The sequence below is a fragment of the Lissotriton vulgaris genome, chromosome 3_2 (assembly GCF_964263255.1).
Source record: "Lissotriton vulgaris chromosome 3_2, aLisVul1.2, whole genome shotgun sequence".
Taxonomy (NCBI): Eukaryota; Metazoa; Chordata; class Amphibia; order Caudata; family Salamandridae; genus Lissotriton; species Lissotriton vulgaris.
In genome coordinates, this window is record NC_141690.1 from 292273136 (window position 1) to 292417314 (window position 144179).

General features: G+C 50.7%; 1 protein-coding gene across 1 annotated transcript; it reads right to left on the reverse strand.

The window, feature by feature from the left end:
• Positions 1-7090: 7090 nt before the first annotated feature.
• On the reverse strand, positions 7091-107936 carry LOC147725733 (uncharacterized). The gene is made up of 3 exons (XM_086964418.1): positions 107886-107936; positions 50667-51675; positions 7091-9509 (listed from the first exon to the last, which is right to left on the reverse strand). Exons 2-3 carry the CDS (start codon positions 51580-51582, stop codon positions 8374-8376), a joined length of 2052 nt encoding a protein of 683 aa, XP_086820544.1. The 5' UTR covers positions 51583-51675; positions 107886-107936; the 3' UTR covers positions 7091-8373.
• Between the last annotated feature and the right edge of the window lie 36243 nt (positions 107937-144179).

A 144179-nucleotide genomic window follows, 5' to 3' on the forward strand; every position in this document is an offset into this window, starting at 1 on the left:
AGAGGCACAAGCTGCAGGAGCCAAGGGAGCTGAGCGCCACGAGGGGCATATTACCTAAAGCCCCGGACTCGAGACCCCTCCGAGGCGCCGGACCACATACTCCCAGTCACCTGCTTCCCCTGTGGATCGTCTGCCTTGCAGTTCAGCACCGCGGCAGGAAAAACGGCCAGGCGGGTGCTGCCTACATCAACCAGGAGGCATCACAGGGACGCACAGAGAGGAGGCCACCAGAGGGCGCCAGAGGGCCAGTCTCTGACAGCCATCATCAAGCAGGACAGGGGAAGGCTACCCATCCAACGACCAGGACCAGGATCCCGTGTGGAAAACTGCAACGGGGGAAAACTCACTGTGCCTATGAGTGATTATTGTATTGGAAGCCTATATTGCAGCAGTGAATGTGGGCACTGCGTGTCAGCATAACGAACACTCATTTACCACATCTAAAGAAGCATTGTTCAGGGCAGGAAAATAAGGTCACCCCACCATACTTCTAATGCCCTAATTTGAGTCAACACAACTGACAGTGGTGGTGGCCCGTGATCCTTGCGAGAGCGCGCCGGCAGGCGGCGCCAAGTCAAGTCAAGGCAGGGCAAGGCAACCTGGCTCCTCAATAAACAGGCATTAAAGAAAGGGCAGCGAAAGGCCCAACAAGCTTAACAAGCTGTCCAACAAGCTGTCCAAAGGGGGCGAAAGGAAAACTCCAGGGAGACAAGGAAACAGAAAAATAAACAAATAAATAAATAAATAAATACACAAAAAAATCCAGATCAGCACATCCACCAACTGGGAGCGCAACCAAGTAGACAAACAGGAAGCAACCACCTGAGGGGCACTAACCCCAACTGCAAACCAGCAAACTTCTGACAGCGGGATGAGGTCCGGAAAAGTCAGGAAAGTAACCAACAACGCCCAGACTAGAAGGCGCGGGAAAAGTAAACCCAAGCCACCGGACGAAATCATACACCTGCAGGAACAGGAGCTAGCAACACCAGAAAATCAGTTGCGCGAGGACGACAAGGCAGATACACTCAGCAAACTTGCTCATAAGGGTAACCAACCAAAAATGTACTCAATTCTTTCTTTCCTGAAAGATCCAGGGTCGTTCTTAAGCTCTTCAATCAGCGATCTCAAGGGCCTTCCCTCCCCACTGGAACCTGCGGGATCTACCCAAATAACCGCCATCGACCCGGGAGGTGAAACAAGCGAGAACATAAGACAAGAAAAACCGGGGACAGAGAGAGACACTGGGGATGGCTGGGAGGAAGACCATGAAAGGAAGAGGGAGAGTAACGCCAAGGGCAAAAGGGGAACACACTCAATCAAGGAAAGCTCAACCCAAGCGGATTTGATTGGCACAGGCAAGGACGGCCAAAGCGAAATCCATAGCGCCTTCACCAGCTACAAGGAGGAAAGGGGCTATCCCCTTGAGCCAAGGATAGCTATCCTGCCAACGTTACAACCACAAATAACAGCAATAGAGAAGGGGCAAAATTATTAAGAGCCCATAAACAACAGAAAACAACTCACGCCCAGAAAATCGGAGTCACCATTTCCAACAAAGCCAACAAAAATGGACTACAAAATACAGGATCAGTTAAAAGCAAATACAGGACCCATCATTAGTAAACAAGCAACTAATATTACCACTAATCAGGCCCACGAGCAACCGCAACATCGAGAACACTCACAAGAGGACGTCGGAAGAGAACCAGGAATATCATCAAAAAATGTAGAAAAAGAAGAACCGGAAGAGACAGAAAAAAACGAGCTCGATCAAACAGATACCTCCAAATTAGAGAACACCGGCCAGCTCACAACAGAGGAGTGGGAGAGGCTAGTAGCATCTTACTCCCCAGTTATCCCACAGGTGGAGGATAGTCAACAAGTTCCTGTTAAAATCCCAATCACAGAAGAGTCTTCTAGTGGAACAGAAATACTATGGTCATCCTTGCTAAACACCCTACAGCTATCAATAAAGGCCATGCAGTATCACTCGGACAAAATGGATATGCAACTTTCCCTTCTAAACTTTCTAGCGATACATGTAGCAAACATCGACAACAAGCTTGCAGACATGAACGACATGATCAAAAGAGTACAAGCTGAAACAAAAATAGAGCTGCCAAGCTGCGCCTGCTACATAATAATGGACAAACTCTCATCGATTGGACTCTCACCGGGAACCAAGAAAGGGCAGAAGGCACAAAACTTGAGCAGGGACGGTCCAACATGCCAGAATACCTCGGGGAAAAACAAAGTTGAAACTTATGCCGAGGTGGCATGGAAAGCAACACAAACCCCTGCAGAATCACAACAAAAGGTTAGCTCGGAACAAAAGAACCCACAGCTTAGTGATTCGCAGGGACAACAGGGGCAGGATCCAGAAACCACAAACTATAACAGCACTCAAAACAAGAGTTCGGGGACAGAAAGCCCTGAAAAACGCAGGGATTTAAACAAACAAGGTCGAAAACAGAAAAGAAAAGGAAGAAAAAAGACAAGCAACATAAAAGCTTTTTTCAAAGTGGCAAACCCAACATCGGAAAGGGATCAGGAAGCAGATACAGACAGGCAAACAGCGACCATAACAACCTCACCGGCTAAAGAAATTAAACAAATCTCATTAAGTCAAAACCACAATCACAAAGGCAGTAATATGACCAACAAGCGTCAAACAGAATTCAGTCGAGAAAAAAGCAAGCTCACAAATGAAACAGAGAGGACAAACATCACAGCAAGGTCGGGAGCTTCACTAACAGTCACCAAGGGAACCCCTGAGTTACAGGGCCCAATGCAGGAAGAAGATAAGGAGCCCATAGAAGCCCGAGACGAACAGCAACCACTTTCAAAAAGAGCCGACCAGACTCTGATAAAACCAGACATTGAAGAACATACGCAACGGGGCCACAAGCAGAAGGAAGTTGAAAAAGGCATAATTCTATTTATCCCGGAGTACAGGTCAAGAGGCAGAGGGGATATACTCAACCGAGGTAACATACTACACTTACTGTCCACCATTAGCAACTTGAAAGACATAAAAACAAACAACCTTGAATCTGTGGAGTTTGAACACCACAGTCACCTGTCCGAACAAGATGTAACCAAAACCACATGGGCTACGCAGGAAATAACTGAAAGAATCATGGAGTCTGAACAACGTTTTAAAACATGGGGGATTCGCCTAAAAATACAGGAAAAAACAGGATACCCAGAACGACTAAGCCAAGCACAAAAAGAGAGACTCGACTGCCTCGAAAACAAACAAAATTCAGAGAAAAGCACAAGCGTCCTGAAAGGAGCCAGAAGCATTTCAGTCTCCAAGACAGACATATACCCACCGAGCGCAAGGAAAGCCCAAGGACCAATCCGAGACGAGGACTGGTACTGGGTAGCAAGGACCATCAATACAAGGCCTGAGAAGAAATGACAAAGCTCACCACAAAACAATCCAAAAAACCATCAATTAAGAATTTGTTCCTGGAACATAAATGGCCTAGGAAATAAAGCAGACGACGCGCAGCTTCTACTATACCTCCAGAATTTTGATATAATTGCCCTTCAACAGACCTGGTCGGATGAGCCGTACCAAATACAGGGCTTTAAAGCATACCACACACCAGCTTCAAGAAATGCTAAATATGGCCATTCAAAAGGTGGCCAAACAACTAACACCTCTATAAAGAGCATAAATGAAATAAAAAGTAAAGACGCCACACAGTCAGGGAACAACAGCATAAAAACAATAGAGCTGGAACTAGGGGGAAAAGACCAAAATCAAAAGCTAATACTGCTAAACGTATATGTTCACCCCCGGGAAAAAAAGCCGGGATTAAACTACTAATTGCAGAAGTAACAAAGATACTGTCAGAGGAGTCAACAACCAACATCTTAGTAACAGGGGACTTTAAAATGTACCTAGGCGGGCCCCAGCTAAGGGACTCATTCCTAGAAGAACATTTTAACATATGGGGAATCCCCCAACAGGTGGCCAGCAAATGGGGAAAACAAAGCAGATTGTCAAGAGAAAGCCTGAAAGATTTGGAACATCTTAACCTTGTAGCTCTAAACGGCCGCTTCATAAACGACATCCCATCGGCAGCCACTTTTCACAACACAATGGCAAGCTCCACAATAGACCTCACATTCTCATCTCTACAACTGTTTGGCAAAATTCGGGATTTTCGAATAGGAACAACCGCAGCCAGCGACCACCTACCGCAAGAGATCACTCTTGATACCTATGGGGCCGCGGCCACCTTACCAGTAGCCAATGTGGGATTATCATACTTGGTTATACAAAAAAGGATAAAATGCAAAACGCACAACTTAAAAGGCTTCGAAAAAGAAGCGAAAAAACTGTGGGAAAAAAGCAAAGAGTCCCGGACAGATAATCTAAGCCGATGGGAATCATTCACCGGCAGCCTTGGAACTGCCCAAACAAGCTCAAAAACAGCCTTTAAAAACTTGGAAAATCAAAACCAACCAAGTTTCAAGGAAGAGGAAGACAAGAAAATAAAACGGAACACCAATTTAAAGATTCATAAGAAAAACATCAACAAACTATTGAGGCAACTACACCGAGAAGGCCCGAACAAAGAAGTTCAAAAGGAACTGCAAAAACAAAAATCCATCAAGAAGAAATTAATCTGGAACCTGAAAAGGGAGGCAGAGGATGACCTATGGGCAAAGCTGCTCCATGATGCAAAAGGAATAAACACCAGTGGAAGATTCTGGAAGACAGTGAAAGACCTCCAGGATACCAGAAAACCCAGCATAAACTCACACATCACCGAAGAAGCCTGGTCTGAATTTCTATGGCTCCATTTCAATACAACAACAAATAACTCCGCCAAGAAGACATTAGAACTCAATAGAAAAAACTCAGACTGCATACAACAAACAGAGTCAACTTTAAAGTGCTTCTCAGAAAAACAAATCATAAGCAGGATAGCAAAAGGGAAGACAGAGGGGGCGCCAGGCCCCAACGGAATTCCTCCCATTTTGTACAAACGAAAACCGGAATATTAGGCAGCAGCCCTACTGCCACTATTCAAACAGATTTCTGAAACGGGAACGATTCCCGACTCATGGAAAGGCTCAATAATAGCTCCCATTCATAAGAAAGGCAGCAAAAATGAACCAAAAAATTACAGACTCGTTGCTCTAATTGACAATGAGGCCAAATACTATGCTGGCCTATTACTAGAGGAGCTCACAGAATGGGTAAATGAAAATGCAGTAATCCCCATCACCCAAACAGGCTTTCGGAAAAAACTAGGAACAATGACAAACATTATGGCCCTAACTCTGCTAATTGAATCCGCCAAACTCGCCAGTTCACCCCTCTATATATGCTTCATCGACTTCACCTCCGCTTTCGATAACATCAGGAGAAATTTACTATGGGAGAAGCTTGCCAACAGGAAAATGCCGACAACTTTACTATCACAACTGGTGCGATTACACACGGACACATGGGTACAAATCAAGCTAGGCTCAGGAGACTGCCTGTCAAGAAAAGTACAGACGACCAAGGGCCTCAAACAAGGGTGCGTTCTAGCCCCGACCCTCTTCAATATTTTTATGTCGGATCTTTCTCCAATGCTAGACGAATGCAATCCTCACGCCCCAAAACTAGGAGGACTTACAGTCTCAAACTTGATGTACGCCGATGATATCGTGCTCATTAGCCGGACGCCGATAGGGCTACAACACCTAATCAACACAACATACACCCACGCAGCCACGAACGGCCTCAGCATAAACCTCTCCAAAACAAAAGCCATGAGAGTAAATGGGAAGCCGGCCACATCTAAATTTCTCTGGCAAATGGGAGGCCTAACAGTGGAAACCGTGGACGAGTACAAATACCTGGGTGTAATTGTTGACAGTAAAGGGACATTCCTCCCTCAGAAGGAAGCAATATCAAGGAGAGGTACCACAATATCAGCTGCACTGAGAAACCTTAAAAAGAAAGTAGCTGGCCGCAGTTTCACTCCACTCCTACAAATAATCCAAGCAAAACTAACACCGGCTATTACCTATGGAAGTGAATGTCTCCGAGGAAGGGACGCACAGATACTGAACAAAACAACAGCCAGGGCAATGCGAATGTTATTCAATCTGCCCAAATACACTTCACAAGCACCGATAAGACTCGAATTTGGCCTGAGAAACCAAGTAACAGAAAGAATGGGGGTCTATGCCAAAAGTTGGCACAAAATACGAGGAGCCGATGCCTCATCCATGGATTATCATCTCTGGAACGAGCAATCAGGGAGAAACACGAGCGCTGCCGCAAATTACCTAAAGCACTCCATAGAAACTTTGGAGCTACAAGAAGCCTGGAAGAGCAACATCTCTCATAATTTGTTCAAACAACTAGCAAATAAATCTGTAAGGACCAAGTCTCTAATAGAGGACAAAGCTGCACTAACGAAAAGGGCACACGGCTGGATCGTCATCCAAAACTACACCAGCAGCTCATGCCAAAGCTACTTAGGAGCCGGTTTCACACGGTCTACAAAGGAGAAATTCATACAACTAAGGCTGGGCATCCTCCCATCTCAAATCCATCTTCCCCCGTGGAAACGGCCACAAATGCCACCAAGTTGCCGATTATGTGGGGACACAAAAGAGGATATGCTTCACTTAATATGCATCTGTAAAGGTCTGGACAAAGAGCGCCGACAACATCTAAAGCCAACCCTAAAGAAACTGGGAATAAGGACATGCCGGCAGGCAGTCAAAGCATGCTTTGATGGAAAAAACATCCAATTAGCAAGTCATCTGGTAAAATTCCTGGAAAAAGCTGGTAAGAAGCAGAATGACAGAAGGGAGAGCCCGGAAGACACTAATCCACACAACATCTAACTCCGACTACCGTCCCATCAAGCCGCTACCACAAACTCAAGCCACAATTACCACGGATGGATTACGAACCCCAAAGAATCTGTAAAGGCTGCAGGGAGTCTGCGAGCTTGCCTTTTATTCCTTATTCTTTATTCTCTTCCAGTTCACAAAATGACTTAGTATTTAGATAACCGAAAGCCTAATCGTTTTCCAACATATATTTTTTTTTTTTGCTCAAGTAAGCTCTTAGAACATTTTTAAAATTAATCTAACTGAAATGTTTGATAGTCATATTTTACTAGACACAAGTTTTATTTTAAGTTCATTCACATGTAAATATGCTGATTGCAATGGTTTTAATTAACTGAGCAATAAAATTATTCTATTCTACTAACATGTTCTGTTTTGAGAGCCAACATAGCCGGCACTGTCAAATAAATGGTTTCTACGCAGACGATATGGAGGTGATAGTGGGTAAGCAATAGTGAACAAAACTTTGCTTGGAACAGATGCAATGGAGTTTACTTTCACACATTATTCTTATGTGCAGACCTCTCACCTTCCATCATCTGTGAAAAAACCTGGGGCACAAAAGCTATGTTGACCAGAACAAGGATGTTTCTGAAGATGCTCTGTTAAAATGGACCATCAACCTTCATTCATGTGTCTAACTGACTATAGACACACACACACACACACACACACACAGAACCGAGACACCTGCACCAATACACTGATACCAACACCATTCCGCTCTAGAGTTTAGAGAAGTTATTTCAGAGGTATTAGACCAATTCCTCGAATCCAAAAACTTTTACTACACTTTCCATTGACTTTCTTAAGAATGTTCATGTGTGAGTGTTCACAAGAAAATGATTGCAGTAACTGGTGAAAAGGATGGGGATCAGTTGTACTTTATGATTGTCTAGCCCTGTAAGAGACTAGATATTTAATATGTAGTCCAACAGGCATTGTCCACATTTTGGGACAGAGGCTTCAGTTTCCTTCTAAGGCGAAGCACACAGCAGATATAACCGATTCCCCCACTAAACTCCCAGTCCTGCATAGTGCCTCACTTCCTGCCCAACAGCTGACATCATCACAGGCCACACTACTGTCAACAAGTGGATGCAGGATTTTTCCACACACCGACCTGTGTGCCCAGGAAAGGTGAACATTGTTGGATGCAATAATGCAATGTGGTTTTGCAGCTTCGATACAAGGTCCTTCACACTTAATAAATAAATGTTGCAAGGTACAACTCTTCACCCTGCCTACATTTTGTGATACTTCACACCCACTGTCATCAGTGAGGGTTCTGGAATCTGGTGTCCGAGCTCTCTCTAGCTGCCCATGACCTTCAGACGATCCAGGTCTACCATGAGACAGTGAGGGGTGTTAAGAGTGTTCCCTTTGTCCTCAACGGTATCCAAGGTCACTTGATGATCCACAGACACATGAAATAAAGCGTCCACCAGCAGCAGCTTTGAACACACAATGACTCTTTGGCTTGCTTTACACTCACTTCGGATCAGCAGTTTTCCCATCCTCCTCTTCACTGCTTGACAGATTATTATCATACGGCTCACTCCTTACATCCAGAAGGTGCATTCGCTCATGTTTTACCAAGTTTGATGGCCGGCTGAACTTTCTCTCACATACACTACATGCATATGAATTCTGAGTTCTGTGTATCTGTTGATGTCTGACCAGATTTGATGACCGGCTGAAGCTTCTCCCACACTCATCACAAACAAACCGTTTTTGCCCTGTGTGTAACTGCTGGTGTTCAGCCAGATATGATGATCGGCTAAAACTCTCCCCACATACAGTACAAAGGTATGGCTTCTCCCCAGTGTGTAACCGACTGTGTGTGTTCAGAGAGGATGTCTGGCTGAAGCGCTTGCCACATACTCCACACACATATGGCTTCTCTCCTGTGTGGATTCGCTTGTGTTTCACCAGAGTAGAGGACTGGCTGAAATGCTTGCCACAGATCCCACATGTGTAACGTTTTTCACCAGTGTGTATTCTGTAATGGGCATTCAAGGTTGATGAACGATTGAAGCTTTTACCACATTCACTACATGTGTAATGCTTCTCTCCAGTGTGTATTCTTTGATGTGCGGAGAGAGTGGACGACTGGCTGAAACATTTCCCACACTCAAGACACGTGAACGGCTTCTCTCCTGTATGCATCCGCCGATGTTTGTTTAGGACTGACAAATGGCTGAAGTACTTGCCACACTCATCGCACTGAAAAGGTTTCTCTACTGCTAGAACCGGCGGGGGTCTGGCTGCGAGAGGTGGCTTACGAGAACTCCTCACACAGTTCTTACACTTGAATGGATTGCCCTCTGTGTAGCTCCTTGAACGGTAGATCCGGGACGGATTTTGAATGGATAATTTCCCACATTCCGTGCAGGTGTACAGCTGTGACTGTCCAGAAGATTGTGCCACCTTGTGTGCTTTGTCACATGCAGCGGACAGATCTAGTTTGTGTCTTGTGGGGTACTGCTGCTTTCTTTGAGCTTTGTTATGCCCCAGACTGGCTTTTCCTTCTTCTGGCCACCAGATAATCTTCTCTATTTCCAGTGAATCAAGCTGTTCAGTGCAGTGTTCATGGTTCTTTTTCTTTGTGCAACTGGGCTCAGCTTCTGTTGATTGAAATATACTACAAGTTAATTACAACTTTAAGGAACATGAATCAATTAATAATATACATGTTTATAATTTTTTAAAGGTGAAAAAAATGAGATTCTCTTAAGTTAAATGTAAAAAATTCCAAGCACACCCAACGTCTGCATATCAATACTTCGCACTACAAAGGAAATCACAAGGTTTTTGTGTGTTTGCATCTAATTAAATAATCAGCAACTTAAAAATATCTTTTTGAGCTCTAGAAGTGTATAAATCTGGGTTTTCATATTTTTCTACGTTTTGGAAGACAAATAGGTGCTGTCCATGTTAACAGTTACCAGAGAAAGGAGCATTGGGCCAGAAAGATGCTGCACTTGTTGGCAGAAGTAGCTCAGCAGCCAGTGGTTTAAGAGAGCGCACAGCCTGCAACTGTGACAGCGCCACCTTTGCTTCGCTCTGGATGTAAAATTTCACCAATTGGTTCAAAGGAGTCTTGGCTTCAGTACCAGAGCTGAAACTAAAAAACATCCTAGGGGAAAATATATAAATAAGGTAAAATCCTACCAGCGTGCACTGAACGAGCACGGTGAGCCCCACCCTTCCTACAAAGAATGTGAGTTTCTACATTTCCAATCACCAAAAACCTTTGTTTAGAAACAATTTTACACTGCAGTGTTTCCAAAATGTTGAGTAAACAACTACATACACTACAGCCATGTCTGAACGTTTAAAAAAATATGCAAATAGTTTGGCGTCTGACACAGAGCATAGGAGCAAAATTTCTCTAAAGCAGGGTAGGAAGCTGGCTCTTTATATGATGTACCAAAAAAAGGTATATCATGCAAAGAGTTCAAGGGAGACAAGGCTTGCTCTAGCAATCCCAAGGTGCTCCTCTAGGGGGTAGTGTGGTCGAGCAGCCTTAGGTTTTTCAGAGAGGAGTGTTCAACACCTGTAAATACACACAATAGTCAATAAATGATGCACACGACTCAAGAAGGAGATCCACACCAATTCATAAAAACAACAAGTATCTTTTTATATATTTAGGCACCAGAATCAATACAATCAGGTAAGTACGTTTTGCAAGGGAAATACTTTTACATTTAAAAAGTCAATTTTCAAAAGCTGCAATTGTATCCCATGAGAAGAAAAACGAGTACGGCATTCAGGTAGAGTACAGAGACTTACAAGACCAACCTGCAGACTTAAGGTGAGTATGGGGCAAGGTCCAAGGCAGTACCAGCAGGTCACCTCCAACAGCACTAGGGCCGCCGGGTGCAGTGGTGCAAAACAGTGTTATGCCCAATGTTAGTCAATGGGGCTCAGTCTATACAAAAAGAGTTTGCAGATTTGGACTGGGAGGCCGGTCACGCTGAACCAACAAGAGGGTTCAAGTCTTGCGATGCTAGGGGCCACCGTTGGCCTCTCCTCCTCCGGACGGGGAGGCCGGGTGCACAGGGTCAAAGAGATGTCTGGTCTCTTTGTACGGGGCCCACCCGTGGTTGAGGGAGCCTGCCCACAAACTGAGGGTGGCTTTGGATACTTCACAAGGGATGAAACCAAGGTGGACTGTGTCTCTGGAGGGCCTGGGGACCACGCTAACACAGTTGAGCCACTTCAGCTTGGGCTGGGGGGCTCGGTGCAGTGGTGCTTGGCAGCGTCGGGTTTTGGTGGTTCCGGAGTCCTCAGCATTCTTGTTGGGGTGCCTGAAGGATGTAGGAGAACTGCTCTGCTGCTCCACGGGAGTCCCTGTGTCCTTGTTAAAGGCAGGCAGTCCTCCCAGGTTTTAGAGGCACGACAGCTTGCAGGACAAGACCTATTTGGTTCAATTCGACAGGGAACAGCTGGCAGGCCAGCAGAGCTGGTGCCAAATCAGTTGCTAATCTTCAGTCTTTGCTTTCACAGCTCTTCACTGTCCTTCTTCATAGGTCAGCAGGATCTGTTTTTGGGGGGCTCCCCTAAATACAAGATTTAGGGGCGTTAGGTGAGTATAGGGTAGTAGCCAATGGACTACTGATCCCTGGATTCACTACGCCCCCTATATAACCACTTCCCGTGGGAATTGGGCAGAACCATGTCTCAGAGTTCCCTAGTCTGCCATCACCAAGATGACCAACTCTGAAAAGTCAAGTCCACTTCAGGTTAGGCCACCTTCGGGGTGGTACTAGCCTGAGGGTGGGCACTCCTATCTATCTAATTTTCCCACCTGTCCAGGTGCCAAAGAGCTCTGGACAATGGGGGGCGGCATTCCTCTCCTGTGAGGGAAGCCAGATTTGCATTTCAAAGTTGGCGGCTCTTTGAAGCTTCGCTGTCTTGGAATGCTAATCTGCAGATCATCCTGTGGGAGGGGGTGAGAACATGCACAGCCGAGGAGGCTTAGTTTCTGACCTCCTTAGGGCCGAAGACATCACCCTTGGGGTCAAAAATTAGTCTCAGGGGGCAGGCTGGAGAAACCAGTCAGTCAACACACCAATTACTGGTAGGTTTTCAGGGGGCACCTCTAAGGTGCCTTCTGGGTGCCTTAGAGGTGCCATTAATAAAGCCAATACTTGAATCAGTGTTGGTTTATTAAAACGAGATGTTTGATACCAAACGTTCTTATTTTCAGTGAAGCGATCATGTAGCTAGGGAACTCGTTTTCACCAGTATCCAGCACATGTTTTAAAATGCCTTCTCTGTTCACTTGCACTTGCAGTAAAGGTACTGCCCAGCACAGGGGCATTCCTGTTCGTGCAGATATGTCCTCACATGTAATATAAGGCACCCTGCCTTAGGGCCGTAAGACCTAATGTAGGGGTCACTTACAAATACTACATGTAGTGTTAGGGGGGCATGGCACACAGGGATGGGTGTCTTGTCATGTTTTCACTTTTGTCTGCACAAAACATGCAGCCTGTAATGGCAGTTTTATATGAGCTTGGTGAGGGGTCTCTCAGGGTGGAACAATTATTGCTGCAGCCCTTCGGGACTTTCATTAGCCCCTCAGGCCCAAGGTACCAGGGGTGCCATTTACTAGGGCCAAACAGAGGGTGCTAAAGGTTTTGCCAATTGGGGGAACAATTGTACAGTTTTGGGAGAAAGCTCAAGCACTGGGGACCTGGCTAGCAGGAACCCAGTGCACTTCCAGTTGAAATCACATCAAATACCAGGCAAAAAGAGGGGATGACCCTGTCAAAAAGGGGCACTTTCCTGCAAGCAGCAAATAAAAGAAGAACGTCAATAATCCAGATGACTGCGGAGGAATACCTGTTTAGTAGCAGTAATACAAGTACACAGCACACTTTCTAATTTCACTGGGTTGTAACAGAATTCAGAGCAATAATTGTTTACTTTTTGAGAAAACATTTTAGCATACTTTAACTGTGTGACAAGTCTCTGTATGTTTCTGCATAATATTCCACTGCTGAACCACGTTGAAGGTCATTATTTGAAGGAGAATAAGCGTCAGTGGGGAAAGTCAGAGCTAGGGAGCTAGAAATCCAACTAGCAGGAGTTGCAAACAGGGAGAGAGGCAGAGTTGTACACTTCCACATACCAGAACAGAGAGGATAAGGCCAAGAGCTCCATCCTTTGCAGTGTTCCCAAAGAAGCCTTCATCTGATTGGGACTCTCTCATTTCAAAGTCAAGCAAAATCACAACAAAACTGTCAAACCAATTTGAAAAAGAGAAAAATGTGATCAGTAAAGACACACCAAAACGATTAAAACCAGACATGGGGAACCAAAGATGTAATTATTTAAAGTTTTAAGCACCTGGAAAAAGTGCCAGACGCAAGGATATGATGTCTTAAGGATTGAGGTCGCTTTCTGGAGAAGGTTTCACTTTATTTAATATTCAAGCTCCTATTGAAAGCAGGATTGAATTGGCAGCAAGACCTACACAAACCTTTCTTTAGAAACTCTCTTCCAAGAAGACCTACAACTAATACAATACTCTACACAAAACTGAGAAGAAACCGATCTGCGTCCATCGCCCCTCTAACAGGGCTCTGACTCACAGCGCCTGGATCTGTGGCCAGTGCTCTGGCTCACAGCGCCTGGATCTGCGGCCAGTGCTCTGGCTCACAGCGCCTGGATCTGCGGCCAGTGCTCTGGCTCACAGCGCCTGGATCTCCGTCCATTCCCATCTGACAGTGCTGTGGCTCACAGCGCCTGGATCTGCATCCAGTGCTCTGGCTCACAGCGCCTGGATCTCCGTCCATTCCCATCTGACAGTGCTCTGGCTCACAGCGCCTGGATCTGCATCCAGTGCTCTGGCTCACAGCGCCTGGATCTGCATCCAGTGCTCTGGCTCACAGCGCCTGGATCTGCATCCAGTGCTCTGGCTCACAGCGCCTGGATCTGCATCCTGTGCTCTGGCTCACAGCGCCTGGATCTGCATCCAGTGCTCTGGCTCACAGCGCCTGGATCTGCATCCAGTGCTCTGGCTTACAGCGCCTGGATCTGCATCCAGTGCTCTGGCTCACAGCGCCTGGATCTGCATCCAGTGCTCTGGCTCACAGCGCCTGGATCAGCATCCAGTGCTCTGGCTCAGAGCGCCTGGATCTGCATCCAGTGCTCTGGCTCACAGCGCCTGGATCTGCATCCAGTGCTCTGGCTCTCAGCGCCTGGATCTGTGGCCAGTGCTCTCACTCACAGCGCCTGGATCTGCATCCAGTGCTCTGGCTCACAGCGCCTGGATCTGCATCCAGTGCTCTGGCTCACAGCGCCCGGATCTGCATCCAGTGCTCTGGCTCACAGCGCCTGGATCTGCGTCCATCCCCCTCTGACAGTGCTGTGGCTCACAGCGCCTGGATCTGCGTTCAACGCCCTCTAAGAGGACTCTGGCTCACAGCGCCTGGATCTGCATCCAGTGCTCTGGCTCACAGCGCCTGGATCTGCATCCAGTGCTCTGGCTCTCAGCGCCTGGATCTGTGGCCAGTGCTCTCACTCACAGCGCCTGGATCTGCATCCAGTGCTCTGGCTCACAGCGCCTGGATCTGCATCCAGTGCTCTGGCTCACAGCGCCCGGATCTGCATCCAGTGCTCTGGCTCACAGCGCCTGGATCTGCGTCCATCCCCCTCTGACAGTGCTGTGGCTCACAGCGCCTGGATCTGCGTTCAACGCCCTCTAAGAGGACTCTGGCTCACAGCGCCCGGATCTGCATCCAGTGCTCTGGCTCACAGCGCCTGGATCTGCGTCCATCCCCCTCTGACAGTGCTGTGGCTCACAGCGCCTGGATCTGCGTTCAACGCCCTCTAAGAGGACTCTGGCTCACAGTGCCTGGATCTGCGTTCAACGCCCTCTAACAGGGCTCTGACTCACAGCGCCTGGATCTGCGGCCAGTGCTCTGGCTCACAGCGCCTGGATCTGCATCCAGTGCTCTGGCTCACAGCGCCTGGATCTGTGTCCATTCCCCTCTGACAGTGCTGTGGCTCACAGCGCCTGGATCTGCATCCAGTGCTCTGACTCACAGCGCCTGGATCTGCATCCAGTGCTCTGGCTCACAGCGCCTGGATCTGCATCCAGTGCTCTGGCTCACAGCGCCTGGATCTGCATCCAGTGCTCTGGCTCACAGCGCCTGGATCTGCATCCAGTGCTCTGACTCACAGCGCCTGGATCTGCGGCCAGTGCTCTGGCTCACAGCGCCTGGATCTGCGGCCAGTGCTCTGGCTCACAGCGCCTGGATCTGCATCCAGTGCTCTGGCTCACAGCGCCTGGATCTGTGGCCAGTGCACTGGCTCACAACGCCTGGATCTGCATCCAGTGCTCTGGCTCACAGCGCCTGGATCTGCGGCCAGTGCTCTGGCTCACAGCGCCTGGATCTCCGTCCATTCCCCTCTGCCAGTGCTCTGGCTCACAGCGCCTGGATCTGCATCCAGTGCTCTGGCTCACAGCGCCTGGATCTGCATCCAGTGCTCTGGCTCACAGCGCCTGGATCTGCATCCAGTGCTCTGGCTCACAGCGCCTGGATCTGCATCAGTGCTCTGGCTCACAGCGCCTGGATCTGCATCCAGTGCTCTGGCTCACAGCGCCTGGATCTGCATCCAGTGCTCTGACTCACAGCGCCTGGATCTGCATCCAGTGCTCTGGCTCACAGCGCCTGGATCTGCGTCCATTCCCCTCTGACAGTGCTGTGGCTCACAGCGCCTGGATCTGCATCCAGTGCTCTGGCTCACAGCGCCTGGATCTGCATCCAGTGCTCTGGCTCACAGTGCCTGGATCTGCGTCCATTCCCCTCTGACAGTGCTGTGGCTCACAGCGCCTGGATCTGCATCCAGTGCTCTGGCTCACAGCGCCTGGATCTGCATCCAGTGCTCTGGCTCACAGCGCCTGGATCTGCATCCAGTGCTCTGACTCACAGCGCCTGGATCTGCATCCAGTGCTCTGGCTCACAGCGCCTGGATCAGCGTCCATTCCCCTCTGACAGTGCTCTGGCTCACAGCGCCTGGATCTGCATTCAGTGCTCTGACTCACAGCGCCTGGATCTGCGGCCAGTGCTCTGGCTCACAGCGCCTGGATCTGCGGCCAGTGCTCTGGCTCACAGCGCCTGGATCTGCGGCCAGTGCTCTGGCTCACAGCGCCTGGATCTGCATCCAGTGCTCTGGCTCACAGCGCCTGGATCTGTGGCCAGTGCTCTGGCTCACAGCGCCTGGATCTGCATCCAGTGCTCTGGCTCACAGCGCCTGGATCTGCGGCCAGTGCTCTGGCTCACAGCGCCTGGATCTGCATCCAGTGCTCTGACTCACAGCGCCTGGATCTGCATCCAGTGCTCTGGCTCACAGCGCCTGGATCTGCGGCCAGTGCTCTGGCTCACAGCGCCTGGATCTGCGGCCAGTGCTCTGGCTCACAGCGCCTGGATCTGCGGCCAGTGCTCTGGCTCACAGCGCCTGGATCTGCGGCCAGTGCTCTGGCTCACAGCGCCTGGATCTCCGTCCATTCCCCTCTGACAGTGCTGTGGCTCATGGCGCCTGGATCTGCATCCAGTGCTCTGGCTCACAGCGCCTGGATCTGCATCCAGTGCTCTGGCTCACAGCGCCTGGATCTGCATCCAGTGCTCTGGCTCACAGCGCCTGGATCTGCATCCAGTGCTCTGGCTCACAGCGCCTGGATCTGCATCCAGTGCTCTGGTTCACAGCGCCTGGATCTGCGTCCATTCCCCTCTGACAGTGCTGTGGCTCACAGCGCCTGGATCTGCGTTCAACGCCCTCTAAGAGGGCTCTGGCTCACAGCGCCTGGATCTGCGGCCAGTGCTCTGGCTCACAGCGCCTGGATCTGCGGCCAGTGCTCTGGCTGACAGCGCCTGGATCTGCATCCAGTGCTCTGGCTCACAGCGCCTGGATCTGCGGCCAGTGCTCTGGCTCACAGTGCCTGGATCTGCGGCCAGTGCTCTGGCTCACAGCGCCTGGATCTGCGGCCAGTGCTCTGGCTCACAGCGCCTGGATCTGCATCCAGTGCTCTGGCTCACAGCGCCTGGATCTGCATCCAGTGCTCGGGCTCACAGCGCCTGGATCTGCATCCAGTGCTCTGACTCACAGCGCCTGGATCTGCGGCCAGTGCTCTGGCTCACAGCGCCTGGATCTGCATCCAGTGCTCTGGCTCACAGCGCCTGGATCTCCGTCCATTCCCCTCTGACAGTGCTGTGGCTCACAGCGCCTGGATCTGCATCCAGTGCTCTGGCTCACAGCACCTGGATCTGCGGCCAGTGCTCTGGCTCACAGCGCCTGGATCTGCATCCAGTGCTCTGGCTCACAGCGCCTGGATCTGCATCCAGTGCTCTGGCTCACAGCGCCTGGATCTGCATCCAGTGCTCTGGCTCACAGCGCCTGGATCTGCATCCAGTGCTCTGGCTCACAGCGCCTGGATCTGCATCCAGTGCTCTGGCTCACAGCGCCTGGATCTGCATCCAGTGCTCTGGCTCACAGCGCCTGGATCTGCATCTAGTGCTCTGGCTCACAGCGCCTGGATCTGCGGCCAGTGCTCTGGCTCACAGCGCCTGGATCTGCATCCAGTGCTCTGACTCACAGCGCCTGGATCTGCATCCAGTGCTCTGGCTCACAGCGCCTGGATCTGCATCCAGTGCTCTGGCTCACAGCGCCTGGATCTGCGGCCAGTGCTCTGGCTCACAGCACCTGGATCTGCATCCAGTGCTCTGGCTCACAGCGCCTGGATCTGCATCCAGTGCTCTGGCTCACAGCGCCTGGATCTGCATCCAGTGCTCTGACTCACAGCGCCTGGATCTGCATCCAGTGCTCTGGCTCACAGCGCCTGGATCTGCATCCAGTGCTCTGGCTCACAGCGCCTGGATCTGAGGCCAGTGCTCTGGCTCACAGCGCCTGGATCTGAGGCCAGTGCTCTGGCTCACAGCGCCTGGATCTCCGTCCATTCCCCTCTGACAGTGCTGTGGCTCACAGCGCCTGGATCTGCATCCAGTGCTCTGACTCACAGCGCCTGGATCTGCGGCCAGTGCTCTGGCTCACAGCACCTGGATCTGCATCCAGTGCTCTGGCTCACAGCGCCTGGATCTGCATCCAGTGCTCTGGCTCACAGCGCCTGGATCTGCATCCAGTGCTCTGACTCACAGCGCCTGGATCTGCATCCAGTGCTCTGGCTCACAGCGCCTGGATCTGCATCCATTCCCCTCTGACAGTGCTGTGGCTCACAGCGCCTGGATCTCCGTCCATTCCCCTCTGACAGTGCTGTGGCTCACAGCGCCTGGATCTGCATCCAGTGCTCTGGCTCACAGCGCCTGGATCTGCGGCCAGTGCTCTGGCTCACAGCGCCTGGATCTGCGGCCAGTGCTCTGGCTCACAGCGCCTGGATCTGCGGCCAGTGCTCTGGCTCACAGCGCCTGGATCTGCATCCAGTGCTCTGACTCACAGCGCCTGGATCTGCATCCAGTGCTCTGGCTCACAGCGCCTGGATCTGCATCCAGTGCTCTGACTCACAGCGCCTGGATCTGCGGCCAGTGCTCTGGCTCACAGCGCCTGGATCTGCATCCAGTGCTCTGGCTCACAGCGCCTGGATCTGCGGCCAGTGCTCTGGCTCAGAGCGCCTGGATCTGCGGCCAGTGCTCTGGCTCACAGCGCCTGGATCTGCGGCCAGTGCTCTGGCTCACAGCGCCTGGATCTGCGGCCAGTGCTCTGGCTCACAGCGCCTGGATCTGCGGCCAGTGCTCTGGCTCACAGCGCCTGGATCTGCGGCCAGTGCTCTGGCTCACAGCGCCTGGATCTGCATCCAGTGCTCTGGCTCACAGCGCCTGGATCTGCATCCAGTGCTCTGGCTCACAGCGCCTGGATCTGCGGCCAGTGCTCTGGCTCACAGCGCCTGGATCTGCGGCCAGTGCTCTGGCTCACAGCGCCTGGATCTGCGTCCATTCCCCTCTGACAGTGCTGTGGCTCACAGCGCCTGGATCTGCATCCAGTGCTCTGGCTCACAGCGCCTGGATCTGCATCCAGTACTCTGGCTCACAGCGCCTGGATCTGCATCCAGTGCTCTGGCTCACAGCGCCTGGATCTGCATCCAGTGCTCTGGCTCACAGCGCCTGGATCTGCATCCAGTGCTCTGGCTCACAGCGCCTGGATCTGCATCCAGTGCTCTGGCTCACAGCGCCTGGATCTGCATCCAGTGCTCTGACTCACAGCACCTGGATCTGCATCCAGTGCTCTGGCTCACAGCGCCTGGATCTGCATCCAGTGCTCTGGCTCACAGCGCCTGGATCTGCATCCAGTGCTCTGACTCACAGGGCCTGGATTTGCATCCAGTGCTCTGGCTCACAGCGCCTGGATCTGCATCCAGTGCTCTGGCTCACAGCGCCTGGATCTGCATCCAGTGCTCTGGCTCACAGCGCCTGGATCTGCGGCCAGTGCTCTGGCTCACAGCGCCTGGATCTGCGGCCAGTGCTCTGACTCACAGCGCCTGGATCTGCGGCCAGTGCTCTGGCTCACAGCGCCTGGATCTGCGGCCAGTGCTCTGGCTCACAGCGCCTGGATCTGCGGCAAGTGCTCTGGCTCACAGCGCCTGTATCTGCATCCAGTGCTGTGGCTCACAGCGCCTGGATCTGCGTTCAACGCCCTCTAAGAGGGCTCTGGCTCACAGCGCCTGGATCTGCGGCCAGTGCTCTGGCTCACAGCGCCTGGATCTGCGGCCAGTGCTCTGGCTCACAGCGCCTGGATCTGCGGCCAGTGCTCTGGCTCACAGCGCCTGGATCTGCATCCAGTGCTCTGGCTCACAGCGCCTGGATCTGCATCCAGTGCTCTGACTCACAGCGCCTGGATCTGCATCCAGTGCTCTGGCTCACAGCACCTGGATCTGCGTCCATTCCCCTCTGACAGTGCTGTGGCTCACAGCGCCTGGATCTGCATCCATTCCCCTCTGACAGTGCTGTGGCTCACAGCGCCTGGATCTGCATCCAGTGCTCTGGCTCACAGCGCCTGGATCTGCGTCCATTCCCCTGTGACAGTGCTGTGGCTCACAGTGCCTGGATCTGCATCCAGTGCTCTGGCTCACAGCGCCTGGATCTGCGGCCAGTGCTCTGGCTCACAGCGCCTGGATCTGCGGCCAGTGCTCTGGCTCACAGCGCCTGGATCTCCGTCCATTCCCCTCTGACAGTGCTGTGGCTCACAGCGCCTGGATCTGCATCCAGTGCTCTGGCTCACAGCGCCTGGATCTGCATCCAGTGCTCTGGCTCACAGCGCCTGGATCTGCATCCAGTGCTCTGGCTCACAGCGCCTGGATCTGCATCCAGTGCTCTGGCTCACAGCGCCTGGATCTGCATCCAGTGCTCTAACTCACAGCGCCTGGATCTGCATCCAGTGCTCTGGCTCACAGCGCCTGGATCTGCGTCCATTCCCCTGTGACAGTGCTGTGGCTCACAGCGCCTGGATCTGCATCCATTCCCCTCTGACAGTGCTGTGGCTCACAGCGCCTGGATCTGCATCCAGTGCTCTGGCTCACAGCGCCTGGATCTGCGACCAGTGCTCTGGCTCACAGTGCCTGGATCTGCATCCAGTGCTCTGGCTCACAGCGCCTGGATCTGCGGCCAGTGCTCCGGCTCACAGCGCCTGGATCTGCATCCATTCCCCTCTGACAGTGCTGTGGCTCACAGCGCCTGGATCTGCATCCAGTGCTCTGGCTCACAGCGCCTGGATCTGCGGCCAGTGCTCTGGCTCACAGTGCCTGGATCTGCATCCAGTGCTCTGGCTCACAGCGCATGGATCTGCGGCCAGTGCTCTGGCTCACAGCGCCTGGATCTGCATCCAGTGCTCTGGCTCACAGCGCCTGGATCTGCATCCAGTGCTCTGGCTCACAGCGCCTGGATCTCCGTCCATTCCCCTCTGACAGTGCTGTGGCTCACAGCGCCTGGATCTGCATCCAGTGCTCTGACTCACAGCGCCTGGATCTGCATCCAGTGCTCTGGCTCACAGCGCCTGGATCTGCATCCAGTGCTCTGACTCACAGCGCCTGGATCTGCGGCCAGTGCTCTGGCTCACAGCGCCTGGATCTGCGGCCAGTGCTCTGGCTCACAGCGCCTGGATCTGCATCCAGTGCTCTGACTCACAGCGCCTGGATCTGCATCCAGTGCTCTGACTCACAGCGCCTGGATCTGCATCCAGTGCTCTGGCTCACAGCGCCTGGATCTGCGGCCAGTGCTCTGGCTCACAGCGCCTGGATCTGCGGCCAGTGCTCTGGCTCACAGCGCCTGGATCTGCGGCCAGTGCTCTGGCTCACAGCGCCTGGATCTGCATCCAGTGCTCTGGCTCACAGCGCCTGGATCTGCGGCCAGTGCTCTGGCTCACAGCGCCTGGATCTGCATCCAGTGCTCTGACTCACAGCGCCTGGATCTGCATCCAGTGCTCTGGCTCACAGCGCCTGGATCTGCATCCAGTGCTCTGACTCACAGCGCCTGGATCTGCGGCCAGTGCTCTGGCTCACAGCGCCTGGATCTGCATCCAGTGCTCTGGCTCACAGCGCCTGGATCTGCGGCCAGTGCTCTGGCTCACAGCGCCTGGATCTGCGGCCAGTGCTCTGGCTCACAGCGCCTGGATCTCCGTCCATTCCCCTCTGACAGTGCTGTGGCTCACAGCGCCTGGATCTGCATCCAGTGCTCTGGCTCACAGCGCCTGGATCTGCGGCCAGTGCTCTGGCTCACAGCGCCTGGATCTGCGGCCAGTGCTCTGGCTCACAGCGCCTGGATCTGCGGCCAGTGCTCTGGCTCACAGCGCCTGGATCTGCATCCAGTGCTCTGGCTCACAGCGCCTGGATCTGCATCCAGTGCTCTGGCTCACAGCGCCTGGATCTGCATCCAGTGCTCTGGCTCACAGCGCCTGGATCTGCATCCAGTGCTCTGGCTCACAGCGCCTGGATCTGCATCCAGTGCTCTGACTCACAGCGCCTGGATCTGCATCCAGTGCTCTGGCTCACAGCGCCTGGATCTGCATCCAGTGCTCTGACTCACAGCGCCTGGATCTGCGGCCAGTGCTCTGGCTCACAGCGCCTGGATCTGCATCCAGTGCTCTGGCTCACAGCGCCTGGATCAGCATCCAGTGCTCTGGCTCACAGCGCCTGGATCTGCATCCAGTGCTCTGGCTCACAGCGCCTGGATCTGCATCCAGTGCTCTGACTCACAGCGCCTGGATCTGCATCCAGTGCTCTGGCTCACAGCGCCTGGATCTGCATCCAGTGCTCTGGCTCACAGCGCCTGGATCTGCATCCAGTGCTCTGGCTCACAGCGCCTGGATCTGCGGCCAGTGCTCTGGCTCACAGCGCCTGGATCTGCGGCCAGTGCTCTGGCTCACAGCGCCTGGATCTGCATCCAGTGCTCTGGCTCACAGCGCCTGGATCTGCGTTCAACGCCCTCTAAGAGGACTCTGGCTCACAGCGCCTGGATCTGTGTCCATCACCCTTTCAGCGCCTGGATCTGCGTCCATTCCCCTCTGACAGTGCTGTGGCTCACAGCGCCTGGATCTGCGTTCAACGCCCTCTAAGAGGACTCTGGCTCACAGCGCCTGGATCTGCGGCCAGTGCTCTGACTCACAGCGCCTGGATCTGCGGCCAGTGCTCTGGCTCACAGCGCCTGGATCTGCATCCAGTGCTCTGACTCACAGCGCCTGGATCTGCATCCAGTGCTCTGGCTCACAGCGCCTGGATCTGCATCCAGTGCTCTGACTCACAGCGCCTGGATCTGCGGCCAGTGCTCTGACTCACAGTGCCTGGATCTGCATCCAGTGCTCTGGCTCACAGCGCCTGGATCTGCATCCAGTGCTCTGGCTCACAGCGCCTGGATCTGCATCCAGTGCTCTGGCTCACAGCGCCTGGATCTGCATCCAGTGCTCTGACTCACAGCGCCTGGATCTGCGGCCAGTGCTCTGGCTCACAGCGCCTGGATCTGCATCCAGTGCTCTGACTCACAGCGCCTGGATCTGCGGCCAGTGCTCTGGCTCACAGCGCCTGGATCTGCATCCAGTGCTCTGGCTCACAGCGCCTGGATCAGCATCCAGTGCTCTGGCTCACAGCGCCTGGATCTGCATCCAGTGCTCTGGCTCACAGTGCCTGGATCTGCATCCAGTGCTCTGACTCACAGCGCCTGGATCTGCATCCAGTGCTCTGGCTCACAGCGCCTGGATCTGCATCCAGTGCTCTGACTCACAGCGCCTGGATCTGCGGCCAGTGCTCTGGCTCACAGCGCCTGGATCTGCATCCAGTGCTCTGGCTCACAGCGCCTGGATCTGCGGCCAGTGCTCTGGCTCACAGCGCCTGGATCTGCATCCAGTGCTCTGACTCACAGTGCCTGGATCTGCATCCAGTGCTCTGACTCACAGCGCCTGGATCTGCATCCAGTGCTCTGGCTCACAGCGCCTGGATCTGCGGCCAGTGCTCTGGCTCAGAGCGCCTGGATCTGCGGCCAGTGCTCTGGCTCACAGCGCCTGGATCTGCGGCCAGTGCTCTGGCTCACAGCGCCTGGATCTGCGGCCAGTGCTCTGGCTCACAGCGCCTGGATCTGCGGCCAGTGCTCTGGCTCACAGCGCCTGGATCTGCGGCCAGTGCTCTGGCTCACAGCGCCTGGATCTGCATCCAGTGCTCTGGCTCACAGCGCCTGGATCTGCATCCAGTGCTCTGGCTCACAGCGCCTGGATCTGCGGCCAGTGCTCTGGCTCACAGCGCCTGGATCTGCGGCCAGTGCTCTGGCTCACAGCGCCTGGATCTGCGTCCATTCCCCTCTGACAGTGCTGTGGCTCACAGCGCCTGGATCTGCATCCAGTGCTCTGGCTCACAGCGCCTGGATCTGCATCCAGTACTCTGGCTCACAGCGCCTGGATCTGCATCCAGTGCTCTGGCTCACAGCGCCTGGATCTGCATCCAGTGCTCTGGCTCACAGCGCCTGGATCTGCATCCAGTGCTCTGGCTCACAGCGCCTGGATCTGCATCCAGTGCTCTGGCTCACAGCGCCTGGATCTGCATCCAGTGCTCTGACTCACAGCACCTGGATCTGCATCCAGTGCTCTGGCTCACAGCGCCTGGATCTGCATCCAGTGCTCTGGCTCACAGCGCCTGGATCTGCATCCAGTGCTCTGACTCACAGGGCCTGGATTTGCATCCAGTGCTCTGGCTCACAGCGCCTGGATCTGCATCCAGTGCTCTGGCTCACAGCGCCTGGATCTGCATCCAGTGCTCTGGCTCACAGCGCCTGGATCTGCGGCCAGTGCTCTGGCTCACAGCGCCTGGATCTGCGGCCAGTGCTCTGACTCACAGCGCCTGGATCTGCGGCCAGTGCTCTGGCTCACAGCGCCTGGATCTGCGGCCAGTGCTCTGGCTCACAGCGCCTGGATCTGCGGCAAGTGCTCTGGCTCACAGCGCCTGTATCTGCATCCAGTGCTGTGGCTCACAGCGCCTGGATCTGCGTTCAACGCCCTCTAAGAGGGCTCTGGCTCACAGCGCCTGGATCTGCGGCCAGTGCTCTGGCTCACAGCGCCTGGATCTGCGGCCAGTGCTCTGGCTCACAGCGCCTGGATCTGCGGCCAGTGCTCTGGCTCACAGCGCCTGGATCTGCATCCAGTGCTCTGGCTCACAGCGCCTGGATCTGCATCCAGTGCTCTGACTCACAGCGCCTGGATCTGCATCCAGTGCTCTGGCTCACAGCACCTGGATCTGCGTCCATTCCCCTCTGACAGTGCTGTGGCTCACAGCGCCTGGATCTGCATCCATTCCCCTCTGACAGTGCTGTGGCTCACAGCGCCTGGATCTGCATCCAGTGCTCTGGCTCACAGCGCCTGGATCTGCGGCCAGTGCTCTGGCTCACAGTGCCTGGATCTGCATCCAGTGCTCTGGCTCACAGCGCCTGGATCTGCGCCCAGTGCTCTGGCTCACAGCGCCTGGATCTGCGGCCAGTGCTCTGGCTCACAGCGCCTGGATCTCCGTCCATTCCCCTCTGACAGTGCTGTGGCTCACAGCGCCTGGATCTGCATCCAGTGCTCTGGCTCACAGCGCCTGGATCTGCATCCAGTGCTCTGGCTCACAGCGCCTGGATCTGCATCCAGTGCTCTGGCTCACAGCGCCTGGATCTGCATCCAGTGCTCTGGCTCACAGCGCCTGGATCTGCATCCAGTGCTCTAACTCACAGCGCCTGGATCTGCATCCAGTGCTCTGGCTCACAGCGCCTGGATCTGCGTCCATTCCCCTGTGACAGTGCTCTGGCTCACAGCGCCTGGATCTGCATCCAGTGCTCTGACTCACAGCGCCTGGATCTGCGGCCAGTGCTCTGGCTCACAGCGCCTGGATCTGCATCCAGTGCTCTGGCTCACAGCGCCTGGATCTGCGGCCAGTGCTCTGGCTCACAGCGCCTGGATCTGCATCCAGTGCTCTGACTCACAGTGCCTGGATCTGCATCCAGTGCTCTGACTCACAGCGCCTGGATCTGCATCCAGTGCTCTGGCTCACAGCGCCTGGATCTGCGGCCAGTGCTCTGGCTCAGAGCGCCTGGATCTGCGGCCAGTGCTCTGGCTCACAGCGCCTGGATCTGCGGCCAGTGCTCTGGCTCACAGCGCCTGGATCTGCGGCCAGTGCTCTGGCTCACAGCGCCTGGATCTGCGGCCAGTGCTCTGGCTCACAGCGCCTGGATCTGCGGCCAGTGCTCTGGCTCACAGCGCCTGGATCTGCATCCAGTGCTCTGGCTCACAGCGCCTGGATCTGCATCCAGTGCTCTGGCTCACAGCGCCTGGATCTGCGGCCAGTGCTCTGGCTCACAGCGCCTGGATCTGCGGCCAGTGCTCTGGCTCACAGCGCCTGGATCTGCGTCCATTCCCCTCTGACAGTGCTGTGGCTCACAGCGCCTGGATCTGCATCCAGTGCTCTGGCTCACAGCGCCTGGATCTGCATCCAGTACTCTGGCTCACAGCGCCTGGATCTGCATCCAGTGCTCTGGCTCACAGCGCCTGGATCTGCATCCAGTGCTCTGGCTCACAGCGCCTGGATCTGCATCCAGTGCTCTGGCTCACAGCGCCTGGATCTGCATCCAGTGCTCTGGCTCACAGCGCCTGGATCTGCATCCAGTGCTCTGACTCACAGCACCTGGATCTGCATCCAGTGCTCTGGCTCACAGCGCCTGGATCTGCATCCAGTGCTCTGGCTCACAGCGCCTGGATCTGCATCCAGTGCTCTGACTCACAGGGCCTGGATTTGCATCCAGTGCTCTGGCTCACAGCGCCTGGATCTGCATCCAGTGCTCTGGCTCACAGCGCCTGGATCTGCATCCAGTGCTCTGGCTCACAGCGCCTGGATCTGCGGCCAGTGCTCTGGCTCACAGCGCCTGGATCTGCGGCCAGTGCTCTGACTCACAGCGCCTGGATCTGCGGCCAGTGCTCTGGCTCACAGCGCCTGGATCTGCGGCCAGTGCTCTGGCTCACAGCGCCTGGATCTGCGGCAAGTGCTCTGGCTCACAGCGCCTGTATCTGCATCCAGTGCTGTGGCTCACAGCGCCTGGATCTGCGTTCAACGCCCTCTAAGAGGGCTCTGGCTCACAGCGCCTGGATCTGCGGCCAGTGCTCTGGCTCACAGCGCCTGGATCTGCGGCCAGTGCTCTGGCTCACAGCGCCTGGATCTGCGGCCAGTGCTCTGGCTCACAGCGCCTGGATCTGCATCCAGTGCTCTGGCTCACAGCGCCTGGATCTGCATCCAGTGCTCTGACTCACAGCGCCTGGATCTGCATCCAGTGCTCTGGCTCACAGCACCTGGATCTGCGTCCATTCCCCTCTGACAGTGCTGTGGCTCACAGCGCCTGGATCTGCATCCATTCCCCTCTGACAGTGCTGTGGCTCACAGCGCCTGGATCTGCATCCAGTGCTCTGGCTCACAGCGCCTGGATCTGCGGCCAGTGCTCTGGCTCACAGTGCCTGGATCTGCATCCAGTGCTCTGGCTCACAGCGCCTGGATCTGCGCCCAGTGCTCTGGCTCACAGCGCCTGGATCTGCGGCCAGTGCTCTGGCTCACAGCGCCTGGATCTCCGTCCATTCCCCTCTGACAGTGCTGTGGCTCACAGCGCCTGGATCTGCATCCAGTGCTCTGGCTCACAGCGCCTGGATCTGCATCCAGTGCTCTGGCTCACAGCGCCTGGATCTGCATCCAGTGCTCTGGCTCACAGCGCCTGGATCTGCATCCAGTGCTCTGGCTCACAGCGCCTGGATCTGCATCCAGTGCTCTAACTCACAGCGCCTGGATCTGCATCCAGTGCTCTGGCTCACAGCGCCTGGATCTGCGTCCATTCCCCTGTGACAGTGCTGTGGCTCACAGCGCCTGGATCTGCATCCATTCCCCTCTGACAGTGCTGTGGCTCACAGCGCCTGGATCTGCATCCAGTGCTCTGGCTCACAGCGCCTGGATCTGCGACCAGTGCTCTGGCTCACAGTGCCTGGATCTGCATCCAGTGCTCTGGCTCACAGCGCCTGGATCTGCGGCCAGTGCTCCGGCTCACAGCGCCTGGATCTGCATCCATTCCCCTCTGACAGTGCTGTGGCTCACAGCGCCTGGATCTGCATCCAGTGCTCTGGCTCACAGCGCCTGGATCTGCGGCCAGTGCTCTGGCTCACAGTGCCTGGATCTGCATCCAGTGCTCTGGCTCACAGCGCATGGATCTGCGGCCAGTGCTCTGGCTCACAGCGCCTGGATCTGCATCCAGTGCTCTGGCTCACAGCGCCTGGATCTGCATCCAGTGCTCTGGCTCACAGCGCCTGGATCTCCGTCCATTCCCCTCTGACAGTGCTGTGGCTCACAGCGCCTGGATCTGCATCCAGTGCTCTGACTCACAGCGCCTGGATCTGCATCCAGTGCTCTGGCTCACAGCGCCTGGATCTGCATCCAGTGCTCTGACTCACAGCGCCTGGATCTGCGGCCAGTGCTCTGGCTCACAGCGCCTGGATCTGCGGCCAGTGCTCTGGCTCACAGCGCCTGGATCTGCATCCAGTGCTCTGACTCACAGCGCCTGGATCTGCATCCAGTGCTCTGACTCACAGCGCCTGGATCTGCATCCAGTGCTCTGGCTCACAGCGCCTGGATCTGCGGCCAGTGCTCTGGCTCACAGCGCCTGGATCTGCGGCCAGTGCTCTGGCTCACAGCGCCTGGATCTGCGGCCAGTGCTCTGGCTCACAGCGCCTGGATCTGCATCCAGTGCTCTGGCTCACAGCGCCTGGATCTGCGGCCAGTGCTCTGGCTCACAGCGCCTGGATCTGCATCCAGTGCTCTGACTCACAGCGCCTGGATCTGCATCCAGTGCTCTGGCTCACAGCGCCTGGATCTGCATCCAGTGCTCTGACTCACAGCGCCTGGATCTGCGGCCAGTGCTCTGGCTCACAGCGCCTGGATCTGCATCCAGTGCTCTGGCTCACAGCGCCTGGATCTGCGGCCAGTGCTCTGGCTCACAGCGCCTGGATCTGCGGCCAGTGCTCTGGCTCACAGCGCCTGGATCTCCGTCCATTCCCCTCTGACAGTGCTGTGGCTCACAGCGCCTGGATCTGCATCCAGTGCTCTGGCTCACAGCGCCTGGATCTGCGGCCAGTGCTCTGGCTCACAGCGCCTGGATCTGCGGCCAGTGCTCTGGCTCACAGCGCCTGGATCTGCGGCCAGTGCTCTGGCTCACAGCGCCTGGATCTGCATCCAGTGCTCTGGCTCACAGCGCCTGGATCTGCATCCAGTGCTCTGGCTCACAGCGCCTGGATCTGCATCCAGTGCTCTGGCTCACAGCGCCTGGATCTGCATCCAGTGCTCTGGCTCACAGCGCCTGGATCTGCATCCAGTGCTCTGACTCACAGCGCCTGGATCTGCATCCAGTGCTCTGGCTCACAGCGCCTGGATCTGCATCCAGTGCTCTGACTCACAGCGCCTGGATCTGCGGCCAGTGCTCTGGCTCACAGCGCCTGGATCTGCATCCAGTGCTCTGGCTCACAGCGCCTGGATCAGCATCCAGTGCTCTGGCTCACAGCACCTGGATCTGCATCCAGTGCTCTGGCTCACAGCGCCTGGATCTGCATCCAGTGCTCTGACTCACAGCGCCTGGATCTGCATCCAGTGCTCTGGCTCACAGCGCCTGGATCTGCATCCAGTGCTCTGGCTCACAGCGCCTGGATCTGCATCCAGTGCTCTGGCTCACAGCGCCTGGATCTGCGGCCAGTGCTCTGGCTCACAGCGCCTGGATCTGCGGCCAGTGCTCTGGCTCACAGCGCCTGGATCTGCATCCAGTGCTCTGGCTCACAGCGCCTGGATCTGCGTTCAACGCCCTCTAAGAGGACTCTGGCTCACAGCGCCTGGATCTGTGTCCATCACCCTTTCAGCGCCTGGATCTGCGTCCATTCCCCTCTGACAGTGCTGTGGCTCACAGCGCCTGGATCTGCGTTCAACGCCCTCTAAGAGGACTCTGGCTCACAGCGCCTGGATCTGCGGCCAGTGCTCTGACTCACAGCGCCTGGATCTGCGGCCAGTGCTCTGGCTCACAGCGCCTGGATCTGCATCCAGTGCTCTGACTCACAGCGCCTGGATCTGCATCCAGTGCTCTGGCTCACAGCGCCTGGATCTGCATCCAGTGCTCTGACTCACAGCGCCTGGATCTGCGGCCAGTGCTCTGACTCACAGTGCCTGGATCTGCATCCAGTGCTCTGGCTCACAGCGCCTGGATCTGCATCCAGTGCTCTGGCTCACAGCGCCTGGATCTGCATCCAGTGCTCTGGCTCACAGCGCCTGGATCTGCATCCAGTGCTCTGACTCACAGCGCCTGGATCTGCGGCCAGTGCTCTGGCTCACAGCGCCTGGATCTGCATCCAGTGCTCTGACTCACAGCGCCTGGATCTGCGGCCAGTGCTCTGGCTCACAGCGCCTGGATCTGCATCCAGTGCTCTGGCTCACAGCGCCTGGATCAGCATCCAGTGCTCTGGCTCACAGCGCCTGGATCTGCATCCAGTGCTCTGGCTCACAGTGCCTGGATCTGCATCCAGTGCTCTGACTCACAGCGCCTGGATCTGCATCCAGTGCTCTGGCTCACAGCGCCTGGATCTGCATCCAGTGCTCTGACTCACAGCGCCTGGATCTGCGGCCAGTGCTCTGGCTCACAGCGCCTGGATCTGCATCCAGTGCTCTGGCTCACAGCGCCTGGATCTGCGGCCAGTGCTCTGGCTCACAGCGCCTGGATCTGCATCCAGCGCTCTGACTCACAGTGCCTGGATCTGCATCCAGTGCTCTGACTCACAGCGCCTGGATCTGCATCCAGTGCTCTGGCTCACAGCGCCTGGATCTGCATCCAGTGCTCTGGCTCACAGCGCCTGGATCTGCGTTCAACGCCCTCTAAGAGGACTCTGGCTCACAGCGCCTGGATCTGTGTCCATCACCCTTTCAGCGCCTGGATCTGCGTCCATTCCCCTCTGACAGTGCTGTGGCTCACAGCGCCTGGATCTGCGTTCAACGCCCTCTAAGAGGACTCTGGCTCACAGCGCCTGGATCTGTGTCCATCACCCTTTCAGCGCTTGGATCTGCGTCCAACGCCTATGGGTTTCCATACCTCAGCTATACGACTGCTAAGGCCATTAGCAGCACTCTGCATTACGTACCCTGCTGCTTTGAAGGTCATCTGTGTGGGATCCTAAAGCACTTCTTCAGTACTCGGTTTCAATGTAATGCTTAATGCTAGCTTATAAAGATTCACAAAGGCAAACATTGACAAAGCCAACAGGTCTGCCCTTAGCATGCATGCCATGTTTTTTTGCAAACCTATCCAACAGGCATTAAAAGTAATAAACACTGGCAAAGCCAACACGTCTTGCTCATTTAAGAGTATATGTAGGCAAATACCAACATTCTGCCAGTGCACACATTGCACCAAAGGCTGCAACACCTTAGGCCAGTACTCGTACTAGAGTCCTCCACAAGTGATTGCTGTAGTTAGGTAGGTACCAGAGGTGACTTGAGCTAGATACACGTTTTGAAGCTCTTGTGAACTTTTTAAAACATATCGCCCATACACAGGAAGACGTATGACGCATGCAAGCTGTGGACAAATAGGGAGAAAGAATAGGAGAGCAACGATTGAGCCAGCAAATGGGAAGCCTTAGGGAGGGCCGAAGCCCATAAGTATGTACAATACGTTTCGTCAAGAGCAGAAACCTTAAAAAGGGAGGAGTGTCCGGCAAAGAGCACGTGACTCGAAAGTAGGAGCCTTAACTAATGATAAAACAAATAAAGGGCGTGATGCTGCTACATGGCGACCCACAATTTTATAGACATCATTAATCAAGGAAAGCAACCTGCTCCAGGGTTATATTATCAAGGGCTCCAGTCATTCACAATGTTGAATGACCTTGTGAGAGAAGCAACACAGAGCATGTGTTGAAGATCGGCTCTGAAAAACGAAGCAGCTTCAGTGGAAGAGGTGAAGCGACCAAGGAAAAACACGCACTCAAATGGGGTGCTGAAAGCAAAAGTAAAAAAAACGTCCTAGATGTGAGACGTGGAAGGGTAGTCATGAATACAGATGATATATATGTATATATATTATTTTATAATCCGCTGGAGTATCTTGGCGCTATACAGAAACAGACAGCGTGCTCAGATGGAGGCTGCTATCCCAACTATGGGTAAATTAAATAGGAGAAAAGCAAAGAGAATCCGGGGCTCAAAAGAACCGGGCTTTCATTGACTTTCTGAAGGAGGGTTCTGAGTGAATGAAACATGACAGGGGAGAGGATTCCAAGCTTTTACCCCAAGAACGGCTACGGATCTCCCTCCCTTAGTTTTACATCTGAATGGTGTGGATTTTAGAAGATTTGCTGATGAAGACCTAAAGGGACGTGCGGTGACATAGGGAGTAAATCTGGCTGTTAAGTATTCAGGTCCTGAAGCCCTAAAAGTAATGACGAGTGTCTTAAATAGTATCTTATGGATTGGCAGCCAGCGTAGTCATTTTAAGGCGCTGAGGCTGAAGAGCGAACCAGCAGTTTGAGCACCAACCGGGCTGCTGCGTGTTGAACAGGCTGGCGCTTTTTGAAAATTGCCTTGTTGGCACCGGCTTACAGTCCAGCCTGGAGGGAACTAGAGCTGTTTTTCCTGCTGTGGCAGAGAGAAAATGAAAGAACTTTTTTACAGATTTTAGCAACTGAAAACATTTCCAGCCACTGGTGTCGCTTGTGGACGAAAGGTTAAGTTAGTGTCAAATTTCACCCCAAGATTGTCGACTACTTCAACCAGCGACTGGGGGCGAAGGCATTAGATTTGCCTCGGAGCATGATCTCTGTTTTTTGAGTGTATGACCTCCGAGAGACAATGCTGGAAGTTCTCTTCTGGTCTGGCAGAGTGTTTGTCCAACGCGGAGATCAGCTGAGTATCAGCAGCACAAGGGGCCGTTTCAATATTGAATGATGATATCAGTTCTAGGAGGGGGGCCATATACACAACAAACAACACTGGACTTGGGGAGCAGCCCTGCGGAACACCCGTGCGCGCAGGAGTTTTGCGGCTGACTTATAGTGACCAAGTGTGACTATTTGATGGCGGCGGCCAAAAATGGTTTCAGCCAGTCTAAGGCCAGACAGGAGATGCCACAGGCTTGGAGGCAGTATAATAGGATGTAATGGAAAATAGATGTCATCCACCTTCAATACTAACAGAATCAGTATAGCATTTTCCTCCACCCAAAGCAAATTTAAGGATTTCCAAAGTATGTACGAATGCAGATTCTGTAGAGGGTAAATGCCTAACACCTGAATGAGTCGGGAGCAGCATATGTGTTTTCTAAGAAGGTCGTTAGTTGAGTGTTGACTAATTTTTCAGCAGTTTTACTGAGGCAGGGTAATGGGAAGATGGGCCGGAGGTCTGAAAGAGCAGTAGGATCAGATTATTGCTTCTTCTGAAGGGGCTTAATCGCCGCAATTTCCCTTCAGGAGGTACTTCTGCTAGAGAAAGTGATGAATTAATTATGCTGTTAATGAGTGGGTTGACAGTGTCAATGATAGCGTGACGAACCTTTGAGGGGCAGGGATCGAAAGGAGATCCTGGCTTACAAGAGAGGATAGTATCGCGAGATAATTCCATATCAATCATCTGAAATGAATGTAGGTACTGAGCCTTGTCCTGGGTTTCTGATCCTGATTCTATGTCAGGCAGAAGCATCCCCTTGGAGTCTATATGTATGTTTTGAATTTTCTGTTAAAAGAAGTCGGCTATTTGATTACATAGAGTCTCTGAAGAAAGGGAAGAATCTTGTTCGAGTGATTTAGGGTGCATGAAGGATTTCACAATTTTTAAGATCGTTTTTAGGTCTCGGTCATGGAATGCAGATGTGCATGCGCATGGAGTCTCCCACCGCACGCTTAATTTATTACGACTCGGCCGCTCGCTCCCTACCTGCGAGCACGCTATTTGCCTGCTCGCGGTTAACTTGTTTTTAACCCTGCTGCAGAAATGTATTTTAGGTTTGGTCTATATCTTGAAAGGGAAAACAAGCAGCTTGACATAACTCATGCAGCATTGCTTGCCAGCTCGCGTTTTGATCTTTCTTGGCTTCCGTTGTGCCCAGGGCAAGGGAGTGGGCATGCTTAAATGCCTGCGGTCCCTTTCATGCAACAAGAGACCACAGAACCGTGGAGAAATGTGGCACAGACCAGGGGCGTGATGGATATGATCTTTGGGGCACCATCGTGGAGTTTAGATCAGAGATAATGTTTTTAAAGTTGTAGGAGCTCATTTCACAGAAATCACAATGTGAATGTACAATGCACAGTGAATGGCGACGAGAGGCATAACGTTGCACCGGGTTTCGCTTAAACAAACTAGTATTAGTAACCGTAACACAGGTTTTATTATTAGGGTGCTCTTGAGGCCTAGGTTACCATTTGTGTTCCTTTCTACAGTTGTGTGTGTTGTGTGACTGTCAAGAAAAGTTCAGGTTGTTATTTTAGGATACCCCAGCAACAATATCAAAACCTTAATAACGGGAAATAATAATGTTCTTAGCTCAGCACTACACTAACATTTATGTTACTACAGCACACTGATTCCAGGATTCAAGACAGTACTTCAGTGATCCCTGCATCAAGCACCATGCTAAGATGGCTGCTGTCTAGAGTTCACATACAGGGAAGTCAATGTGACCAGCCGCAGCCTTCACACCTGAAAGTGGGTAACCTCAAAGTTTTTTAGGTCGAGCCTGGGGAGCGCATGTGCTGCTCTGCGAGCCATGCTGTATTGGAGTATGTACCCAAATTTTCATTGGCTTGTTTCATTGTCCTTCGTAAATGCTGGCTTCTGATTCGTAATTAGGCTTGTTAGTCCCTCCATAGTTGTGGTGTTACGCGATTGACCGCGTAACACCACAACCTGTGTCTCACCTGTTACAGAGTTGCTCTTTTCACGTACACGAACGGTAACCATTTAACAGCACGTTTTAGTCTTTTATTGTGCACCCGCTCATTGATATTATGTAAAAGTTATCGTATTTTCAGGATATGTATTATTTTTGTATGTATGATGGTACATTTGTTTAACATTTAGGAGAATATACATAGGTCGTTTTCTTTAGATGCTCCCAGATGAAGGGCAGTAGCCCGAAATGCATTGGAGCTGGAGGAAATAATTACTGATATTCATGATTCACATTAAGTATGTGGGGAAACATACTTTAATGACTTTATTGGATTAAAACATTACCTACAAATTTGAACAAAGTCGTGAAGATTGTTTTTTCAAGAGTGTGGAGGTATATAATCCTCTGATACCAGTGTGCCCTAAGGGATGCAATCAATTTTCAATTGACAACACCTTGTTTCTTGCTTAACTAAGTAGGCCATTAGGTTCCGTGACAACTGTGGGACATTGCCCACTTTACCTCGAGGTGGGAGGTAGGTTTCCCCTCTCACTGTGTGTAGATAGCTTTTTCTTAAATCTGGTCCTGTAGAATTGCCACTGATCCTCCTGACAACAAAGGCAAGAAACATGTCGACCTACTGAGTGTAGGACGTAGATATCTAGGCACATTACTCCTAGTATTACGCCACTCCACATATTTTAATCAGGTAGTCTACCTACCAGAATAAAGATAGTTCTAGGATTGACTGACCTGCTTTAACTCACTCACATCACATCTACACTACTAGGCCCCTCACCCCCACTGCACCAACCGGCAGGAACAAAAGATCTCTGATAAAGAGCCCCATTTATGGGAGCCCGTCGGGCATTGCAGCGCCGGCCCGATGAGGAGCAAGGTCAAATGGTGAAGCATGACACCTAGCTTGCTGGGTGTGTGGGGGCTCTAGTTCCGAAGAGGGTCTTCCCCCTCTCACCTTTAATCACAGGACATTCATTTGTGCGCCTGCACTTTGAACTTAGAACCCCCCTAACCTTGTATATCCACATGCCCTTAGGAACTGCATACCCATTTTTAACACATTGCCTTGGGCACGTATGCTGGACCTTGTAAAAAAGCCCTAATGTCCCCCCCCTTTTGTTGATTCAGTTGCTGAGCATGGCATCCAGGAGTTGAAATGTTGTGAATCCCTACCAGGATCTCCCGAAATGTTGGGCCTAAGGTCCAGTGCTTTATTATTGAGGTCAGGATTGGCTATCATTTTGCTCCATTTCTGGACCGTTTTGGGGGTGTCATGGGTAAGACCCGATGTGGTGCTAGTATGCTTGCGTTTGATCTCAAATGGTCTGTCCATGGCATGTGCACTGGGGCATTACCTTTTAGAGAGCAATGATTTGAGGCGATGCCGTCCAGGGTGTGTCCAGCATTATGAGTGGAAGAACATACCAACTGCTCTAGTCCCAGGGTTTCCAGGGTATCTAAGACATTTCTAACTCCTGGTTCACTCTTACATTTTAAGTATATGTTAAGGTCCCAAGAAGGGTGAAACTGGAGTATCAGAGTTAAAGGGCCTATGGAGTCACCAAGCGTGTCTGGAAATTGAGAGTTTCGGCCTGGTGGGCGACAGACCAGGGATCGAGGGAAGGAGGTGGATCTGTCAATGAGGAGCAGAAACCCAAATTTCCCGGCCCTTCAGGTCTGAGATCTCATAAGTAGAGCATTGGAGCATGTTGAGGTAAAGTATTCTAAGCCATCCTCCCCATGATTCCGGCCTATCTGGTCTATATAAGGTATATCCCCGAGGGGGGTCCTAAACGATATCTGGCCTGCACCACTCCTTAAGCCAAGTTTCTGTATCAAAAAGGATATCAAGGTCCAAGTCCAGGATCAGGTCATGAATGTTTGGGGATGCTGAAACAAGGATTGTGTATTCATCAGTCTCCCTAGCACTGAGTTAGAGGGCCTCCTGAATTTTTTAGTCAGTTCAGGTTGGGGACAGAGCTCAAATTTGCATTTTCTACACATTATAGAGCCTTTCCAGTTATCAGGATGCATATAATTATCACAATTCTGTGAAGCATTATTAAGGCCAAGCAAGGCATCTCTTGTTAACAGCATACCTGGTGAAGATTGGGTACCATGGCTGGAGCTGACCGCGGTCCGGGTGGGTGCAGACGGGCTTGCCTTTGGCACGCCCTCTGCACGCGTCCGCGGTGGCGGGCGCATTATATAGTGTGTGCACCAACAACCACTAGACCGCAGCGGAACGAAGATGGCAGCACTTCCTGTGTGATTTCGGAATACCGCTCCTCCTAGAGGAGTGTGAGAGCCGGAAAAACGTAGGAGGAGGCTCTTAACGGGAGAGTGGACGTATAGAGGATGCACAGTCCGTGATGTGAGGCTAAGGAGGCTGGTGCCAGTTCAAATTCAATACAGTGCACAGATTCAAAACCAGTACTAATAAATATTGTTGGACTTGGCCCTTCTGGCAGGTTCACCCGTGAACTTTTTGCCTTTTAATGTTACATCATTATAGTGATTTCTGGTCTTTGCGCACTTTAGCACTGTGGTGCAGTGTAAAGTGCGTGCGCTCTCTGAGTGCACGTGTGAGATCGGCCTGCCCTCCTATAGGAATGCATGGGGGATATGTGCGTCCATGGTAGTTCCTGATGTGTGGGGAGTGCAGGCTCAAGTTTGGTATGTACAGACTTGTGTGATTAAATGCTGCGCGATGATGTGTGCGGCTTTATTGTGTCTAGTGTGGAAGTGCCACTTCTAGAAGTTGGCATGTCTGTGTAATAAAGGTGAAATGACTGTCTGGCTTGTGATTGGCTGGAGCTGGCTGGTGTGCTTGGCTCCAGGAGTCAGGATGGGTCTGCCCCGGTGGTGAGTGGGAGATTAGCATATTGATGGCAGGGAGGAGTGCACCTGGGACCTGAATAGGGCTGGGCTTTCCCTACACAATGCTGGCTCCGCCCCCTGTGGTGCGCCTGATGACCCTAGCCTGTCCTGTGAATGGGGAGAGGGGCTGAGCACAACAGAGTGCTCCAGAACCAGCTGCGCCTGGTTTTCCCCCACCCTGCACCCTAGAGACAAAGGGATTTTGTGTATAAAAAGAGGCTGTGACCTCATGTAAAATGTTCTGGTTTTCTGACTTGAATCTACCAGGGGCGTGCTGCTGCTGGGGCCCAGGGGAAGGCTTGTCTCCCTGGGCCCTGCCCAGCACCTGGATGCCCTGGATGCTGGAGGATTGCTTTGGGACCCTTCTGCCTTGCCCTTTATGCCTGGAAAGACTTCTGGGACCCTTGGGCTGTATCTCCCTTACCCCCAGGACTTTTGCAAACCTGTTTGCAGCATGGGAGCGCTGTGCTGTCTTTCCTTTAATTCCCCCACTGGTGCCTGCAGCAAGCAAAGGGTTAATTGACTGTCTGTCTGCCTCCCAGCTCGTGGCCGTGAAGAGAATGGGGAGGCTCGTGCCCTAATCCCCGCCACCAGCCCGTGTGCCGCGACGGCGCTTTCGTGCCGCTTATTTTGGGCTATTACCTGGCAGGTGCCACCCTGCATTATGCCCGATTCTCGTTATTTTTACTGCGGGTGCCCACCCCGCTTATTAGTGTCCTTAACGGGTGCCCCCCAGTTTCTACTTTTATTTTGGACTTCAAGGGTGCCCACCCCTCGTTATTGCCCCCAAGAAATCACTGCCGCAGCCGCGGGCGAAACCGGAAGTCAGGCAGCATGGCGCCTGACCGTAGGTGGGACTTCTGGGTTGTCAGAGGAAGTCCCGCACGCAGCCGCGCTGGGATTGGCCGGCGCCCGGCCGGTAGAGGAGACTGCTGCCCGGAGCCACGAAGGCTCCACACACTAAGTCCCGGTCCTGAGATGGGGGAGCGGGTGAAGACCGGGCGTAGCTGACGCATGGTGAAGGCGGGGCTCCCATGAGGAGAGAGAGCCCCACAATGCGCTACCACCGCCCGAGAGAGAGGACCTCCCCCGACGGAGTCGGTGAGTAGGGCTCCGGGGGGAGGTGAAGGAAGTGGTGCCAGTGAGGGCACCAAGTCAAAAGCGGCCCCAGGTGCTCAGTGGGCCGCTCCCACAGTGGGGCATACTTCATTTACGAGCCCGGTGTGGCTCCCAACAGGCCCTATTTGTTTCTTCAGGAGCCTAGGGAGCTCCCCCCCCCATAATTGTTTAGAGCCTGGAGGGCTCCAAGGCGCACCGTTATCTTCAGAGGCTAGATGGCTCCCAGGGTACATCATGGATTTAAAGGGCCAGAGGAGCCTGTGCTGAGCCCTGTGGCTCCAACGATGGGGGCATTTATTTCTTTAAGGAGCCAGAGTGCTCCAATGCACATGTTTGTTTCAGAGCCAGAGGGCTCCAACCTTGTGCGCAGTCTTTCTTTCAGAGGGCTAGTGAAAGCCCCAGTCGCAGTTTTGAGTTCCCAGCTGCCCAGCAACTAGTGGGCAGCTGCTACGTTTAGGTTTTTCTTTCTAGGGACATGTACTTTGCATCTAGGAGTGAGTCGCACTCCTTCATCCCTACCTTGGCCATCCCCAGCTGCGCAGCACTTAGTGCCAGCTGCAGCGTTTAGGCCCTGTTCTTATCCTCAGCTTCCCAGCAAGTAGTGGGCAGCTGCACCGTTTAGGTATATTCTTTCTAGGGACATGTGTTCTCTGGACTCAGGAGTGAGTCGCACTCCTTCATCCCTACCTTGGCCTCCCACAGCTGAGCAGCACTGAGTGCCAACTGCAGCGTTTAGGCCCTGTTCTTATCCTCAGCTTCCCAGCAAGTAGTGGGCAGCTGCACCGTTTAGGTATATTCTTTCTAGGGACATGTGTTCTCTGGACTCAGGAGTGAGTCGCACTCCTTCATCCCTACCTTGGCCTCCCACAGCTGAGCAGCACTTAGTGCCAACTGCAGCGTTTAGGCCCTGTTCTTGTCCTCAGCTTTCCAGCAAGTAGTGGGCAGCTGCTATGTTTAGGTTTTGGCGCAGTGGCACCACCTGGACCCTAATGTGATTTATGTGCTGTTATGATGCATGTGCTATTGCTTTTTGGGTGTTAGGAAATGTACTGTGTGCAGTATGTTTTGGGCACCCTCTGTTTGATGCCTCTCGACATGGCTTATGCATAGGAGGTTGTTTTACCTGTTTAGGTATGTTAGGGAGATTGTACTTCCCTGTGTGATTTACCCCCCTAGTGCAAGGTTTTACTTAGGTGGTGAGGGTCTACTGTAGTTATACTGATGGGATACTGTGTATGATGGATTTCATGGCGCAGATAGTTGCAAGTGCAGTGATTATCAGGGTTTACTGTACGTTCTATGACCTATTGTTACTTGTATGTTTTAGTTCACCTTTACCAAGTTCACTTTGGGATGATCCGGACAGTGGTTCACGTGGCCCTGTCAGGTGTACATAATCCCTTGTAAATATTGCCCAGTGCCAGTTGGCACAGTGTACATAATGTGATTACTATTCTAATGTGTTTGGTATAATATAAGCTTGTGTGGAGTTCCTTCTGTGGGGGGCCTGGGATGTTGTTGCTGGTGGGTGCGTGCACAAATGCTTTACACATTGCCTCCGGAATAAGCCTGACTTTTCGTGCCAAGCTACCAAGGGGGTGAGCAGGGGTTATCTTTGGCGGGTGACTTCCTTGCCCTGACTAGAGTGGTGGTTTCTGCCTGGCTTTGGCGCAAGCCTCAGCCAACCAGAAATCACCATTTCTAACAAATATATTCCTACAGCTGAAAATATTGCTATTGTTCAATATTCTTGCCTAGAAGCATAAGCGGTTACAATCAAATTTCACAAGGAGTCGTCCCCCACTCCCCCCCAGGTTTTAAAAATCAAAGTAAGAGGTGTAAAAGATGCAAAGTAAAAAACGATAAAGCAGCAGCTTGGAGCTTAACTGTGTCTGCTGATAAAGATAAATAACCTATGCTCTGGGGAAGGGACACACAAAAGAAATAAACTGCACGGAGTAAGGAACGAGACAAATGAGATTGATAAGAAAGCCAACCAGTGAGAAGCAATATATATTTCAGCGGCGGCAAAAGGAAAGGCATTTTTGATTGAATGGATGTTTGAGTTCAAGAATGAATACTAGAGCGCATAATACATGACAACTTACTGAATGCCTAAACACATCAGTGACTGAAAACACACTTTCAATTACAAGCCGGACCTCCTGCCATTGTTAATGTCTCAATTACTTACCGCTAACTGCATTAGTCGGAGTCTTACTCCCTCGCTTCCATTCCTTACGTAGTCGAGGCAACCCTGCCTCACCAGACACCCATACCACGTGAGTTCTTACGCAGGGACTATAAGTAGCCCCTACGCCCCTCAAACCTCCTGTATTACCACAGAGACCGAAACCATACCAAAAGGTTGGCCCGGACTACCAGGGAGGGAGGGAGGGAGGGAGGGATGTAAGTAATGGAAGCGAGGGAGTAGGACTCAGAGTCATGCAATTACCGGTAAGTAATTGAAGCATTACCTCATCGTCCCCCCCTCGCTTCCATTCCTTATGCATTGAGAAGTACAAAGCCAAACAGGACACCAAAGAAGGTATGCAACACACATGTTTATTAAAAACACGGACAACAGGGAAAAAACACTATTCAGGAACCATAGTGGAAAGAACCCAGTACCCAAAAACATCTGAACGGCCAACCTCCTGCCAATCGGTAATGAGAGGCAAAGGTCAACGGCGAAGCCCAGGTGGCAGCCCGACAAATCTCCGAAATGGAAGCCCCTTGGACTGCCGCACAGGACGCTGCCATGGACCGACTGGAACGACCCTGAACCCCCAAAGGAGAAAGGTGCCCCACTGCCTTGTACACCAAAGAAATCAGAGACCGAACCCTATGATCAAGGAAGGAGTAGAAGGACGCAAACCCCGATTCTCAGGCCCAAAATTAACAAAAAGTGAATCAGACAAACGGAAATGATCAACCCGTTCCAAATAGACCAGGAGAGCCCGCAGAACATCCAAAGAGTGCAGCCGCACCTCAGACTCTGACACTGGAGAATCATAAAAGGAAGGAAGAACCAACTCCTGATCCCTGTGGAACTGAGAATCCACCTTTGGACGAAAGGAAGGGAAAGGAGAGGTCTCAAAACAATCCTGTCCTCGAAAAACAGACAAAGAGGATGTTTGGAAGAGAGAGCGCCCAGCTCACCCAGGCGGCGAGCAGAGGAAATGGCCACCAAAAAGAAGGTCTTAAAGGACAAATGGCGCAAATCCACAAAAAGCAAGGGCTTAAAGGGAGGGGACATCAAAGCGTCCAAGACCAGAGACCAGAGATCCCAGGTGGGAAGATGCCATAGAGGGGCAGGAAGAACATCACCCAAACCCTTAAAAAGGCGACCAACCAACCCATCAGGTTCAGAGAGATTGCCCCAAGAGCTGCGAAACGCCTTAATCGCAGCCCACTGTAAACGAAGGGAAGAAACCTTCAAGCCCAAAGCAGCACCCTCCTAGAAAAACAGCATCACCTCAAACAAAGAAGAGGAAGCAGGGTCCAACTCCCTGCCACGACACCACCGACTGAAAGAACGCCAGTGTCTCAGGTAAGACTTGTTGGTTGACGGGCACCTAGCCGCCTGCAGAGTAGAGGTCAAGCCAGCCGGAACACCTTTACGCAGCAGACCTAAGCGTTCAAACTCCAAGCCGCCAAGCGCATCCTGACTAGAACATCCCGCTGCAACACCGGGAACACCAAAGGGGACGGAGACAGGGGCAGCAAACATTCCACCTCCGCCCTCATCTACACCAGGAGAGGAAACCAGGAGGCACGAGGCCAAGCCGGAGCCACCAGAATCACCAGAGCCCCCAAGGAACGGACCCGAAGAAGGAAGCGGAGAAGAAGAGGGAAGGGAGGAAAGCCATATAGAAGCCCGCGAGGCCAGGGGCAAGAGAGAGCATCCACCGCCCAGGCCGAACTCTCCCGACTGCGGGATACAAACCGGGCCACCTTGGCATCGCCCAGACAAGCAAAGAGGTCCACCACCGGAATACCCCAACGCACCGTCAGATCCACAAACAACTCCCGACGGAGGCAGAAATCCACAGATGACGGGATGGTTCTGCTGAGAGCATCTGCCAGGGAATTGGACACCCCCCGGATGTGAATAGCCGAGAGAGTTACAAGATGAGACTCCGCCTAACCGAACAACTGCAATGCCGCCAGAGACGAGGTCCTGGTCCCCCCTGTCTGCTCACGTAAGCCATGGAAGTGACGCTGTCTGTCCGAACTAGAACAACTGACCCCCGCAGAAACCGGGAGAAAGCCAACAGAGCCAGATTCGAAGACCTCCTGCCCCGAGAGGGGGACCAGAAGCCCCTGGTCCGATGAATTCCCAGCCAGGCCTCCCACCCAGAGAGGCTAGCATCCGTGGTGACCACTACCGGAGCCGGAGGAGAGAGAGAGAGAGAGACCCCCTTCAGCAGATGATCTAGAACCAACCACCAATCCAGAGCCGACCTGATCAGAGGGGACATCGGAATCGGAGAAGAGAGGGGAAGGCAATGTGGAGACCAATGCGCCAGAACATGAGCCATCAGAGTGTGCAAATGAAACCGGGCCCATGGAACCAGAAAGACTGTGGCCGCCATGTCCCCCTGCACCTGGAGCCAACGACCCACCACCTGAACCGGACCGGACAGAAGAGACATGATGTGTGATTGAATCTTGCCCACCCGAGCCTAGGGCAGAGTGACCACCCCCAAATCCGTCCGAAACCGAGCCCCAACGAAGAGACGATGCTTGGACGGAACAAGGAAGGATTTCTGTTATGTTATGTTAATAAAATATTTCTAGAGCGCACTATCACCGATTGGTTGCTTGGCGCTATGATCAGCAATAACATGAACATCGAAGGAAGAGGATTATGGGAATGCTTGTCTGAATAACCAGGTCTTCAAGGCTTTCCGGAAGGAGAGGAGATCTTGACAATTCCGGATCTTTGACGGAAGAGAGTTCCACAAGCGGGGGGCAAGGGTGGCAAACCTGCGGCCTCCTGCGCGCTTTAAGTTGAAAGAAGGCGACTGCAGGAGGTTCTGGTGGAGTGAGCGAAGGTTGCGGGACGGGGTGTATTTGGAAATCAGGTTGTTGATGAATAATGGGCTTTTGTAGTATAAGGACTTAAAGATTATGCAGCCAGTTTTGAAGGAACATCGCTGGGCCACAGGGAGCCAGTGAAGTTTCCTAAGGAGGGGGGTGGCTGCCTGGCGCCTCGGTTGGTTCAGAATTAACCTTGCGGCATGATTCTGTGCCATCTGGAGTCGCTTCACTAGGTAGTTGGGAAGACCTAGGTAGATGGCGTTGGCGTAGTCCAGATGGGACAATACAGTAGCGATCACCACCTGGGTGAGTGCCTCGGGTGTGAGCAGTCGGCGTACCTTCCGGATTTTCTTCAGTTGGAAGAAACACTTGGAGACCACTTGACCAACTTGGGTTTTGAGAGATAAGTCACGGTCCACAGTGACTCCTAGTGTTTTGGCTGACACGGAAGGTGTTGGGGCTTGGCCTAGTTCGGGAGGCCAGTAATGCGGGCCCCAGAACTTGCTGCTTTCACCGGTCAGGACTAGTTCAGTTTTCCCCGGATTTAATTTAAGTTGGTTCTGGTCCATCCAGGTTTTGATGAAACTCATTGTGGACTGGAAGTGCCGTATGGAGTCTTCGGTATTGTCGATGGTGAACAGCAGCTGTAAATCGTCTGCATAGTTGAAGACTCTCACCTGATTGTCTCTCAAGGTCTGGATCAGAGGGAGTATGTACAGGTTAAATAGGTGAGGAGACAGGGAGGAGCCCTGTGGCACTCCGCAGGTGATGGCCTGTTTGGTGCCCATTAAGTCACCAAGGCGCAGAGTTTGGTTGCGGCCAGTCAAGAAGGCTCTCAGCCAGCCGGCTGCAAGATCCCTGACTCCGGCTTGTTCGACACGGTCGACCAAGATGTTGTGGTCGACCGTGTCAAAGGCGGCCGAGAGGTCTAGGAGCACCAGGGCTTGTGGGGAGCGTCTGTCCGCACAGTCGCGCAGGGTGTCCAGGACTGTCGTGACTACTGCTTCGGTAGAGTGAGCAGGCCGAAAGCCTGCCTGATGGGGGTCGATACAGAAATGGGGGTGGTGATGAACAGAGTGTCTGAATTAAGCAGACAGTGTTGGATCTAGCCCTGATCTCTTGACTGGGTGAGAGCTTTCTGCTTAATTCAGAGACTCTGTCCCTCACCACCCCTTGTTGTAAATATTTTTGTCCACCCTAAGCGTGGAAGGGTATTCTCAGATGTGAGACCCTTGCTCATTGCACCATCAGGATTCAAGCAAACCGGGCCGAAGACGGCTGTAATGCCAGAAACCGGTCCCCGGGAGCTTGTTTCCTTCCCAGTGTAAGAATTGGCTTTTGTAGTTTGGTTTGTCCTGTTCCCATCATGCACTGGGACAGGAACAGACTAATTTGCATACAGCCAGGTTCTGAAACTGGGATGGTGCAGTGAGCTAAAAAACGGTGTTGGATCTAGCCCTGATCTCTTGACTGGGTGAGAGCTTTCTGCTTAATTCAGAGACTCTGTCCCTCACCACCCCTTGTTGTAAATATATGATGGGGGTCGAAGCAGGAGGATTCCTCGAGGAAATTAGATAAACATTTGGCCACATGTGCCTCAAGGACTTTTGCCAGGTAGGGCAACAGTGAGATCGGGCGAAAGTTGGCCTTGCAGGCAGGGTCAGCCCCCGGTTTTTTTAGAAGTGGGATGACTATGGCTTCTTTGAAAGCTGTAGGGACTAGGCCAAGAGTCAAGGATTTGTTCAAAATTGTAAGGGCAGGAGCTGGGTGGGTCAGGAAACACTCTTTTAAGATGTGGGGCGGGCAGCTATCTGAAGGGGCGCCGGATTTTACTCTAGATAGGAGTTCTCGAAATTGGTCCTGGGTGATGGGTGGGAAACTGCTCAGGATACAATGGTTAGGCTTAATTGACATGCCAGAAGTGAGGGGGCACACTGGTCGGGGAATGCTGGCTTTGATGTCCTGTATTTTGTCGATGAAGTAGACGTTAAGTGAATCACATAGCGTCTGGGTCGGGATGATCTTAGGACGGACTGTATCAAGGTTTGTAAGATCATTGAGGATGGAAAAGATATCTTTAGACTTATTTGTGGATTCCAGAATTTTCGAGGAAAAGTAGGACGCTTTCGCCGTCTGGATGGCTGTCATGTAATCTTTCCTAGCTTTCGTAAAGGTCTCTTTTAAGTCAGGGTCGTACTTCCTGCGCCATTGGCGTTCAAGTTGTCGTAGGGCCAATTTCCTTGCTTTTAGGTCAGTGGAGAACCATCGGTTGGCGTCAGCAAGTCTCGCCCGTTTGATTTTTTTAAGAGGAACATGAGAGTCCCTGGCTGTGTTGAGCCAGCTGATGAGCGAGGAGACCGAGGGGTTGATCTCGTCTTGAGTAGGTGGGATGGTGTTGGCTAAAGACTCTAAAAAAGCAGATTTATTGGTTGAGTTCCAATTCCTGGCTGACCCGCCTCCGGCAGGGGTGGCAGTGGTCATAGGGGGGATGCAAAGGTTAAATTGCAAGAGGGCGTGATCAGACCAGATGCATGGTAGTATAGTAGGGGCAGTGGTGCAGGTGGTGTTGGACCACAGCTGGTCGAGGATGTGGCCCTTACAGTGAGTAGCAGAGGAGACTAGTTGGGTGAGAGTTAGATTGGAGAGAAGGTCCGACAGTTCGGCTGAGTGGGGGCCCTCTAGGGGGTCTTTGTACCAGTAGTTTAGGTCTCCAATCAGAAAGATTTTGGGGTGCTCGAGTGCTAGGTTAGCAAGTTGGTCAGCCAAGTTCATAGGAAAAGTAGGCATTGGGATCGGGGGCCTGTACAATAAGACACATGCAATTGTCGAGTCCGGAGTGGTGATTTTCAACACAAGATTGTCTGACTCCTCCAGCGAGAGGCCAGCGAGGAGGGTGACGGTGAGGTTGGAGCGAATGATAGCCGCTACTCCACCCCCTTTCCCGCTGGTACGGTCAGCGTGGATGATGTAATAGTTGGGTGGTAGTGCCGCGATGTCAGGGGCAGAGTTAGGGTTTAGCCATGTCTCCGTGAGCAGGAGAATGTCCGGTTTCTCTATATCTAGTAGGAGAAATATGTCCAACTGGTGTCTAACCAGGGAGCGAGTGTTTAGATAGAGGATGGTGAGCGGTGGCGGGAGTAAGTCTCTCTGCGTGTGTTGTAGCGCCGGGGTGGTTAAATGACAGCCCTGGGACAGGATGCCATTTGAGCAGAGGCGACTAAGGGTGTCTCTTGATAGCAAGCCCTGTCCTTTATTTCTGTAGCTCAAGAGAACTGACCTTGAGTAGGCGCTGGGACGGGCAGCATGGTCTGCCCCTGGTCCCGGCCGGTCGCGGACGGGCGCAGACGGGCTTGTCTTAGGCGCGTCTTCGGCGCGCCGTCGACGCGCCCGCTGCGCTCGTCCGCTGCGCTTCCTGGGGGGGTGGTTCATTAGTAGCCGTAAAGGTGGGAGGGGCCGAGCACTGTGCCGCTCGCCTGCTCCTCACCTGAAGGTGATTTCCGCTAGGGTCCCCGGCAGCGCCTGACAGCTGCGGTGGGGTGGGAACAAGGGAGTGAGGTGTAGCCCAACAAAGGCGTCAATATCACAGTAAACACAAATAACACTTTTAAAAATTATTCTTTTAAAAGCGATAAGGTTCGCAAGTTTTAAAACAGTTTTCCGCTAGAGCAAAGCATCAAACTTCCATACCAGGTCCCGGCTTCCGCCTCAAGACCTCCACGTTGCATGCACACTGACAATCGGTGCTCGCGCTGTAACTGGGGTTTTTTAAGGTTAAAGGTGGGAGGGGCCCAGCACTGTGCCGCTCGCCTGCTCCTCACCTGAAGGTGATTTCCGCTAGGGTCCCCGGCAGCGCCTGACAGCTGCGGTGGGGCGGGAACAAGGGAGTGAGGTGTAGCCCAACAAAGGCGTCAATATCACAGTAATCACAAATAACACTTTTAAAAATTATTCTTTTAAAAGCGATAAGGTTCGCAAGTTTTAAAACAGTTTTCCGCTAGAGCAAAGCATCAAACTTCCATACCAGGTCCCGGCTTCCGCCTCAAGACTTCCACGTTGCATGCACACTGTCAATCGGTGCTCGCGCTGTAACTGGGGTTTTTAAAGGTTAAAGGTGGGAGGGGCCGAGCACTGTGCCGCTCGCCTGCTCCTCACCTGAAGGTGATTTCCGCTAGGGTCCCCGGCAGCGCCTGACAGCTGCGGTGGGGCGGGAACAAGGGAGTGAGGTGTAGCCCAACAAAGGCGTCAATATCACAGTAATCACAAATAATACTTTTAAAAATTATTCTTTTAAAAGCGATAAGGTTCGCAAGTTTTAAAACAGTTTTCCGCTAGAGCAAAGCATCAAACTTCCATACCAGGTCCCGGCTTCCGCCTCAAGACCTCCACGTTGCATGCACACTGTCACTGTCACTGTCCACATTGATAAGAAAGCCGCGCCCCCTCAAAACGTCCAGGACCACCTCCGTGTGACTGAGAGCCAACCGGAATGATGGAGCATGGACCAACCAATAGTCCAGGTAAGGATGGAGAAATATCCCTTGGGCATGGACCAAAGCGACCAAAGGAGCCAGAAGCTTGGTGAAGAACCGCGGAGCGGACTTCAGCCCGAATGGGAAAATCGCAAACTGGAAGTGAGAGTCGCCGATCGCAAAAACTTCGGATGCCCCCGAGCTACCGGAACATGAAGACTGGCATCCTTCAGATCGATAGAAGTCATGAAGTCTCGGACCCCCACCAAAGGAATGATGGACTGCAAGGTCACCATCTTGAAGTGGACGGTCCAAACCCAACCATTCACCCTCTTGAGGTCCAGAACCGGCCGGAACCCCCCTGACACCTTCTGGACCAGAAACAAAATGGAATAACAACCCTGACCCCGTTGAGCCAGGGGGACCGGGACGATCGCCTTCTTCTCCAGAAGATCCCAAACCCCATCCAGAAGAGCCATTCGTTGCGCCGGGGACTTGGAGACAGGAGTAAGGATAGTGCCCCACCTGGGAGGAATAGCGACAAAGTCGATAGGATAACTTTTGCTGATAACACTCAACGCCCAGCGATCCTCACATCCAGACTCCAAGCCTCCATGAAAAACTACAGCTTTCCGCCCACAGGTCTCAAGGTTGCCACGCCGTCGTTGTCAGGACTTCTGCTTGAAGGCATCCGACGGACCCCTGGGACCAGCCACGGAAGCCGCCTTTTTGGGCTTGAACTTACACCGACGGTCCAAAAAGGCCTTTGAGGACTGCCGGGAAGACTGGAAAGAAGAGGCCGAGGAAGGAGCCGGATTCCAGAAGCGGCGAGAGCGAGATGCTGACGGCTTGCCCTTGTAAGGCAGAGTATGCTTACGGACCTTAAAAGCTTTTGTGATCATACTGTCCAGCTGCTCACCAAAAAGCATCTTGCCATCAAAGGGGATCTTAAGGAGAGAGGACTTCTCCTAAGAATCCGCCTTCCAGTCCCGCATCCACAGGTTCCGAGCTAGGACTAAGGAACCAGAAGCCATGGCAGAAGAACGAAGCACATCCGAAGAGACGTCAGCCAAGAGCTTGGCCTGTTGTTCCATGTGGACAAGCAAGTCACAGCAGTCAGACTCATTCTGGATAGCCGTGGCCAGTTTCCCAAAGTCAGACACCAACGACCGAGCCGCATAAGCAGAATAAATGCCAGCACGCATGGACAAGTCACCAGCAGAAAAGGCCTTCTTCAGCGCCCCATCCACCTATTTGTCAGTAGCATCAGCCGGAGAACAATCCTCAGGATTAATTGCCGTACGACCAATCAGGGAGGCCAACATGGCATCCACTTTGACAGAGTGAGGAAGTGAAACCTTCCCCTCCTCCAAGTAGCACAGCTTCTGCAAGAAGCGAGGAACTGAGGAGCGCTCCAGATCACGCCATTCCCCAGAAATCAAGTCCTTGATGCGCCCATGAAATGGCATCGCAAGAACAGGGGGTTTAACATACTGAGGAAATATGTCATCCGACCCCTCAGGCGCAGAAAAGGGGGAAAACCCCAACTTCTCCCTAATGTGCTGGAGAATTGCAGGAACCTCCTCCCTGCGCACAAATTTCCCGGAAGAGGTAGAGGGAATGGCAACGCTTGAAGAATTAGAGTCCTCAGAGGGAGAGTCGACCGGACTCACCGCAGAACGAGAAGACTTGCTCTTGGTAGAGAACCTGGACTCCAGAGAGCGAGCCACCGCCTCCTCAATCATCACCTGGACCTCAGAAGCAGACAGCAGGGCCGCAGAATCCCCCAGACACTTGGACCTAGTCCAGCGAGCCGGGATCGGATCATCAGAGGAGGAGGAGGAGGAAAAAAATGCCTGTGCTTGGAAGCACGCTTCGACATAATGATCCGAAAACCAGAAGCACAGCCCAAGCAAATAAGGAGCAGCCCAGCATCAGGGACCAACCAACTGGCACCAAAACCAGGAGGGAACCCCAGAAAACCAATCAAAAAGAGAGAAAAGTGGAACCCCCCCTGCAAAACACAGAAATCCAATCAAAAAACGCAAGTAAAACGATAAAAAACGGCCTCACATGAGGCCCTTACTTGAAAGACTAGCAGAAACAGCCAGCCGAGGATGCCATACGAAATTCCACTGCCGCTGCTTCCCTTTCCGGCCTCCAACCAGGAAAGATAGCCCTAGTCACACAGGGCCGGCGACTCAGTCAGCCGAACCCACCCACGCAACCGCCAAGGGAGCACCACAAACCCCAGACGCGGTGAGGGAAGGCACAGCGCTGCCCAGGCCGGCACCGCCAGGCCCCGCAGGCAGAAGAAATCGCGGGAGAAGACCACCCACGAAGGAATCCATCACAGAAGAAATCCAGCGAAGAAATCAAGACAGCAGCACCTCAAATGGCCAGTGCGTGGTACGCGTGTCTCAACAGGTAAGACAAAAGAAAAACAGGAGGTTTGAGGGGGTGGGGGCTATTTATAGCCCCCGCGTGAGAACTTACGTGGTATGGGTGTCTGGTGAGGCAGGGTTGCCTCGACTACGTAAGGAATGCGAGGGAGGGATGAGGAGGTAATGCTTGTTAGGTTGTGTTTAGTAACCATAACTGTACTTTGACTACCGTTTTTTCCAGTATATTTCAAAGGTTTATTATTTTTTAAAGCACACATTATGGAGTCATGAGGAAGCCTAACCATAACTTTACATTAACCTTTGTTTTTACAGTGAAAATGTGTTTTGTTATGCATGTTTTGCCAAACACAAGTATGGGGAAAAACAGTTAAGCAATTTCTAGGCCAGACCTAAAAACATTTGCACTGTGAATACATGGGTCTCACCTTCTGACGAGGCAATGGTGGTATTCTCTTGGTGTAAAATGCGATAACGACACACAGGGAAGTCCATGCTTTCGTTCTCTTCTGAACTAGGGTGGTCCCCAAATAAAGAACTCTGCTCTTCTTCACTCTGCTCCTTTCCCTCCAGATCTTCACTCTCCATGTCTGACTGAACCTCCTCTTTAATTATGATTACTTTTTTGAAATGGCCATTTTCTTCCAAACAAGCAGTAGTCTGAGTTCCATGATGTGCAACTGTAAGCGGTGGCGAATCCTCGTCCTCAGAGCTGTGGTGATCATTGTCAGGCCAGACCTCCAAGGAATTGACATTTCCTGTGTGCCCCTTCCTCGGTCTCTCTGAAGAAACAGGACTCTCTGAGCTCCCACTCCTAAGTCTCTCTGAGGCAGAAGAGTACCCACATTCTTGTGCATGTTTCTTCGAGGTTGTGGAAATATTTGGATCACAGACATGTAGCCCCTGTCCATCTGCAGGCCTTAATCGCTCTTCAGTGTCTCGATAATCCCAGAGAGATGGTTCCTCTCCACCTTCAGACGGCTCCTCCTCTCCACCTTCAGACGGCTCCTCCTCTCCACCTTCAGACGGCTCCTCCCCACCTTCAGACGGCTCCTCCCCACCTTCAGACGGCTCCTCCTCTCCACCTTCAGACGGCTCTTCCTCACCTTCAGACGGCTCCTCTCCACCTTCAGACGGCTCCTCTCCACCTTCAGACGGCTCCTCCCCACCTTCAGACGGCTCCTCCCCACCTTCAGACGGCTCCTCTCCACCTTCAGACGGCTCCTCCCCACCTTCAGACGGCTCCTCCCCACCTTCAGACGGCTCCTCTCCACCTTCAGACGGCTCCTCTCCACCTTCAGACGGCTCCTCTCCACCTTCAGACGGCTCCCCTTGCTCTTTCATTTTGAGTCCCTTGTTATTACAATAGTAGCATTTTTACAGCGGATGACTTCATCCATTACTGTGTCCTTGATTTAATCAAAGGTCTTGCACAAACTGTTCAGATAAATAGAAAAAAAAGTTAAAAGAGAGTTGCTAACATTTGCTGCTAGCGTATAGCTGATACAGTACAATGTAAAGGGGCAGCTGGGCGGGCGAGTAACAAATAGCTTTATTTCCACTTAGTCACTGCTATTCACAAACAATGTAGGAACCTACTTAATTCACCAACACCCCATGGTAAGTGGCACTTTATACAAATGACCCAGACAGTATCATCCATCACAGGTACTCTGGCATGGACCTGGTCACAACCGCCAAGGAAGAGCCTGATTTTCGGGTTTACGCACTACTTCGACAAATGCCATCACTTGGCATAGGCACAATCAAAGCCTTCCGGCATGAATGAATGCCAGTGGCAGCATTTATCAACCCAAATCTAAGACTGGTACGCACAGTAGCGGCACACCTCTTAAGCGGCGAGACCAGTCTACATTGAGGGGTAGGGAGCTAAGTTTCCAGTTGATAAGAGAAACATTAAACGTAATATAGTTCACAATAGAAGAACTCCTTCTCACAGGCATATCACAATAAGTCTTAGTGCTCTGTTTAACTCACAAGTCACATGAATAGACCATCTTCATTTCCCAACGTTGTATAAAAATAAAGATGAAATCTATTTGTCCCCTTTAGCCTGCGAAGAGGTGGATTACACCCAAACACAGCCCATTCTGAGACTGGACAGGTGCATGGGATTAACACAAATTCACCGACTGCAGATCAGACAGAGGCCAGCAGTGCTGGTGTTGGACATAAAGAGATGTCAGAGTGTCAGAGTTCAGTGACTGGGAGCTGCGAAGCTGTGATTGCAATATACCCGCCCACAAGTCTTGTCTATGAGAATTTAACCATTATTGGCATTCAGTATACACAAACATTTCATTACAGATTCTGGTTTTGTTGCAAATCAGAAACCTGGAGGACAAGGATGTAAACCTGGGCACAGAGGTCAAGCAGAAAATGTGAGTTTTACGTTCTGCATTCGGTTTAACACTGGTTGGGTACCAGTGCTTATGGCCAACAGATCTGCCTTCAAGGGGATTACTACAGAGGGACAAGGTGTACAGACGAATGCAGGGACATCAGCCTAAATGTTTTCAAATTCTTACAGCAAGTAGAAGAAAAAGTTGGAATCCACAGAGAAGATGGAGAAATGTATATTAGTATCTATTTTAATGCAAAGCCACCAGGTAGGTCGCTCCCCATCTGCAAAGCACCACCTGTGCCTCCTGCCCCAGCTGAAGAGGTTCGAGGCCCTCCACCACCCGCAGGCTACCACCTGCGCCTCATCCCTGGTGGCCAGTGGTAGGCCGTAGGTAGGTTTGTTCATCCTCCGCTTTATTGGTTTTATTGTATTGCCTGTATTTTCATTGTTGTGTCTGTGACTGCAGTTGTCTGTCTTCCCCCGCTGCCTGTACGTGGTCCATGCCCCTTTTTCTTCGCTCTTCCCCCTCAGTGTCCCCATGCTCTCTCTGCCCGGTCTTTCCTTCTGTACCCCTCGCTGCCCCAGTGTCTCTGCCTGGTTTTCCCTTCTGTTCCCCTCGCTGCCCCCGTCTCTCTTTGCCCGTTCTGCCTTCTGTTCTTAGCTGCCCCTGTATTTCTGTATTCTGTATTTTGCCTCTGTGTCACTCGTTTTTCCGATATTTCTGTGCCTGTGCCTTCCGTGCCACTTGTTTTTCCCTAATTTTTGTGCCCCTTTTTGCCTTCTGTGCCACTCGTTTTTTTTGTGCCCTTCTGCCCTCTGTGCCACTCGTTTTTCCCTCGTTTTGTCCCCCTTTTGCCTTCTGTTCCATTCGTTTTTTGTGCCCTTCTGCCCTCTGTTCCACTCGTTTTTTTTGCCCTTCTGCCCTCTGTGCCACTCGTTTTCCCCTCGTTTGTGTGCCCCTTTTGTCTTCTATTACCTTTGTTAGCCCTCACCGTCCTCGCCGCTGCGTCCCCTGCGGCCCCGCACCCCTGACTGCCCACTGCATATTCGCTGCCTCCCGCCTCCCAGCTGCTCCTCCCTCCCACCTCCCCATATAGGCCAGCCGCTGTGCGGTGAGGAGAGCGACCCTTGACCCTAACAGGTCGGTCGCTCCCCCTCCGCACAGCACAGCCTGTGTCTCCCTGCCCCAGCTGCCGCTGCTGAGGAAGTTCGAGACCCTCCACCACCCACAGGCTACCACCTGCGCCTCATCCCTGGTGGCCAGTGGTAGGCCGTAGGTAGGTTTGTTCATCCTCCGCTTTATTGTATTGCCTGTATTTTCATTGTTGTGTGTATGTTATGTTATGACTGCTGTTGCCTGTCTTCCCCCGCTGCCTGTACGTGGTCCGTGTCCCTTTTTAGGTCTCGCCCTGGTGAAAGCACGCGAAGCCCGTTCTCGCAGGGAGACTATAGCTGTCGGCTCAGCTTACAATGAGCCAAAGTGGAGACAAGAGACTGGCACGTGCAGCATGCCGGAATCGGATCAGGTCGCGCGCGTGAACACGTGCTCCAATTCTGGCATGCTGTACACGTACACGTACGTACACACACACACACACACACACACACACACACACACACACACACACACACACACACACCCACACACACACACACACACACACACACACACACACACACACACACACACACACACACACACACAGACACACACAGACACAGATACACACACACACAGACACACAGACACACACAGACACACACACACACACACACACACACAGCCACAGACACACACAGACACACGCACACACACACACACACACACACACATGCGCGCACACACAGACACACGCACACAGACACACACGCCCGCCGGCCCCCCCACCCCCCCAGGAAACGTGCAAAATCACCCAGTGCTGCGGCGCGGTACTCCAGCTCCTCCAACGCAGCACAACGCTTTTCTCCATGCAGTCAGGCAGTGAAAGTTCGAGACAAGATGGTGGCGTAGCTCGGAGCCGCGTTATCGCAAGACTTTTGACTTCCGCATCAAGTGGGCCGTTCCCTAAAGATGACGGCGGACCTGCAGTGCCGGTAATATCTAGAATTTGGGGATACACGGAGTACAGGCCATAGCTAACCAGCATATAAAACGTTAAGCTCACATGTGACGTGTGACAAAGCTTGTGTTTGTTACATTACTTCTTTCATATTGTAAGGATGTGGACTTTGACAAATTTGTGTGGCATCTGGTGGGCTGACTGGGAGCAGACATTGCTAAATTTGTAAGGCAATAGTGGTACTGAAATCCTACAACGCAAACAGACTTTTTCAATTGAATAACAGTATTTAATAACTATTTATATCATTGTAATACCCGAGATGCAAATGTGCTTGAATGGAGTGCTAAGGTTCCATGTGAAAAGAGCGCCGTCATATTGAGTTATTATGGCAGGTAATGTAGGGTGTGAAGCTGAAATTAGTTTTGGGATAGTTGTTAACCCCACTGGACCTTGTTTTAGATCGGTGGCCATGGGGCGGGTCGCAGACAAAGCACACGGTAGCATAACTGCTCTCATCCTGAAAGCCAGAATTATCACCAATATCGGAAACAAAACTGGAGCAGATGAGGCATTACAATAGAACTATTGAGTGCAGAACTGTGGAACCAAGCTTGAGTCTCGGCGCCGGCTCTACAGCCCGTGATTCTGGGCACATCATATAATTTTCCCGTTACATTTAAAACAAGCACTGGCCTCGTGTAGGGACATGTACAGAGCGCTCTAATACCATGGAGTTCACGCTATATAAAACTGAAAAAAATACAAGTAAATGGAGCAATAGGAGGAGGGTTTTCTGGCTCCCGTGAGTGTGTACAAGTGGCACCTCGGGGGCGGGAAGGGGTCAGGAGCCAGCTGAGAGGGCCTGGGGGCGGGGTGCAGGAGGGAGGGGGTCGGGGTGAAAGTTGACAGGCTGAGGCTCCAGCTGAGGCTCATACACTTGGAGGGGGGTAGCAGGCTAGGAGGGGCCCTACAGACGCCCACCAGCACCACTGCAATCCGTGATCTCTCACACCGGGGAGCAGCCCTGCTCTGGGTAATGTGAGCTGCAGGGAAACCAATCCTGAGGCGAGGGGCAGCGTGTGATCTTCGGCAGCCCGTAGCCTGAGCTGCACTCTCACAACCACTGCAGCCTCCAGCTCGTATTTACACACACGGAGCAGGCAGGAGCCGAAGTCTGGGGTCATACAGAGAGCAGGCAGCACCGCCGACTGGGAGCTCTCAGCCAGCAGGCGGCATCGGACCTACAAGAGAGCAGGCAGAAACTTTCCTCGGTGACCACAAAGGGTGCAGGCAGCAACTTCATCTTGGGACAGAGAGAGAAAACAGGCAGTGACTTGAGCCTGTGGTCATGGAGAGAGAAGGCAGTCTGGGACCACACACGCTGCAACCTGTTGCTCTGGAGCAGTCAGCTGCCGGGATCCACATTTACAAAGGAGGCAGATCCCGTAGCCTTGGGGCACCTGGAAAGCAGGGAGGAATTCCAGACTGGTTTTGCCTAGTCAAAGATCAAGTGACACTTTTAGACCAAAATATTCCAATATTTGGAGTATTCTTTTACCTGCGTCTAAGACATTTTTAATATCTGATTTTTCTTTTCTGATTACTTGTGATTCTGCTTTCTTATTGGCAAATAATTATTCTTGTTTGCAGAGGTTTTTGTATGACAAAATGCATACACTCTTTAAAATGACAGAAAAATATTTTAAAACTTTAACCACCTGCTCAATAAACTAAAATCGTTTACATTAAGTGGTTTTAGTGAACAGAGGCAGTGGAGCTGCCATGATTGATTTAAAAAAGATTCCACTACCCTTTTACTCTGCGCCTGCACACCAAGGATATGTTTAAAAGGGTCCTGAACCACATGTTCCTTGTTATTGATCTTAGGAAAAACAAAATGAAAAACCAGCTATTATTATTGTAACTCTTCTTGTGGTACAGCGGTCATTTGTAAACGGTGTAAATAAAAGTTGCAGAGGTAGCCCACCATAATAATACTCTTGCCACTTGCCCCCACAATGCCGGCACGGAAGAGCACCATAAACCAGGCGTAGTCCCACCTGATTTCCTCTAAGAGGCTTTCATCCATTGGGGCCATCCAAGATGCATTGGAGTTCTGGACTTTCCATCAGCGGTAACGACCCAGACATTAGGGCTATGATCCTGATGTTTCTGGCTCGCCTCTGTAGTCATGGTAAGAGGCTTCTTAGACTCCAGAGTAAGACTTGTGCATCACCTTTGTCAACCACTCCAGGTGGCACATGTAGGCCATACAGTGCAACTTGAAGTCTTGGTAGGCGCAGCACCATTCTGGCACTGGCCAGTTCTCAAGGAAACAGAATGATTCCCTTGGGTCGTGTACAGGAGAAGCTTGGAATTAGCTATAACCACAATCAGATATAAACACACTAACTAAAGAAATTGATCAAAAATGAAGTTACATAACAATTTATTGAAACAATAAAAAGACAATTTACAATTACACTGGAAAAAATGTTAAAAAACAATTAAAATACTATATAATTTTGTGACCAGCACAAAAATGAAGGACAGACAAAACTCAATTGTAAAACATACAAATTAGAGATTACAAAGCGTACATTCACAATTAAAATTTCAACGACCCCTGGTTTTATAACCTTACAATCTTATATACACCGGGGGGGAAAAAAGATGAATTGTACAGAAAATTGCGTCGACGCGTTTCGGTGGTTTGCGTATTATTATGTGCCACCTTTATCAAGACTATTGATTTGTTGTCTGTCGTGTTACTGGATCCTTATGGTTGTCCTACAATAGATATACATACAATTAATTGACTGAATTGAGAGAACACTATACTTTACAGTAATTCACAGGTACAATGTCTAGCCTATTAATAAATGGTATTACTTAATGGCTGCTCTTTATACGTGAGTTATATATTCTATTACTTCACAATTTTCTCTACATACAAACTCTCAGGAACACAGGGTCCCTAGGTCGTTGGTGTGAGAAGTTGGCCCGATATGCAACGTTCGCTATTCTAGCGACCGCTATGTATCGTTCCAACGACCCTTATGGTGTTTGGTTGTAAGTCAACCTATAGACCAGCTATCCTAGTAGCGTGGATACGAGCAGTCTAAGGCTAAAGACTCGAGAGGGCGTGTTAAGCCAGCTGTTTACCACACATGTACCCCTTGAACACCCAGTGAAAGGACACCACACAAGTGTTATGAAAATAAACAGTATATTTATTAAGAATCACAACAGCCCTGTACTCTTTATGAGGACAGGGTACTAAGCACAAACCAAATCTCTTTAGGAAATACTTCAAGTGCACAGTTTAGGAACAAGTGTCCGAGGACACGGAAAGATTAAGGTCTCGGGCGGACCCGATAAGGCAAGTCGGAAGCGAGGGACTCTGGACCCTAGAGTAAGGAGGCTATGCAGGCACCGAAATGCCGAGTTACCTAGCCACGAGGGCTGCGGCTGCACAAGTCTTACAGGCGTCGGGGTCTTCGCTGACGAGCCAGGAGCCGGAAGAAAAAGAGTTGCTGGCCGGCGACCAGTGCTGAATAGTTCGTAGAGATCCAAGCCTGGATCGGAGATTGATGAAACCTGAAAGCAGAGGGGACCAAGTTCGTACTACTAGCCAGTAGTCAGAGGGTACCAGGAAGGCACCGGTTGGCCGTCACCTCGACCAGGTGAGTGGGCGACGCTAGGCTCTGCAGTCTCACGGACCAGGAGGCGTTATCGGCGACCACGGCGGAGGTGCGAGCTGTCCCACGAAGGATGATGCTGTCGGCGTCGCTGGGCCCAGGATGGGGCAACAAGCCTTGGCAGTTCTCAGGGCCACGTGGTGGGCCTAAGATGGCGTCTTGAGTGGACCAGGAGGGTCCGGGGTGCTTCTCGCAAAGATGGAAGCAAGGCCAGTCTGGAGCAACCAGACCAGCAGTGATGATTCTCGGATGTCGTCACAGAAAGACACAAGCCAGCGGCTAGTGACCAGACAACGTGCTGAGCAGCGAGCAGAAGGGCCCCACGCAGATCGTGGAGATGCTGGGGAGACTGCACTTCGGTGCTGGAGCGGCTCAGGGTCGGGGCTTCTCGGACCCCAGAGCACTCACCAGAGAGTTACCTCGATGGTCGTGCTGGTTTTTAAGAGCGTGCAGGTTCTGATGATGGCCGGTCCCTCGAGGTCTCGTCGCACCCACAGATCACAGCTGAGCTGATGACGTGGGTAGAGGTCAGAGGTGCCAGGGAAGCCGGTTCTCGTCGAGCTGGGCCGTCGGATTCCTTGAGGAAGGACTTACAGCAAACCGCAGAGTTCTTAGTTGGTGCCCGCTGATGCAGGGTGACTACTCCTTAGTCACAAGGGAGAAATCTTGAGAAGAGTCTTGAATGTCCTTTCGTAGAAAGTAGTTCTTGAATCAAAGATGATCTAATTTGGAAGGGTCCCCGCTCCGGCCTTTATCCTAAAGAAAGGGGTGGGTACATGACTAGGTCCTGCCCTAAGGGTGGGACCAGGAAGGGGGGTAGTTACACCCCTCTCCCCTGCCGGACTTTCCCCAGGCCAGGGCTGTCGCCCCTGGAACTGGTTCTAACCGGCAGATGCGTAGTGAGCACCGGGGTGCCACTCCGCAGTCACCTTCTCGCCAAAGCCCTACCTACCCAGAATACACAAACCCTGTCTGGGACGGTGCGAACACCGCCCTCGACAGGAAACCCTTTGTCCAAGTGCTCCTCGCTGGAAGGACTCCCAGCAGCAGGAGGTCAGACTCGTGTCTGTGGTGGCAGCATCCATTTTGTGGAGCTGAGGCTTCAGTTAACTTTAACCGGGGTTCACAGTTACGTACATGTCGTGTCCCTCTAGAAGGGTGGGATGCTAACCTCGTCGCCAGGATTGGTGAGAGGGCAGCACCCCGATTCGTATGACACCTTACTCGACATGCCTTGATAACGCGACACCGGAGTTACCGATATGGTACGCGTTATCATGGAACAGCTATTGGGTCTTGATTCCGCAAGCTGCAACCGGGCTCGGCTCGGGCCTGAACCTAGCTCACACGAGCCCACGCACTCTGCCTTCAGGATTGTTAAGGCCTGCCATAGGAGTGACTGATAGGAACTCGGGTGTCCATTGTATGGTTAGATATAGAACTACTATACCTAAAGCAAAGGGTGATTACACGACTTCGCCCCAGCTGTCATGCAGCCAGTTGTGTCAAATTTAGGAGGCCAGCCAGGGGTGGCATAATACATGCTGCAGCCCCTAGCGGCCCTGGGTACACCTATGCCCTGGGTTACAGGGTCTGATAAGGTGGCCCAGTACCAATTGGTAATGCACCTAAGGTACATGGAATCCATTTTAAAGAGAGAGCAGTAGGCCTGGGGTCCTGATTGGCAGGATCCCAGGTCGACTATGTCAAAAACCAGCTAAAACACAGGGCAAAAAGTTGGGGGCAACCATAGTCAGGATGTACCTTCCTACACAACCCCCCCCCCCCCCAAACGAAAGGAGATAAGGCTATCCTTGTCCAGGTAAGCCTCTATTACCTAAGTGGCCATATAAGGAAGGACCAGCTCTGGCTTGGTTTCCCCCTGTGTCATGGTCCACTAGGCAACCCCTCACCCTAAGGGTATCTGAGGGTCTCCACCATAGGGAATCTCTGTCTCTGGTGTGTCTTGGGAAAGAAGAAGGCTGATGCTGGGATGGAGTACTGAAGTGAGGCTCCTCTACCTTTGGGCTCAACTTCCTCCAATCACCATTCATCATGTGCGCCTTCCTTTCTTTAGCTGAGATGCACTGAGCTCTCAGGGTCAGCCTCTGGCTACCTGAAGCGGGAGGCTGAGTCCCTCTGTTTGGCTTACTGGAGGGACAGGTCAGGTCTGGGGTTTTGAGGCCCCATGTTTGGCTGTGCCCAACAGTGTCCAGCTGTGGGAGGTCCCTAACTACTTTTAAGGGGGATCCCTCAGGAGTCTGTTTTATTTTCACTTGGCTAGGTTTACCAGCTTCAGTGATCCTAATCTTCTGATTAAGGGGTTCTTTTGGACAGGGGGCCCTTTTGGGTCCACCACTGGCCTCCCTGATCTCTTCAGCCCTGGGCTGACTGAGGCAGGGTAGAGAGGTGCAGGTTACCTGCTCCAGACTGGGTCCCACCTGGGAAGGGTCCACTGCCATCAGGGGCTCTGCCAGGCTAGGCCTGACTACCTCTGGGGCAGTTCCTTCAACAGGGGTAGAGTCAGTTCCCTGAGGAGGCTGGCTCTCACCTAGTGTCTGGGAGGGGGAAGACTCTTCTTCCTCCTCAATGCTCTCTGTTTGAGTGGAGTGATCCATGGTTTCAGGCTTCACAACCTCACTATCGGTTTGAGTAGAGGCTGAGACCATTTCAGCCTTGCCAACCCTTTCAGGAGGGCACTCAGTTTGGGTTTGGGCTGTGACTGTCACAGCCCTCCTATCCTGTTCGGTAAAGTCTGTCTGAGCCTGGGCAGTGGCTACCACTGCTCTTCCAACCTTCTCAGGGAGGAATGGTGCTTGGACTGGGGCTGTAGCTATTACTGCCCCACTAACCTGTCTGGATAGGCCTATCATTCTGGAATGAGCTTCTTGCTCCACCTCAGCCCATGCTGAGAGTTCCAGGTCATTCCCCAGTAAGCAATCTACAGGTAGGTTATCTGTCACTGCCACTCTCATGGGCCCTGTGACATTACCCCAGCTGAGCTTGACTACTGCCATGGGATGCCTTCTCTTCACTCCATGAATGTCTGTCACCTGATAAGTAAAACCAGGGGTCAGTTGAGCAGAGGGGACCAGATGGTCACTCACCATGGTGAGGCTGGCCCCTGTGTCTCTGAATGCCTCAACTTTCTGACCATTCACTAAAACTTCTTGTCTATACTTTCCCAAAATGTGGGGTCCAGTAGTGAAGTTGGCAAACCCCATGCCAGTCTCACAGACAAGAGTGTGGTCGGGGAACCTGGCTAGGCCATAGTCCTCCTGATTTCCCAAAGTAATGCCCACCACATTCTTGGGGGCACTCCCACCACCTGGGGGATTACCACTAGTGGTAACAGGAGGTCTGGGAGTATTACTTGGGGGTATGTTTTCCTTATTGCTATTTTTAGGGCACTTGGCATCACTTTTGTAATGGCCCACCTGTTTACAGGTATGGCAATAAGGTTTCTTCTGTTCTGAAGGAGTGTTCTGGGACCCACCACCCTTGTTGGAGTTTTGGGGCCCTTGGGAAGTCTTCTCTGTGGATTTATCCCCACCCTTCTCTTGAGGCTTGGTCGATTCCTTTTTCTGGTCACCACCCTGGTTTTTAGGCCTGACCCTGGTTCTGACCCATTTGTCTGCCCTCTTACCCAATTCCTGTGGAGAGGTCAGATCAGAGTCTACCAGGTGCTGATGTAATAACTGGTTCTGACAATTATTTAAGATTTGCTCTCTCATAATTAGATTATACAATCCTTTAAAATCAGTAACCTTACTACCCAGTAGCCAGCCTTCAAAAGCCTTAGTGGCACAATCGACAAAATCAGACCAGTCTTGAGACTGCGTTTTCTGGGTATCCCTGAACAGCACCCTGTACTGCTCAGTGGTTAGGCCGAACCCTTCAACGAGTGTATTCTTCAAGACTTGGTAATTGTTAGCGTCCTCTACCCTTGTGGTGAGGAGCTTGTCTCTTCCTTTTCCTTCAAAGGAGAGCCACAAGATAGCTGCCCACTGACTCTGGGGAACACCCTGCACAGTGCAGGCCCTCTCCAACGCAGTAATCCATTTGTGGATGTCGTCCCCTTGTTTAAAGGGGGGCACTATCTTACCAAGGTGTTTCGTATCGAAACTCTTTTCCCTATTACTAGGTACATTGCTGCCACCAGTGGGGACTACCCCACTTAACTGTTGCTCTCTAGCAAAGGCAAGCCTTTCTTTGGCCAGGGCAAGTTCTTCCCTTTTGATCCTCAGATTAGCTGCCCTTTCCTTAGCTTCGTACACTCTCCTCTGAGGGGACGTCATCCCTCTCTGAGAAGAGTTGTGAGAGCCATTGGTTCGAAGGGATCCGCCAGAGTCTCTTGACAGAGATCGGGCTCGTCCATTCCCAATGTTAAGCTGACCTGATAGTGGCCCCAGGGGTCCCCCAGTACCGCTATCATGTTTGCTTAAGTTGGACCTGCTTAGTCTGACGACTTCTACCTGTCCCTTATCTGCCTCATCCCCAGAGAGATCCTCATCCTCATCCTCCTCCACATCCTCGTTCTCGGTTGCGAGGTGAATGAGGTCAGGATCGTCTCGGGTTCCCTCAAGGGGAGGCATGTCTCCTTCTGGATTAGAAGAGCTACGAAGTTTCTCAGCTCTCCTGGCATCATAAGTCTCCAAGAGACCAATCAGAAAGGACGTTGTGGGGTTAGACCCCTGCTGAATCTTCCTGGAGTGACACAGTCGTCTTAACTCCTTGAAGCTCAGCACAGTATATCCTGAAGGGATGACCTGTGGAGGGTCAACTGACACAAGGGGAGACCCAGAGTTTCCTCCTTTGTCCGACATACTGGTTCTAGTGTGGTGTAAGTGATGCACCTACCTACACTACGTGTTTACCTACTGTACCCTCGCTAAGAGTTGTAGCCAAGGTGTGCTAAGCCTTGAGGAGCTACAACAGCTGGTTCAGTAGAACTCAGAGTATTCTAAGCTTTTAGTTATATGTACTAACAGTACTTGTGCGATCTTTCAGCAAGATATTCTTAGGATACGTGTGGTAAAACAACAGCAAGCTCAAATCCCACCGCTGCCACCAATGTGAGAAGTTGGCCCGATATGCAACGTTCGCTATTCTAGCGACCGCTATGTATCGTTCCAACGACCCTTATGGTGTTTGGTTGTAAGTCAACCTATAGACCAGCTATCCTAGTAGCGTGGATACGAGCAGTCTAAGGCTAAAGACTCGAGAGGGCGTGTTAAGCCAGCTGTTTACCACACATGTACCCCTTGAACACCCAGTGAAAGGACACCACACAAGTGTTATGAAAATAAACAGTATATTTATTAAGAATCACAACAGCCCTGTACTCTTTATGAGGACAGGGTACTAAGCACAAACCAAATCTCTTTAGCAAATACTTCAAGTGCACAGTTTAGGAACAAGTGTCCGAGGACACGGAAAGATTAAGGTCTCGGGCGGACCCGATAAGGCAAGTCGGAAGCGAGGGACTCTGGACCCTAGAGTAAGGAGGCTATGCAGGCACCGAAATGCCGAGTTACCTAGCCACGAGGGCTGCGGCTGCACAAGTCTTACAGGCGTCGGGGTCTTCGCTGACGAGCCAGGAGCCGGAAGAAAAAGAGTTGCTGGCCGGCGACCAGTGCTGAATAGTTCGTAGAGATCCAAGCCTGGATCGGAGATTGATGAAACCTGAAAGCAGAGGGGACCAAGTTCGTACTACTAGCCAGTAGTCAGAGGGTACCAGGAAGGCACCGGTTGGCCGTCACCTCGACCAGGTGAGTGGGCGACGCTAGGCTCTGCAGTCTCACGGACCAGGAGGCGTTATCGGCGACCACGGCGGAGGTGCGAGCTGTCCCACGAAGGATGATGCTGTCGGCGTCGCTGGGCCCAGGATGGGGCAACAAGCCTTGGCAGTTCTCAGGGCCACGTGGTGGGCCTAAGATGGCGTCTTGAGTGGACCAGGAGGGTCCGGGGTGCTTCTCGCAAAGATGGAAGCAAGGGCCAGTCTGGAGCAACCAGACCAGCAGTGATGATTCTCGGATGTCGTCACAGAAAGACACAAGCCAGCGGCTAGTGACCAGACAACGTGCTGAGCAGCGAGCAGAAGGGCCCCACGCAGATCGTGGAGATGCTGGGGAGACTGCACTTCGGTGCTGGAGCGGCTCAGGGTCGGGGCTTCTCGGACCCCAGAGCACTCACCAGAGAGTTACCTCGATGGTCGTGCTGGTTTTTAAGAGCGTGCAGGTTCTGATGATGGCCGGTCCCTCGAGGTCTCGTCGCACCCACAGATCACAGCTGAGCTGATGACGTGGGTAGAGGTCAGAGGTGCCAGGGAAGCTGGTTCTCGTCGAGCTGGGCCGTCGGATTCCTTGAGGAAGGACTTACAGCAAACCGCAGAGTTCTTAGTTGGTGCCCGCTGATGCAGGGTGACTACTCCTTAGTCACAAGGGAGAAATCTTGAGAAGAGTCTTGAATGTCCTTTCGTAGAAAGTAGTTCTTGAATCAAAGATGATCTAATTTGGAAGGGTCCCCGCTCCGGCCTTTATCCTAAAGAAAGGGGTGGGTACATGACCAGGTCCTGCCCTAAGGGTGGGACCAGGAAGGGGGTTAGTTACACCCCTCTCCCCTGCCGGACTTTCCCCAGGCCAGGGCTGTCGCCCCTGGAACTGGTTCTAACCGGCAGATGCGTAGTGAGCACCGGGGTGCCACTCCGCAGTCACCTTCTCGCCAAAGCCCTACCTACCCAGAATACACAAACCCTGTCTGGGACGGTGCGAACACCGCCCTCGACAGGAAACCCTTTGTCCAAGTGCTCCTCGCTGGAAGGACTCCCAGCAGCAGGAGGTCAGACTCGTGTCTGTGGTGGCAGCATCCATTTTGTGGAGCTGAGGCTTCAGTTAACTTTAACCGGGGTTCACAGTTACGTACATGTCGTGTCCCTCTAGAAGGGTGGGATGCTAACCTCGTCGCCAGGATTGGTGAGAGGGCAGCACCCCGATTCGTATGACACCTTACTCGACATGCCTTGATAACGCGACACCGGAGTTACCGATATGGTACGCGTTATCATGGAACAGCTATTGGGCAAGCTGCAACCGGGCTCGGCTCGGGCCTGAACCTAGCTCACACGAGCCCACGCACTCTGCCTTCAGGATTGTTAAGGCCTGCCATAGGAGTGACTGATAGGAACTCGGGTGTCCATTGTATGGTTAGATATAGAACTACTATACCTAAAGCAAAGGGTGATTACACGACTTCGCCCCAGCTGTCATGCAGCCAGTTGTGTCAAATTTAGGAGGCCAGCCAGGGGTGGCATAATACATGCTGCAGCCCCTGGCGGCCCTGGGTACACCTATGCCCTGGGTTACAGGGTCTGATAAGGTGGCCCAGTACCAATTGGTAATGCACCTAAGGTACATGGAATCCATTTTAAAGAGAGAGCAGTAGGCCTGGGGTCCTGATTGGCAGGATCCCAGGTCGACTATGTCAAAAACCAGCTAAAACACAGGGCAAAAAGTTGGGGGCAACCATAGTCAGGATGTACCTTCCTACAGTTGGAACTTAATCTGGTTATGGTATTTGAGACTTCTCTAATAAAGACCTAAATTTCGACACAATGATAGACACTGTTAGCCTAGTAGGCGTAGCTAGGTGGGGGCAGATACTAACGTGGCATACTCTCCCTAAGTCAGAAAAAAGATTGTGCTTATGGGGTGCTCTCTCTACGCTCTTGCTAATTGTAGAGTATTAGTCTATGCAAAATAGAAGAAGGCATTGACTTCACATCTGTATGTGCATGTATCGGCTGTATCTCTGCTACTAAAGTTCAAAGAGACTCAAAAAAGCTTCGTAGTAGGTAAATACACTTAAAATTGTGTTTCCCTACTCAAGTTCTGCTTTTACCTGTTTGGTGGGATTCCTTATTATGTAGGAGATAAAAATTCTTTCAGGATGTGAGGAGATATTCTTATTGGGCGGTAACTATCTGGAGAGAGAAGAATATAAAACCGCTAGAATAAGTAGGAGGTGGAAAAAATCCTATGTCCTTAATATTAATTTAAGCTGATTACTTGACATACCTGGAGGTTACTAATGATTCTCCTATCCGATAAGGATTAGAAAACTTTTCAAGCGAGCGCGAACATTTCCCACCGCCTTGAGGACCTTAGTGGGAACTGTATTAAGTTTTCAAAGAAACACACCCTTTAACCACCTAACAGCCAATAGAATAGAGCGTTTATTAAGCTTAAAACGAGCGTGAACATTTCCCACCGCCTTGAGGACCTCATTGGAAACTGTATTTAACTTTCAAAGAAACACACCCCTTAACCTCCTGACAGCCAATAGAATAGAGCGCTTAGTAAGCCCAAACATGCAAATAGGCAGCTTCAACAGCACTCACATATGATTGGACCATTTAATACTTCAGCTTTATCCAATCACAGCACAAAGGGGTGTATTTAAACAAAGCCCGCGATTCACTAAGAATCTTTCATTTGAAAACGAAGACCCGATACGAACAGACGCTTTTGCTGTAGCAGGTAAGACCCAGCACGGGAGGGAACTTTTGAAGAGGCCACACTATCTAACGAACTAAAATTGAACTATTGTTCTACTCTTCTCCTCTAGGGGATACGATTATACCATTTTTTAAGAAACTACCCCAACGCTCACAAAAGTAAAGGCAGCTCACCGCGCCTCTATTATTCCTTCTACTGCGAGATCTCTTTTTGACCATTATAGGTAAGATGACGCTACTGGTAAATTTGTAGTCCAGGCGCATTTCCACAACCATTTACTCCGTCTCATATAATTGAGGTCTAAAAGTACTCCCTTCTCTTTCATTTTTCCCCCAAGAGAGACTCGTTCTGGTCATTGAAGCCAACCGCCATTGATCTTGATATTCATCCCCGCTACAAGTCAAGAACAACTAAAGAGTAGTGACATAGAAGTGTCTGAAGATTTACAGACTTTGAAAAGTTTTCTAATCCTTATCGGATAGGAGAATCATTAGTAACCTCCAGGTATGTCAAGTAATCAGCTTAAATTAATATTAAGGACATAGGATTTTTTCCACCTCCTACTTATTCTAGCGGTTTTATATTCTTCTCTCTCCAGATAGTTACCGCCCAATAAGAATATCTCCTCACATCCTGAAAGAATTTTTATCTCCTACATAATAAGGAATCCCACCAAACAGGTAAAAGCAGAACTTGAGTAGGGAAACACAATTTTAAGTGTATTTACCTACTACGAAGCTTTTTTGAGTCTCTTTGAACTTTAGTAGCAGAGATACAGCCGATACATGCACATACAGATGTGAAGTCAATGCCTTCTTCTATTTTGCATAGACTAATACTCTACAATTAGCAAGAGCGTAGAGAGAGCACCCCATAAGCACAATCTTTTTTCTGACTTAGGGAGAGTATGCCACGTTAGTATCTGCCCCCACCTAGCTACGCCTACTAGGCTAACAGTGTCTATCATTGTGTCGAAATTTAGGTCTTTATTAGAGAAGTCTCAAATACCATAACCAGATTAAGTTCCAACGACCTAGGGACCCTGTGTTCCTGAGAGTTTGTATGTAGAGAAAATTGTGAAGTAATAGAATATATAACTCACGTATAAAGAGCAGCCATTAAGTAATACCATTTATTAATAGGCTAGACATTGTACCTGTGAATTACTGTAAAGTATAGTGTTCTCTCAATTCAGTCAATTAATTGTATGTATATCTATTGTAGGACAACCATAAGGATCCAGTAACACGACAGACAACAAATCAATAGTCTTGATAAAGGTGGCACATAATAATACGCAAACCACCGAAACGCGTCGACGCAATTTTCTGTACAATCCATCTTTTTTCCCCCCCGGTGTATATAAGATTGTAAGGTTATAAAACCAGGGGTCGTTGAAATTTTAATTGTGAATGTACGCTTTGTAATCTCTAATTTGTATGTTTTACAATTGAGTTTTGTCTGTCCTTCATTTTTGTGCTGGTCACAAAATTATATAGTATTTTAATTGTTTTTTAACATTTTTTCCAGTGTAATTGTAAATTGTCTTTTTATTGTTTCAATAAATTGTTATGTAACTTCATTTTTGATCAATTTCTTTAGTTAATGTGTTTATATCTGATTGTGGTTATAGCTAATTCCAAGCTTCTCCTGTACACGACCCAAGGGAATCATTCTGTTTGATTTAGGTTTAACACCCCAATTCCCTTGTTTACTTCAAGGGGTTCCTCTCTCTTTTCATAATATATCTGCACAACCAGTTGGTTGGAGAGGCGTCAGTCTCACTTCACCCAGAACATAGAGTTCTAGCAAGTTGTTTATCCACAACTGCTGTTCATTATGGATAAACTAAAAACCTTCGGGTTTTCTGAAGACCAATATAATAGACTCATGAGCCTCAATCCTAAAGGTGGCAGCAATAAAAGTCTTAATAACAGTAGCCATGAGCAACTAGTGAAGATCCTGAACACAAAAAAGAAACTAATCAGAACAGAACTTCACGCTGAATTTTTGATAGACTACCTTAAAGAAGGGGTGATTCCAATTGGACTACAAGTCAGAAATGAGCCAGGCCTTTTTGTGGAACATCCCAAGTTCATAGAAACTTGGACTATGATAGCCAATCGTTGTAGCAGAGATTGGCTCATACTTATTATAGAAACAGCACAAGAAATAATAGAAATAGAGAGTAAGGAAATAGAAAAAATGGAAGCACAAGTGCTACAGTCACCAGCACTTGAAGACGCCAAAAAGAAATTAGAAGAAATAAAACATGATGTAGATGGATATAGGGAGTACTTAACAAACAAAAAACTGAGAAAATTCAAAAAAGATGTAGAGAAATACTCATTAGAAGCAGTTTATCCCTACACAAATAAAGACTATTTCTCAAATAAAAATGAACCCCGGAGTGATAGACCTTATCAACATAGACCTATATATTCTAGGGGAGGAGAAAATAGGAGAATTACATTCTCAGAAACTTCAGGATCAGGCAGCGAGGAAGAACCAGAAAGAGCACAGGAAAATAGACCCGGCCGCAATTTTGAAAGGGAACCTTTTTTAGGGAGACGCCCATATCGGGGCAACAGAAACTTCAGAGGCTACAATCGCCAGGATGCTCCCCCCAACCATCCACCTCAGAGCAATACAAAAGAATACATCACCACCAGGAACAAGCAATACTGGCGGTAAAAGAATTCCCTATCATAAATCTCTCAAGTAGGGTCCTATCAGATATAGAAGAAGAAGTTCTACAGAAAGGGTTTAGCTTCGCCCCTACCACTCTCTATCCCCTTTTTAACCTAGAAAGTGACTTAAAAAACTTTTTTAGAAAGGTCAGACTTAACCATTTTTTTGAAAACCGAGACTACAACCCCCCTGAGAGCGTAACAGGACTTAAACCTAAGTCAACATTCTTCCCTAACCTTAACCAATTGGACAAAAAGGTAGAGATTTTTGAACACATGGTAGAAATGGAGATTAAATCCCTATATGATAAAACAGCCAAAAATAAATTAAACAACAACTTAACTCAAGACCAAAGAGCAGCACTAACAAATCTGCAGAACAGTGAGGAGCTCACCATTAAACCGGCAGACAAAGGGGGAGGAGTGGTTATTTACAACACCAATCACTATGATCAGAACATCAGAGATCTCCTCAATGTAGAGGAACATTACAAAAAAGCCAGACTGACAGATTTAAACACGCTAAAATTAGAAGTCTCAGAACTGTTAAACAAAGGGAGAGAAGAGGGCCACATAAGTGATAACGAATATAAATTCCTTTTGAATAACCATCCAGTCATTCCAGCGATATATGGCCTCCCTAAAATACACAAACGGTTAGATAATCCACCAATGAGACCCATCATCAGCGGTATTGGCTCCATCTTAGAACCTTTAAGCCAGTACGTGGACTTCTTCCTCCAACCGATAGTTAAAAAACAGAGATTCTACTTGAAAGATACCACCCACGCGATCACTACGTTTGAAGGTAGAGGGTTCAACAAGGCGACCCAGTTCCTGGTCGCCTTGGATATCGAAGCCCTCTACACCAATATCCCTCAGAACGACACCATACAAGTAATAGCATCGATCCTAGAACAGGAGGATCTCAAGGGAGGTAACGACTACTTTATAATGTCATGCATATATTTGATCCTTAAGAAAAATTATTTTCTTTTCAAGGACGATCTCTACTTACAGGTGAAGGGGACCAGTATGGGGGCTACATGTGCCCCCAGCCTGGCCTGCCTGTACGTGAGCAATTTCGAGGAGAAACACATATATAATGAGATGGCCCCCTTTTTCGAGAACATCTCTTGCTGGCACCGCTATATAGATGATATCATCTTCATCTGGAGCGGTGCCAGTGAGACCCTCTCTAACTTTTTGGAGTGGCTGAATTTGGGGGATCCCAATCTTAAATTTACAGGCCACCACAGTAACCAACAAGTTACCTTCCTAGATATCATCATTAAAGAAGAGGAGGGGATCCTTAAGGTGGAATTATACACGAAACCTACGGACAAAAACACCCTCTTGCTATATTCCAGCAATCATCCCAAATCCCAAAAAGATAACGTACCATTCGGGTAATTCCTACGCCTTTGTAGGAACTGTACCAACTTGAATGACTTCTATAAACACGCGGAGAACACCAAACTTAAACTGGAAAATAGAGGTTACCCAAAGAAACTGATCAAAAATGCACTGAAACGTGCACGGTTCTATGACCGAGACAGTCTCTTGGACCCCGAAAGAAAATCTAAAAAAAACCCTACACTAGACAGGATAGTTTTTGTTACACAATATTCCCACTTGAGCAATCAAATCAAAAATATCGTCAACAAAAACTGGAAAATACTGAATCAAAACAGGGAGATCCAACTGGACAAACCCCTATTCTCATTCCGTCGCAATAAGACCATAAAAAACAGTCTAGTTCACACCTATCCCATCGCAAAAGAACAGCAACTAACTCTGTCAGGAAACCTTGCTTCAGGCAATTTCAAATGTGGAACATGTTCCATTTGTCCACAATGTATTGTAGGGAGTAAACTCGAACACAATGGCAAGAACCTTAAACCTACTACTTTTAACAACTGTCGCAGCCAGAATGTAATATACTTGCTGCTTTGCCCATGCAATCTAGGTTACGTAGGCGAAACAGGTAGAGAATTGCGTATCAGAGTTCTAGAGCACAAGTCAGCGATACGTACCTCTAAAATCAATGCACCCCTAACAGAACATTACAAGGAAAAGAAACATTCCTGTGATGACATTAGATGGTTCATATTAGAGAAAGTGAGACAAAATAGAAGAGGGGGAGATGGAGACAGACTTAGAAAAAGAAGAGAGCAATGGTACTTCTGCTACCTTAACACAATAGACAAGGGCCTTAATACTAGAGAGGATTGGGCCAAATGTCTGTGAAGAATACTGAATAAACCCCCAACGATTGTTAATCCTGAAACTGGGATCCGCCAACAACATCCACACAGTCCCACTCCCTGGGACGAGGGAACAGGCCTTATAATACATGGGAGCCTTATGCTCAACAATCCACCAATCCCTGCCTAGTCTCCAACCTTTGGTTTTTCTTATTTCCCAGGAATTCTTTATTATCAGCAGGAATTTAGTGAGTCCTTTACCCATATCTTGCGACAATTTTTCATGTCCGATTAAACAATTACAAACATATCCATTTAGTGATTAGCCTAGGCTAAATTCTTCCCTGCCTTTCAGCCTCATAACATAGGATCAACAATAATATACAACTTTAATACGTATTTTTTTCAATATAGCCCCCATCCCTTTAGCAGACTAAAAAGTGTTTTATTCCCATGTTTAACCTATTTACAGAAACACAAGCCCAGGTACCAAGTACTCAAGTGTGTTTATACCGCTTATGAGCGCATAAATATAGCTAACAAATAATTCGCCATTTAAAAGAACGTAGTGAGAACCCAATAAAGCATTCGATTTCACATTTCTTCCTACCGCGTATCAGTCAATTAAATATAGCGCTCAGCAAGCTTAAAGCGAGCGCGAACATTTCCCACCGCCTTGAGGACCTTAGTGGGAACTGTATTAAGTTTTCAAAGAAACACACCCTTTAACCACCTAACAGCCAATAGAATAGAGCGTTTATTAAGCTTAAAACGGGCATGAACATTTCCCACCGCCTTGAGGACCTCATTGGAAACTGATTAAACTTTCAAAGAAACACACCCCTTAACCTCCTGACAGCCAATAGAATAGAGCGCTTAGTAAGCCCAAACATGCAAATAGGCAGCTTCAACAGCACTCACATATGATTGGACCATTTAATACTTCAGCTTTATCCAATCACAGCACAAAGGGGTGTATTTAAACAAAGCCCGCGATTCACTAAGAATCTTTCATTTGAAAACGAAGACCCGATACGAACAGACGCTTTTGCTGTAGCAGGTAAGACCCAGCCCGGGAGGGAACTTTTGAAGAGGCCACACTATCTAACGAACTAAAATTGAACTATTGTTCTACTCTTCTCCTCTAGGGGATACGATTATACCATTTTTTAAGAAACTACCCCAACGCTCACAAAAGTAAAGGCAGCTCACCGCGCCTCTATTATTCCTTCTACTGCGAGATCTCTTTTTGACCATTATAGGTAAGATGACGCTACTGGTAAATTTGTAGTCCAGGCGCATTTCCACAACCATTTACTCCGTCTCATATAATTGAGGTCTAAAAGTACTCCCTTCTCTTTCATTTTTCCCCCAAGAGAGACTCGTTCTGGTCATTGAAGCCAACCGCCATTGATCTTGATATTCATCCCCGCTACAAGTCAAGAACAACTAAAGAGTAGTGACATAGAAGTGTCTGAAGATTTACAGACTTTGAAAAGTTTTCTAATCCTTATCGGATAGGAGAATCATTAGTAACCTCCAGGTATGTCAAGTAATCAGCTTAAATTAATATTAAGGACATAGGATTTTTTCCACCTCCTACTTATTCTAGCCGTTTTATATTCTTCTCTCTCCAGATAGTTACCGCCCAATAAGAATATCTCCTCACATCCTGAAAGAATTTTTATCTCCTACATAATAAGGAATCCCACCAAACAGGTAAAAGCAGAACTTGAGTAAGGAAACACAATTTTAAGTGTATTTACCTACTACGAAGCTTTTTTGAGTCTCTTTGAACTTTAGTAGCAGAGATACAGCCGATACATGCACATACAGATGTGAAGTCAATGCCTTCTTCTATTTTGCATAGACTAATACTCTACAATTAGCAAGAGCGTAGAGAGAGCACCCCATAAGCACAATCTTTTTTCTGACTTAGGGAGAGTATGCCACGTTAGTATCTGCCCCCACCTAGCTACGCCTACTGGGCTAACAGTGTCTATCATTGTGTCGAAATTTAGGTCTTTATTAGAGAAGTCTCAAATACCATAACCAGATTAAGTTCCAACGACCTAGGGACCCTGTGTTCCTGAGAGTTTGTATGTAGAGAAAATTGTGAAGTAATAGAATATATAACTCACGTATAAAGAGCAGCCATTAAGTAATACCATTTATTAATAGGCTAGACATTGTACCTGTGAATTACTGTAAAGTATAGTGTTCTCTCAATTCAGTCAATTAATTGTATGTATATCTATTGTAGGACAACCATAAGGATCCAGTAACACGACAGACAACAAACCAATAGTCTTGATAAAGGTGGCACATAATAATACGCAAACCACCGAAACGCGTCGACGCAATTTTCTGTACAATTCATCTTTTTTCCCCCCCGGTGTATATAAGATTGTAAGGTTATAAAACCAGGGGTCGTTGAGATTTTAATTGTGAATGTACGCTTTGTAATCTCTAATTTGTATGTTTTACAATTGAGTTTTGTCTGTCCTTCATTTTTGTGCTGGTCACAATATTATATAGTATTTTAATTGTTTTTTAACATTTTTTCCAGTGTAATTGTAAATTGTCTTTTTATTGTTTCAATAAATTGTTATGTAACTTCATTTTTGATCAATTTCTTTAGTTAATGTGTTTATATCTGATTGTGGTTATAGCTAATTCCAAGCTTCTCCTGTACACGACCCAAGGGAATTATTCTGTTTGATTTAGGTTTAACACCCCAATTCCCTTGTTTACTTCAAGGGGTTCCTCTCTCTTTTCATAACAGTTCTCAAGGAAGGCAGCTCAAGATCTATAGTGTTAGTTGACCAACCGCAGTTTGCCGTGCAGCGTTGCCACCTGTAGCTGACAGTAGTGATGAAAGGACTACTACGGAGATGTCCTGGTCACCTGGAGAGGTGGAGATCCAAGTATCTCATATCAATCTTCTGGGGAGGTGGCTCATTTGTTTGGCTAAGAAGGCCTTCTTGCAGTCCATGAGGAAGCAAGTCCAGGTTCTCATAGACAACACCAGCACCATTGCAACTAGCAGGAAAGGGTGATGTCCCGGTCCTGTGCCAGGTAGCCTTGCCTTTTTGGAGATGGTTAAAGCTGTAGGGTGTCTTCCTAGTTGTCAGTCACTTAGCGGGGTCCCTGAATGCTTGGGCAAAATAACCATTCAGGCGCCATCTGGCAAATTACAAGTGGCAGCTACATACTGAGGTGGCTCAGTTTGGCTCCCACCACTGGGGAGAACCCTTGCTAGATGCATCATTGCAAATGTGAAATGTGACAAGTATTGTGTGTTGGAGTTTCTGCAAGTGCACTCCTTAGGAGACACATGCTGGCTGGAACCGAACAAAGGACTTCTTTATGCTTTAGTCAACCTAGTCTCCTTCCCCAGTTTCTGAAGATCACAAACAACTGGGCTCAAGTTATCATGGTGGCCCAGAGGAGTATTGTGCCCAGGCCTTCTGAGTATGAGCATTTGTACTCTGATCAGGTTGCCACTTTGGGAGAACCTCCTATCTCGGCAACCAGGCTACACCTCTATAGGTGGAGATTGAGCTGCGGCAGTTCACCGCTTTTGATTTGCCACCTGAAGGGACTGATTTGGCATCGAGGTTGCCAAAATAAATCCATGCCTGGCACTGGGCCAAATTTGTGATATGGTGCAGTGCCCGACGCTTTACAGGTGAAGCATTTGAATGTCCATGTATTTGTTTTGGCTTTAGCCCAACTAAGCCTTGCTGTTGGCACTACAAACTATTACTTGTTGGCTCTTTTGGCCTTTCCACATTTACCGAACCAACCAGCCTTGTTCTGTCACCTGTTCTAATGAAGTTCATTGAAAGTTTGACACACATTTTCTCACACGCAGTTTGTGATGCCACATTGGGACCTTAACTTGGTCTTGACATTTCTCAGGTGTATGCTCTTTGAGACGATGGGAAGCTGCTCCCTGCATCTTCTGACCTTGAAGACTGTCTTACTGATTTCTATCACATCAGTTCATCACAAGTGAACCAAAAGGACTTTCAGTAGAACAGTCCCACGCCGCATGCTTCCTAGATGTTGTGGACTGGGGCCGCCTTCATGACTCCCTTCCACACTGGGCGATCCATCGCTCTACCAGCATTCTTTGCTCTGCTTCACCTCTCAAAAGAGGGGGAGAGGCTCTGTCAGTTGGACCCCAAAAGGGTTTAAGCTTTTATATAGCTCATTCCGAGGATCGAGTGGATGATCGGCTTTTCGTAGGGTTCTCTGGAGCAAAGAAAGGGATGGAGGTGCAGAAGAGGACCTTGTAGAAGTAGGTAATCCACTGCATTAAGATCTGCTAAGCATTGGCAAAGAGGCAGCCAATAAAAGGTCTGGTTCCACCAGGGAAAATACTGCTGCCACTGCCTTGGCACAAGGAGCAAGTGTTCTTTATCTGTCAGGCCGCTACGTGGGCGTAAAATTGATACTTGTATAGCGCACTACTCACCCACAAGGTTCTCAAGGCGCTTGTACGAATACCGCTGTGGAACCCATCCTGGCTTTCCCTGTGAGGCATTCACTCCTGGGCACCCCCAAGGTGGAGGCCAGGCATCCTTAGCGTTGTGGGGGCCGTTGTGGAGATTTTTTTTTTTTTTTGGTAGACCTTTTTTTTGCACATTAAACATATACACAGCGGTGTGCCTACAACCCACTGGTAGGGCCGGCCCCAATCATTGTACTAGCCGAGGCAGTTGAGCCCAGCAGCATATATCAACGGTAGATGGTTACAGCGTAGTAAGGCACAGCTCATGAAGGCACAATAGTTGTTCAGAATAAAATGTTCAAAGTACACCATAAGACCGTGGCCGTAGCGCCCTAATGGTATCTCGGTCTCATTTTACAGTTTTGAAGAACCAAACTCAAGTAATAACAGAACCCAACTCCCCCCCAAACCCCCCAATCCTGGTCCTTGTGAATATTCCGAGCCTGTTAGGTACAGTGTCCAAAAGGAGATAACCCCCAGATATGGCAGATGAGCAACAACCAGGGAAGGCAGTCGTTGACAGGGCTATTCACCATGATGCAAACAGCAGCGGGTACATGTATGACCGTTAGGACACGCTGTCTAGGTATGGTGCATGTGGAACTTCCGAGTATATCCATAGCTCAGACATGTTGCGCAGGACAGGCGACACACGCTCACTCAGGCAACACTCATTCGGGGTCTCCGCCTCCGTCCGATAAGTCGACACTCACACTCCTCTCGCTATCAGTGTCTGCTAGGGAAAGCATATAGAGCGTAAATGGAACCCATATATCCCGTGGCCGTGCCTTCTCCGGCAGTCCCTCATAGTAACAATTCAGTTGATCCCTACAATAAGCCATGTCATTCAGCCACAGCTGTACATCAGGCGTTCTCCTCCCTCCCCAACCCATAGCAACTCTCCGTTTGGCCAATTGGAGCGCCAACACAACGAACCTTCTAGACTTTGCTGAAATACCAGAAGCAATTCCCAGGAGGCAACGCAACTTCGGTCGATATCATGGCAGTAAGCTTCTCAGTCACTGCTTTCCAAAAGTCATACACATGTGAACATCCCCAGGCCAGGTGTACAAAATCAGCGTCATCCTCTCCGCACCTGACACACTGGGCAGACTCTCGAAGGCCAAGCCGAACCAGCTGAAGCGGCGTGTAGTACCACTGATGTATGTACTTATAATGCAGAAGACAAAAATTACCATTGATCACATACCCCCCAGTCATAGCACAACATTCGGTCCACTCGTCATCACTCAAAGGTTCTGGGAGACTCCTATCCCATCTGGCCCTAGCCAAGACAGCGCCCCCTCCCTCATCTTCTTGAGCAGCTCAATACAGTTTAGATAGCAATTTAGTCCTGTCCGTGGCGGTGTAAAGCAACTGTAAAGCCCCGAGTGCCAACGGCTCCTCTGGGTATGTTGGATATAGGGCATGTACCGCAGCCCGAAGCCTAACGTATACAAAGGTAGACATAGCGGCGTTAGTGGCGCGGGCTGTCATGGCCTGCAAGGGGAGAAACGATGCCCCAGGGAAAAGATCCCCCATAGTTTGAAGGCCAGCTTCCCTCAGGACCTGTAACCCTCCAATCTCTCCAGATACCGAAATACCAGAGTGATAAAGCAGCGGCATAGGCGGCGCATATAACGGCAACCTGGCTGCCCAATTCTTCCCAGGCAGTCGCCGTGATCCGCACAGTATCAATCTCCCCCTTCTCAAACACCGAATGTTCATTGACGATCATGGCCCTCAGGGGATGTGGCAGGATAGCACTGGCTTCAAGCGCCACGTGCGGAGTGTACGGTGAAGCACACATCCAGTAAGTCGCACAGAGATAATAAAGCTTCATGTCCGGCACAGCAAACCCCCCCAGTTCGTACGGCTTGGTCAGTACCTCCCACGTTACACGGCCCAGGTGAGAGAGATCAGCAGGGACCGCATTCTGGCAAAGAAGTGTGACTTCAGCGGGACAGGTATATTGACAAAGAGATAAAGAAATTCCGGCAGAACCACCATTTTAATTAATGACACTCGATCTGCTAGTGTCAGAGGGAGACGGGTCCAACGCGCTACCTGATCCTCCAACTTAGAGATGGCAACTCCATAATTAGCCCTTATAATTTCTTGGGAGTCCCTGTGTACCCAGACGCCTAGATATCGAACCGACTCTGTTGCCCATTCCAGGGGAAATTCCAAGGGGATCTGGTGCGTTATGTCCGTGAGAGGTAGTATTTATTTAAGTGTATCTTGATATAGCGTACAGCTACCCCAACGGGGTGTCCCGACGCTTCTGAGTAACTTCATGCTGCATGAGATGGTTGAAAAAGAAGAGAATCAGCAAAACAGATAGGTTTTTAAAGCTCTCCGGAAGGGTTGTTCATCCTTGATCAGGCGAATGGCATTGGGTAATTTATTCCAGATGGCCGCTGTCAGCACTGGGAAGGATTTCCCCCCCGAGCGGGTTTTCCTGAATCTAGGTACGGAAAGTAAGTTTTTGCCAGAAGAACGAAGGGTCCTGGAGTTGTTATAGGGAATAAGGCACGTGGAGAGATAAGCAGAGCCCTTGCCTCGCAAGGCTCGATGAGCCAAGACCAGAGCTTTAAATTCTGCCCTCTTATGAACTGGAAGCCAGTGAAGGTCGCGACGATGAGGGGTTATGTGCTCACGCAGAGGGATGCCGCGGACCAGTCGCACCGCGGCATTCTGGACCGTCTGAAGGCGGTGGCAAAGTCCTACAGACAGACCAGTGTAAAGGCCATTTGCGTAATCAAGGTGTGAAGTGATTAACGCCTGTACCACTGTCTTCCTGGTGTTACTGGGCAAAAAATGAATAAACTTCTTTATCATTCGAATTTTTGCTAAACAGGCCATGGAAACTGTGTGAACTTGATGGTTAAAAGAGAGGTTGGAATCCCATCTGACTCCTAGATTTTTCACTGAGTCCTTGGGGATGGGAGGTACACTTAGATCCAGAGGCCACCAGATGTTAGGGTCCAATGGGGTTGGCTGATGGAAGAAAAGGACCTCCGTCTTTCCAGCATTCAACCTCAAGAAGTTACGATCCATCCACTGGGCGATGGTTCGTAAACAGTTTTTTAAGGGGTCAAAAGTGGTGGGAGTGATGCTGTTAAACGAAAACAAAAGCTGGATATCATCAGCATAAGAAGTGACTTTTATACCCATTTGAGCAATGATATCAAAAAGTGGGGAAAAATAAATATTGAATAAAAGCGGGCTCAGGGAGGATCCCTGAGGGACTCCCCACCGGAGCGGACGGCTTTCAGAGGTAAACGGGGGAGTGACAACCGCCTGGGTTCGGTTGGACAGGAAGGAAGATATCCACCCTAACGCTGTACCCCGAACGCCCTTAGAGTACAGGCGTTCAAGGAGCAGGGGGTGGGAAACGGTGTCGAATGCTGCCGACAAGTCAAGCAGCACCAACACCGCTCTAGACCCCCCATCCAAGCTCCATCTTACAGCATCAGACATCTCAATGAGTGCAGATTCGGTACTGTAACCAGACCTAAAGCCATGCTGAGAGTCATGGAACGCGCCTGAGGTTTCGAGAAAGGTCGCTAGCTGTTGTTGAGCGAGTCTTTCTAGTACTTTAGCCGGGGCAGGTAATAGGGAAATCGGTCTGTAATTGGCGGGGTCACTGGGGTCCGCGGTAGACTTCTTTATTATAGGAACCAATCGAGCTTGTTTCCAGGTATCTGGAAAGAGTCCCAGCTTAAACGAGTCATTCCAAATCCCATTCAAAAAAGGATTAAGAACGGGGGCTAATGATCTGTACTGTTTAGCGGGCCAAGGGTCTAGTGGGGAGCCAGATTTTGTCTTAGAGAGTTCCCCAAGAGATTGTTCCAATGAGATCTCTGCGAACTCAGAAAACAAGGACTCTGAAGCCGCAGGAGAGGAGGGGGAGGAACATTTTGTTACTAGTACGACAGATTTGTCCCAGTTAATGGTCAGTCCAGAGTGGCGACCAAACTTAATGAATTCCCGGAGTATGTTTTCTAGGTGGAGCGCTGGTTCACGAACATAGAGGACCATGTCGTCAGCATACATTGACACAGCCAAGGATCTAAGAGGGAATTTCAACGCCGCTTCCGCATACCTCTGCCGCAAGATACAGGCCAGTGGTTCCATCATGATAGCAAAAAGTAAGGGCGAGAGCGGGAGGAGTAAACGCAGCCTCGTGGCCAAGACCTTGGCAATTATTTTAACATCGATGTTCATGAGTGAGAGGGGGCGATACGAGTCGCATTTGTTCGGAGGCTTCCCCGGTTTAGGCAATGCCACCAGAAGCGCTTCTCTCATTGTCGCCGGGAGCCGGCTGCATTCAAACGCTTCCTCCAAGACCATCGCCAGCTGCGGGATCAGCAAATCTGCGTATTCTTTATAGCATTCGGAGGGCAAAGCATCCGTGCCAGCCGCCTTCCCGTTCGGGAGAGCAGCAATTGCCTCCCTAAACTCATCCTCAGTGACATGATGCATAAGAAATTCCTGCTGTCCCCTGGACAACCATACCAAAGCTATGTCCTCGAAGTACCTGTTCACTTCCTCCTCATCTGCCGTGTCCCTGTGCTCATAGAGTTGTGCATAGTGTTTCGCGAAGCAAGCCAGAATTCCGTCCGTGCTAGTCACCACGTCTCCCTGATCGTCAATCTCCTGCACCGTACAGTGGCGTGCCCAGGGATCCCTGACCCGGTCCGCTAGCCCCCTCCCTGGCCTACCCCCTTCTCCATAATATCTAGCTGTGGCGTGTTTGGATAGGAATTTCACTTCCTGCTCCGCCAGTTCATTATATTCAGTGACTTTTGATCTGATGTCAGCTAGCAATGTGGCCTCCGCACATATCTCCAGTCGACGCTCCAGAACCAACAACTCCTTTTCCAGCCTGGTCATGGAATCCCGGATAGACGTGAGTACCCCTGATCTCAGGCCAATACACGCCCCCCTCACCGTCACCTTGAAGGCCTCTCACACTGTACTCATATTGTCAACAGACCCCACATTGTTCACAAAAAACTCCTCAATGATCTGTCGTAATCGCTCACGTAACACCTGATCAGTCAATACACCAGGGGAGAAACGCCAAGTGAAAGGAGCAGGCGCATGCGCCGGCAACTGCAGCGCCAGTCGAACAGGTGCGTGGTCGGAGATAGTGCGAGGCAGATGTTCAACACCCAACACCCATCCACTCACATCACGAGTTACCAGCCAGTAGTCTAATCTCGACCACATATCATGCGCCGACGTGTAACATGTTCCCTCTCGCTTACTCGGGTACTTCATTCTCCAGATATCCAATAGGTGCAGCCCACGCATACCCTCACATACCGCATCAGCCGCTTTCTTGCGCACACATGGCCTGTTCTGCTTCTTGTCCAATTCAGCATCCAGCGTGACATTCAAATCACCACCGCAGAGGATAGCAGACGGGGGCAGCATATAAATTTTGTTCCAAAGGGTAACATAAAAATCAGGATCATCAACATTCGGTCAGCGTACCACACAATTTACCCTTGTGGAAAGGCCACCATACCTGCCGTAGCGAAGAGGCATCCTCGCGCGGGGAAGGGTCCGTCTAACATAGATAGATAGATAGATAGATAGATAGATGATGACTTGTTCCCTCTCCATAGGACTTCTTCTCTATCTCTCCCTCTGCAGGGTCACCGAGGTCAGAACCCGGAAGACGGACAACCGGATGCAGTCCTACATGAACCCGGAAGTCCCGCCCCCGACTACATCCCGGAAGATATAAAAACCAGCGAACCACAACGAAGGAGGTTCCAACCCGCGGACTTGTGGCAGGAGGCAGCAAGGAAGGAACCGGAGCTGAGAGAGAGAGACGAGGAGTCGGAGATCCAAGCGGAAGAAGTGGAGGAGGACGCCGACGGCGACGTGTGGTCTGAGGACTGGTGGAGTCCTCAGGAGGTGGCTGGAGAGCGGCCGCAACTCACCAGGGAGTTGCGGCGGGCCACCTTAGTAACCGTCATCCATCTCCGTGTGCCGTTTGTAGATAGTTGTAATTAAGTGTAAATAGTATAGCGCTGCACCTACTTGAGCACGAGAGCACTGTATATATATATATAGATAGACCCCCACCTTCCTACACCTCGAGCACCCTGTCGACCCTTGGTCTCCCCTCCTATTTGTCGGCCTCTTCCACCTCCCCGTGTTACCCGTCCCTCACTATCCACTTTCTGTATCCCCACCTCCTGGTGTCGGTGATAGTTGTACATCCCGAGAGGAGCGAAAGACTAACGGTCCTCTATTTTTTCTCTCGCCCCAAACCTCCGAGGCTCACCAACCGAAGTCAAAGACCCGACGGCATTACAGAGAGGGAAGGCTTACGCCATCCGGACGACATCAGCCCAGCAGCAGGAGCTCTTCCCTTCCCTCACCGACCGGACGTCTTCTCTACCTCGGACTTCCCCAAGAGAACACCATCGATCCCGTTTTGTTCAGAGACTTATAATCCACACCTACCTGTGTCTACAATAAAACTCGCTAATCATAGCGCACTATATCTGGCCTCCCCGCCTGTTATTCCGGCCCGCCGAATCCCACACCCCACAAGTGGTGTCAGAAGTGGGATTTCCCGGAGGCATGGAGGCCGCAGTCAAGAAGCTGGCCGAAAGCCAGGAGCAGCTCGGACAAATGATGGAAAGATTCCTGAAGACCGCGGAGGACGACCGGGGCCAACTCCACGAAGTCCTGAAAGGGCAAGGAACTGCCCAGGACCAGGCCCTAGGGAAGCTCACAGAGGCAATGGGACAGCAGAGCCCTCTGGCTCCCTTACCGTCGGTCGTCTTACAAAAGTATGTCGCGGGGGAAGACCCCGACTTCTTTTTCACGAATTTCGAAAGACTGGCTCAAGCGGCCAACTGGCCTGAAAATCGCTGGGGTCATTACTTGGGTCCGTTGCTGACCGGGGAGTTACAATCAGCCTATCAACAGGCCAACATACAGGGGCAGACGCCGTATGCCGACATTAAAAAGTGCATCCTCGAGCGTCTGGGGATAGACGAGGAATCCTATAGGATCCGCCTAAGACAAGTCCGAGAGGGGCCCCAAGAAACTCCTCGGGCCCTCTCTTATCGCATTCAGGACCTAACATCCCGGTGGTTGAAAACCACTACGTCTACTAAAGAGGAAATAGTCGCTAAGATAAACCTGGAACAATACCTCGCCTCCCTTCACCCGAGCACCCAAAAATGGGTGCGGCAGCATGCTCACCTGACGCTCGAACGGGCAGTCGAGATAGCCAGTGCCTACAGCAAAGCCCAAGAAGTTCAGAAGAACAAAGAAGATCACCTCCCTCGGGGCCCGCATGGAAGCCACATCCGGCCCCCTCGGCCACCTGTTCCCCGAAAAGCAGAACCTGTTCCTTTCGTGCCCTATCCGATGATGCCTCGACCAAACCCACACGGACCACAATGTTACCACTGCGGTGGTTTTGGACACATTGCCCGTCACTGCCCCCAGAAGGAGGAGCCTATGGAAATCGGGGTGACTCGGAATTATGTGTGTCTTACAGCAGGAGCCTCACCCCCACCGTTTAGGTGTCCTGTGAAAATCAACAACCAACCCCTTATGGCGCTGGCCGACACTGGATGTAGACACAGCGTGGTACGACCTCAGGACATGCCGAAACCCGTCGGCCCTGTCACAGGGTCAGTAGCCATCAAGTGCGTACATGGAGACACCAAAAGCTACCCCACAGCACGAGTCACGGTACAAACCAGTACTGACCACGGAAGAACCCTGAATGTAGGACTGATCCCTAACTTGCCAGAACAAGCCATTCTGGGTAGTGATTATAGTGGTCTCCCCCTTCTCCTAAGGGACACTACCAATTCCCTGGAAAAGTGGTGGAAGGAAGCCCCCTTTTCCCAAAACCACACCTTGAGTCCCTCTCCCGAGAAGCAGACCAAAACGAAAAACCAAAAGAAAAAGGAAAGAAGGAGGTACACAGAAGCATATCCAGTACAAGAGGCGCAGCATCCCTGGGAAACGGACCGTGAATTTAGAGCTGCACAGCAAGAAGATCCCATCCTGCAAAATGCATGGGGGCAGGCCCTTGACAACGAGGACCCGCTACATGTAGGTCCCTACTTCTTCCGGTCTAGAGGCCTGTTGTATCGAAAAGCGGACCCCCAGAAACCTCCCCAGTTAGTTATTCCGGTTCCATTCCGGGACAAGGTGTTGTTCCTTGCGCATAGTCATCTCCTGGGCGACCACTTCGGGGAAGAGAAGACAGGACAGGCAATACTCGAAAAATTCTACTGGCCGGGAGTGTATAGCCAAATCAAACAATACTGCAAGGAGTGTGCCATCTGTCAAAGGAATAGCCGCTACAGACCCCCGAAGGCACCCCTCCGGCCCCTCCCTCTCATAGACATACCCTTCAGTCGGGTAGGAATGGACCTTATCGGGCCCATGTTGCCCTCCAGGAGCGGTTGTACATATGCCTTGGTGGTGGTGGACTATGCTACGCGCTTCCCGGAAGCCGTCGCCCTGAAACATCCCACCACCCAGAACATAGCGAAAGCCCTGGTGTCTATCTTTTCACGGGTAGGATTTCCACGAGAAATTTTAACGGACCAAGGAACCCCATTCGTGTCCGCCTTGATGCGCCAGGTATGCTCCCAGTTAGGTATCAAGCAGCTGAGAACCTCAGCGTACCACCCCCAGACGGATGGGTTAGTGGAACGCTACAACGCCACCCTAAAAGCCACTCTGAAAAAGCTATTGGATTTGGAAAGCAAGAGGTGGGAAGAGATGTTGCCCCTGGCTCTGTTCGCTATCCGGTGCAAAACCCAAAGTAGCACCGGATATTCCCCATATGAACTGTTGTATGGAAGACCTCCCAGAACCCTCTTAGATATGGCCCGCGAGGCTTGGGAGGCAGAACCTGATCGTACCCGGCCCCTTCCCGAGTATGTGGACAATCTAAAGACCCATCTCACCCAAATCCGGGACATTGTACGGCAACACATGGAAAAGGCCCAAACCTCCCAAAAACAACAGTACGATAAGGGAGCCAAGAAGAGGATCTTGGCTGTTGGCGATCTGGTGTTGTTACTACTACCCTCCTCTGACCACAAGCTCCTAGGGCAATGGCAGGGTCCATTCACAGTCATTCGTCAGGTAACCCCCGTCACCTACGAAGTAGAGACCGAGCCTACCCGAGGAGTCCGGCAGATCTACCACATCAATCTCTTAAAGAAATGGGAGGGGCCCCGACCTGTCCTATCTGGTGAACCGGTGGGTAACCCCATGTCCTTAGAGGGTTGCATAGATCCGGATCTACCCCATCAATGACAGAAGAACTAAAAACCATGTTGTCCCCGGTACAGAACGTCTTCTCCTCCCTGCCCGGACGTACAACACTAGTGGAACACGCCATCTAGACTGATCCGGGAGTAACTGTGAGACAACGGCCCTATCGGGTCCCGGAAACACGCAGAAACATAATAAAGAAGGAAACAGAACAGATGTTACAGATGGGCATTATCGAGCCGTCGGTTAGCAGCTGGAACTCTCCAATAGTACTGGTCCCCAAACCCGACGGCTCGGTGCGGTTCTGTATTGACTTCCGAGCAGTAAACAAAGTCTCACGATTTGATTCATACCCCCTTCCATGGGTTGATGAGATGGTGGAAAGGATAGGAGCCGCAAAATACATTAGCACGCTCGACTTATGCAAGGGGTACTGGCAGATACCCCTGAAGGATGACGATAAACGGAAGACTGCCTTCTCTACCCCTGAGGGCTTGTTTCAGTACCGAGTAATGCCTTTCGGCTTACACGGCGCCCCTGCCACTTTTCAGAGGGCCATGAACAGGGTCCTACAGCCCCACTCCCATTATGCTGGGGCTTATTTGGATGATATAGTGATCCACAGCAATACCTGGGACCAACATTTGGAGCACCTCAGGGCGGTGGTGGCCGCTCTGGGCAACAGTGGTTTTACTATAAACCCGGCCAAGACAACCTTGGCCGCACAAAGTGTCAAGTACCTGGGCTATCTTTTAGGGGAAGGCCTTATCCGACCCCAAGACAACAAGATAGAGGCCATCCGCTCCATACCCTTCCCTCAGACCAAAACAGAACTTAGGGCCTTTCTGGGGCTTCTGGGGTATTACAGACGGTTCATACCGAACTTTTACCAAACAGCTGTTCCCCTGACAGATTTGCTAAAGAAAAGTACCAAAACAGAAGAGGCCCTAAGACGTCCCTCGGTTCCTTTACTGCAGGCCTTCGAGGCTTTAAAACAGGCCCTCCTATCCAGACCAGTCCTTGTAAGCCCTGACTATAGCCAACCATTCATCCTCCAAACGGATGCCTCCGATCAGGGGTTGGGGGCCATCCTGTCCCAGAGAGACCCACGTGGGAATGAAAGACCCATTCTGTACATAAGCAGGAAGCTCTACCCCAGAGAAATGAACTATGCCTGTGTTGAGAAGGAGGCTCTAGCTATAAAGTGGGCAGTGGACAGTCTCCGCTATTACCTAGAGGGGAGGGAATTCGTGCTATACACGGACCATGCCCCTCTGGCGTGGATGGCCCGCAACAGAGGCCACAACGACCGTGTCCTTAGGTGGTTCCTTTCCCTTCAGCCCTATAGGTTCACAACTGAACATAGGAAAGGGGCAGAACAGGGAAATGCGGATTACCTCTCTCGCTTTCCCTGTTCTCCCACCCCCACAAGAAAGACAGCTACGGAAAGGGGATGTGGAAAGGCCACCGTACCTGCCGTAGCGAAGAGGCATCCTCGCGCGGGGAAGGGTCCGTCTAACATAGATGATGACTTGTTCCCTCTCCATAGGACTTCTTCTCTATCTCTCCCTCTGCAGGGTCACCGAGGTCAGAACCCGGAAGACGGACAACCGGATGCAGTCCTACATGAACCCGGAAGTCCCGCCCCCGACTACATCCCGGAAGATATAAAAACCAGCGAACCACAACGAAGGAGGTTCCAACCCGCGGACTTGTGGCAGGAGGCAGCAAGGAAGGAACCGGAGCTGAGAGAGAGAGACGAGGAGTCGGAGATCCAAGCGGAAGAAGTGGAGGAGGACGCCGACGGCGACGTGTGGTCTGAGGACTGGTGGAGTCCTCAGGAGGTGGCTGGAGAGCGGCCGCAACTCACCAGGGAGTTGCGGCGGGCCACGTGAGTAACCGTCATCCATCTCCGTGTGCCGTTTGTAGATAGTTGTAATTAAGTGTAAATAGTATAGCGCTGCACCTACTTGAGCACGAGAGCACTGTATATATATCTATAGATAGACCCCCACCTTCCTACACCTCGAGCACCCTGTCGACCCTTGGTCTCCCCTCCTATTTGTCGGCCTCTTCCACCTCCCCGTGTTACCCGTCCCTCACTATCCACTTTCTGTATCCCCACCTCCTGGTGTCGGTGATAGTTGTACATCCCGAGAGGAGCGAAAGACTAACGGTCCTCTATTTTTTCTCTCGCCCCAAACCTCCGAGGCTCACCAACCGAAGTCAAAGACCCGACGGCATTACAGAGAGGGAAGGCTTACACCATCCGGACGACATCAGCCCAGCAGCAGGAGCTCTTCCCTTCCCTCACCGACCGGACGTCTTCTCTACCTCGGACTTCCCCAAGAGAACACCATCGATCCCCTTTTGTTCAGAGACTTATAATCCACACCTACCTGTGTCTACAATAAAACTCGCTAATCATAGCGCACTATATCTGGCCTCCCCGCCTGTTATTCCGGCCCGCCGAATCCCACACCCCACAACCCTGCACAATGATATATCTACCATCCTGGTCAATCTCCTCATGGCATATTTCAAACGGGACATTCTTCTTTATCAGAATCATCACTCCACAGGCATAGGAGGAATATGCCGTGGCCAGTCGTACCCCCGCCCAGTGCTTACCCACTATTTCAGCCGCCTTACCCCGAAGGTGCGTTTCCTGAAGAAAAACAACCTGAGCACTATGTCTATTTAGGAAAGCAAGCATTTGTCGTGTCTTTTGCGGCCGATTAAGTCCCCGCACATTCCATGTGATACAAGTGAGTTTACCCCCCCTATCCATAACGCCAAATTCTCAAGCAGCCCAGCAAGCAAGTGACCCCTACCAGCTCCCACCCACCAACCCAACAGTCTTTACCCAGAGACCTAGAAAGGCCATGAGAGCTCCCGCAAGGTACATCATACTGACTCCAACAATGGACAACACATCCTACAGGAAATTCAGAGCCCCAACAACTGACCAGGATGAACAACAACTCCCTTACCAACCCCAAAAACCCCTCCCCCATCCCACCACCCACTTCAGCAGTCCCAATTTGCCAAAGCAATCCCATACCCCCCCCCCTTTGCAACCCCCAACAATGCAAACAACTGTGTGTGTGGATCTCCCATATCCAGGGCCGTAGTGGCGCACAACTCTCGCCAGAAAACTGACGAGAGCAAGACCATTCTCAATAATCAAAACGCCAACCCTCTGCACCCCATCTTCGTGGTCATAGAAAAAAGCAAAACATCAGCCAAATATGAATACACTGCAATATGACACCCATTGATACTGTAATGGCGCAGTAGAGGCGGCAACCGAGGCAGTCAGCACCAGAAGCAGTCATCGCGACAGGCTCACATGCCCTCCTCCATCCACAGCATCAAGCCAGGCCCCCCGAAACCCCCACAGTATGCATGGGCAATACAACCGCTCATATGGCTTGACTAGGAAAAATAACGCAGGCCAGCTCGCTCGTCGCAAGACAGTAGTTATGGGGGTTGTACAAGTCAATCCAGTCTCCAGAGCACTGCAGGTGCGGGCCACAGCTACCAACTGTACAATTTCAAAAAAGGCACAACACAGTACTGCACAGCCGTGCCCCCCCTCTGTGTAGTTTATGCAACAGTTTAGGCTACGTCCACCTGCCGTTCCTCCTCAATATCCGGAAGCCCATTTGGCGCTCTCTTGCGTTTTTTCAGTTTTTTTGGCGTAGTCCATGGCCGCCTTAGGGGAGGAAAAAATCTTATTATCCAACGGAGGACCTATCCGAAGGCGAGCGGGATATCACATGGCATATGGAATGTCTTCAGCCCGCAAAAGCTGTTTCACTGTGGCAAATTCTTTGCGCGCTGTCTGCACCGCCATGGTAAAGTCAGGATAGAACTCAAGTTTGTTTCCCTGATATTCAATGGAGCCCTTCTCCCTTGCAAGGCGTAGAATGGTATCCCGGTCCCTATAGTTCAAAATCCTGGCCACTATCGGACGTGGCGTCGCCCCGGGCGGTGGGCGTTTTGCCAGGGAGCGATGAGCACGCTCTACTATGAAGACACAAGACAACTGGTCCGCCCCAAAAATGTCTATGAGCATGCGTTCCATATAGTCCTCCATTCGACCCACATTCGTAGATTCTGGCAGGCCCGTGACGCGGACATTATTCCGTCTGGACCTCCCTTCCAACTCCTCGTTCTTTGCCTGTATGACCGCCAACACCCTCTCCATGTTGAAAACCTTAGTTGAGACCGTGGCAAGGCCATCTTCAGTGGCGGACACTCTTTGCTCCACCTCCCCCATCCGCTCGTTTTGGCGGTCGAATTGTGTCGCCATTTGGTCCAGGCGGTGATTAACAGATTCCACAGTACCTTCGATGGATTGGAGGGTCTTTTGCATAGCCACTAGCGTAGATTCCAAATTCGGGGTGCCCCCATCTGCCCCCCCTTGCTCAGTGTCAGGCGGCACCTGGGAAGACATAAGCGCCGTTTTTTTGGCCTCGAACGTGATCTTCGGCTGGTTCCTCTCCGGCCTGCCCATGGTGGCGATCAGTGCAGCCCAGTCGTGGGTGCAGAAATGCAGAAAGGATGTATCAGGCGAGAGGCCCCAAGCAAAGACAGATCATACACCAGCTGCTCCACCCCAAGGAGAGGGCCCTCGCCTCCACAACTATCCCCAGCTTGGGCCAGGCAGTGCCACCGCGCCCGGAGGCAAAAGCGCGCCAAAGTGTGCTGGAGTCAGCCTCGCAGCTCTCGCAAACAATGGCACCCAACAGCGCCCAAAGTCAGATTAGCGGCAATACTTCCAGGCCTACAGACTGAGTATGTTCCTCCTGGGAGCGCCTGAGTCGTAAATAGGGATCCCCAGGTGGCACACTCCTCCCAGCCACCGGTCCCAAAAGGAGGTCACAAAATGGCGGGCATAGAGGGTTCCCTCTGCTATACAGCAGCGCCCTGCACCTCCCCACTGTGCAGCGGCCGCAGCGAAGATTCAGCTCCCATGTAGTGCAGTCCACCGAGCTGCGCGAGCCACTCCACTCCCCTGCAGGCCGTTTCCCCGAGTCCCCGCCGGCTACAGCTCGCGCGGCGCAGCCCCGGGCTTGCGTAGCGCCCCACTCACCGCAACCAACAGGGCAGAGAGCAAGCCGTTCGCTGACCTGGCGCCGTCCGGAGGAATCTTCACCGGCTCCACCACCACAGGCACCGCTTCGTTCAGGCTCGCCCCGCAGACGGCAGGGGGGGTCTCCAGCCCGGATCGCAGCAGGTCAGGTCCCCCACGAGGGCCGAGGTTCCGCAGGTGGGACTCCGGAGGAGGTCGGCCCGGCTCCGGGGGTGTCCACCTCAGCCGCCACCCAGGAGAAAAGCACAGCAGCGACTCCCCAAAGTCAGCGGGGAGTACACAACTTAGGTATAGGGCTCAAGAGGCAGGATTTGCAGGATAAATAAGCGAATATTAGATGGTCTCGGCGGAGCCTCATGCAAGTGCGGCCATCTTGCTCGGCGCCCTCTAGCGCCCCCGGCCGTTGTGGAGATTAAGCAAGCTATTGCCCAGAGTTGCAGAGTGGGACTCCATTATTGGAATAGGCACCGAGGTGAGAATTATCAGGTCCGTGGAATTTTGAGCCCAAGACCCGCCGAGGCGGGGAATTGAACCCTGGCCCGGGCTAGACCTCTGCATCAGGGTCTGCCGCTCTAATCATTGAGCCACACTTCTCCGTCGGTGCATATGTTCAGGAAGTTTTACTGCATTTACAGCCAGGTTCGACAGGAAGGACAGTGTGCTTTCTTGGTTCTGAAAAACTTCTTGGCCTGAGTTCAACCTACTGACCATCCTCCTTGGAGAAGTATTGGTTTGGTATCTATTCTAAAGTGAGGAACCTGCAGACAGAAGTACCCATCAAAAGATACCCCCTCACCCTCACTCACCCTCACTTACCCTCCCCACCCTCTCACCCTCACTCATCCACACACCCTCACCCACCCTCACCATCACACACCCACCCTCACACACCCTCACCCTCACCCTCACACACCCTCCCTCACCTTCACACCCCTCACCCTCACACCCCCTCGCATAGCATAACAAAACACACCATACATAATAAAACATAGCATAGCAAAACATAGCATAGCATAACAAAACACAACAAAACATAGCGTAGCATAACAAAACAAAACATAGCGTAGCATAACAAAACAAAGCTTAGCATAGCATAACTAAAAGCATAGCATAACAAAACATAGCATAGCAAAACAAAGCATAGCATAATAAAACACAACAAAACATAGCATAGCATAACAAAACATAGCATAGCATAACAAAGCATAGCATAACAAAGCATAGCATAGCAAAACAAAGCATAGCATAATAAAACACAACAAAACATAGCATAGCATAACAAAAAATAGCATAGCATAACAAAACACAACAAAACATAGCATATCATGACAAAACAAAGTATAGGACAGCAAAACAAAACATAGCATAGCATAACAAAACATAACATAGCTTAACAAAACATTGCGTAGCAAAACAAAACATATAATAACATAGCAAAGCATAGCATACCAAACACAACAAAACATAGCATAGCATAACAAAATATAGCATAGCAAAAACAAATCGTAGCATAATAAAATACAACAAAACATAGCATATCATAACAAAACATAGCATAGCATAATAAAGCATAGCATAGCAAAACATAGCACAGCATAACAAAACATAGAATAACAAAACACAGCATAGCATAACAAATCAAAGCATAGGATAGCAAAACATAGCATAGGATAACAAAACAAAACATAGGATAGCAAAACATAGCATAGCATACAGCATCACTCAGCACCACCACAGCATCACTCAGGGGCACCACAACATCACTATGTGCTACCAGAGCATAACTGAATAGCCACAGCATCACTCGTTCGCCATCACAACATCACTCAGCGCCACCACATCATCAATCTGTGCAACCATTCAACAAAAACTGGTTCAAATGTTCTCTCAATGTTTCAAGCTTTATTACAAATGTAACAAAAAGATGTTATTATTTCACTTCTGTTCTTGGATTTTCGTCACAAAAAAAATACAGTGAACATAATCTTCACAAAAGTTATTTACAAAAGTTTAAGCTATTGCCATTATAAATTACAATAACTTTTATTTAAGTATTAATTATTTAAAAAAATTAAGCCATTGTTATTTGTAATATCAATACATGTAAGTCACGTAAATACAACACATATTGCATTACAAATGCTATAGGTGTCACATTTGAGAAAGTTATAACTATTGGCATTGTAAATGACAAAGCTATTAATTTTGCTATTTTCGAAAACAAAACATAAATAAAAAATGTCATTTACAATACCAATAGCTCAAACTTTACTAATGCGAGACCTATTGTATTGCAAATGCTTGTTTTCTTCTCTGTGTCCCCCTCGGTGTCCCCATGCTCTCTCTGCCTGGTCTTTCCTTCTGTACCCCTCGCTGCCCATGTGTCTCTGCCCGGTTTTCCCTTATGTTCCCCTCGCTGCCCCCGTGCCTCTCTGCCCGTTCTGCCTTCTGTTCTCAGCTGCCCCGGTATTTCTGTATTCTGTATTTTGCCTCTGTGCCACTCGTTTTTCTGGTATTTGTGCCCTTTTTGCCTCCTGTGCCACTGGTTTTTCCCTCGTTTCTGTGCCCCTTTTACCTTCTGTTCCACTCGTTTTTTTGTGCCCTTTTGCCTTCTGTGCCACTCGTCTTTTCCGTCGACTTTGTGCCCCTTTTTTAGGACTCGCGCCTGCGATGCATATGGCGAAGCCATATGCCATCGCGCAGGCGCGATACTATAGTTGCCTGGTCTGCTTCCCAGGAGACAGGAGACTGTCACGCGCACGCTCAGGAAAGCGATCGGAGCCTGCCGCGCGCGCGTTCCCAATCTCCTGCCTCTCTAGGAAGCACACAAGCAAGCCCAGCAAGCCCCGCCAAGGCACCACGAGCACGTCCCACGTGGGCGCCTACCACGAGGACAACCGCAGCAGCAGGGCAGCCCCGAGAGTTACAAGGTACAAAACAGCGTCCTTGCAAAACCGCGCAGCCCGCAAACCTTCAAGCCATTGGAAATGAAGTTTTTTTGTTGCCGCCCTGTCTCCTTTTCGGACGGCCCATCCGGACAGGATTGTTTGCTTTACGTCTGTCATGAGGCTATTTCTAATCTCAAGGAGGAATGTGTTAGTCTGTGATGCAGGCAGGCACAACGGGCATAACGCGCTTTTACTTTCCGAGCAGACCGTCACTTCTTATGTGTGTGCTCAGTGTACCAGCCGTACCACCTGGCAAAACTCTAAGTGGCTTTTGAATAAGTTTGCAATTGGTATTGCATCAGAGTACCGGGTGCCATTCGCTTTCCTTACCATGTGTTTAAGAAGTGTAGTTAAGACAGTTTATTATATACTTTGTGCACGAGGAAGGGACGATGTTAAGTTTTGCAACAATTTAATAAAAGGAATTAACACCTCCTCAGAAGCACAGTTTATCCTTCAAACGGTGAGCTTAAAGCCTGTCTCTGGAGTCAATCGGATCACACTTCTCAGAGGCAGCCCATACTTTGCTTGCCACATCCAAATACAAGCCGCCGTAGATAAAGGATGAGGCTTAACTTTGTAACTCCAGGGACCTCCACAGCTTCAGGTCCCAGAGCCTGTTGCAGCTGTTCAGCTCGGAGTGCCTTGAAGTCCCGGTCCAAGCAGCTGGTAACAAGAATGCTGCTAGGTGGCGCTACCCTCTTGTAAAATGGTCTATATCGATTTAGTGTAAACTTCTTGTCAATACGGCTCTGTTCGGGGCGTCCTGCACCGGCGGTAATCAGGATTGTGGTGGTTGGTGCAAGTGAGACCGCTCAGTCCGAGGAAGATGTGCAATTTCCTCATCTTTGCCCATGCCCTGCTGGCACTGGCGGCAGTCGCCGCGGGCATGGAGTTTGCCCCTGGTGCACCTGATGCCCCAGGCGGCTGAGGCCACGCAGACCGAGGCTGTGCTGGAGCTGCTGCTGCGGCGGATAATCTGGGGCCGGGCGGCTGACTTTGTGGTGCAGGTTAACAGCTTCCTGGCAGCCCGGGCAGACACCTACAAGTTCTGCACGCTGCCCGGTGGGAAGCTGCAGGTGACAGGCAGCACCGGGGTGGCCCCCGCTGCTGGCATCTATAGCTACCTGATTTACTCGTGCGGGTGCCACATCTCCTTGTCTGCAGCGCAGCTGCGGGTGCTGTCACTCTTGCCCCTGTAAAGGGCACCGTGATTGTCCCCGCCCCCAACAGGTAAGGGCAGAGTGTTCTTAGCATCATAAGTGTTTGACACATGTCTTTGAGCCTTGTGTGCCTAGTTTACCATATCCCATTTAGGAGATACTATAACCAGCATCCTTGCAACATAAACTGGCGGAAACTGGTCCACCGGCCTCTTCAGGGATGTGAAGCTCTATACACATTCTGCAATCACAGTACAGTAACTTTTCACCTCATGATACTAAATGCCATGGAAGGTTATACATACAATAAGAGACAGGGCACTTTTGTTAGTGGTATCACCAGACTAGCGTATGGCAAGATGATGCACTTTATAACTAGCCCATAACATTATAGAGGTCAATTTTAACAGAGTGGCTTCTAGCCACTTCAGTAACATGACCCTGAAAGGCAATATGTCGAATGCCCTGGAACACGTAGGACAATCAGTCTCACCTCACACGGACGGTTCATGGTTCCCCTAAACTCATCACACTGTAAAGGCCCAAAGCCTTAGCACTGTCTGTAAATATAGTCCACTTTTTACTCTGTTCATGTGCCTCAATCTCCAGGTTATCTTATACAGATTTGTAGAACGCACTATCACCCGATAGGATATCCATGTGCACAGACAGTGTATCAAAGCAGTGGAAACCACCCAAACCATTCCTTTTTCGCCACATGAGAACAGTACCAGCAACCCTACCCTTCTGCACCCAGGCTTGTCCGGGAGAGAATCCTGGAAGCATTCCACGATAATAGCAGAAGCATCCCCGCTGCACGTTTCATGTGAAATTATTTGAAGTCGGTGATTCATGCTAGAAAGCTGGGGTACTCAATAAACCTGCCTGTCTGGCTTTGTACATAACCACTCCTTACACTCATTTAACTATCAGAGTACCAACAAGTTTTCATCATTAATGCATTCTTTTTTTTCCTCTTAACATCCATTCTTTTGTCAAAATCTATTTCATAAATGCCTGTACTGCTGTGGAATAAAAGGTGTGAATCTTTATTTCATCTGCATCCCACTAGACCACCTTTTTTCACAGTTTTCCATAATTGGGGTTGATTTGAGCCCCACACCCTCCTGGAAGTACAATGACAGCCGCTGCTCTGAGTCGCAGGTTTTCTCCCGTACCTCTTTCACCCTTTCCCCACCATACCTGGTCATCACCTGAAACAGGGTCTGTCCCTTTATGAGAAAAATAACTCCATGCTGACAGCAAGCGGCTTAAAGCGTGTAAGCACGGGACATGGGCCCACAACTCTTTGCTTGTGCTCAAGGGCCTTTCAAAGGGCCCGAAAAGGGGTCCTTTCAAGATACCTCGCTTGCAATGCAATAGGTCTCGCAATCACGCGAGTTTGAGCTATTGACATTGCAAATAAAAAAAATTAAAAAACATAAATAGTAGGCATTGTCATTTACAATTCCAATAGCTTAAGCTTGTGTAACTGCGAGACCTATTGCATTGCAAATGCTTGTCCTTCTATTACTTTCGTTGTCCCTCACCGCCCTCGCTGCTGCATCCCCTGCGGCCCCATTCCCTCGACTGCCCACTGCCCATTCGCTGACCCCCGCCTCCCAGCTGCTCCTCCCTCCCACATCCCCATATATGCCGGCCGCTGCGCAGCAGCACATCGGCCGCACGCAGCGGGCTAGCCGCTAGGGCGCCTAAGCAAGCCCGCCTGCGCCAGTCCGCGCCTGGACCGCGCCCAGCGCCAGAACCCCTGGCCCCCACACCTGCAACGATGACCACCGCCACTACCACGCCATCACTCTGCACGCTCTCAACTTAGGAGGGAGCCCCACCTGCTTCAAGGCCGCCCCAAAACGCACACACGGCCCCTTTACCTGCCAGAACTACAGCAACACGAGCCTCAGAGCCGACGAACCACCCGCCAAGAAAGACCCCAACCACCTCCGATGCATACTACTGAACACCCGCTCCGCACGCAAGCATGCCATCGAACTCTGGGACCTGCTCGACACACCATCCCAGGACGTCGCCTTCCCGACAGAGATCTGGTTTAACAACTCCTCCGCTCCCGACATCGCCATAGCCATCCCAGACGGCTACAAGATCACCCGCAGAGACCGCACCAACGGAGTCGGAGAAGGAATCGCCATTGTCCACAAGAACAGCATCAGGATCTCGACTAGCACCAAAGACGCGCTCAGCACCGCCGAAAACATGCATTGCCAGATCCACACAGACTCTAACTCCACCCTCCTTGTCTACGATCCCCCGGACTCCGCCCCTAGTTCAGCGACGACATCGCCGACTTGATCAGCATGCACGCCCTGACCTCCACCGACTACCTCCTCCTCGGAGACCTGAACTTTCACCTTGAGAACAACAACAACAACAACAACTCCACAACCCTAATAGATAACCTCGCCAACCTCTGACTGAAGCAACTCGTCACAACATCCACCCACTCTGCCGGCCACACGCTCAACCCCGTCTGCAAGTCTCCGACTGCAAGTCTCCGTCAGCCACACCACCGAACTCCTCTGGACCGACCACCGCTGCATCCACTTCGCCTTCCAGAAACCCACCACACCAAACAGATCCCCCGCCGCTGCTGGAGCAAAATCACAGAAGACCAACTACATGCAAACCTCGCTCTCAGCCCACCCTCCAACACCGACGACGCTGCCCACAGCCTCAGACGCTGGATCGAGGACTGCGCCAACACCCTAGCCCCACTGAAGAAACCCCCCCACAGAGACACCAGCAAGAGGGCCAGCTGGTTCACCCCAGAACTCCCAGCCTGCAAGCAAGCCTGCCGGAAACTAGAAAAGAAATGGCACTCTCTGGACAGCCACGCAGCATACAAGGACGCCATCCGCAACCACCACCACCTCATCAGGGCGGCTTAAAAGGACCTCCTTCAAAGATCGCCTCGACAACAACGCACATAATAGCAAGGAGCTCTTCAACATCGTGAAGGAACTCTCCAACACCAACGACATCCCGCCGTCGCAAGCCCTGTGCGACTCCCTCGCCACCTTCAAACACCGCAAGATAGCAGACATCCACGACAGCCCCAACAGACAGCAACACAACAGACCCAGCGCATACCATCGACCACGACCCCCTGCTAGCTTGATCCAGCCTGAGCATCGGTGACACCATCAAGACCATCCGCACAATCCACTCTGGCTCGCCGTCAGACCCATTCCCACACCACGTCTTCAACAGAGCAAGCAGCTCCATCGCATCCCACCTGCGCAACGTCATCAAACTCTCCCTCGAGACCGCGCCCTTCCCAGAGATCTGGAAACACGCTGAAATCAACGCCACAGGCAAAAAACCTAAGGCAGACCCGAGAGATCTCAAAACTTCCGGTCCATCCCTCTGTTCCCCTTCCCGGCCAAGGTCATCGAGAAAACCGTCAACAGACAGCTAACCCGATACCTCGAAGAAAACAGAATCCTGGACCCTTCCCAGTCAGGGTTCCGCAGCAACCACAGCACCGAGACTGCCCTCATCGCCGCCACCGACATCAGCACCCTGCTGGATAACGGCGAGACCGCAGCACTCATCCTCCTAGACCTCTCTGCCGCCTTCGACACCGTCTGCCACCGCGCACTACGTGCACGCCTCCACGTCGCAGGGATCCGAGACAAGGCTCTGGATTGGACCACTTCCTTCCTCTCCGGCAGAAGCCTGAGTGTCCGCCTCCCCCCATTCCGTTCCAAAGCCTCCGAGATCATCTGCGGCGTTCCCCAGGAATCCTCCCTCAGCCCGGCGCTGTCAACATTTACATGGCCCCCTCGCACACCTAGCCCAACAGAACAACCTCAACATTATCTCCTACACCCACGTCACTCAGCTGATCCTCTCCCTCACCAAGGACCCCATCACCGCCAAAGCCAACCTCCACAAAGAAATAAAGCCTGTCACCGACTGGATGAAGACCAGCCGTCTGAAGCTGAACTCGGACAAGACGGAGGTCCTCCTCCTCGGCTCCAACCCTTCCACCGGGGACGACTCCTGGTGGTCGACAGCACTGGGGGCAGCCCCGACACCCACCGACCATGCACGCAACCTGGGAATCATCCTCGACTCAACGCTCTCAATGACCAAGCATGTCAACTCCTGTCTCCTCCTCCTACTTCAACACTCTCCACATGCTCCGCAAGATCTACAGATGGATCCTGACAGATAAAAGATAACAGTCACCCAGGCCCTCGTCAGCAGCAGACTCGACTACGGAAACGGCCTCTACGCGGAAGCCCCGACCAAGCTCATCAAACGACTACAACGCATCCAAAACGCCTCGGCATGACTGATCCTCGGCGTACCACGCCATGGCCACATCACCCCCCACCTGAGAAACCTGCACTGGCTCCGCGTCAACAAGAGGATATCCTTAACCCCTTGCATGCGGCCGCGATTCTGCGCCTGTGCGGCAAAATCGCAAGTGGGCGGATTCATGACGGCCCCCAGTCGTCATCAGCACACGAGCGCCGTAGTATATGACGGCTCGGGGCCGTCATCAGCATGCAAGGGGTTAAAGCTCCTCACCCACGCACACAAGGCACTCCACAAGACCGGGCCAGCCTACCTCACCAGACGGCTCTCCTTCTACATCCCCAACCGCCAGCTCCGCTCCGCCAACCTCTCACTCGCCACCGTCCCGCGCATCCAAAGAACAACCACTGAGGGAGATCATTCTCTAACCTCGCAGCCGAGATATGGAACACCCTCCCACTGAGCCTACGACAGACCCAAGACCTGCTGACCTTCAGGAGGATACTCAAGACCTGGCTGTTCGATCAGTAGCGCCCCCCCCACCCCCACAGCGCCTTGAGACCCTCGCGGGTATGTAGTGCGCTTTACAAATGATTGATTGATTGATTGAAAACTATATAATATTATGCAAGCAAAGTTTAACAAGCATTGGAAATGCAATAGGGCTCACATTAGGAAAGTTCGAGCTATTGGTCTTATAAATGATTTTTTTTATTTATGTGTTATTTTTTAAAATAGCTAAATTAATAGCTTTGTCATTTACAATGCCAATAGTTATAACTTTCGCAAATGTGATAACTATAGCATTTGTAATGCAACATGTTTTGTATTTACGTGACTTAGATGTATTGATATTACAAATAACAATGGCTTTTAATTTTTTTAAATAAATAATACTTAAATAATTTATTTAATTTGTAATGGCAATAGCTTAAACTTTTGTAAATAACTTTTGTGAAGATTATGTTCAGTGTTTTTTATTGTGACGAAAATCCAAGGACAGAAGTGAAATATTAAATTTTTTGTGTGATTTGTAATAAATAACGTGAAAGCTAGAAAACAGCTTGAAACATCGAAAGAACATATTTGTACCAGTGATGCTGTGGTTGCGCTGAGTGATGCTGTGGTTGCGCTGAGTGATGCTGTGGTGATGCTGAGTGATGCTGTGGTGATGCTGAGTGATGCTGTGGTGATGCTGAGTGATGCTGTGGTGGTGCTGAGTGATGCTGTGGTGGTGCTGAGTGATGCTGTGGTTGCGCTGAGTGGTGTGTGCATCGGTGAAGCTTAGTGGGTGCATTGGTGGAGCTGTGTGGTGGGTGCATTGGTGGAGCTTAGTTGGAGCATCGGTGGAGCTGTGCGGTGGGTGCATCGGTGGAGCTGTGTGGTGGGTGCATCAGTGGAGCTGTGTGGTGGGTGCATCGGGGGAGCTGTGTGGTGGGTGCATCGGGGGATCTGTGTCGGTGGAGCTGGGTGCATCGGTGGAGCTTGGTGGTGGGTGCATCGGTGGAGCTGGGTGGTGGGTGCATCGGTGGAGCTGTGTAGGTGGAGCTGTGTGGTGGGTGCATCGGTGGAGCTGGGTGGTGGGTGCATCGGTGGACCTGGTTGGTGGGTGCATCAGTGGAGCTGTGTGGTGGGTGCATCAGTAGAGCTGTGTGGTGAGTGCATCGGTGGAGCTGTGTGGTGGGTGCATCGGTGGAGCTTACTAGTCACCGCGAGGAAAATAACCAAAGGAAGACACAAAGAAGAAATAGCTTCTATTATACACTAACAACTGACTGTATGGCACAATAAAAAGCATGAATTACTTTGTTTTCAAATTTGCGACACATTTTCTTTAACACTCAGCTTGGCGTCCCAACTCAGGCAACCCAATCCTCATTCCCCAAAATGATGTGTGCCTAAAGGAATAACTGATTAACTCGATCTGAGCTACATATTGCACTTTCTAAACTGGCAGTCGACTTATGTGATTCTAAAACATATGGAACTACCTCTGTAATGAATACTACTGGTAGTTTTAGAACACTAGCAAAAGGATGGGCGAATGGGAGCATTAGGTGAGAGTAAGGGTGACGATACGCAGGGGAGCAGCAGCCTTTGATGTGCCGGCCGGCCGTGGGCAGTGACTAATTAGGGGAGGAGAAATGCCAGAGCGCACGCTGGGGACAGCTTGTGGGAGGGAGGCTGGTGGCTTTGATGCTATGCACGCGCTTTTTCACGGGCACAGCAACAAATCGCCCCTTTGGGTAAGCTCTGGATAAGTCCCAATATGTCTCGACATCTGCAATGCTTGCGCATTGCAGAGGTCGAGCCCTAAAAACTGGAATAAAATCGAGGCTTTAAAAAATAGTACTTGACATATCACATTGGCAACTTATAATTAAATTGTTTTCGTCGCCACTGACTAATGCTGCAAGTAAATTCCTGCTAGAGTGTGCCTTTAACATATAAAAACAAACTGCAGACTCAGAACGTGTCGGGACCATCAGTTGGTTACATGGCATGACCTCTTCTGTGTTTGTACATGTGCTAATAAGGAATCAAATCCGTTCATGGATGAAAGCTTAGAAATGCAATGCTCAATGTCTTATTTCTGCTAACTAAATCCAGAGCTGACCTGGCCGAATGTGCTGCTCTCGACAAGGGACAACTGACCAGAATGGTAGTCACCTTTCAAGAATTTTTTTCTATTTTAATGATTTATTTATAAACTTTTATATAGCGCTAGCTAGACCCGTGGGTTTCAGAGTGCTTTACATACACAAAAGGAAAAGAAAAATTGCATTACATTGCAGGACATGAGGATGCATAAAGGTATAAGCAAAGACCTAATACTTATGTAAACAGTAAAGGGGGAAAAAACGCAGGTGGTTGAAACAGTCAGATAACCACGATCCTCGTAGATCAAATTAAGAGGGGAGTCCACTAGGTTATTGATGCCTAGGTTGGTAGACTTGGTCTGTAAAGTATTGGTTGAGGAGAAGGAGTTTCAGGTCCTTTTTGAAGCAAGAGAAGGGGGGGGTTGCACCCGAGTTCAATAGGTAGTGCATTCCGCATCCTGGGTATGTTACCAGAGAAGGATCTGCACTGGGTTGTTTTCCTTTTCTGTTTCGAAGGGATGAGACAAAGAGAGTTGGTGCTTCTCAGAGTTCTGGATTTTCCTGCTTTAACCAGTTTGCTGTTTAGGTAGTTGGGCGTGAAGGGCCTGGTGTGTGATGCAGGCCAGTTTGTAAATACATCTACCTTCCATGGGAAGCCAGTTGAGTGCTTTGAGGGTTGGTGAGATGTGTTCAAATCTTTTTACACCTGTTATGAGTCGAGCTGCCATGTCAAGGACTGACCTTAGAGGGGCTAGATGAGCGTCCGGTGACCCTGTTAGTATAGCGTTCCCATAGTCCAGTTTAGAAAGCACTAGGGATTGTACAATTGTCTTGAGATCATCCTGGGGAATGAAAGGTTTAATTTTCTTGAGGTGTTTTAGAGAGTAAAGCACACTTTTTACAGAGCTTTTGATGTGGGCCTCCATTGACAAGTTCTTGTCCAGGGCAATGCCTAGTGACTTTACTGAGTCAGATAGGACGAGGGACCAGTTTAGAGCATCAAGATTCTTGAGCCAGTCTTGAATTGGTCCGTGGTTACTTTTCAGAGAAAACAGTATTAATTCCGTTTTGTCCGGGTTCAGCTTTAAGTGGTTTCCGTTAAACCCAATTTGGATCTTGGTTAGCATGACATTGAGGTGGTGGACATCACTGGGTGATTTAATTTTGTAGTATATTTGTGTGAATTGCATATAGGTGATATTGAACCCCTGCTTGTTTCAGAATAACTGCATGGGGTTCCATGAAGAGATTGAAGAGGGATGGTGAGAGGATCGGGTCTTGCAGGACTCCAATGCCTCTGAAACATGCGCAGTGTTGAAGCAAAGTCAATCCATTGCACCCGTACCCCTGAGGGGCTTAAACGAACTGAGGAGCCTTCCACGACATAACAGGCTCATCCAAAGGGCGGCCATGCTGGGTGAGGCGGGTTTTATACAGATCTAGCGCTAAAAGGAAGGGAGGGTTGTTTTAGATACAGTGACAAGTCCGACCAGTGAGTCAGTCACTGGTCAATCCAGTTTCCAAGGGGCAAAGGTTGGGATCCCTGACCAAAACAAGCCAGGGTCTGTTGGAGACTTTATGGGAGTAATCATTTCGTTATTTTACTCAACTTAAGAGGTCAAGTATCAATCTGATGATTTCTCAAGCACTGAAAAGCCTCTGCAGGTCCCAATACCAGAGTCTCTGTCAAAGTGACAAAAATCTCTCCTCATCTTTCATTTCCAGCCCTTAAATCAGGGCTTTCCTTGCACCTGAAGAACTCTACACTGACCGTCTATGTCTGTAGACTTTTGAAGCTCACACCTGCCAGCGGCAGTCAAATAACTAAGTCAGCATGGGCCATATCCTTTGTCTCGATGAAAGAACCGCTCCTTTGCTTGTTGCTTCCCTACATAAACTACTCTAGTCAAACTCCCAAACACAAGCATACAACTCGCTGAACTTATATGGTTTAAATGTGTACCAAAGTCAGAGTGATCTTCTGAAATCCCAATATGCTAATGTAGAGAGGAGTCAAGGAGGGCTGTTGCCAGCAAACAAATTTGGGGATACAGGTAACGCGGTGAGGAGCCGAATCATCAATTACCCGATTACTAACCAGTAAGCTTCATTAGTCTACAGGCTAAATAGACCTGCCTCCCAGTTGTTACATCTAGAGGATCCGCATCCCTTCTTAAAGACAGAAAACGAAAGAGGAACGCCTTAAATAATGCTTTAGAATCATACACACATACCTACAAACCTGCTGTGGCAAATGTCTCTCCAAAAGCAGCAAGATCACTCCACCAGACTGGAAGTTGCCAAAATCAGACTTTCATTCTCTTCACATTCCATTTTGATGTGCAGTCCACGGGCTGCTTGAAAGACAGAGAAGCTGTAATGGTCTCACCCAACACAAAACGCCGAACACTGTGCCACCTGCAGTACCCCAGGGGTGGAAGCTCAGTGTAAACATAGCTCTGTGGTCGCAGGTTGATGGCGCCCAAGGCCCGCTATGTAATACTGCTCGCCCATTCCTGTCGACAAGAGGGCTCAGAATTTGGGCTGCTATCAGGGGATGAGCTGAGGTCAGTATTCAGACCGGCCTGATGTGTCAGATCAATGGAGCCATGAAACTGAGCTTATCCTTTAGTCCATCTGAAGTACTGAGCTCGAGAAGTCTGGGAGGTGACAAAGAAGAAAAAAAATCAAAACCTGGGCACCTTAACCTATATTTTGATTCTAGTACAAAAATGTAATAAACTATTTACATATGCATATATCCTTCCCCGCCAAACCACTCTACTGGTCAAAGCCATTTAACGATCACTCAAGCAAGACTGCCACACAGCATACCCCCCCTATTATTGGATGTGGGTGAGTAAAAAAGCAACCAAATGCTGGACAATGCTATAGGGACTTCATATTCAACTGATTCTTCAATTGTGTTCTACATAAGCACTATTCTACTGGTATGTCAAACCTAGCACAGAAGAGAAATAAGGCAACTGAAGAAGAGCATAAGGAGGTGATACAGCATAAGAGGTTATGTGTTCGGCCCACAGCTTCTGCCACTAGATGCACTCAACTCCAAACACAAAGCCAGATATGAAGGCAAAGAAACCTCTCAAACATACTGATTTATGAGCAGGCCTGGTGGAGGTGATCAAAGTAAAGCAAAACTTTCTACCCAAATGTAGGGCAGGAGCACATTATTCCTAATCATACAAAATTCACACCACCTTGAGTCTGGATGCAAGCGCATTCTCTCTTGGAGACCTCCTCACACCACATTAATCAGGCCTTGCACATTAATCGAATCTGATAAAAAAGTGTATTTACTGTTTCCCCAAGCTTGTTAGAAATTGTGTTCAATATTCCACAAGCTACCCTTTCTTGCCTGAAATGTTCCTGTCCTAAAGTGTACTGGTCATGTGTTTATATAGGATGCAGGATTGTGTCCCACTGTATTGATGTGTTTAGACTTTTGTTTTTGAAATTTCTGAATGATTAAATTGATTGTCCGGCTGGACACTCTTAATATAGTACTGATTGGAGTCTATATTTATCCTGATGACCATACTGTTCTTTTTAAGGACCATTGTTCTAATACTAAACTGTTACCCAAGTCCTTATGTAGCTTTCGGGGTCCCATGTGTTTTTGAAAATATATCTTATCCACAGGAGGGCGTTTGCGGTGCCTAGAACTAGACTTATATGAAGTTTATAGAAGCTTGTTCACCAACAAGTCTCCATCACCACACCACATGCTCTCCAGGATGGGAAACTCCTTATTGGATCAATATATATCAACAAACTGAAGGCATGATGTCTAGGATTTAAACTCTCAAAGGAAATAGTGAAAGTTTTCTGGCACTTATGGCTCAGCATCGATTTGATGTAGTAGTGGACTGAAACTCCTTATTCGTGACATATACCAGCATTAAGAGTTGTTGTGCAGATCTTCCTGGCACTACTGAGGGCGTGGGGTTCCAGTGCAGATCTTCCTGGCACTACTGAGGGAATGGGGTTCCAGTCCAGATCTTTCTGGCACTACTGTGGACGTGGGTTTTTTTGGAGTAGCAGTCTGACTTCGGCTGGTTTCCACGTGCCGGGGAATGTTGTGTTGGTGATAGAGGTGTTGAGTAGGGTGATGAGTTCCTGGTCGATCCTTTGATTTCCGAAGTTGAAGAGGTGCGGGCATGGGTTTGTGGGTGCTCCTGAGTGGATGGATTTCATGGTGGAAGTGGTGTCCTCAGTGGAGAGGATATTCCAGGTAATCAGTGTGTGGGTTACGGTGGTGGCACATTTGTAGAGGATGTCCATAGGTATGGGTAGGGGTTTGAAGTTTCTGTATATGGTTGCGATCTTGTTGTGGGTGAGGTTGTCACACAGCTCCTGTGAGGGTGTGATATTGTTTATGCTGGTAGCTGGGTTGGAGAATTCCTCATCGATGTTGACAAGTTCCTTGGTGTGGTTTGACACTAGCTTCAATGGGTGCAGCAAGGTCTCACTACTTTGCTGTCCTCAGCAGGCGGTGGCGGAGGTCTTGAAGGCTGTCCTGTCAAGGTATCTTTGCTGGCGCACCATCTCCTCCCCAACTGTTTGCTGTCACGTTCAGACAAATGAAGATATGAAAAACAGACTAGATTGAAAGTTACCTTTCCTTCTTTACATTCCGATTTTTGTTTCTATTTGTATGATAGAAAGGGAGTCTTCATTACGGTACGTCTAGGTCGGAGAGGAATGAAGAGCAATACACAGGAGAAAGTAACACACAGGGAAAATAGAGAGGCAAGAGATGTGGGTGGGAAGAACAAAGAGCAGCATACGGGTAAAAGAGGGAGGGAGAGAGGAGCAAGCAAAACCTGGGCGGAAAAATGAAGGTGGGTGGGAGCAACCACGAGTGGATACAAACGTGGAATAGTGGAAGGGGCAGGATCAAGACACAAATAGCTGACTGAGAGGCCTGTAGATGTAAAATTATGCACTGCAGTCATTGCAGACAGAACAATTCATCCTAACAACCAGGGGCATCAGCTAAGAGAGAACTACTTGATGGGCCATACCAAAAAGTGATTAACTAAGTCTCAAGCCAATGGCTGAAAAAAGCAGGTTAAAAAACAAAAGCCAATGATTGAAAGGGCTGGACCCAAAGCCCACTATAAGCATTTTAAAGTCAACAGATCTGTTTGATGGCGGTCCTGTCAAAACTCAGATGTAAAAACTATTTGCTCCGGGAAGTCTGCACTACCAATATCCAACAACTGTCTCGATGATAGATTTTCAACAGTAAAAGAACCCAAACGTAAAATACAGTCAAGTGCTTTTTGAATCCATTTTCACATACAGAAAATGTTCATGTATTGGCAAATAAATAATTAGTACACAGACACTGATGTAGATGAACGGTTTTGTTGTGGAACTGTTCAAAACGTTTACACTCAACAAGTATAAAACTCCTACTTTCCCTGGAATTATGCAAGGATGAAATCTGAGCAACGTTAGGGAAGGCCCTTGTGCTCTCCCTCGGATGTTTAATCAGGAAAACCCTCACACACAAAGCCCTCAATGTGCCCTCAGATACTCAATCACAAGCCCCTACAGGCCAGGCCCTGGGTCCTGCCCGCAGATACTCAATGCGGGACACAGCCACATGGAAGGCCCTGATTCTTATCTCAGATCCTCCATCAGTTCTAGAGTTCAGCAGTGCACGAGGGAAGGTGTCACTAGTGCACGAGGGAAGGTGTCACTAGTGCACGAGGGAAGGTATCACTAGTGCACGAGGGAAGGTGTCACTAGTGCATGAGTGAAGGTGTAAACCTACAGTGCAGACTGTGCCTGGTGCAGCCGCCGCCCAGAGCACCAGTGATGGCGGGGTGAGCCTCTCCAGCCACATCCGCACTATTAACCCAAGGGAGTGAAGCTGGGCCCAGCATTCATGCCCTGCAATGATGAGGGCTGCATACCAGCACTGTAGACTAGAGCTATGCATCCACACACAGTATTCCTCCAGCGGGGGGGGGGGGGGGGGGCATGGACCGAGATCAGGGGGGGGGGACTGGGTGAGGTTTCTGTCCAGACTGAAGCTGGGTACAAGACTGGGGAGGGACTGAGGCCTGCAAGGGGTCCGCCCCCAACGGCACTTCCACGGAGAGGGGGGCTCTCTCCCAGGGGAGCCGCCCCCCCCCCCGGGACAGGCTCTCACCTGGGCTCCCGGTCCTCAGCTCTTCCTTTCACTCTCTTCCTCTTGCACCGGAAGTACATCTTGTAACCGGAAGTAGCACATCCTCGCGCCGCTCTGCTTTTTGACAGAGGACCAGAGTCAGGAGAGGGACGCGAGGAAGGGAACCAATCAGAAGCGCGAAAGTGAGAACAGGCAGCGCGTCATAGCGAAGAGTGACCGTCAATCAGACACTCCGGAGGGGGCGGGGCTTTGATCAATGTAAACAAACACAAGAGGTTCATAGGGGGCAGCGCCAGGACAAGCAGCCAATCACAAGGCGAAGACTGATAAACGGCAGCCAATCAAAATAGTGGAGTCCACCCGACCCCAGCAGCCCCTCCCCTCCCCCCCTGGAAGGGCAGGGCCGCAGAGGACCCTGGGTGCAGCCCAGCAGAGGGGGCCTGGCTGGGGGGGCTCACCCTCAGGCAGGCGCTGGTCACCGACCTGGAACAAGCACTGGAAATACAATAGACCCACCCTCTGAGAAAGAAAACAAGCACTGGAAACTGGCCACTCACTGCTGACATAACCGGGCGGATTACTTTTTCCTTGGAGGCTCACCACCAGATTTCACAGGCGCGGCTCCCGCTCCACGGGCGTGCCGCTCTCCCTGCTTGCACCGCTGCGGGACTGCGAGGCAGGAACAGGACACACCTGCAGCCTCTTCCCGCAGCGGCTACGCCCACCCGCCTTGGAGGTACAAAACCATTCAGCTCAGTCTGCCACGCGGGACGGAGCACGGGGCGAAGCCCGGGCAAAGAGCGGGCCGTTTGAGGCCGTTCGAGGACGGCAGAGACCGGGACCGGGCCACCCCTCTTGCCCTGGCCCATCTGAGTACCTGGTCACCTCTCCTCTAAAGATTGTACCAAATTTCGCTCCAGGATGACCACAAGGGAAACCCGGAGTAAAAGTACTTTGGCGGCAGTGGGAGCTGCTAAAGGTACGTTGGAAAACTATTTTGCCAAGGCTGGCTCACAATTGATAGACGAAATCACGGTCCTAGAGAGGCGCATCTCCCAAGAGCTCGATTGGGCAAGGAGATCTTCCATGGGACCTCTGGCTCATGCAAAGTCCCCTACCAATAGAGATAGTCACAAACCAACTATTGACAATGTCGAACTTAATAACGAAACAGTTGGTGTTCCCGACTCATCTGTGATCCCAGATATATCAAATACGACTTCGTTTAGCATTGCAAAGGACCTTAGCGATTATGAGGATATGAGTATGTTAAATCTGCCACTGATTCAATCTCACCCCGCACCATTATCTGCCGTAGCCCTTGTTCCAGAGGTAACCATTGACAAAGGTTCAGCCAATAACTCTTTGCAGGGGGCAAGGGAAGGGGCTATTCCCAAAAGGAAAACAGACACCCAATACCAAGGGAAAAGGAAGACTAAAACCCCCAAACTAAATCCCATCCCCGAATCTAATAGACCTGCTCCAACCAGCACAAAAACTAAGCCCACTGGCACAACAGAGACAACAACCACTGATGTACTGCTCGTAGAGACAATAGAGCACCCCCTTGACATCTCTAGCGAGGATATTACACTAGCAGACATAGGCGCTCTCATTAGAACCTTACTAAGTCCTCTGGAAGCTCGGCTAATCAAGATGGAAGCCAGGCTGGTATCCATAGAAAAATCGACTGTCCAATTAGCTGACAGTCTAAAAGCAGATAGTGGGGGTGGCAGAGGGGGTATAGAGATAAAGAACAAAAGGGACCTTTTGACAAACCCTGGAAAAGATAACAGGGTACTTCCTGCCGCACAAAAGCCAAAATCTATTCCTCCTCCACCCACGAAAAGTCTACCTAAGGCCAAGATACACAATCCTAATACTCCCACGAACGAACAACCACCCCACCTCCTCCCACCACCTAACCCCAAAAGCATTAAGGAAAATGCGCAAGTTTCCAATGACTCACAAAAACAAAGATCACCAATAATCGAGTCACCTAGGATTACTAAAAAGCCCAGAGCTGTGCATTTACCTTCGGAGGCTAGCCTCTACACAGTAATCCTAGCAGGGGTCCCGGAGTTGATAACCACCTTCAGAGAATCAACAGCTTCCCTGAAAAATAAGGTGGTAAGCTGGTTATCCACATATAGACCTTTACCCCAGGGTATTACTAGCGAGGTCCTGATGGTTAGAAGGGTCCCATGGGTAGGCAGCTCAAAGAAAACCATCGATGGGGATTGTGTTTTGATAAATTTTAGAGATCCCAAGACTGTCGCCTATATCTGTGGATGGCACTTGGATGACCAGACGAGCAACATCAAGTCCTTACCCCTTTCCTTCTTCTATCCACCACTGAATTATGAAGGGGAGTGGGAGAGATGGGGCACCATCCCTGAGAGGGGGGTAGGGTGGGACCGTAGTGGGAGAATAAACTTTAACCACCCCAGAATCCAACAACAACCTATCTTCTCACCAATTCTGGAGGAAGAGGGGTGGGAAACGTATCATGGGAGGGGAGGTGGCTGGGGTAGAAGAAATAAAACAGAACATCGCCCTAGAGTCCACCATCCAATCTACTTCCCTACCTTCAATAGATATTAGGAACTAGAAATGGTGGATTAACAGGCGAGGTCTCATGGCAAGGAGTACCACCAGTGCCATAGAGAGGGTATTACTGGAACCATCACACCCTGTAGCCCCGGAAAAAAAGTAATGATAGAGACCAGCCAGAATGGAGAAATGAATCATATAAATGAACTAACTAAGACCCCCACTAACCACCTTAATAGTCATAGGGAAGTAGGAGTAACACGGGGAGTTATGAGTTCATCAACACTGCCCAAACCAAATTTAAATGACCACGCTCACCTTCCAGTATCATCTGCATCCCCTCCAGTTCCATCTGAAAACCAACCACAGGCCGCCCTTCCTGAAAATTCTTTCATGGAATGTGGCAGGCCTGGGAAACAAGTTGGATCAACTGGATTGGATTTCATTTATTGACTCCAAAGACATCTGTCTCTTCCAAAAAACCTGGGCGAGGGAAGAGTACTCTCCCCTGGGCTTTGCTGCATTTTACACCTTGGCTAAATGGGGGGGTAAAGGACGCCCTTCTGGTGGCCTTGCAATATGGGTGGCAACCCACTTGGGATGTCAGGCCTCCCGACTTCCGCTGACCACAGAAGATATTTTAGCTGTGCAGCTCGATTGGACAGACTCCCGTAGACTCGTCCTGATAAACGTTTACTCTAGACCAGTAAACAAAGCACGAGAATCTGCCACCATTGAGGAACTATCGTTTTTCCTAAATGAACTACCGACGGGGATCCTAATCGTGGTGGGAGTGGATTTTAATTCACACTTCGAGCCCTTGGCTGGCCTCCTGGATGGCTGCTCACTAGAAGAGGATGCTAGATGGTCAGTCCCCCCAACGGTAGCCCCCCCACCTAAAGCATGGACCCCACTTGCTCTACAGATTACCACCCTAACCCTTAAATATGGACTTAGAGCGTGCAATGGTCGCACCAAATCCGACAACCCAAGTAAAGTTACCTTTAACAGAGTGGGTAGGGAGTCAAGAATAGATTATGTCCTAGTCCAACTGTCCTCGTGGCATTACATTATTGATTTTAGGGTGTTGGTCAGATCAGATAGTGACCACAACGCCCTTGAATTGGACTATAGCGCTCCCGCTATGGAGTGCAGGGACCATGCTTTGGTGGTGGCAAATCCTAACCCAAACCTACTTCTCGAGAACAATAGAAAGAGAGTGAGGTGGGAAAAATTGGCCATCAACAGGGAAAAATTATCTAGCCTCTATACGAGAATAATTCCGACACTAGAAAAAGTTGGACTCCTCAGTGGGGAACCAACTTCAAGGGAAACCCACAAATCACTGTGGCTGCTACATGAGGAACTTGTTAGGACTTTGGCGACAGATCTCTTCTCCAAGACCCATATTAGAGGTGCTGGTCACCACCGTTCCACATGGTACAATGCCACATGTCGTAAGGCAAAGGGGGATCTTCACTCTTCCATTAGAGAGGGTAAAAGCAGAATAGAGATACAGACCAGAAGGCGAGCATATAAGAAAATGGTCATTAGTGCCAAGATGGAATGGGACCAGAACAAATGGGAGGAACTTTCTAGTCTACTGACCATTAGGGACTCCCGGAAGTTCTGGCGCATTGTCAACACGGGGTCTGCAGATCTAGCACCAGCAATAGAGCCAAATATCGCACCAAGCGTCTGGCAGGAACACTTCCAGTCCCTTTACACAGAGGAAAACGGGGCACAATGTAGCAGTTCTGGGGGGCATGGATGTGCCTTGCACTTGGCTGGGAGCAGAGGTTGTACCTATATTTAAGAAGGGCTTGCCTCTGCTCCCATCCAATTACAGGCCCATCAGTCTCATAGACGTGTCCCAGAAGCTTTTTAGGAGGCTTATACTAGACCGGCTCCAGAGCTGGTTGGAGGAATGTGCTATTCTGAGCCCATAGCAGGCAGGTTTTAGAAGGGGGATATCCACAACAGACCAAATATTCCGTCTAAATCTTATTTATTGGAGGACTGCCCTAATCGAGGGCGGCAGCTTGTACACTGTGTTCGTGGACTTGCGAGCCGCCTTCGATTTGATCCCAAGACCAAAACTATGGAGTGTCCTGGCAGACGTGGGTGTCCCAGTAGAAATTTTATCCATCTTAATTAGGGCTCCCGGTTTTCCGTTTTTACGGATATTTACATATAAATACAGACGGAAATCTACATTTCCTTTGTCTGTATTTATATTTTAAAACGGTAAAACACTGGCAAATGTTGCCGCGCTGCCGCTGCATGCTGTTTCCTTTTCACACCCCTGGGAATTCATTCAGCAGCAGAGGATCTTATTCTCCATCGTCATGTGGGTGAGGGGGAGGTGGGGGTTGTTGTCCTTGATTGTCTTAAATATCGTATGTGTTGAATGCCACAGGGTGCCTTGTATTCCATAGCTTGGAGCCTGCAGTGTTTCAACAATAGAAAAGCTTAACAGTTTATAGCGGTGGTGGAGGGAAAGGGCCCGCCGTCACGCCATTACATGATTGATTGCCGGGGGGGTGGGGGGGGATTGGGGTATGGCCGACTCAAGAGCCATGATTATGTCCCCCAGCGCGTCGCCGTTTCTCCCCCCTCGCCCACCTCCCGTATGCCATGGCAGCAGCAGAGGATCCGTGTGTGTTGAATGCAACAGGCCCCAGTAAGCCATCTCAGACGGTTGAACACCTCCAGCAGCAGTTTTGCTGAGGCCATGTTACATAGTATATTTTTCTCTAGTGCAAGTCAGCAGAGCACAATGAGCTGTGTTTTATCTCTCTGGCCGCTGGGCGCTAAACGCTGGAACACATGGATTTTGCCTCTAAATTAACCTCGCATTTCTTTAGTTGAAAAGTTCCGCAGAACTCACCGCCATTCTTAGGACACGCGTTCATCTCAACTGTAAGGGGCAAAATATATTTGAAAGGAAATCAGACTTATTTTATTAACCCCGCCATATCGCCCTGAAATTTGATCCTGCTTCACTGAGGCAAGCACATTAACACCCATGGAATAACAGACTAGGATTGGAAGCAGGTACTCCCGGGGAGCAAACTCATTTCTCTGGCTGGAACAGATATCTTACACCCTGAGCTATCTCTCAGAGGTTGAAACCAGCGACCTGAATGTCAAAGGCAGATTGTTGCTACAGGCGCATTATCCAGCTGAGCTATGTTGTCGTACTGGTTTACTTTTCCACTAGCTGGCCATGAATGCTTCTCTTTCCTACGCAGTTTGGCCGCAGCACCCTGTTCCATGCCCCCCTTGTACCCTCTCCGATGCCGCATAAGATGAGTACCTGCGAAAACTCATAGCAACTTTCGTGCATTTGTAGTGTGTATAACGTTTGAAACTTCTGCTGAAGGCTTGTTTCAATGTACGTTTTTGTAATTTCAAGAACAGACAAGCTTAATAGTTTATAGTGGGGGTGGAGGGAAAGGGCCCGCCGTCGCGCCATTACATGATTAATATCTTACTTAGCATAAGGTTAACAAACTGGGGGGGTGGGGGAGCGGGATAGGGGTCAGACCGACTCGAGAGCCATGATTCTGTCCCTCTGGGATGCAGAGTGTCTCCCTCAGCTGTTCCCCCTTGAAAACCGAGTGAATTACGAGTTCTGCTATTCAGTTGTGGGTATAAAACATCACGCAGCCTGTATTCTAACCTGCCCCAGAATGAAATATTTTCCAGGCATCCCCGTGACATGCCTTTGCAGCATGCTTCCTGTTAGACGGACCGGGAGGGTCGGCCGAGGACTAGGGGAGAGGTCTCCGGGGAGAGCCGTCTCCAGGGATCGTACAGACGAGTAACTTCCCCCCACAGACGTACACCACACAAATATAAGGTTTAACGTTCTTTATAATTAATCTTTAGGTACGAGAAGATGGTACAAGGAGGTCTGGACTCAGGGGTCCCCTCGATTCTAGTCTCTTGGATGGGACAGGGGGTAGCGGGACAGTCTTGTTACCAATCTGGTAGGTGCAATGATATGATGGATAGCTCACAATCCTCGAGCTCGGCGTTCTAGATGGACGGGCCGCGGCAGCGCCAGCAGGTCCCGAGATGATCGTAGGTAGCGTCGGTCCGCGACGGCGCCAGCAGGTCCCGGAGAAGGTGGTAAGGACAACGGTCCGCGGCAGCGCCAGCAGGTCCCGACGAGGATGAAGGATGCGGAAGGTTGCGGCAGCGCCGGCAGGCAGGACAATAGTTCACAAGGCAAGGCTACGGCAGAGCCAGTAGTCCGTCAAGGATGAGTTCTTCTCGGTGTCTCTCGACTCCAGGATACAACTGCCTTCCTGCTCTGGAGCTGCCCCAGTTATAGGTCTGGCCTCCTTTGATGTCCGGACCCTCGCACTTGGAGGTCGGGAGGTCCGGGATGAGGGAGTCCAGACACCCAGCAGGGGGGTGGAGCCAGCGCCCGGGGGAGCTGGGGGCGATCGGCACCTGGCGGGGGAGAGCCATCGACACTTCTTTCTCCCATTGACCTGCCAAGTGGTCCGTTCACCTCCTGGGTGGATGGTGGTGCCGGGATGTCGGGGCCTGGCCATGCCCAGGGTTAGGGTCGAGCTGAGGCCACGCGGCCTCGTGGTGCAGTGTCCAAGACGGCGGCAGGGTCGGGCAATGGAGCTGGTAGTGGCTCGGCCCCATGATACGGAGATGTCCGGGGTCAGGAGTCCCGTAGGAGACGGGGTGCGGGTCGCTTCTGTGGGTAACACCTGGAGGGCCGGGGCTCGGGCCCGGTCATGCGGGGAGGGAGCAAGCCCTTCACGTGGCCTGTCCAACATGCGTCCCCCCCAGCTGAAGGCGGAGAGAGTCACCCATCCTCTTGGGGACTCTCTTCGTCGAGGCGGAAAAAGCGTGACAGGCCATCCGCGTTGGCGTGGTCCTGGCCAGGTCGGTGTTCCACAGTGAAGTCCATCCCCTGCAGGGAGATGGACCATCGCAATAGTTTGGGATTTTCCCCCCGCATCTGCATTAGCCACTGCAGGGGCCGATGATCTGTTTGCACCCGGAAGTGGATACCGAAGAGATAGGGCCGGAGCTTCTTGAGGGCCCACACTACGGCGAAGGCCTCCCTCTCAATGGTGCTCCAGCGCTGTTCTCGGGCCAGGAGTCGTTTTCTGATGAAGGCCACCGGTTGGTCAAGTCCTTCGGGGTTCAACTGGGAGAGGACCGCCCCGATGCCATGGTCGGAGGCATCCGTTTGTACGATGAATTCCCGGCTGTAGTCGGGGGCTTGGAGCACGGGGGCAGTGCACATGGCGGCCTTCAGTTTCTCGAAGGCCGCTTGACAGTCGGGGGTCCAGTTGACCATCTTCGGGTGGTTTTTGGATGTGAGTTCTGTGAGGGGCCACACAATGCTGCCATAGTCCCTCACAAATCGCCGGTAGTAGCCGGTGAGCCCCAGGAAGGCTCGGACCTCTGTTTGCGTAACTGGAGGCTGCCAGGACTGGATGGCAGCGACCTTGAGTTGCAGGGGGGCCACCAGACCGCTTCCCACTTGGTGTCCGAGATAGGTCACGGACCCCTGACCAATTTGGCACTTGCTGGCCTTGATGGTGAGGCCGGCCCGTTGGAGGGCCTGCAGGACCTCTCGGAGGTGGTAGAGGTGGTCGGTCCAGTGGCGGCTGTACACAGCGATATCGTCCAGGTAGGCGGCGCTGAATTCCTCGAGTCCCGCCAATACCTTGTTCACCAGCCGCTGAAAAGTAGCTGGAGCGTTCTTCATACCGAATGGCATGACCTTGAAGTGGAAGTGGCCATCGGGGGTGGAAAAGGCGGATCGTTCCTGATCCCGGGGTGTGAGACCGATCTGCCAGTAGCCCGCTGTCAGGTCAAAGATGCTGAGGTAGCGGGCGGCCCCCATGCGGTCGATCAGTTCATCTGCTCGGGGGATGGGATGAGCGTCGGTTCTGGTGACAGCGTTCAGGCCCGATAGTCGACGCAGAATCGGAGCTCAGGAGTGGTGCCGGGGGCGGCAGCTTTGGGGACCAGCACGACTGGGCTGGCCCAAGGGCTGTCCGAGGGCTCGATGACCCCGAGCGTGAGCATCTTTGACACCTCCTCTTGGATGCAGGCCCGTACCCGATCTGGTACGCGGTACGCCCGATGTCTGATAGGGGGACTGTCCCCAGTGTCCACGTCGTGCAAGCACCAGGGGGTGACCCCTGGGGTGAGGGAAAACAGGGTCGCAAATTGCAGCAGGAGGTCCCGGCAGTCTTGGTGCTGTTCCGGGGTGAGGGCATCGGAGAGTCGGACCCCGTCTACGGACCCATCTTTCTCACGGGTCTTTAGGAGATCAGGGAGAGGTTCGGAGTCTTCTTCCGCTCCACTGTCTGTAGCCATCAGGAGGCTGAGCTCCGAGCGCACAAAGTGGGGTTTGAGTCTATTAGCGTGGAGGACCCGGAGGGGGTTTCGGGGAGATTCCATATCGATGAGATAGGTGACGGGGCTCTTGCGCTCGACCACTTTGAAGGGCCCCGTCCATTTGTCCTGCAAGGCACATGGTTCGGTGGGGGACATCACCCATACTTGTTGGCCAGGTTCGAATTCGATGGAGGAGGCATTTTGATCGTACCATTTCTTCATGTCCTCCTGACTGGCCTCAAGATTCGCTTTTGCTATTTCTCTGAACCGTCGGGTCTGATTGCGTAGGGTCAGGAGGTACTTGAAGACGTCTGGAGGGGACTTCAGGGGGGCCATCTCCCAACCTTCCTTGACTAGGCTGAGGGGCCCTCGAACAGGGTGTCCGTACAAGAGTTCGAAAGGGCTGAAGCCGAGGGACTTCTGGGGGACTTCTCGATAGGCGAAGAGGAGGCACGGAAGCAGCACATCCCACTGGCGACGGAGGGGCTCTTCCAACCCCCCGATCATTCCCTTGAGCGTGCGGTTGAACCGCTCGACTAGTCCGTTTCCTTGAGGGTGATAGGGGGTCGTGAATCGTTAGGTGACCCCGCACTGTTGACAGAGGGATTTCATATATTTTGAAATAAAGTTTGTGCCTCTGTCGCTGACGACCTCTCGGGGGAAGCCCACCCAGGAGAAGATCCCCATTAAGGCCCGGCCGACCACCGGGGCTGTTACAGTTCGTAGGGGAACAGCCTCGGGGTATCTGGTGGCGTGGTCCACCAGTACCAGGATGAACCGATGTCCTTGTGCCGTTTGGGGGTCCAGGGGCCCCACAATGTCTATCCCCACCCTCTCGAACGGGGTGGTGACAACTGGGAAGGGTTGCAGAGGTGCTTTGAGTTTGCGGCCGCTCTTTCCGCTGGCCTGGCAGGTGGGGCAGGATCGGCAGTGGTTGAGGACGTCGTTTCTCATCTTTGGCCAGAAAAAGTGGGTCACCAGGCGACTGTAGGTTTTGTCCTGTCCCAGGTGTCCAGCCAGAGGGACATCGTGGGCCAAATTTAACAAGAAGTCTCTAAAACGGAGGGGCACCACCAATACTCGACTAGCCCCTAACTCCGCGATTCTCTGTTCACTATACAACAGGTCGTTGTCCCAATAGATCCAATGGGCTCCGGTGGTGTCCCCTGCGCTCTGGGCGAGGGCTTGCTGGCGGAGTCCCTCGAGGGAGGGACAGGTCTTTTGCTCTTGACGGAACTGCTCCTGGGTGGGCCCCCCTTCTTGACGCCACTGAGCCAGATCGGGAAGGTCCTGGAGCTGAGCGGGCCCTTCGGGGGTCTGCTCTGGGGGGTCGGTATGGTCGGTGTCCTCCACTGGAGCGATCGGAGGAGGAGGTGCTGGCCATTCGGGTTCTTCAGGTCGGGGGATGGCACGGGCGGCCATGGACCGGGTGGTTACGCACGCCCAGTCCGGGAGGCCCAACATCCCCAGGTGCTCTCTTCTTTCCACGGCGGCCCACTGGGAACTCTCAAGATCGTTCCCCAGGAGACAGTACACGGGGGCATCATCTCGGACCGTTACCTTCAACATGCCGGAGACTCCTCCCCATTCGAAGGGGACGCAGGCCATCCGACACAGACTCTCGGAATTGTCGGCTGAACGGACGGGGCAGAGGATGCCCCGCCCACTGCACTTTCTCGGGCCTTTTTATCTATAGACCCCCGGGGCCTTCTGCTAAATTCACGGAAGAGGTCATCGATGTTACACATGCCTTGATCACTGGCTCGGCTAATTTCTCGATTTTAGGAGATCTCGATCTCCACTTAGACAATGGAACAGACGCTAAAATTAGCAACTTTGTCGCGGACTTAGCCGCCTTGCAACTAACCCAGCTGGTCAAATCTCCCACTCATGTAGCAGGACACTTACTTGATCCAGTATTTACTAACATTCCTGAGGCCAAAACGGATGACCCTAAACCTATGGCATGGACGGATCACTCATTAGTAACCCTCTCCATTCCGAATAACTCCCCTCCTAAGAAAAAATTACCCACCTCCTGCTTAAAAAGACCCTGGCATAAACTCCGACAAGGTGACCTTGCGGCCAGCCTGGGGCAACCTACCCTGGAGATCACAGACGACATAGAAAAATCTTACGCGTCTTTCCAGGATTGGATCACCAAGGGGCTGGACACTATCATACCAGCCAAGTGGACTAAAGGACGTAGTACTCCTTCCAACCCTTGGTTTGACGATAGCCTGAAAAAAATGAGGAAAGCCTGCAAGAAAATGGAACGGCAATGGAGGGAGGAATATAAGCAGGATGATAAAATCTTATACCTGGCTTCGCTGAAATCATACCACAAGGCAATTCGGATAGCCCGTGCTGCCTTCTACGCTTCTGAAATAGAATCCAGCTCAAACCCCACGAAAACTATCTTTCAAATTGTGCAAAAAATACAAAACGGAGCCAAACCGGCCACTCATATCACCTCCACGCAACAATGTGAAGACCTAGCTACCTTCTTCACAGACAAGGTGAAGAAAATTTACAACACCTTCACCCAGGACATCCCAGGAGACGTCGACTCTCCTAACGCCACCTTCGGAGACGCAAGGCTCACTTGCCTACCCGCCATCTCCAGTGAAGAACTTACCAAATTCTGTAGGAAGGTGAAGTCGGGAGCACCCACAGACCCAATGAGACCTAGTCACTTTCTAGGAGCCTTGGAATTCTTCCTCCCACCCCTAACCGTGATTCTGAATCTATCATTTGCTACGGCCACGGTACCCATCTGCTGGAAACAGGCCTGGGTGACTCCGATTATAAAAAAACCCTCCCTAGACCCCGCTAAACCAGAGAATTACCGGCCTGTCTCACTGCTACCTTGGGTTGCTAAATTAGCAGAAGCTCACGCGAATAAAATACTCAGTGAGTATATGGCGAAAAATAATATCCTGGACCCCTCCCAACATGGCTTCAGGCCGGGCCACAGTACGGAATCCGCGCTCCTTACCTCCACTGAGAGTCTGCGGGAAATCATGGACACCGGTAAAAGTGCCGCGCTGATACTGCTCGATCTTAGCGCGGCCTTTGACACGGTGTCCCATGCCATTCTGCTAAAACGCCTGGAAGATATAGGAATCGTGGACTCAGCGCTCCAATGGTTTCGGTCATTCCTAACCAGCAGATCATTCAGGGTATCTGCCCCTCCATTTATCTCCAAACCCCAAGACATAGGACAAGGTGTCCCACAGGGCTCGGCTCTCAGTCCCTCCCTATTTAATCTATATATGCAACCTTTGGCGGAGGTTGCTAAGAGATGGGGCCTCACAATGGTGTCGTATGCTGACGACACTCAGTTAGTCATCAGCCTTAGTGAGGCCCCCTCCCCAGAGGCCACCAACTTCAGGGATGGACTGTCTGCTGTCGCCAAGTGGATGACAGCAAATTGCCTCCCACTGAACGGTGGCAAAACCGAGGTACTGATAATGGGAAAAAAACAGCAACAACTGGAACGATTCATGGTGGCCTCAGTCCCTGGGCCCAGCACCCTCTCCAAAAAACTTAGTAAAAAATCTAGGGGTATGGCTGGACTCGACCCTGAGCTTCCAATCGCACACTAAAAAAGTTGCCGCAACCTGCATTGGACTACTGAGAAGCCTATACCCCATCCTAGGCTATTTCGACTCCAAGACACGACAACTCATAGTGCAGTCTACTATCTTATCAAGACTGGACTATGCGAGCGTCCTGTTGCTGGGAGCTAATAAAGCTGAGATAAAAAGATTCCAACGAATCCAGAACTCGGCAGCTAGAGCGATAGTAGGCCTTCCAAGAAGGTGCTCAGTAAGAGCGACTATGTACAGACTTCACTGGCTGCCCATAGAAGCCCGTATCCAGTTCAAGGCCCTCTTATTTGCCTTTAAGATCTTGAAGAATGAAGGCCCAGAGCTTCTCCGTCCTCTGATGACCCCCTACAAGCCCAAACGGAACCTCCGGTCTATGGGGCAACATCTAGCTCTGATACCCCAGACGAAATTTTGTCGCATCGGAGGTCGCTCTTTCAAGCTACTGGGGGCCAAGCTGTGGAACTCCCTCCCTCTCCACATCCGCTGCATGGATGATTTGCTAGCCTTCCGAAGAGCGATCAAAACCCATCTATTTCCCGCCCCGTAGGTCCCTCTTTCGCATCCAGTAGATTGTGTTACGGTTCTAGCGCCGGGACGCCCCGTCGCTGGGGCAGCTGTTGCGCTCTACAAAACAGGTAACATAACATAACATAACATGTTCGGCAGGATCTGTTCCGGGGTCACCAGGTGACAGCGGACAGCCGTCACACTGGCCCCCGTGTCACGTAGTGCTTCGGCCCTGCGCCCATTAATGTTCACCCACTGACTATATTTTCTGGTGTTGGCGGGTAGGGGAGCCCGCGGGATCATGTCTCTTCCCCCCAGGCACGCTAGAACCATGGCGGCCGGTTCCCACTCTTGTTGTTCTTGTTCGCATTCTTCTTGTTCTTCTGAGATTTGCTCTCCCCCCAGGGCGGCGGCAGCTACCTGGCGGGGCCTCGGAGTCAGGTTCTGTGGACAGTTCGGGTCATTGGCGTAGTGACCGACTGGCTGGCATCGATGACAGGTGATATTGGCTCGGAACCCCGGGCGCATCGGGGGGTTGCCCCGGCTGGCCGGGGGCTGGGTGCTGGCAGCGGGAGCGGCCGGGACGGTGTCTCTTCCTCGTCCCTGGCCTCCTCCCCCTCCTCGGGGACGGTGCTGACCTTGGTTGTTCCTGTTATGTTCGTGCGGCCCATTCCGGCCTACTCGGGTGCTCTCCCATCGGTCAGCCTCGGCGGCGAGCTGTCGTGGGTCAGTCAATTTACTGTCGAGGAGGTGCTGCCTGAGCTCGACGAAGCAGTTGTTGGAGAGGTGCTCCCACACCATGAGATTAAAAAGTTGCTCGTAGGTTGTTACGCGGCTCCCCTTGATCCAACCCTCGAAGGCTCGGCTGAAATAGTTTACATATTCCACCCACGTTGTACCCGGGATCCGGGTGCAGTCTCAGAACCTCTGGCGGTACATTTCGGGTGTGAGCCCATATCGGGTGAGGAGGGCAGCCTTCATGTGGTCATAGGAGGTCATCAGATGGTCTGGGAGCTGCAACAGGGCATCGCGGCCTTCATTGACGAACCTCCCCCATAGGCCGGCTCCCCAGTCACTTCGGTCGATCCTGTGGGAGGTCATGGCGATCTCGTAGGCCTTAAACCACTGTTGTATGTCGTCATCTCGGAAATACTCTCGGACGACATCCTTGGGGATGTGGACCTTTTTTTCTGTTGCTCCTGGGGTGTGCGGTTGCTCGGGCACCCCCAGTTCTTTGTTTTGCTTCCGTAGGTCTAATTCTGCCAGTTTGCGCTCGTGTTCGTACGCTAATCTCTTTTCTTCGAGCTCTCTCTGCCTCTGTTTTTCTTCCCATTCTTCTCGGAGCCGCAGATGTTCTAGGTTCAGTTTCTGTTCGGCTAACTTTAGTTCACCGTCCATTTTGAGCCGTGCCATTTCTAACTCATGTAGTCTGCTTCTTTCTCTCTCTTGGACCTCCTCCTGCGAGATACCTGTTCTTTGCTCCTCGGGAGCCGTGGTGTTCTTCTCTGATGCTGCAATGTTTTGGTCCGGGGGTCTGGCGGCCCCGGTTTCGGCCCAAGACTCAATAGCGTGCTTGAAATCGTCTTTAGTGCTCAGACCGGTGGTAGCAATGCCTAGTTCAATGCAGAATTGTTTCAACTCACGATGGTTGTACTCCTCCAATTTCTCCATCTGGAATTTCTCGGTGGATCCGCTCTCTTTGGTTGTCATTGTGGTTTAGTTGTGGGGTGAGCTACTCTCTGTACGATTACGCGTTGATTCGGATCGCGCCGCTGGCCACCAATGTTAGACGGACCGGGAGGGTCGGCCGAGGACTAGGGGAGAGTTCTCCGGGGAGAGGCGTCTCCAGGGATCGTACAGACGAGTAACTTCCCCCCACAGACGTACACCACACAAAGATAAGGTTTAACTTTCTTTATAATTAATCTTTAGGTACGAGAAGATGGTACAAGGAGGTCTGGACTCAGGGGTCCCTCGATTCTAGTCTCTTGGATGGGACAGGGGGTAGCGGGACAGTCTTGTTACCAATCTGGTAGGTGCGATGATATGATGGATAGCTCACAATCCTCGAGCTCGGCGTTCTAGATGGACGGGCCGCGGCAGCGCCAGCAGGTCCCGAGATGATCGTAGGTAGCGATGGTCCGCGGCGGCGCCAGCAGGTCCCGGAGAAGGTGGTAAGGACAACGGTCCGCGGCAGCGCCAGCAGGTCCTGACGAGGATGAAGGATGCGGAAGGTTGCGGCAGCGCCGGCAGGCAGGACAATAGTTCACAAGGCAAGGCTACGGCAGCGCCAGTAGTCCGTCATGGATGAGTTCTTCTCGGTGTCTCTCGACTCCAGGATACAACTGCCTTCCTGCTCTGGAGCTGCCCCAGTTATAGGTCTGGCCTCCTTTGATGTCCGGACCCTCGCACTTGGAGGTCGGGAGGTCCGGGATGAGGGAGTCCAGACACCCAGCAGGGGGGTGGAGCCAGCGCCCGGGGGAGCTGGGGGCGATCGACACCTGGCGGGGGAGAGCCATCGACACTTCTTTCTCCCATTGACCTGCCAAGTGGTCCGTTCACCTCCTGGGTGGATGGTGGTGCCGGGATGTCGGGGCCTGGCCAGGCCCAGGGTTAGGGTCGAGCTGAGGCCACGCGGCCTCGTGGTGCAGTGTCCAAGATGGCGGCAGGGTCGGGCAATGGAGCTGGTAGTGGCTCGGCCCCATGATACGGAGATGTCCGGGGTCAGGAGTCCCGTAGGAGACGGGGTGCGGGTCGCTTCTGTGGGTAACACCTGGAGGGCCGGGGCTCGGGCCCGGTCATGCGGGGAGGGAGCAAGCCCTTCACGTGGCCTGTCCAACACTTCCAAAGGCACATTTTTGCAGAGTTCTCATTAATTTTCAGTGGCACATGTAGCACTAATTATCTGCCATAAGGCTGGCACTTCACAGCCTCACCAGCATCAGAATGGCCAACACTGTGTTATCTTTATTTGAATCTCTAGGCAATTTCAGTCTCATCAGCAAATATTGAACGGTTTTCAGTGGTCTTCATTTCATTAACAAACCAGAAAGAGCCTCAATGTCCACAAAGTCTCTTGAAATGCACATGTGCTTGTACTACAATGGCAAAGATTTCAGATGAAAGTATTGTGTTGACCAATAAGAACCGGCGCTGGTGTGCATTGCGAATTTAATTTAATGCAGAAAAATACTATCTGTAACCGAGTCTTTTGCTTATGGCAAAATAAATGCGGATAAATACAGAAAAAATGCCCAAAAAATAAATATGGATAAATACAGACGGAAATGGCAAAAAAATAAATACCTTAAAACCGGGAGCCCTAATCTTAATTAAACTACGCCACAATAACTTTGCACGTGTCAGGTGTGGCAGGAATGGGGACCTTACAGACAGATTTCCCGTTGACAGAGGGGTAAGACAGGGTTGCGTGCTTGCACCGACCCTGTTCTACCTCTTTGTGAACGGGGTAATCGCCCACCTGTCCAGAATTGCAGATACTGATGCTCCTAAACTAGATGGCAGTAGGGTTCCCGCTATTATGTTTGCGGATGATACCCTGCTGCTATGAAAATCCCCCATGGGAATTCAAAGGGTATTGGATGGTTTTCTTGAATTTTTGTATGGAAAGGGGGCTCGAGATCAACGCACTAAAAACAAAATACATGATCTTAAACCCCACTCCCTCAACACGCCCCAACCCCATGCTTGGTTCAGTCCGCTTAGAGAGGGTCTCAACGTTTGAGTACCTGGGGGTAACCCTAAACGAGAAAATGATCTGGGAAACACACAAGATCAAAGCCAACATGAAACTTGTGCAGTTAGCGGGTGGCATCTCAAGGATGGTTAAGAACTTTACATACCGCCCACTCGGTCCAATCATCCAAATTTACAAAGCACAGGCACGGGGGCAGTTACTTACGGGGCAGAACTGTGGGGCCATACCACTGCACAAAAATTGATGTCCACAGAAAACAAATTTATCAGGCATATGGTAGCTCTTCCCACAAGCACTCCACTGCTTCCTTTGAGACTCGATCTAGACATCAGGCCAATTGCAGACGAACTGGGACTCAAGCCATTAACGTTCTGGCGACGACTCTGGAGTAGCATGGATCTAATTAAATACAGGACTGAGCTGCAGGAGTTTCTAAACATACCAAATGCTAGCTCCATTCCATGGCTAACCTATATAAAAAGGTCTCTTGAGACCCTTGGCTTACCTGAACTTTGGACTGACCCAGCAAAAGCATGCATCAAGATCTCACGGAAAGAACTATCAAAGGCTTATTACAACCTAAAGCTGATTGCTGCCGTAAATGAGACACGGGCGGGCTCTTTGACAAATTCTTTTATCCAAAACAAAGACCATTATTCGTTTGAATGTGTTCTGGATGGCATGACTCCAGTACTCGCCAGGAAACTCTTTTTGCAGTGGAGGTATGGAACCCTACCATTAAGGTCGTTCACAAGTTCTTGGTCTTCGCCCCCGACCACTGAGTGTTGCCCGGCATGTGCGCACCCCCAGGAAAATGAATCACATGTGGTATTTTTTTGTGAGCCTTATCAAAAAATTAGGAAATATTGGCTTATTCCCCTCCTTAAAAATATGGGTTTTAGGAACTTTTTACCCGCATATAGAATCCTGAAGACTGATCTTTCCCCACAGATAGTGTTTGCAATGGCGAAGTATTTAATGGCAATGTGGTTGGCACGTTCACACTTTCTTAAACTGGACCCGGATTCTTAAATGCGCTCTTTTAAAATTTAGATGGTAATTGATTTTAGACAATTTAATTTAGACCGCAAAGGTCAATTTTAAAAATGATACTTTTGACCTATTGTATACATTTTTTGTGATTCCAATGTATGTATATCTTTTATGATCTTATTGGTCGAAATAAAGATTAAAAAAAAAAAATACAATAGACCCACCCTCTGAGAAAGAAAACAAGCACTGGAAATGCCATAGACCCACCCTCTGAGAAAGAAAACAAGCACTGGAAATACAATAGACCTACCCTCTGAGAAAGAAAACAAGCCCTGAAAATGCAATAGACTCACCCTCTGAGAAAGAAAACAAGCACTGGAAATACAATAGACCCACCCTCTGAGAAAGAAAACAAGCACTGGAAATACAATAGACCCGCCCTCTGAGAAAGAAAACAAGCACTGGAAATACAATAGACCCACCCTCTGAGAAAGAAAACAAGCACTGGAAATACAATAGACCTACCCTCTGAGAAAGAAAACAAGCACTGGAAATACAATAGACCTACCCTCTGAGAAAGAAAACAAGCACTGGAAATACAATAGACCCACCATCTGAGAAAGACAACAAGCACTGGAAATGCCATAGACCCACCCTCTGAGAAAGAAAATAAGCACTGAAAATGCAATAGGTCTTGCCTTTCATTAAGTTAAAGCAAATTGATTTGCTGTACAATACCATTAGCAAAGCAAATGGCTTTAACTTAATCAAAGGCGAGACCTATTGCATTTTCAATGCTTGTTTAATCTGCCTGTGTGTGCTTCCTGAAGTCTGTTTTTCACTTTTGAGCCTTTATAAAATTACATATATAGGTCTTAAGTATTCTTACTATTTTAATAAAGGGCTACTGTTCAGTGTTTCAACCCACCAAACCCCACTGTGACCTGCCGTTATTTGTATTATACTTGAAAATTATGGTCAGACTGCAGTACCAGAATTTACACTGCATACCATCAAGTCTTTGATTTAACTACACCACAATACTCTTCTTGAATACCTTTACAGGTGTTTCCAGTCTGGCAGGTCAGCCAGTCTCTAAACTATAATGTTCTATTCAACCCATCCATCTTCCCTTGCCATCTGTATTTTTGGGTCTCCTTGCCTCATCCCTCCCAGTATAAGTCCATATGATAAAACACTTTAATATCCTCTGCAGAAGATGGTCCTAGACTAAATTCCCACATCGTAGCTATTTTTCTATTGCCCTGTAATGGGATCAGTCATATGAACTTGATGGCCTCTTTGCCACTGCTCTTCTTTCTTTTTGGGCAATGCACCTAGTAGATAAATGTTTGAATTGTATATATTTATTGCTCTAGCTATGACTGTCGTGCCCCCCAGACAAATATCTTGATCATTGCATGTCATGTATTTAACCGCATCGCTGCTGCGGCAATTTTTGCGCTGTGCAGCTTTTTTCATTTTTCCGCGTTACATGACGAGCTCAGCTCGTCATCAGAACACGCCACCCGTGGCTGATGACGAGCTGAGCTCTTCATCAGCATGGAAGGGGTTAAGAGATGAAAAATGTGACTGTTAAATTCTTATAGTTTCCATTGTGACTTCAACCATCTATCCAAAATGTTTGCCTACTGTTACTAAAACATGACTATTTCACCATTCATGAACCCAGCATTCTTGCATATCTTCCAGCTAACAATTAAGTGTGCACTGATTCCTAATCACACACTGGTGTTGTAGGCTTCTTGGGCATACGCTATTATCACATAGTCCATACTTTACTACTCAGGGTTTCATGCTTTTTGTTTCCCAATAGGTAAGTCCCTATTTTCGTGGAGGGCATGCCCTCGCTTTAGCTGCTCACCTTTTGTGGGCTCATTCTTTTGTATTCTATTTAGGTGTTGCCTGAGACAAAGTGTGTGGCTTACCTGTATAACAATTTATTGTTTCTTTAAAAAAAAAAAAGAAAAAACAGACTTTTAGTCTACTGTGGAAAATCAGGGGTCCCTACCTCATCAGAAGGGCGGAATCGACAGGGGTCTCCCACCCCCACGCCGGCACAAACAGCATCCCTGGGTCATTGGACTTCCTCTCTTCACCCACAGGATCCGCAAACCATTGCCGACCCGGAACCCGGCAAACCGGAAACCGGAAGTGAAGTCCCGACCGGTGACCCGGAACCCGAACCATCCGGAAGCGGAAGTGCCGCAACTACGCTCCACCAGGAACATAGAAAAGACGGGAAAGCAGTCAAGACCTCGTTCAGCCCAGCGGACTCGTGGCAGGAGAAAGCGAACGGCGCGGAACCCCCGACGGAGAGTGGACGAGGAGAGGAGATCGTAGAGAAGGCGGAAAGCGGAGAGCAGGAGGAGGAAGAAGACCTGTGGTCGGAGGACTGGTGGCGACCTCCGGAGGTGGCTGGAGAGCGGCCGCAACTCGGATGAGAGTTGCGGCGGGGCACGTGAGTACTCTCTATCCTTTCTCCGTGTCCCTGTGTAAATATAGTGTAAATACCTATAGAGCCTGTACATAGAGTGTCACGAGCACCCTGCACTGTCCATATAGATAAACGAAGTATCACGAGCACCTTGTATATATATCACTCTCCTTGCACTGACCCGGGCACCCCAACCACCATACCCCTCCCGCTTGCAATTGACCCTATCCCTCTACCCTTCCCACCTCCCCTCCCACACGTCTCCTTCCTGGCCAACGCACTCCCGGTGAAGGTGACAGTACTCGATAGTCCTCATCGGACCGGACTAACCCCAAACTGTTCTCTCTCTTACATATCTCCGAGGAGACCCATCACCCGACCGTCATCTGATGACCACAACCTGCAGAGTACCCAGGACAAAGACATCAACCCTACAACAGAACCCTTCCGTCACGACGTTCTCTCCGGACTTCCTCCCTTATACCTCTGTGGAATACTACTTTGTCTCTTACCTCTGAATAAAACCCGAAACCATAGCTCATTATATCCGGCCTCCCAGCCTGTTATTCCGGTCCGCCCAACCCACAACTCCACAGGTGGTGTCAGAAGTGGGATCTACCGGAAGCATGGAGGCCGCGGTTAAACAGCTAGCGGAGAGCCAGGAGGTGCTTGGAAAAATGATGGAGAGGTTCCTCAAGACCGCCGAGGATGACCGCGGCCAACTCCACGATGTCCTTAAAGGACAGGGAACAGCTCAGGACCAAGCCCTCGAGAAACTGACCACCGTCATGGGACAACAACGGCCCACCACCTCCTTACCCTCAGTGGTCCTCCAAAAAAATAGTCGGGTGAAGACCCCGACTATTTTTTTACCAATTTTGAGCGCTTGGCGCAGGCTGCTGCATGGCCTGCCGATCGCTGGAGCCACTATCTTGGTCCACTGTTAACAGGTGAACTCCAGGCTGCCTATCAGCAGGCCAATATCCAGGGAGTGACCCCCTACCAAGACGTCAAAACCTGCATACTTGAGAGACTGGGAATCGACGACGAAACGTACAGGGTTCGTTTGCGTCAGGCCAGAGAGGGCCCCCAAGAAACCCCGCGGGCTCTCTCATTTCGGATTCAGGACTTGGCAAACCGATGGCTAAAACCGGCCACCGCCACGAAGGAAGAGATCCTTTCCAAGATATATTTGGAACAGTACCTGGCCTCTCTTCATCCAGCCACCCAGAAATGGGTGAGACAACACGCTCGCCTGACCCTGGACAGCGCGGTGGAGATCGCCAGTGCCTACAGTAGAGCCCAGGAGTCCCAACGGGTCAAAGAAGAACCACATCCACGCGTTCCTCATGGCAACCACTCACGGCCACCAAGACCACCAAACCCGGTCAGAAGACCGGATCCCGCTCCCCTGATGCCATACCCAATCCTGCCTCGACCTCCCCCACCTGGGCCACAGTGCTATCACTGTGGAGGATACGGGCACATAGCCCGGGTGTGTCCTCAAAAGGAGGAACCTATGGACATAGAGATGGCACGGAACTATGTGTGCCTCACTAACGAAGTCACCCCACCACCTTTTCGCTGTCCCGTGCGAATAGACGGACACCGTATGATGGCCTTGGCAGACACGGGGTGTAGACATAGCGTCCTCAGACCCCAGGAACTACCCCATCCTGTCGGACCCCTTACTGGGACTGTCGCTATAAAATGTGTTCACGGCGACACCAAGAGCTATCCAACGGCCCAAGTAAGGGTACAACAAAACACAGACATGGGGAGAATGTTAACAGTCGGGCTGGTTCCTACCCTCCCTGAGCAAGCCATACTAGGCAGCGATTATAGCGGTCTTCCCCACCTCCTGAAAGACACTACAGACTCCCTAAGGAAATGGTGGGCGGAGGCCCCGTTTCCACATGGATCTCCGACCACGGACTCTCCCTCCAAACCGGGAAAATCTAAGAACCAAAAGAAAAGGGAAAAGAGAACATTTACAGGAGCATTCCCTGCTCATGTCGAAGATCATCCTTGGGAAACGGACCGCGAGTTCCGAGCTGCCCAGCAAGAGGATCCCGTATTACAGGAAGCTTGGAATCGTGCCCTGGACGATGAGGACCCACTGCACGTAGGTCCTTACTTCTTTCGCAAACATGGACTCCTCTATAGGAAAGGGGGGCCCCAGGACCCCACACAGCTAGTTATCCCCGGATTGTTTCGGGAAAAAGTCCTATACCTGGCCCACAGTCATTTGCTGGGAGGACATTTCAGTGACCTAAAAACCGGCCAAACTATCCTTGAGAAGTTCTACTGGCCAGGTGTCCATGGACAAATAAAACAATACTGTAGGGAGTGTCCAGTCTGCCAGAGAAACAGCCGGTATCGACCCCCCCGTGTACCTCTCCAACCCTTCCTCTTATTGATGTCCCTTTTTCCCGAGTGGGTATGGACCTGATAGGACCCCTGTTGCCCTCCAGGACGGGTTGTAGGTACGCCCTGGTGTTAGTAGATTACGCCACCCGGTTCCCGGAGGCCATCCCATTGAAGCAGCCCACTACACAAAATATCGCTAAAGCCCTTATCTCCATTTTCAGTAGGGTAGGATTCCCTCGTGAGATATTAACAGATCAGGGTACGCCTTTCGTGTCCTCCCTCATGTGCCAAGTATGCGCCAATTTGGGTATCAAACAGATAAGGACTTCGGCCTATCACCCCCAGACAGACGGGTTGGTGGAGAGATATAATGCCACCCTAAAGGCCACCCTGAAGAAGCTCCTGGGCCTGGAAAGTAAAAGGTGGGAGGAGATGCTTCCCCTAGCCCTCTTCGCCATTCGGTGCAAAGTGCAAAGTAGCACCGGGTATTCCCCATATGAGTTGTTATATGGACGTGCCCCGAGGACCCTGTTAGACATGGCTCGCGAGGCATGGGAAGCAGAGCCAGACCGGACCCGGCCTCTCCCCGAGTATGTCGATAACCTCCGAACCCACTTGACCCAAATCAGAGAAATAGTGCGGCAGAATCTGACAGCAGCGCAGGTCACTCAAAAACAGCAGTACAATAAAGGAACCAAGGCCCGTTCTTTCAAACCAGGAGACCTGGTGTTGTTACTCCTGCCATCATCCGACCATAAACTGTTGGGACATTGGCAGGGTCCCTTCCCTATCATGAGACAAGTGACTCCCGTCACCTATGAACTAGAGCTGGATGCCAACCGAAGTGTCACCCAGATCTACCACGTCAACCTGTTGAAGAAGTGGGAGGGACCCCTCCCTGTCCTGACAGGCTCACTCTCTCTGCCCTTTGAGGGCTGTATAGACCCTGACCTTCCTGAAACCAACAAACAGGACCTTAAGCGGGCCTTGTCCTCGGTCCAAGCAGTGTTTTCCTCCCTACCCGGACACTCCACCATAGTGGAACATGCCATCCACACAGAAGCAGGGAAAATCGTGCGACAAAGGCCCTACCGGATCCCTGAAGCACGCCGAACAGTTATAAAAGAAGAGATCGCCCAAATGTTGGAGATGGGTATAATTGAACCGTCCAACAGTAGTTGGAATTCCCCCATCGTGTTAGTACCCAAACCTGATGGCTCCACCCGTTTCTGCATAGATTTCAGGGAGGTGAATAAAATCTCGGCTTTCGACTCCTATCCCCTGCCTCGAGTGGACGAGATGGTGGAACGGATAGGCAAGGCTAAATATATCAGTACCCTTGACTTGTGTAAAGGGTACTGGCAGATCCCTTTAAAGCCGGAAGACAAACCTAAAACTGCGTTTTCAACCCCTGAGGGTTTGTTTCACTTCAAAGTAATGCCCTTCGGGCTCCATGGGGCCCCTGCAACATTTCAAAGGGCCATGAACCTGGTCTTACGACCCCATACCGACTTTGCCGGGGCGTACTTAGACGACATAGTCATCTACAGTGACAGCTGGGAAAAACACCTTCTCCATTTACAGGCAGTGGTGCACTCCCTGGGTAGTCATGGTTTCACCATTAACCCCGCCAAGACGACCTTGGCGGCCCAAAGTGTGAAGTATCTGGGGTATCTCTTAGGGGAGGGGGTCATTCGTCCCCAAGACAATAAAATACAAGCCATACACTCCATACCCTTCCCTCACACCAAGAGAGAACTCCGTGCCTTTCTCGGATTACTAGGGTATTACAGGAGGTTCATTCCCCGGTTCTCCCAGATAGCCGCTCCCTTGACAGACCTTTTGAAAAAGTCCGCTAGAACCGAAGAGAAGTTGCAACAACCCACTCCTGTCCTACTGCAGGCCTTCAATCACCTCAAGCAATCCCTGTTGTCAGAACCCGTGTTGATCAGTCCGGACTATTCCCGTCCATTTATCCTGCAGACGGATGCCTCCGATCAGGGTTTGGGGGCGGTCCTGTCCCAGAAAAACAAACAAGGGGTAGAAAAACCGGTTCTGTACATCAGTCGGAAGCTCTTCCAGCGAGAGCAAAACTATGCAGTCGTAGAGAAAGAGGCTCTGGCGATTAAGTGGGCAGTGGACAGTCTCAGGTATTATTTAGAGGGCCGGGAATTTGTCCTGTACACGGACCATGCACCACTTGAGTGGATGGCCCGCAATCGGGGCCACAACGACAGGGTCCTTAGGTGGTTCCTATCGTTACAGCCATTCCGTTTCAAAACGCTACATCGAAAGGGACTAGACCAGGGCAATGCTGATTACCTCTCACGTTATCCCGCTCCTTCCACCCCTACTAGTAAGACAGCTAGGGAAAGGGGATGTGGAAAATCAGGGGTCCCTACCTCATCAGAAGGGCGGAATCGACAGGGGTCTCCCACCCCCACGCCGGCACAAACAGCATCCCTGGGTCATTGGACTTCCTCTCTTCACCCACAGGATCCGCAAACCATTGCCGACCCGGAACCCGGCAAACCGGAAACCGGAAGTGAAGTCCCGACCGGTGACCCGGAACCCGAACCATCCGGAAGCGGAAGTGCCGCAACTACGCTCCACCAGGAACATAGAAAAGACGGGAAAGCAGTCAAGACCTCGTTCAGCCCAGCGGACTCGTGGCAGGAGAAAGCGAACGGCGCGGAACCCCCGACGGAGAGTGGACGAGGAGAGGAGATCGTAGAGAAGGCGGAAAGCGGAGAGCAGGAGGAGGAAGAAGACCTGTGGTCGGAGGACTGGTGGCGACCTCCGGAGGTGGCTGGAGAGCGGCCGCAACTCGGATGAGAGTTGCGGCGGGGCACGTGAGTACTCTCTATCCTTTCTCCGTGTCCCTGTGTAAATATAGTGTAAATACCTATAGAGCCTGTACATAGAGTGTCACGAGCACCCTGCACTGTCCATATAGATAAACGAAGTATCACGAGCACCTTGTATATATATCACTCTCCTTGCACTGACCCGGGCACCCCAACCACCATACCCCTCCCGCTTGCAATTGACCCTATCCCTCTACCCTTCCCACCTCCCCTCCCACACGTCTCCTTCCTGGCCAACGCACTCCCGGTGAAGGTGACAGTACTCGATAGTCCTCATCGGACCGGACTAACCCCAAACTGTTCTCTCTCTTACATATCTCCGAGGAGACCCATCACCCGACCGTCATCTGATGACCACAACCTGCAGAGTACCCAGGACAAAAACATCAACCCTACAACAGAACCCTTCCGTCACGACGTTCTCTCCGGACTTCCTCCCTTATACCTCTGTGGAATACTACTTTGTCTCTTACCTCTGAATAAAACCCGAAACCATAGCTCATTATATCCGGCCTCCCAGCCTGTTATTCCGGTCCGCCCAACCCACAACTCCACATCTACCTACTACTTAACATTGGTTGGCTTCATTGTTACTCGTATTTTTTCCTTTTCATTGGTATTTGCGTGTCTGCGCATTCTGGCTTCACTCTGTGTTTGTGTTTTTGTTTTCTTCCCTGGAGCATGGACCAAGTACTGATTCATTTCTTGATTAGTGTTCTGCTGCTTGCGCTCTGATTGGAATACTTCTTTTTTGCTTGTTTATATAGTCTTTTTTACACGCTTCTTTGCCATTTTGTCTCGTTATTTAGCTGCGGTTTTTATACTCCATCGTTTTTGTTTTTTTATGTCTTGGGCCTACTGCTCCCCTCGCTCTTTAATTGCCTTCCAGATTATTCAAAACTTCACTTTCCAATAAGCCTTACACCGTTCAGTCTTATGAACTGCACAACAATACAATGTATTACAAAAGTTACATGTTGCAGCATTCATTAAGGGTGCCTTTGTTCGAATTTTGTGTAATGCCACCCTTCTACGTCATTTTGGAAAGGTAATGTAAGTTACATGTTTTTAAATTGGATCAACTGGTGCTATATGAAACTTGCCTAAATGCTTGTGTATGTGTGCTCTTACAGGGCTATAGTTTGTATGCCTCAATCACACACCATACCATACTCGTACCATAAAATACCATAACAGGCCATGACTTATCACGCTATACCATTCTGTTGTAATTTGGCAGCAATTAGGTTAGCATTAGCAGAAGCCATCCTGTATATAGAGGCTATCTTGTCCGTTTTGTGGAATCCATTTTCTATTTCTGTCAGCCATCTTGTTTGCCATGTGCTACCATGTGCATGCCATGTGCTCTGTCCTACCTTGCTGTTGTCTGCCCTTGAAATCTGCCTAAAGACCGGTTATATTTACCCTCTTCTGCTTCTCACATGCTCAGTTGAGCTGGCAGCTGTCCTTGCAGCTGTCCCTAGTCTGTAACTGTCAGGATGTGTTCACCAGAATTAGCAACTGTTAGCTCCTCCCACTTGTTGACTGTGCATTTTCTGTATGACTTTATATGTACCTAAAACCTTCTTCTTGTACTTGTACCGCCTTCTTTTGAACCCCTGTGTGGGTATAAAAGGCCAAGCTCCTTCTATTCAGTGTGCTACTTCATACATTACCAAAGGGTGTTGTGTGAATGTAGTTCCACCTCATGAGGTTTAATAAATCTTGTATTTTCTATTCCAGTTTCTGTGCCAACGTCTATTCTATGGTCTGAGGACTCTGTGCAGAGAAGGGTGAACCCCTAGCACTGGTAGGCCTTGCTGAGGCCCACTACTACAAATTGGCGCCCAACATGGGGCTCATCGGCGACTCGGATGCCCGAAGGACTGGCTGAAACAAAGGATTAGAATCTCGCTTTGGACGTGGTCGCTGCCCGAGGAGACCCGAGTCTTGGCAACCACAGCGTTTTTCCTTTCTTTCTGATCTGACCATCCAGGTGGTGCCGCCCTCGACTGAGATCTCTTCTGTTGATTCGCCGCGCAGTGACCATTTGGTCGATTTGAGAACTTGGCAGTTGGAACTTGTACACCATTTGATTGATAAGAGTCGTTCTGCGGCACTTGCTGTTGGTTTTTGATGCCTTGGATTGGTAAGGTAGTTTAGTAACGCTTACTGTGGCTTTTGATTTGTATGATTGGCCAATATTTGTATGTATGTAATAAATAAATTGCAATTTATATAGGCAGGTAATGAGGAGATTTTTCTCTGTTTTGAATTTGTTTGAACGGCGCAACGTACGAAGAGTACTTTAAGCGCTACTTTGATTATAATACTGCATATTCTGCACTATTTTTGGCATGCCTGTTTCTAGCACACTTCGTAGGATGTATTGCTTTTGTAGTGGTACCAGTTTGAGACTCGATGAAGCATAACCGCCCCCCCCCCCCCACCCCCCCCCCCCCCCCGGAGGGGACGCCTAATAGTGACATGTATATTAAGTATGGTATTTCTTCTATAATGTACAGCACATTATGGAATAAATATACTAGCAAGGATCCTGAGTTGCGTTGGCCTATGCATGGGTCATTTGATTTACGAAAGATTCAGTATGTGGAACAATGTAAGTTTACGCGAAAGCCTAGGCAAGATATGTTTGTGTGCGAATGTGGGAGAAAGAAGTGCGTGAACGAATGAAGCATGAGCAAGCCTTGATTGAAAAAGAACAGTGAAAGAACATTTATGCGAAAGCATTAGAATTGAAAAATAAAGAGATTGAAAAACTAAGAGAGAGAGAGGACAGGGAGCGCCATTTACAGGTAACTGGCCAATACGCTGTCAGGCAGCCCCTTTATCCTAACCTTAATAAACCACAAGATGATTTCTTGTTATTAGATCGTTCTCCCCCTCTGTATATTTTCCCTTCCGCTCCTCATAAGTCTGATGAGGAATCTTCTACAGAGCAGGATAAGGCACGAGAAACTCGTTCTATGTTGCCCACTGCCCGTTCTGCTGAGCTTAGATCTGCTGCTCGCAAGGCCAACCGTAATACTGCCTCTGAACTTTTAGATGACATGAAGAATTGGCAGGAAAGGGAGCAAGTATATTTTACAGAGGTGTTTGCCGCAGTTGTTGAACGGTTTAGGAAATATTCTAAGGAATTGGAGCCTGTTGATATAGCAAATGATTGTAAGCAAATGCGTGATGGTCTTTTTCTCTTTTCTCAGGTGGCTGACTCTATTAGGCGCTTGGTTAAATTACGTGTTGAGGCAGTCCTTTTGCGAGAGGAGAAAAAGGCAGCAGACGCAGCTGCACAAACATCTCAGACCGGCGTGGCACAAGCTTCTATCTTCGGAACAGATAAGACTATGATAGTTCATGCTTAACCTATACGGGAAGCTGCGCCTTTGTATGTTCCTCCTGGAGCCGAGGGAACAGATGATGATAAAAGTTCTGCCGATTCGAAGGGTTACTTTATTTATAATTGGGTCTATACACCTTAGAATAGAGCGGATGTTATGGCTCTTAAAAATGCATTGCCTGATCCGCGTAAAAATCCAGCAGCTTTTTATGAGGAGGTTGAGGGTGCTATTAGCTCTTGTACCATGTCTTTGCCTGATATTGATTTGTTTTTCGGATTGATATTGCCACCTGACATGTGGAGAACTGTGCGTAAAGTTGATGATCATGCAACTTTTGGGGCATTATGGAAAGAGTTAGAACAAATGGATGTAGAGCGGGAGCCCGCACAGAAACCATGTAAATTAATTTTAGATCTCCCTACAGCTATATCAGTTAAGGTAAAGACGACTATTCTCCCCTAAAAAGATAGATTGGACTGTATTAGCGTTGCGTAAGCAAAAGGCAGATGAATCGTTTTCTGATTTCTTTACACACTTTGAGGAAGCATTCCACGATTTTAGTGGGCAGTCACTGACAGATGACATGGGTAGGCATCTGTTTGTCGTTAAATATGTCGCAAACCTTTTGCCAGGAATAGCTAGTCACCTAAAGGCCAGTGAGAGTTCATGGACTACCTCTTCTCCGGCTTCTCTTTTGACTATGGCTCAGTATTATGAACGCCAGGAATTAGAAGCAAAGGGTAATGAGGATAAAAAGACTAAAGAGTTGAAAACAAAGGTTATGTTGGCTCAGGCTTATGGTCCACCTTCTAGAGGTAATGATAGAGGTGGACGTGGATCTTATGGTTCAGCTTTTCCTTCCTATACTCATTCAAATTTGTCTGTTGACCAGTGCGCGTACTGTAAGAAATTTGGACATTGGATTTCTGATTGTGCAGTGCTGCATGCTCAGCAGTGTTCACGTGGTCGGGGACAAATAAGAAGTCGTTCAGGATATTCAGGGCCTAGAGGAAGCACGAATGATCGCGCTAGGTTTGATGCTAATACACGTGGACAGGATGAGTTTAACACTTTTGATAGACGGAACCTATATCAAATGTCTGACTATGTGCCATCTGATTTTCAAGATTCTGCTTATGCATAGGACTGCCTAGGATGGGGTAAGGAATCAGTTGAAGTTCCAGTAGCTCAGAGGGGTCCCTATGTTACAGCACATGTTTTGGGTTCTACTGATCAGTTCCTGGTTGATACAGGAGCTACTCATAGCGCCTTATCTAAACAATTGGTTTCAAGGGCTCCCCTGTCTAGCTCGATCATTACATCAATAGGGTGCGATGGAACGCATTTCCTTAGCCCATTGTCACAACCACTTGTATTCCATGTTGATAAGTTTACTGTTCCATGTCCATTTTTTCTTTCTCCGAACACACCAGATAACATTGTGGGTCTTGATATGCTCAAGTATTATCAGGGCTATGATACGATGTTCTCCTGAAGAAGTGCGTGTTATTTTGAATGACAACTACCCCATGACTGAGAGATCTTGTTTGGTTAAAGAAGATACTGCATTAGTTTCACTCCCTAGTACTTTGTGGGCTACTTCAGGCACTGATGTAGGACAAATGGTTATTCCACCAGTGCATATTAGTGTCAAGGAGGGCGCTTCATTGCCATGCTTGCCTCAATATAAAATTTCACAGGAAGGCGAAGAAGCACTTATGCGCATTGTTCATGATTAGATTAAAGTGGGGGTTGTGGAGGAAGTCCCTTACAATGTTTGCAACAGTCCTATTCTTCCTATTCTGAAAAAAGATACTGACAATAGGATTTACAGATTCATTATTGATTTGCGAGAAGTTAACAAGATTGTAGTACCGCAATATCCTCTGGTTTCTGACATAACGACACTACTTACTTTGGTTCCTCCGACAGCAACTGCATTCTCCGTGATAGACCTGAAGAATGCTTTCTTTTCAATCCCTATTCATTCTGCTAGCCGATATTTGTTTGGTTTCACTTTGAATAATCAATCGTATAGATTTTGTAGAGTTCCTCAAGGCTATACTGAGAGTCCTAGTATTTACAGTCAAGCATTGAAGAGACAGCTTGATTCTATCGATTTGCCTAAAGGAGGGGCTCTCATATATTTTGTCGATGACATCCTGTTGGCAGCCGATACTCCTGAACTGTGTGAAGAGTGCACTTTGTCTTTGCTTTCTTTTCTTGCTACACACTCTCAAGTCCCCCTCACCTCCCTTTACCTCTACCCACCCAACCCCTCAAGTCACCCTCACCTCCCTTTATATCTACCCACCCCTGAGCCCTCAAGTCACCCTCACCTCCCTTTGCCTCTACCTACCTGTAACCTGCGGGGAAGGGAAGGGCAAGAGACGTGTCTTGGTTCTAGAAGGTTTTATTTGGTGGAATAGACAATTAGTACAGGTCTTTCTTGGGGCGCTCCTTCTCGGTGATCTGCTCCTCTCTTTACAGGTTTTTCTGAGTAAACCTTCCTCCCTTCTCCTGATCGGGCTCCTCCTCCGGCTTCTCTCCTCCTGCTCCGTCGTGGTCCAGGCTCCACAGGTGAGGGGGAAACACAAGAGAGGGACGTATCAGAACACACTCTTTACGGTATACGATCAGGGGAAGGGGAGTGAGGGAAACCTTAAGTGCTGGATTACACGCAGGACGTGAGTGCGGTGGACACCAGGGGGATGGCGAAGGTTCAGGGGAGGCTTCTGCCCTTCTTTCTAACCCAGCCCACGATACGGGTACGCACCTCGGATAGCCACAACCCTCCTGGTGCGCGGCTGGTGAAGCGTGGTGATGTTGGCCTCCGGGCTTTCTCCTCTTTGCTGCGTCCTGTCCGTCCTCGGCTTCGGCTCTTCCTCGCGGCTCCTCCGCCTCCGATGATACTCGCGTTGTGAACGCCTCCGTAGCTTCACCAGTCTCCAGCTTCTCCTCCTCCTCCGCTCTCGTTTCTCCTCTCTCGATCTCCGCACTGCTCTCTCTAACTCTCTGTCCGCTCCTCCGGTGTAGTAACACACCTGTGTTCTCTCACCCTGCCACTTAAGGTAGATCTTGGCTCCTCCTCCTCCACACTCCCGCCAGTCCAGTTAAAGGGCCCGATCCATTCTTCCTCGTCGCAACTGTACTGCTCGTCTATCCGGTTCCAGGCCGGGAGCCTCAGGGGCTGTGTAGACAAGAGGCGGGGGTCATAGGTTATAGGTTCGCCCCGGGTGTCGGGGAGAGGCGGCACTCCTTCGCCCTCCTGGTTACACACCATCCCCCCTGGACACTTCCGTTCGGGAAGTGGATTCCTGGAAAGATAATCTGCACCAGTATTGTCAATTCCTCTCTTGTGACACACTGTAAATGCATACGGCTGTAGAGCCAAGAACCAGCGCATCACCCTTGCATTGTTCGATCTGTTGCGAGCCTTCCATTGGAGGGGCGCATGGTCTGTATAGAGGGTAAATGGTCGCCCCTCCAGATAGTAGGACAGTTTGCCCACCGCCCATCTGATTGCTATGCACTCTTTTTCTACCGTGGGGTACCTGAGCTCCCTGGGGAATAGCTTTCTACTGATGTAGTGGATGGGATGATCCAGCCCGTCCACCCCCAATTGCGACAATACCGCACCAATCCCATAATCGGAGGCGTCCGTGTGTAGGGAGAAGGGACGTGAAAAGTCTGGTGATGAAAGAATGGGGGTAGACGTGATCATGCGTTTCAGGGCAGCGAAGGCTTCCAGCATTCCCGGGGTCAGGGATGATAGTTCCGTTTGTTTGACTCGGTTCTTCAGGGTTTCCGTGAGGGGGGCTGCTAGCTGTGCGAATTGTGGAATGAAGCGTCTTTAGTAGCCGATAAGGCCTAAGAACGCACGCATTTCATTTTTCGTTCCTGGGAACCGTGTCTCTGCTATGACCCTTACCTTTTCGATTTGTGGCTCGATAAGACCATGTCCGAGGACGTACCCCAAATACTTCACTTTTTGAAAAGCCATTCGGGATTTTTTTGCATTAATCTTCTGACCGGACTTCTCAAGGGTATCCAAGACTGGGTGGAGATGAACTAAATGTGTCTCCCAGTCCGGGCTAAAGACGTCGATATCGTCTAAATACGCGGACGTGAAGGTCGACATCTCTTTTAGCGTGTTATTCATTAGTCTTTGGAAGGTGGCCGGGGGCTCCGTGTAGCCCAAACGGCCATACTGTAAATTCTAAATGTCCGTCTTCCTTTGAGAATGCGGTCTTGTGTCGGTCTTCTTCCTTGAGGGGAACTTGCCAAAACCCGTTAGTAAGGTCTATGGTGCTTATATATTTGGCTTCCCCTAGCTTCTCCATTAGCTCGTCTATCCGGGGGATAGGATAGGCGTCAAAGGTGGAAATCTCGTTGAGGGCTCGGAAGTCCATGCAGAACCGGCGGGTCCCATCGGGCTTCGGAATCAATACGATGGGACTCGACCAGTTACTACGGGAGGGTCTAATAACACCGAGCCTCAGCATCTCCGTCACTTCCTGTCGGATCCCCTTCCTTCTGGATTCTGGTATGCGATAAGGTCGTATCTTGACAATCTTTCCTGGAAGGGTTGGTATCTGGTGTTCCGCAAGAGATGTTCTTCCGAGTTGATCCAAGAATACGGTGGCGTGTTCTTTTAGGGTCTTCATCAACTCCTGCTTCTCTGCCTCTCGCAGGTCCTCGTTAATCACGAGTCTTTCTATGGTGTTCATTATTTCTGGTGGTTTGGGGTTTGCCAGATGTACCCCTACTGGTGGCGGACCCAGTCATTTTTTTAACATATTGATATGATAGGCTAGGGTCTTCCTTGGATTGATCTGTAGTCGGTAACTTGTGTTCCCTATGGTGGACACAACCCGATAGGGGCCTCCCCATTCCGCCTTGAATTTCTGAGACGAAGAGGGCAGGAGAACCAATGCCCAATCGTCCGTCTGTAGTCGTCGCCATTTTTTTCCTTTGTCGTATATCGTCTTTTGTTTCCCTTGGCTCTTTTCCAGATTGGTGTATGCCAGGTCTCATAACTTCCCCAGCTTAGAGCAAAGGTTCCGGGCATACTCCAAGGTTTTTAGTGTTTCTTCGGGGGTCTCCTTTTCCCCGGCCTCTTTTGTCATGTCAAGTAGAGAGCGGGGTTGTCGCCCATATAGTAGCTCATATGATGAAAAACCCAAACTGCTTTGTTTTTGTCCGCGGATGACATACAACGCTAGGGGCAGGATCTGGTCCCAGTCAGCTCCGTTAACCTCCAGCATTTTTCTGAGAGTGGTCTTTAGGGTTCTGTTGTATTTCTCTACGAGCCCGTCCGTTTGCGGGTGATACACTGCAGTTCTTATTTGATGGATATTCAGGAGCTGACAGACCTCCCTCATCAGTCGGGACACGAAGGGGGTTCCCTGGTCCGTGAGAACTTCTTTGGGGAACCCTACCCTGGAAAATAGTTCCAACATCTTGTCCACTATGTTTTTGGTCGTGGTGGAAGTTAGCGGTAAGGCCTCCGGAAACCTCGTTGAGTAGTCCACAAACACGAGGACGTATTGGTGTCCCTTTCGTGTCTTTGGGAGAGGGCCGATAAGGTCCATGCCAACCCTCTTGAAGGGGACCCCAATGATGGGGAGGGGTTGCAGAGGTACTGCAGGGGGTTTGGTCATGTTCCGCTTCTGGCATATCTCGCATTCCTGGCAAAAGGACATGGTGTCTGTATAGATTCCCGGCCAATAAAAGCACCTCAGGATGTTCTGGGTTGTTTTTTCGTCTCCAGTGTGGCCAGCTACCAAGTGGGAGTGAGAATAGAAGAGAACCTGTTCCCTGAATGGCGAGGGGACGAGCAACTGCTCCGGTTCGTCCTTTTGTCCTTGTCTGTACAGTAGGTCGTTCTTTATAAAAAAACGGGGGTATCTCAGGGGCGTTTGTCCTTGACTTTGGTGTGCGTTTTCCCACGCGTTGAACAGCGTTGCATCGTTCGCCTGAGCGAAACGAAAACTTCGGTCCAGTACCCACGGTTCGGGTAACACGAACGCCGGTATAGGCCGGTTGCTCTTGATGGTCTTATCCTGCTGTTTGGGGGGGCCCTATACTCTGATGAAACATTTCTAAAAAAGCAGGGTTATCTGTCCCTATTATCAGGTCTTCAGGGAGTGTGGACAGCACACCTACCCGGATCGTACGGGGGGTGCCCTTGAAGGGGACTATAGGAAGCACCGCCACTGGGTAGGGTCTTACGTCCCCATGTACACACCTGATGTTCACTTTTTCCAGGGGAAGGACCTGGTGGGGCCGTACGTGATGGGATTGTACCACCGATTGGCGGCATCCTGAATCTAGGAGGGCCTGGATGGGGTTACCATTTACCTCTATACTTACTCTGTATGCATGCCCCATCTCAGCAGAATACAACACAGTCTTCAGAAGGTACCCGACCTCCATCGGTTCTTCGGCGGGTTTTCTCCGGGGACACATCCAGGCTATGTGACCCCAGGTGCCGCATTCAAAACATTGTGGTTCGCTATGTGATGGGGGTTCTGGTCTCCAAGGCTTCATCTTTGTCGGTTCAGGGACTTTCAGCGGTCTCTTCTTGTTTTTATTGGCGGCCCTTTGTTTTTCCAGCTCCCAGAGAGGGGGGGGGGGTCTCTGTTGTACCCGAGAGAATTTAGTAGCCATTTCCACGGCTTGACTGGTGGTAAGGTTGTGGTGCTGTTTTAGCCACCTCTGGGTTGCGAATGGTAGGGCCTCTAGGAACTGCTCTAAATAGACTCTGTCCATAATTTCCTCCTTTGTACAAACGTTGGGTGTTAGCCACTTGTCAGCAGCTATTTGTAGTCGAACAAACAGCGTTTTGGAGGTTTCCCCGGGTACTCCTCGTTCTTTTCGGAATCTGAGGTGGTATGCCTCCTGATCAAGGCCTAAGTGATCTAGGATGATCCTCTTAATGTCGGCATAGGGGGTGTCACCTGTCGGGTTCGCCACCTGGTAGGTGGCTTGGGCCTCTCCTACCAGCAAAGGGGCGAGAAAGAATGGCCATTTCGCCACGGGCCATCCACACGTTCGGGCGGCCCTCTCAAAATTCAGCAAAAATGCATCGGGGTCTTCCCCTGGTTAGTACTTTTGCAGGGAAACCCCGCTGATGCTCTGTGGAGTTCCTCCCAGCGTCACTGGTCCGCTAACCATGGGAGGGTCGAGGGCACGGGCCGCCATGGCCGCTTTCATGATTTCCCTGTCAGCATCCGCTGATCGAATCTGTTGCTCCGCCAGCCATTCCAGTCTTTCCTGACCCTTCACCAGTGCCTGTACGACCTCGTCCATCTTTGTTATACAGACCGATGGTTTTCCCGCATTCTCCACCACTGTAACCTTCGGGGAAGGGAAGGGAAAAAGATGTGTCTTGGTTCTAGAAGGTTTTATTTGGTGGAATAGATAATCGGTACAGGTCTTTCTTGGGGCGCTCCTTCTCGGTGATCTGCTCCTCTCTTTACGGGTT

What these genes read in the sequence shown, in the direction of transcription:
- LOC147725733 (XM_086964418.1), bottom strand. Translation starts at nt 51,582, where the DNA reads ATGAAAGAGCAAGGGGAGCCGTCTGAAGGTGGAGAGGAGCCGTCTGAA. An exon ending in CACCATTGCCTCGTCAGAAG is followed by an intron (nt 9,510 to 50,666) that starts GTGAGACCCATG and finishes TTCAATCAACAG; the next exon opens with AAGCTGAGCCCAGTTGCACA.